The sequence below is a fragment of the Mirounga leonina genome, unplaced genomic scaffold, assembly GCF_011800145.1.
Source record: "Mirounga leonina isolate KUSES-001 unplaced genomic scaffold, KU_Mleo_1.0 Mir_201, whole genome shotgun sequence".
Lineage (NCBI taxonomy): Eukaryota > Metazoa > Chordata > Mammalia > Carnivora > Phocidae > Mirounga > Mirounga leonina.
This window is the reverse complement of record NW_023270504.1, coordinates 17,028,319-17,162,349: the sequence shown is the minus strand read 5'-3', so window position 1 is coordinate 17,162,349 and position 134,031 is coordinate 17,028,319. Positions and strand designations below refer to the sequence as shown.

The 134,031-nt window shown below is 38.0% G+C and overlaps 2 protein-coding genes and 2 long non-coding RNA genes across 7 annotated transcripts in view; 2 read left to right on the top strand and 2 right to left on the bottom strand.

The window, feature by feature from the left end:
- Positions 1 to 5,762, bottom strand: part of SLC15A5 (solute carrier family 15 member 5) — an 81,153-nt gene extending 75,391 nt beyond the window's left edge. Inside the window, exons 1-2 of the mRNA XM_035028141.1 lie at positions 5,206 to 5,762; positions 1,104 to 1,326 (exon numbers count right to left, since the gene is read on the bottom strand). Coding sequence (XP_034884032.1) covers positions 1,104 to 1,326; positions 5,206 to 5,542 — 560 coding nt within the window. The 5' untranslated portion in view covers positions 5,543 to 5,762. The remainder of the gene's footprint in view (positions 1 to 1,103; positions 1,327 to 5,205) is intronic.
- A 6,656-nt stretch (positions 5,763 to 12,418) lies between these two features.
- LOC118025613 lies at positions 12,419 to 65,594 on the bottom strand. The gene is made up of 3 exons (XR_004683366.1): positions 65,438 to 65,594; positions 49,130 to 49,179; positions 12,419 to 12,898 (listed from the first exon to the last, which is right to left on the bottom strand). It is a non-coding gene; the product is annotated as an uncharacterized LOC118025613 (long non-coding RNA).
- On the top strand, positions 46,761 to 49,238 carry LOC118025614. The gene is made up of 2 exons (XR_004683367.1): positions 46,761 to 46,874; positions 49,018 to 49,238. It is a non-coding gene; the product is annotated as an uncharacterized LOC118025614 (long non-coding RNA).
- MGST1 (microsomal glutathione S-transferase 1) lies at positions 65,004 to 87,011 on the top strand. Of its 4 annotated transcripts, none has more exons than XM_035028136.1 (4): positions 65,004 to 65,356; positions 71,615 to 71,762; positions 74,124 to 74,218; positions 86,406 to 87,011. In XM_035028136.1, the coding sequence occupies exons 2-4, from the start codon at positions 71,637 to 71,639 to the stop codon at positions 86,650 to 86,652; spliced, it is 468 nt and encodes a 155-aa protein (XP_034884027.1). In that variant the 5' UTR covers positions 65,004 to 65,356; positions 71,615 to 71,636; the 3' UTR covers positions 86,653 to 87,011. The 4 variants fall into 4 exon arrangements, with proteins under 4 accessions (XP_034884027.1, XP_034884028.1, XP_034884029.1 ...); XM_035028137.1 differs by having other exon boundaries at positions 65,004 to 65,180; positions 86,406 to 86,993; XM_035028138.1 differs by having other exon boundaries at positions 65,257 to 65,352.
- The last annotated feature ends 47,020 nt before the right edge of the window (positions 87,012 to 134,031 follow it).

The window sequence follows — 134,031 nt, the reverse complement described above, 5'->3', positions numbered from 1 at the left end:
GAAAGAAAGAAAGAAAGAAAGAAAGAAAGAAAGAAAGAAAGAAAGAAGAAAGAAGAGAGAAAGAGGGAGAGTGAAAGAAAAGGAAAGAAAGAAACTGACTGCCTTGGGTAGTTATATATACAGAGATTATTTATGCTACATTTTTTTTAATTTAATGCTTTAAATATGAATTTTCTTTAAACATTTTGTCTGATTCTGTCTGTGCCTTGATTTTTTCCATTGCTAACATTGCTGGAAATACAGAATATTTAGAAAAATGTTGACAACTCATTTCACAGAAAAGAGGGAACAAAAGAATATTTTCAGATCTACTTGACATTCACTGATGAATAATAACAACAAAATACTCTACCTTAAGATCGAATTTTTTTTTGAATTCGTATTTGATAATAAAAATTGGTTCCTTAAAACCACATAAAACTGTGTAAGAACTCACTGAGAGAGAAAAAGATTCACAGAAAGGCAGTTTGATTTTCATGGAATATAAACTCTTTTAGGTGTTAAGGGTGAAGTGAATGCCAAACAGAAGTGCTGCCTGATGTTTCAACAAATTGTAAAATACTTTTTCTGTTCTTTTTTATCTTCTCTGTGCACTGTCCCGTGAATTTATAATCTCTGCCAAATTTGCTTCTTACAGTGTAGACAGAACTAATAACAGCTACCATTTATGATCACCTACTATGTGCCAGGTTCTCTGCCTGCAAGACACACATTATTGCCTCTAATAAAACCCAAGAAGAGGTATTATTGATAGCCCTTCACAAATGATTAAACTGAGACTTACAGAGAAGGTCAGATAGCTCATGTTAAGTAGAGTCGAGACCTATTTGGCTCCAAAGCCACCTTCTATTCAGTATGACAAGCCAGTGTGTTTCCGGAAGGTGCTGGTAAGCTGCATGGATCTGTGCCTGACTCATAGGCTCCTCACACTTACTGGCTGAATCCTGTCCCAGGCACTGTCACGTCGTCACTTGACCCAGCCCAGTCAGTGACAAACACCGAATTACTACAATCAAAATAGGACCAGAGAGCAAACAATGAGAAATCCCAGAAGGGAGAGGAATGTCATAAGGCTCATTTCACTCCTAGCCAGTATGACTTACCAGTTAAAAAAAGACATTTGTTTCTGGGACCCATGCTCCTGAAGGTTGTAGGCACCCGGCGGACAAATGATGGCTCTCATTCCTCCTGTACCAAGGCAGATGGCCAACAGGGCTGTGTAGAACAGCCTCTTCTGCTCCTCTTTTGGTATATGGTTAATCATATGGTGAGTTCCTATATAGAAATCTTCCAAGGGAAAAGCAACCATGGATAACAAAGCAGTGCCTGTAGAGAGAGAAAAAAGGAGAATAAATATGGCACAGACCAACCCAATCACCAAACCACATTATAAATAAGGTTTTTCCTCTGAAAGGAGCATCATTATGTGATTGTCTTCTTGAAATATTTGTTAGTCACTGCGATTCTGGAGACAGCATGATTTTTCTAAATGTGCAATTTTTCTTCTCTCTGTGTTTTAATTAATCCAGGGGCCTAGTTTTTCCCCCCTTCACCTTGACCTATCTTCTCTCACAGAGTGTATGAGCAAGTCATGTCCACTTTAACAACATTTGGAAACAGATCATATAAGAAACGAGAGATGCCTGTAATCTCACCCCCCAGAGAAAACCACTGTTAGTAAGGGTTATTTGTTCTCAGTCACTAGAGTGATAGAAAACTCAAAGATCTCAGACTTGTCAGGAGCCTGTTAAAGAAAATGTTTTATGGAGAACATTATCATAGCGGTAAGAAGAACGTAGATCTCTTTGCCTTTTCTACTTCTCTTTCTCCTTTTCATGCCCTTTGATTTCTTTCACTTCTTATGCCCCTGAGCAGAGCCATCTTGGCTCACACAGAGGTGAGAAGGTGAGGTGGGTGATTCGGTACCGGGCAGGAGGAGGGGGAGCAGGGAGGACAGGAAGGGACAAGGGATGGGGGTCCAGCCTCTTCTCACTTTCATCTCAGAGGGACCACACTCGAACACTTTCCTTGTTTAATAGAAATTGCGATTCAATTCCATACTTTTGTGCAGCTCTTTAAATTCTGTAAAACATTTATATGTATTATATTGTTTCATCTTGGAAAAACTTGGTGATGTCAGAAGATAGATTTTCTTATTCCAATTTTTCAAAAAAAAAAAAAACAAAACCCAGGTTCAGGGAGTTTAAGGGACTTGCCCAATGTTACAGAGTAACCCAGATATAATCTGGGCTTTATTAATTTAACATTCATATTTTTCGTATGATTTTTTATATGGTGGCTGTATGTGGTTAGTTTTCTCAATTGGACTATATAAGTTCCTTAAAGGCAGAAATTGGGTCTAATGTTTTATCTCCCTTACAGTGGCTTTTATAATCTGAAGAATATATGCACTCAATATGTGGTAACAAATTGATTTACCATGAGAACGGGTCCTTTAAATTACTGAGTTTGAAATGTTTCAATTTAAGTTGGGCCAGATATGACGCCAACTACTTCTCTCTGCCACTCAGTTCTCCTTGTCTCTGGAAGTGTGATGTGAGGCCTGGCGAGGCAAAGGGTTATCCAAAGGGAGTGGGCAGAGAGTGGCTTCTTGCAGACAAAGCACTCTTAGTGGTTCCTTTGTGTAAATTAGAAAGGCACCCTACTTCTATCTTTTGCGGAAATGTCATAATATACTGATTTCATTAGATCAAAACTTTGTTTTTATCTTTTGTAAAATTGAAGTAATAAAGATACAAGTCTCTGACATGTATGATAGGAAGTCTCCTCTTTGATGTGTGCTGTATTGTGCCCTCCATAATCAGCACACATACTTGGTAGCTCTGTATAAAACACCAGGATGTGTCATATCCTCTGCTGGGTGGTTGGGGTCCCCTGGTGTCCTCTCCAGGAGCTAACGAGTCCATCAGAGAAGACAGACGTTCAGGTGGAAATTAGGATTATGATGTGGTAAGTGAAATTATAGAGGTATGATTAGAATGTGGTTGAGCAACGTGGGTGTTGAAGGAAGGACAGGATTTTTCAAGTCTTGGCTATGGAGTAGAAAGATAAAGGAAGGTTGACAATTTCAGGCATAGAAAGAAAGCATAAGTAACAGTAGAGAAGTAGGGGATTAGAGGCAAGCCGAAGTTCAGCATGGTTGAGGTCATATACTGAGATAAAAGTCTGGAAAGGTAAATTTGGGACAGATTGTAAAGGTTCTTATGTACTAAACTGGATTTTGTTTTTTAGATTAGACAGCTGATATGTAGATTTATTCTATAGATTTATATAGATATATATAGATTTATTCTTATTTATTCTTAGTCAATGCTGTTAGTAGAAAGGTATATGGATTGGAGTCATACTGACCTCTAATAGCCCAGTAAGTAGGCCATTGTAATGGTCAAGAAAAAGAAAGCTGCATTTTTGAGCTAAGGGCTAACATTTGAAACAGAAGACATATTTTTGATGGAACCTCTGATACTCAGTGACTGGTTGGAATTTGATGGCAGCCATGAGTGGGGGGCACAAGGAAATGGCTTTTTGTAAGAAAATGAATGGATATGGAGTTGATTTAGGTCTTTTATTTGTCAAATTCTAAAAGTGGGACTCAGGCCTAGTCTGATGGCTTATGCAGGAATTTAGACTGATAGGAATTGCCATGTTAAATAAGAAGTTGCCAAGTGCCATGGGTATGGCCTGTTACCAAGACAAGAAGAGTAAATCATTCAGACACTTGCTTAAATGTCTCGTTATCAGAAAACATTCTCTGATACAGAACAGCAACCATGTCACTGTCTAGTCTGCCCTGTCTCCCCCTTACCCACCTATATTTTTCATCGTAACGCTCCTGAGCACCTGACATAATATCATTTGCTTGTTTATTTTCTCTTTCCCACACTGGAAAGTCAACTTTGGCAGACAAGAGACTGCTTTCTTTTCTGTTGCATTCCCAGATCTTAGGATAAGGCCAGAGTGGTCACTGAAGAATATTTGTTGAATGTTGAGTGAATATTTGCCATGCAGTAACTTCGTTTTTACTTAACAAAGCTGACGCAGTAAAGAGTTATAAGTTTGAATCACACTCTAACTGATGAATGGTGAATGGTAATTTATCACCTGTCTGAAATTGGGGGATATGTTGAATACCCGATATCCATCCCTTCCTCATTTAATCTCCTCCCCTGTCCCCCCAAACCTGCATTTCTGCTGCATTTCACAGTATCAGTGAACCACATACTAGCTTCCTAAGTCCCTCAGCTCAGAAACTTGGAGTTAATTTTTGTTCCTCCATCATATTTGTGCTCTTGTTTAGTTGTCAAGTTTTTATGGTTTTTCACATGTTCTGTCCTGGATTGACACTTCTCCTAGACCGTCCTCCTGAGATGTTCTGGTCTCCCTCTATTTAACCTCTCACTGTGGTTTCCTATCCTGTTTATTGAAAAAAACATTTCTCAGATGTTTTTCATCATATCTTCAGTGACTCCTTGTTGTCCAGAAGAACAACTTGAACCTTTTAGCCCCAAATTCTAGACTGTTCATCAACTTACTTTCTATACTTTATCAAACAATCTTGATATTTCCCCAACATTTCCCAGGATCACTTCACTCCCAAAGTTTTGTAGATATATTTATTTTTCTCTATGTAAAGAAGCTTAGTGTAACGTTTGAATTCACTCATTTATTTAGCATGTAGCCATAGTTCATAACATAGAAATCATGCCTCCATATGCAATCTTACTCTATGACTAATTAAAAACCACCTTTTGATGAAAACATTCTTCAATTATTCTACCTGAACTTCAAAAACCTTTTTAGCACATTTCATCTTAGTTGTGAAGCAAATGAACTTCATGTTTCACATAGAATTTGTCACGAATTTGGGCTTGGGGTAGGAAGGGGGAAAAGCAGGGTGTTTGAAGGAGTACAGAAGACAGGTATGTAAAGAGATAATTATTATAAAATACAATCAGTACAACAATATAGTCATCAAAGCATCCACACATCCACACACACACATATGCACATATGTTTACTAGCGTCCCTCAAATAATACCAAGAACAAAGTAAATTGAAACTACATTCTTACTTCATTTATCACATTTTACACTAAGAGCAAAATTAGGATAAGAGAGAGTAAAACTCGAACAAAAATCTGTTCAGTTAAGTTGCAAAATGATCCAGTCAGAAGAGGACACTCACCTAGAAAATGTAGACATAAGCAAGCATATACCAGTTTGTTTCTTCCTAGACAGGCATCAGCAAGCCATCCCACAAACATAGGGCTAAGTATTGAAGTTCCAATAAAACACAAGTTCAAAATGGCTGCCTGGTAATTGGGATAGCCAAGCTTGACAGTGCAAAAGGGGATCATATTGCAGACGACTTCAAAGAAAGTGAACCGCTCACACATCTCCACCAGAAGCAAGCAGATTCCAACCCAAATTTTTTTCACGGTGTGTGATGAAGCAAAATAACCAGTATGTCTGAGAGTTTTCTCCTTCTCAGGGCTGTGATGTAAGGATACTCTCTCATCCATTGTTTCAAAAGTCTGTAACAGGCATGACTACCCTCCTTGAATGCAACTTATGTCAATGTTTTGAGCTTGGTGAATTTTTTACTCCCACCCTTCTAATGAAAAAATAAGTAAGATCTTTGCTTTGAATTTCACAACTCCATGCTAAAGTTTCATAAGTTCTTTTGCACATTAACGTGGGGGAGCACAGGAGAGGAGACCCAAGTATTTAAATGTTCACGGTAGCCCAGTGTAGCCAAATTTGATTTGTCTAATTATTTTGAGGCTAATTAGGCTCTCCCTCCAAACTTATATTGTATTACATGAACCCTGTTGCATACGTGTGGAAACTCATCTGCCTCACACTGATAAAGGTTTAAATACTGAGGCAAAAGAAGCAGTTTTTCAGGAGAATTTGAGCACTAGATCAAGAAATAATTTGAGTCTAATAATTTCTGATACTTTAATTAAACAAGCCAGAACAGCACCGAGAGATAAAGCGCGAAAGGAAATCTGTTTTGAGGGGGCAGGATACCTTATCATTATTACATTTCTTGTTATTTTTGGTTGGAATTCTGATAAGAAAGCTAATTAGGTAACAAAAGTGCTAGTACATTTAGGTAACAAGCAGAGTTTGCAAGAAAGTAATTTAAGTGCACTAATGAAAGGAGAAAATATTAAACAAAACCCCTTTTCCTTTAAGTTGACCCCATGCTTGTAGAACAGCCTCTCGGAGGAAATCGGAATCAAAAGGTGCTTTTTGACTCCTTATTATTAGTCAGCAGCAGGGACACAGCAACCATCTTACACATGCTTTGGGGAATATTGGATCTGGTATCACCCTGACCCTCCTCCAGCTGGGTGAATGGATGTTAGCATTCTATTTTGGAAAGCAGGAGGGCACCAATTAAGCTAAAAAAAGCAGCAGCAAAAGAGAACACTTGAACATTTAGGGATTTAGCTGCAAGGACATAGGAAGACAAGCAGATGGAACCATTGGGTTAAAGTCATAATAACTCAACACACAGGGAGTGAGTAAAGGAATGTTAATTTTATGTTGGAGTCAGAAGCAAAAGACCGATAAGGAGTTTTTGACTCTGATTCTTATCTTTTGACCTGAGAGATTGGGAGCAAACACTTTGCTTCAGTTCCTTCTAATAGTTTCCTTCCTTTTTCATCTGCTCAGCATCACTCCCCCCTCTTTGGTAACGATGCCCTATTTTTTCCTTTGTGTAGAGTGATCATGCAATTTATTATCTAAACTTGGACACTTCCCTGAGTTAAAATGAAGATATTTAGAGGTATTCCTGAAAAACAGATATATTATATCTGGGACCGTCTAGGGTAAGCCCCAACAAACGTCTTACCTTTGGGGAATAACTTCCTTCTACTCCATGATATCCTGGTGGGGTTTTCTTCTGGCCAAAGGAATCAACACATGGTCCAAGGCAATCCTCTTATAGTTTCTCCCCAAGAATTTTAATCATGAGTGTAATGACTCCAATTTGGACATGGAAGCTGAGTCATTCAGATGGCAGCTCTCAGAAAAGGGATTTTTTGTGAGGTTCTGATGGAAAATTCAGTGCCGTCCTGGTTCCTATCCTTCAGGAGACATGATTAATTTTTCCTCTGTAAAGGACTCCCTTTCCAATCAAGTTTAGTTTGACTAAGGTAGCCATGTTTGATTTCTGTGGTTGACAGAGAACCCAAAGTGATACTTTATGTTGTTGTTTGCCCCAGATTCAGGGAAAGTTTTTCTCCAGCCACTGGGTTTGTATTTAACCGGCACCTGACGAAGGACTCGTGCAGGATTATATCATAGGTAGGGTAGTCCTAACACTTTCCAGAGCCTGATGATAAGCATGTTTGAATTCTTTGGCTACAGCGTGTATCCTTGTCCCCAAACAGGCCATAGGTAGTGGCAACCTGTGGTTTGGAGATGGTTGAGTCAGGCAGAGCAAGAGCATTTGCTGAGTAGAGTTAAAGCAATAGGAAAACACCTCTTTTTTATTGCCATTTCTCAATACCAAGCTCAGAAGGAGCGTAAAGGACAAATACCAATCCCATAAGAATAACATTTGGCAGGGAATATTGAATGCCATAATCTTTACCAACAACCTTGAGCTCTTGAGTGGGGGCTTATGCATCCTTTAGCTTCATGCAAAATTCCCCCCACCCCAAACCTCAGCTGGTTCTTTTTTTCTCTCCATCTCCCTTAATAAAATCATATTTTTCCTCCATTTTAAGAGCAATACATGTAGACTGGATCCAATGTAGAAAATATCTAGAAATAGAAATAAAGTGAAAGTTTTTGCAGAATTTATTTTGATGTTTTCCCCCATGTGACTGTTTTTTATTAATAGACTTTAAATATTTAAATTATATAATTATATGCAACTACTGTATAATGCATTTTCTTTCCTTTTTGTAGTTAATTTAACATTCCATTATGAAGTCTTTGTGAACATAAAGTTTTATGGTTGTATTAATAGATACATCATTCCCTTAACTATTCCTCCATTTTTGGTTGGTTACATTTGTCTCAGATCAGTTATAAACCAGATGTTCTTCAAGTTTTGATTATCCACCCACATCTAAAAGAAAAAATACCTTTATAAACAATGCTGGAATGAGTAAATTTGTTCATAAAACTTCCCCCATTCCCACATTATATTCTTTAAATTTTTTTTTTTTTTAATTCCAGTTGGTTAGCATACACTGTAATATTCATTTCGGGTGTACAGTTTAGTGATTCAGCACTTAACATACAATATCTGGTGCTCATCACAAGTGCCCTCCTTAATCCCCATCACCTATTTAATCTGTCCCCCCACCACCCATCTGGTAATCCTCAATTTGTTCTCTATAGTTAAGAGCCTGTTTCTTGGTTTTCCTCTCTCTTGTTTCCCTCCTATGATCATTTGTTTTTTCCACAATAGCTAAATTATGTAAAGAGCCCAAATGTTCATCGACTGACAAATGGATAAAAAAGAGGCACGCGCGTGCGTGCACACACACACACACACACACGGGCACACAAATGGAATATTACTCAGCCATCAAAAAGAATGAAATCTTGCCATTTGCAACGACATGGATGGAGCTAGAGAGTATTATGCTAAATGAAATAAGTCAGTCAGAGAAAAATAAATGCCATATGATTATACTCATAGGTGGAATTTAAGAAACCCACATTATATTCATAGACTAGTATTTAACAGTATTACTGAGTTAAAATGTGGGAAAGTTTTCAGGCATGTTGATATAAGTCAAATTGCAATACAAACTTCAGGCATTTTTTTTTTTTTTTAATTGAAAAGCCCATGTTGTTTTTGGAATGCAAAGACTATACTTAACACTAGAATTTTTTTTAGATTTTATTTACTTATTTTTACAGAGAGAGAGAGAGAGAGCAAGCACAAGCAAGAGGGAACAGCAGAGAGAGAGGGAGATGCAGGCTCCCTATCGAGCAGGGATCCTGACGTGGGGCTCGATCCCAGGACCCTGGGATCATGACCTGAGCCAAAGGCAGACACTTAAGCAACTGAGCCACCCAGGTACCCCAACACTAGAATTCTTCACTGGCAAAACAAAAGTCATAAGTCAATGTGTGGGGTAATAATGTTGGCCATACTTACAGGTATTGGAAAATGTATCTTATTTAATTTGGAAAATTAGTCAGAGGCTCATTTGATGAACTAATGATCCTCCATGGTTTTTACTAAGCATCCAGAGCATGAATGCATCAGATCCCATGAGGGTTGCAGGAATGTACCAGAAATGGAAACCCTGCTTTTATGGAGGCCATTTTTAGTAATGTAGGATTATAAAGTATTTTTATAATCTCTAAGTTGATTATAAATTTTGAGAAAACTATAGTATTTTCTAAAATGGTTTTACAATGTGTTGCTGTAACACTTTCAAATTTTATGTACATTTGTGGAATGACTTTTCATAGGTCCTCTAAACACTTAATAAGCATTTTTTAAGGGAAGAGCTTTTCTAGCTCAATAATTCTCTGTATATGATAAGCACAAAGGTCATTTGAAGATATTTATTCTTTTAGGCCTATCAATTCCATTTTATTACATTGACTATGAAGTTTGGTAAAAAACCTGGTTCAAGCATTGTCAAGAACATGAAGGACTGGTCTTAACTATAATTTAATTATTAAAATTGTGCATCAAAGACTTGTTGGAGTGAAATTTTTGCTGCATTGTTTAAGCTGTGAAGTGGAAATGCAACGGTACATATCAGACTGTAGTTTTGTTTTAGGAAAGACATTCTCTGTGTTAACCCTTACTCTTCCATTATACAGAGGCTCTGGCAATTGTATGTATTTTTACCCCTATCCTCCTATCTAGTGCGAAGGAGAATTACTTCAGACTCCAGCAGATAATAGCTCATGCCGTCCCAAGTATGCAAAAAATATTCTATTCTTTTTCTGAGGATAACTAAGAATGAAGGCCGTTGTACTCCTAAGGGGATTTCCCTCCATACCACTAATGACTATTATGAATTTTGCTATTGTACTGAAATCTACATAGAAGGCATATTTGTATAAAGTAAGTAAGATGAGGGTGATTTATCACAGGTACACTATAATAATTTTATGTGTCAACTTGGCTGGGCCACAGTGCCCAGACAATTTGGCCAAACAATATTCTGGATGTTTCTGTGAAGGCATTTTTGGATGAGATTTACATTTCAATCACTGTCTTTAAGCAAAGCATATTGCTTTATCCAGTCAATTGAAGGCCAGAATAGAACAAAAGGCTGACTCCCCTGAGCAAGAGGTGATCCTTAAGGAGATTGCCTTTGGACTTTCCTGCAATATTGGCTCTTCCTGGTTTTCCAGCAGACTGCTTTTGGTCCCGAACTGTAACTTTTTCCTGAGTCTCAAACCTCCCAGAGTCTTCAATCAGATTTTGGACTCATGAAGCCTTCACAATCATGTGAGCCAATTCCTTAAAATAAATCTCTTACTGCATAAATGTGTATCCTTTTGGTTCTGTTTCTCTGGAGAACCCTGCCTGATAGACACCATCCATACCATCCCTCTTTTTCTGTCTTTTCTTTCTGTTTTGATCATGAAGAAAAAAACAGAGACGTACTTAAGAATATGGAATTGATAGATCTCAAAACTATATGTGTAACCAAGACATTTGTCCTGAGTTTCTGAAAAACTGATGGACATCTCCATCTAGATTTCTATTAAAAAATCAAACTCATCACATCCTATGCTAACTCATCATCTTCTTTCCAGGTCCTCCTCCTCTTGCTTTACCTTCTTTAACATCACCACCTACCCAAATATTCAAACTGGAAAATTGTGAGATGTCTTAGACTTTTTCTTTATTGTTTCCTCACCTATTTTGTCTACCTTTTCACAGAAAATATTTACTGAGTTCTTACCACATGCCAGGCACTATCTAGACTTTGAGAGCTGGGAAATCCTGTCAATTCAACCTTCTAAACATTTCACAAATCCAACTTTTTCTTCTTCACCTTTTCTACTCTGATCTAAATTTGAACTTTTAACCTTTCTCCTTTTCTCACTGCCTCCAGTATGGCTTCCTTTGATCTCAACCCCAGTCATGTGTACATTATTTTCACCTATTTCCCATATCTGTGGACTCTCTTGCCCCTCTGCCTGTCCTGATTTTTTCTCTTATATTGTTTCCTTAGTAGTATTATTTAGAATGATTTGTTCTTTAAGATCAAGTAAGTCCATTTAACAGGAAACTTTAAATTATTACTGTAAATGGCATCACTTGCCATAATAACAGATAAAAATAAATATAATAATCCTAATTAAAAATAATAGCTAACACTTATTAAGTGCTTTTTTTGGTCAGGTTCCATTCTAAGAATTAATTCATTTATCTTTGGAACCACTTAATGATGTAAATGCTATTTTTATGAACCCCATTTTACAGTTATGGAAACTGAGGCACAAAATAAATTAACTTATTCAAGATAATTAATTATACAGCAGACACTTCAACCTAGGTGCTCTGACTCCAGAGCCTACACTTAACAGATGTTTTTTCTTTCATATAATAAAAATATGGAAAGATATTATGTAAAAAACCACTTTTTTTCTCCACAGAATTCTACATTATTTAATGTCCAAACTACATATCACCTAAAATCATTTCTAATTCCAAGGTATTGGGAAACATTCTTCTATGTAATTCTCCCTAAACCCTCCAGAAACTTTTTTTTTTTTTTTTTTTTTTTTTTGTGATGAGAACCTTCCCTTGCCAGTCTGCCATGGAGCTGGATGACATGCTCACGGTTTCATGACTACGCTATGCTCTTTCATCTTTTTATCTTTTCACATGCCATTGCTTCCACTCAGGGAGCCTCTTTTCATTCCTTAAAACTCAGCATCAGTATCACATCCTCAGTAAAGGCTCCTCTGATTCTCAGATAGTCTTTTCTGTGCTCTCAAAACACTGTATCGCTTTCTCTCTTTTGATACATATACATATATTAATTAGTTTGCATGACTTTTCCTCACTGACTGAGATCTTGGAGAACAGGAGCAGTTTCCTACTTGTCTTTACACCCCCACTGCCTAGCACGCTGCCTGGAATGTACTGGTGGTTTCAGCGTGTGCCTAGGGGCTGAGGGTCGCTGTGATGTTTGCCATATTCAGACACAAATAACCTTTATTCCATCAGAGTTCTGCAAGGAGTGCTCTTCGTTTAGTTTTTCCCAGTCTGCTACCAGGATCTTGACTCTTAATAACTAGGTAAAATCCACTTGATGCCTATATATTAAAACATTTTAAATGGATAAATGTGTAGTTGACTTCCTGAGTGAATAAATGAAAGAATGGTTAAGGATTTGACGTCCTTGAGATGTTATGAAGGAAACAAAAGCGTTCCTATGCACCAGTGGACCTTATCTGACCACGACCAAATATTTATTAAGCACCTAGTAGAAGCCAGGCTCTGAGGATCCTGTAACGACGAAATACTAGCCTTGGCTTTCTGGGGCTACAGTGCAATAAGGAATATCAATGATCCAGCAAGAACTACGGTCCAGTGAGCTGTGTGCCATGATGGAGGAAAAAGAAAGGGCCACAGAGCATACAGCAGAGCTTCTTTCCCAACCTCAGCAAGTTCACAGAAGGGTTCCCATTGAAGCAATATCTCTGCTTGGGTTCTTTTGAGGGATAGAATTCAGCTTGGAGAAAATATGTACGGTGAGAGGTGCTTCTAACAGAGAGCTTGTTCTCTGTAATGTAGAACGTTTACTCTTGAAGGACCTAAGAAGTTTTTTTTTTTTTTCAATGGTTTGAGGCAGGAGCAGATTCAGAAGATCTGGATCAGGGAGCTACAAGGATCTGGGCAGACATGAATCCTGAAGCTGAAAAGATAAAAAAACAGATCATAAATGGCTTTATGAGACAGAGTTTTGACTGGTTCTCGAAGTCAGTTTTCTTCCATACGCCAGACTTATCTAAGTAGAATGAATTTCTACCAAAAGCAAGGTATAAAGGACTAAAGCTTTTCATACGAAATCATTTTTTTTTCTATTCAAGATCAGAAGTATGGGCATGAGTTAAGAGGTACTGGCAAGACCCAATAATTTCTAGATACTTCTTTTTCTCACCACCACCACTTAGAGTACTAATATAGTAATCTAGGGAAAATAAATGGAAAAAAGTACTAGGGTTTGATAGAAAAGCAGACACAGAAGCTTTAGGGCTCCTTGGATGTGTGGCATGAGGAAATAAGGGCATTAAGGATGATGTACAGCTTTCTAGTGTAGACATTTCAGTGGGTAGCGGTCTTATGCAGCACAAAGGAACAGATCTGGGGTAAAGGAAGATGACTACTATGTGACAGATGGAGTTTGAGGCCCCAACATCATATTTGATAGGCCATGAAAGAGGGGAATCAAATTCGCTTTCTTTGTGCATGTGGAAAGAGTTACTTCTTGCTTTGAGCCCAGGTGAAAGGTATCTCCAACGAAACTTTGTATAACAATGTTAAACATTCCCAAAGCAAAGAAAGCTTAGAACATGGCTTTCTAGCTAATCACCTCTATTGAATACCGTTCAAATTTCATGAGAATTTATGGGGCATTATGCCACCCCCAAGGAAGGGGCCTACAGATGGCTATAAGAGACTATAGCCAATGCTAAACATAAACTGTAGAACAACAATAATCTTTTTTTGAGAAAAAATTAAAGTTTTTATTAAAATAGGAAAATGGATATGCTTTAGTTGTTTTAAAATTAATTACAAAATATGAATATAATTTAAATTTCTTTGAGTCACTTCCTCTTATTTCTTGGGGTAAACTAAACAATGTGGCTGTTATTTTAACACTAGATTATATTTTCATTAAAAGAAAAATGAAAGCAGTTGGATCATGTATTATGTTAATCAACGAGAAGGTGAAACTAAGTCCCTGTCATTCATCTCAGATTTGGGTTTTGCCTGCACCAATTTTGGGGAAAATATGTAGGAGGAAATATTTAACTTCTATAGCACTGGTCTTGAAAACTTAAAATAATGATGAATGTTAAAGCCCCTTCCACACCCCTCCCTCCCAGCTCTTAAACCAATCATTTGTTTAGAATATGAGCTTGGCCGTAAGTTAACAGACGTGCTTTAAAGGAATGATGGCTCCCTAAGCAAGATGTCTTACCATTGGTGGGGGAGTATTGGAGATGGTGGATACACAGATAAGACCGGCGGTATCTCTTTTTAGACACCCATAATTTTAGACCAACTATCCTCTAATTTCAAATTTGTATGATTTTAGATCTGCAAGAGGGCATTTTGGCCACGCTCCTTGCTTCACAGTGTTTTACAACTGAAGGTCTGAGAGGTGAAATGACTGGTCTAAGCTATTTTAACTAATTAATAACCTGTCCTGCCATAAATTCATGTCCCTTTGCTGCCAGTCTAATTTTATTTTTATAACATTGCAGTTGGGTAAAAATAAGTCTTAGAGCTTTGAAATTTGAGTACTTTGAAAATTAGAAACTGACCTGGAACAATAGAGCTTATGCTTAATCAAATCTGCAATATTGTAGAAATGCTTTTAGACCCAGTTCTTCCACTGTCTACACAAGTGTGTACAATAAAATTTTTAAGACCTCCGTTTTCTTAAACAGTGACTAAGGGCCTTGGAGTAGATGAGATTTAAGGCCCTTTCTGGTTCTCTGCTTCTAATTTCCCTTGCTAAAGACCTTGGAAATTTACAAGAAATATATCCCTTTCACAGTAGTAATGGAATTGTCTTCCTATAAATTTTTCCTTTTGTATATGTAAACTATGCAGAGGGCATAAGTAAGATTTAACTATTTTAAAAGATACAATTACCTTGGTTATGGCTAGATTTCTATCTTCGTGGTACTGCCCCTGTGGATCCAATTTGAGAGGTGGGGAAGGTGGAAAGCAAAGGAAGAGCTACTACATTGCTCTCTTTCTCTGGACCCCAGAGTTAAAAATTATTATCCCTGGTCTTTCAAAATTTATACAAGAGAAAAAAACCAGAAAATTAAAAAATATATAGCTATAAATAGCACTTTGGTTCTGATTTTATTGTTTTTTCAAACTCTGCAAATTTTATTTTGGGGACTTTATTCGAACACATGTAATTACCTAAGCTAAGCAGTTTTTCATACTTTCAAAGCTCTTGCATTATTGCACCTGTACGACGGCTTTATAATTCAGTAGTAATTGAACAGCAATTATTTTTCATGATGCATGTACATTTTTATATCAGATTGTTGGCAGATATTCTTTATGATGATGTCGTTTTCACTAATGAGGAAATTAGAGCAAGTTATCTCATAGAGTGAGAGGTCTTTTTCTGACTCATTTCCTAGCTCTTGATATGGATTTTAGAAAAGTTTTTGTATTGTAAAATAGCATCCACAGATGGGAACAATGTTATCTGTGAATCCATGGAGGGTAAGGGGAGTGTTGAACTATTTTATAGGAAGAGTAAGATCCTGTCTGTCTCGTCCATATGACAGACTCTGATATTAAACTCATATATTCAGCTATGTAGGTATTTAGATTATAAAATTCCAAGAGAACAAAGACCAAACCTTTTACGGTTTTCACAGTATTTGCTTAATATAGGTCCTCAAAAGACAGACTGACAGACTAACTTCCTCAATAGTTTGGCATAGCACAAGAAAGTAGAGGACTGGTATGGTTTTCCAGTGAACTCAGGCACCAAATCAACTCAATCTAGAGCATTTAGGACCAATAAAAATTTAACATTTATTGAATACTTGTATGTCAGGCATTCTGCTTGATGCTAAGGATTCAAGGGTGAATAAGATCTGATCATTAACCTTCAATTTCCTCCAATAAGTATGTATTTTAGATATGCCATATAAACATATAACTATGAAAAGATTACTTAATTCAACCAAGAAATATTTATTTAATATTTGTTTGTGCTAGAAAACTATAATAAGTAGAGAGGACTCAGAGAAAAAGACACAGATCTGGCCTTCAAGGAATTCATAGTCTGGTGGTAGAGATGGAAATAAAAATAAAATTAGAAAACAGTGACAACTGTTCTCATAGAAGTATGCACAGGGCACTATGGGATAATGGATAAAATACGCCTTAATGTGACTGTATACAAAAAGCTTTCTGGAGGAGGTATGCTTGAATGAAATCTCAATGGAAGAGCAATGGGTTATCTAGGCCAAGAAAGAAAGGAAGTGCATTCTGGGAAGAGGGAGGAGTGAGCCACAGGCGATGATACGGGAAACCAAAAAACTGCAGATATTTTGATAGTACTAGAGCACAGTGAAAAGAAGATGTGGTGAAAGATAAGTTAGATGAGGTGAAATTGTGGAGTCTTTTGTCATGATAAAGAGTATAGATTTTATTCTGAACTTAGTAGAATGCCATCAAAAGTTTCCACCTACAGATTGATGGAGTCAGAACTATATTCTAAGGAGCAATGAGGAACATTTTTCTAGCAGCAATGTGAAGAATGAACAGGAGGCCATAGAAATTGATTAGTATAGAAACAATCTCGGTGATAAGTGATGAGAGTCTATTTAAGGGTATTTTTAAACGTTTTTTTATACCAAGATGTTTTTTGTTTCAGTGTGTGGTATTCCTCATTTGATATTAAATATATATTAGTAGTAGTGGCTGGGGATGGGGGTGGGGGTTGCCCATCCATCTCCAGTGAACACAGATCATCCTGCACTGCCCTTGACAGACGGCAGAAGGTGCATGTCCACCAAAACGCTGAATTCTGAGCGCTCTGTGCTGAGCCCAAAAGCCAACAGGGGGCAGGCAAACTCACCATTACTGAGCAGTATGGAGCACCTGCACATTCTTATGGAGGACTACAGTGTGAGCTCAGTGAGGAAAGAGCTTCATTTCCTCCAGACCTACTACAGAGATACCACAGTGGCTAGTGGACAATGTGAGGAGGCATTCAGTGTGGAAAATTTTCCCTGTCCCCATTCCAACTGATGAGGTGGCTGTGTGTTTTGGGATATCCAGGACTTTGTTTTTTGTACTGAAGTATAATTAACATACAGTGTTATATTAGTTTCAGGTGTACAATATAATGATTCCACATTTCTATACATTACTCAGTGCTCATCACTAGTGTACTCTTTTTTTTTTTATAAAGATTTTATTTATTTATTTGACAGAGAGAGACACAGCGAGAGAGGGAACACAAGCAGGGGGAGTGGGAGAGGGAGAAGCAGGCTCCCCGCAGAGCAGGGAGCCCGATGCGGGACTCGATCCCAGGACTCTGGGATCATGACCTGAGCTGAAGGCAGTCGCTTAACCAACTGAGCCACCCAGGCGCCCATCACTAGTGTACTCTTAATCTCCTTTATCTATTTCACGCATCCTTCCACTCACCTTCCCTTTGGTAACCACCAGTTTGTTCTCTGCATTTAAGAGTCTTTTTTTTTTTTTTTTGGTCTCTCTTTTATTGTTGTTCATTTGTTTGTTTGTTTTTTTTAAACATGTGAGTGAAATCATCTGTCTTTTGTCTTTTTCTGTCTGACTCCTTTCACTTAGCATTATACCCTTCAGGTCCATCCATGTTGTTACAAATGGCAAGATCTCATTCTTTTTTTATGGCTGAGTAATATTCCATTATATATACAACATCTTCTTTATTCACTCATCTATGGAGGGACAGTTAGATTACATCCATATCTTGGCTATTTCAAATAATGCTGCAGTAAACATAGGGGTACATGTAGCTTTTTAAATTAGTGTTTTTGTTTTCTTTGGATAAATACTCAGTAGAGGAATTACGGGATCATATGGTAATTCTATTCTTTATTTTTAATTTTTTAAGAAATCTTCATACTGTTTTCCACAGTGGTTGTACTAATTTGCATTTCCACCAACAGTGCACAAAGTTTCCTTTTTCTCCACATCCTTGACAACACTTGTTATTTCTTGTCTTTTTGATTCTAGCCATTCTGACAGGTGTAAGGTGATATCTCAGTTTTGATTTGCAGTTCCCTAACGAATGGTGATGGTGAACATCTTTTCATGTGTTTATTTAAGGGTGTTTTAATGGGGATAGAAAACCACATTAGTGAGTTATGAAAGAGGGAAAATTTACAAATATTTCTGGCTGATTTAAATATCTGTGCTAGGGGAGGAGAAATCAATTTTGACTCCTAGGCTTCTGGTTGGAGAAATTTCACAATGATATTTCCTGAGACACAAGTTGGTGGAGGGTTGTGGTGGGAAACTTGATGGGCTTGAGGAAAATAATGAACTAAGTTTGTTATGAGGTTTTTGAGAAGCCATGGATCATACAGAAAGAGATATCCAGTATATTCATATCTGAAGTTGTAGAGGCAAACATGGACCAGAGATACAGACTGAGTCATCTATTTACTGGTGCTAGATGGAAACATAGAAGTAGTTGATGCCATTCAAGAAGGGTGGGGAGAGAAAAACAAAGGCAATACAAAACATCTTGGAGAATTTTAAGACAGAAAAAGAGTGTAAGTGTAAGTGGAAACATAACAAGAAAATGGGTGTGGCAGCAAGGATGGGATTGCCCAGTAGATTTAAAAAGTACTGAATGTTAAATGTCAAGTTATATAAGAAATAAAATGTACTTTATGTGACTTAATAATATCTTTGATGAGGAACCAATTTCATTTGTACATTAAGTGCTATACTGAAGGTGTTTTCAAAGTGCTCAAAGCATGTTACTTGACACCTATATAAGATGCCTATATAAGAGGTGAGGTGAGGAGACAATCCATTGACATTTGAGCTGGGCCTGAAGAGAGTAGGAACTTGCCTTATGGAAAAGGTGAAAAAGAGTTCTATCCAGAGTATGAGCAAAACCCTGAAGTCTGATAAACCTGGAATATTTGGGTCACTGTGTGGCTCGGAATAACCTGATCCTCCCCCTTCTCCAGGTCTCCAATTTCCACATGTGCCACTGAACCTGAACAAACTGAAGCAGAAACCAAATGGTAAGGGAGCTTCAGAAACAGAATTTTCCGAGGGCACACCCCAGTGATACAGAGCCAACTAGGAGGAAAGCATGGAATGAGCAAGTAATAATAGAGATGGACAGAAATAGTATCTCAAAAGACATGTCTTAGGTATTGATGACCAAATATTCTGACTGGTTGGAATGGGCCAGAGATACAAAAAAGGTGACTTAATTCCCCCTTTCCTGGGTCTCCCTACACATGTGGGTGAATAATATTTGACTGGGTTGGAAAATACAGAAGAAAGAGCAGGTTGGGACCAGATACTGAGCTTGAATAGAGGCATATGGTTGAAGTTACTAAGAAACATTCAGATATCAATGAAAGAAATATGAGCCTGGGGCACAAGAATATGAGCCATAATGATGTTGTTTTAAGAATCATCAATGTATAGATCATCATTAGAATGAAAAGAATAGATGAGGTCATCCAGGAAAGGTGTGTATAGATAGAAAAGAAGACCACCAAGGACACTTCCTTGTGGGGGGGCTTGACAGTTCTGGATTAGATATTTATATCTGCTTTCATCAACCATCCTTCTAGATACTGATGTCTTTGTTGCCAAGGGTATCCATGGTAAGAAGGTTAGTGAAGTGAAAGACTCAGGTTATTCTGATATTGCTAAGTATTCTAATATTACTTTTTAAAAAGAACTTCCAGTACTGAGAGAAAGAAAAGTTTAGATTGTTTAATTCTTTATTTGCTTGTATTTTTAATGTTTTTAACAAAAATAGCCACACAGATGATTTCAGTTGACTCATTTCACTTCATCCTTTAATTTTCAAGTACTTCCTTTTTTTGGCTTATAGTTGGTACTTATTGGTACTTATAGTCATACCCAGTTAATCTGCTTTAAAGAATCTACATTGGGTCTTACTTTGGCCACCTCTACTGAGAGAAATCAATGACTATTTCCTCAATCTCTTTGTGTTGTGCTGACAGTCTCCATTTAACACCCAGAGAGCACAGAACATTTAGTTGTTGCATTTCCTCACATTGGCAATTCATTTTCTGTGTCAATTCATGTGGCTGATATTATAAAAATCATTTTAAACCTAGTTTAACTTTTCTTTTTTAACGTTTGGCTTATTCATAATTTTATGAGCTATAAATTTTATTGCATTGTGAATTGTCTTTCCCATCTGCAGATAACTCTGAGGAAGCCCTTGGAGGAATTGCTTAGGATGTGGTAAAAAATGAAAAGAAAGAGACTTCTGTTGTGATTTGGTTCATGTTAGGCCAAAATGTATCCTTGAGTAGAAAATGACCAGGAAGGAAAGATTTGGGCTCCATAAATCTGGTTTTATTTGAAGTATTCACTCTAGCTGAACAGGTAAATGCTGTCCACAACATGCAAAATGAATATGAAATTTAATACAATTGCATGGTTTACTGAAAACAATAGCTCTAACTAATTCGTATAAAGTCCTTCTCAGCGAAAGATTTTCTTCAGTGTGAATTATCCAGATAAGCTATCAACAAGAACTAAAATGATGAGAATATGCAAGTTTCTAGGTGTGTGTGTGTGTGTGTGTGTGTGTGTGTGAAATATTGACTTAGTCTTGGGACAGTTAAAGCTGGAATTACTAAGATCATACCAAATATTTATTGAAGGTTTTGGGATTTCCACACCCATATTTTATTATTAAGGTAAAGGCAGAAATATGTAGAAGAAAAATTATACTGATTGGCTTCGTGTTAGGTTTATTTATTTTGACAGAGTCTAAATGACTCAAAGGGTATTAAAAAACAGCTAAAATGAATTTTGAGTCCAAGTTCACTTGGTTTGTTGATTTAGCACAAATATAATTTTATCTGATCACTAACTATTTAAACTTACTGTTTTTATATTTCCAATAATGTATAATTATTCCTCTAGAGAGTTTGGAGAGGTCTAGTACCAGAGTATTAAGAAGTAGTATATCCTAGATTTGAATATTGCTCTTCCAGCTCAAACCTCACTCTTTTAATTTTGCTGCCTTATAGACACTGTCTGTCCATGATATATATTTTCACCATGTCCATAAACACCCAACATGTCACCAGTGTAAGGCCTTTTCCTCAGCTTTTTCTTCTGTCTAGAATGCTTTTCCCCTAGATATCCACATGTCTAACTTCTTCACTCCCAACAAGACTTTGCTCAGATACCATCTTCTCAGTCATACATGCACTGAGCTTCCTCTTTAAAATTGCTTTCTGTTTCCCCACTCACACATTAGGGGGACCAACTTGTCCTGGTTTGCCTGGGATTTTTCTGGTTTTAACACTGCAAGTCCCACATCCTAAGAAACCCCCTCAGTCCAATATACCTTACTCTGCCTAAGTTTTTTTTTTTTTCCATCCATCCGTCCATCCATTTATCTATCTATCCACACAGATACCACACAAACATGTGCACACACACACACACATTTAATTGAATATTTCCCTATTGTAGAATTAAGTTCCATAATAGCAGGATGCTTTGCTATTCCCCAGCCCCCCACCCCCCATGGAAACATCCAATGGCTTCAAAGTAGTGCTCAAATAATACTTGTTAAATGAATGAAAAAGTTTATATGTCAGGGCAGATTAGTAAAAATTAGAATAGAAAGGCCATGTTGATATTCCATCTGTTCAAATAGCTACCAGAATTATGTTCTGATCTTTATCATTTTCCTAGCTCGTACTTACAGGTAAACTCTGAATGAGTCAGAGTTTCCAAATGTAATGCCTTAAATACTGGTAGTTTGAACTGAAAATTGAGATTTATATAATGAAAATGCTGATTCATATCAGAATTGTGCTACAGGATAATCAGATTGGATAGAAACTTTCAGTGTGTCTCAGTCTGTTGGAGACACTGTTAGAAAAGTAAAGAAAAAAGAAGGAAATAATGGGCCTAAAAGAGCATTATAGAACTTGCTTGGCATCTAACTTTAAAGAAGGCATGGAACAGTAAGTACTAGCAGATTTAGATTCAAATTCAATCAACCAAAATGTGCTTAGGCACTTCTATATGTAGCATACAGATATATGTTATCTAGTGAAACAAACAAAACAAAACACCAGAACACAAATATAATAAACTTGGGTATGTTTTAGATGGTGTTGGGGAGGAAAATTTTTCATTTACCATTCAAAGATTCTTCCAGCTTGTCTAAGAATTAAGTTGACATGAGACAGACTAACAGAAAAAAAAAAATCAAATTTAATTTCACGTGTATGGGATTCCCACTTACCTTAGGGGTTCAAAAGCAGAAAGACCAAATGAGGTATATACTGCCATCCTGTGCTAAAGAATGGGATACGGGCCTGGGGCTTCAAGGGGGGAGGAGGGCAATTCACAGGGCAATAAGAAGAGCAGATGTTTGGTAATTAGATGTTCACTCTGCCATACAAATGGGTCACTCCGATAAAATTTACCTCTGGTAATAATTCTAATTCTGGAAAAGATCTCCAATTTATATTCCTCTAGGTACTAAAGGGAGGGGCAAAAGTTTCTCTTGGGACCACAAGATCTCCATTTGAGCCTTCAGCTCAAAATTATCCACATTTTGGGGATTCTTGCTCAGAATACCTTCAATGGCATCAATGGGAGTACGACAAGTAAAAATGAAGTCATTAGCCCAGGGAAATGGCATGATTTACCAGGATTACTCAGAGCATCTCTCTCTACACGGCTTTATTATGTTTTCTTTTAGCTTACATCCTGGCTCTGTGGCTAAGCATTGCTACCTTTCATTTTTCCCCTGCTCCTTTCTCAGTTAAACTTCTGTGGTTTGGGGTATTTCTCCTCTTTCACTATCTTTCACATCCAATCACTCATCGGGCTGTACCCTTTTTACCTTCAGATATTTTTCAGATTGTCTCCTCTTTTTTATCCTTAGTGTTCCTTAATCAGGCCTTTATTATCCTTTGCCATAATTATTGTAAGAGATTTCCTATTGATTACCCTGTCTCTACTTTGGTGACATTACAATCCTTTCTCTATTTAGCTGCCATCATCCTCTCTTTACCCTGTCACTCTCCAGGATGACGCCCTTGCTCCCAAAGAAGACTCATATTGCTCACCATAATCTGGCCTCTCCTTCTCCCTTCAGGGCTCTCTCTGCTGCAACATCAAACTCCTCATAGTTCCCAACACAGCTATGGCTTTACTTTCTTTCCTTTGGCCCACGACGTTTCCTATTTTGTGAATACTATCCTCTCCAGGTGGCTAAGTTCTCTTCACATTTCCAGATTTATTTCAGCTTTCCTGTCCTCTATGAGGATGCCCCTATGCTTCCATCCATGGCAGGTGACATGTTCTTTCTCTGTGCTTCTATTTCACTGTACTTCAAGATCTTACATCATTACTATTTATATCTCCATTGCCCACTTTGTCCTTCTCTCTTGAAGACATGGATAGAGTCTTAGTCCTCTTTAAAGTAACAGCATCTGGCAAAGTGCTTGCTGATAAGACAACTGTTTATTGAATGATTGAATAAATGAATGAATGTTTATATGGCTTCACTCTTACCAGCATTACATCTATGGGCACGCTCGAGTCATTCATCGATCAGCAACGGACTTCCTTTTAACTCTCTTTTCAAAGGAATCTCTTTGGTTTTTCTCATGGAGAATCTTCTTTTACTTTGACATCTGACAAATGAGTCATTGAGTCACACCTCAGCTGTAATGAAATTTTCCTTCTACTGCCAATTCTCTGTTCCTCATGGAAGGATCCATGTTAAAACTTTTTACTTTATTCCCTTCAGACTATTGTAATAGTTTTTTGGCTGGTGTCCCAGCACACATAATTAACAGACTTCAGCTGGTATGAAATGTTGCCGCTAAAATCCGATCCAACACTAGATCAAATAAGCACATAACTCTGGTTTTTGTGTCATCAAAATTAGAGATGGAAAATTATTATTAGTTCCGCATAGACCCATTCCTCTGGGGAATTAAGGCAAAATTATTCCCCTCTGGTGTTTTGTCCACTGAGTTTAAGTCAATCAAGCAACAGGTCCTCCACTATTTCCCTTGGGAGATTCTTTCACTGTCAAATAGAAATGATTAAAAAGAAGAAGGGAAAGACTAAAAAAAACACCCTTCAACTTATATTAGGTTTTCTTAACTTTTTTCTTTCTAGCCTCTGCTCGGTTGCATTCTGAAGCATCTGTACATGATGGAGTGTATCTTTTGGCCAAAAGGTTTATTTTCCTTTGTGATGCTCATTGAAGGCGTTGCTTTTATAATGACCCATTTAGTCCCAGTCACTTGGAAATGAGTTAAATACTGCCTGCTTCACACAATCTAAATTGGTTTAACATCTTTCAATGCAAGTTATTTGTGTAATTATGCTATGCTAATGTGTACACCTCAATCTGACTACATAGACATCAGGTCCAAACAAATGATTTCAGGGGCCCAGGAGTGAATTACTGTATTGATCTATTAAATAGACTTAAAATGCTTGTTTGGATTTGGAAGTCACTTGCAATCAGCCACATTTTAGTGAAAGGTTTAGTCTGGGAATGACTTAGTAGTAGGATGCAAAGCCATTGCCTAACTACCTATAGGGATCAGTATTCCAAGAAGTTTCCCTGAAGGTTTTGGTGACTAGCAGGCTTTGCTATGAGACTTGATGTCAGTTTTCTCCATTAAAATAATTCTTGAAATCAGATTATGGTCATGGGGGAGAATTTTCCCATGAAAATCTCTTCACAGTTACATTCTACATTCATTAGGGAGGAGATTAACACAGGGGAAAGGAAGCTTGCTGGAATCTGAAGCCAAATGGACTTCCATTCAAATACCAATTCTTCCACCGTCTAGTGAAACATTAAAAATGTTATTTGGCTTTCTAAACCTCTGATTTCTCATTTAAAAATTGGGAATGGTAAAATAATACTCAAATGATTGTTGTGGGGATTAAATGAAATAACATATGTAGTGTATCTTGGCACAGGGTAGACACTCAATAAAATTTTTATTTCTTTCTTCCCTTCCCTAGTCTTGTTAAGAAGACTATTCTACTACATAAATCAACGAAGATGTGTTGGAAAAAGTAGATGAACATCTGGGATAAATTTAATATGTATTTTAAAGAGATAGGAAATCAAGGTACAGTTTATGTTTAATTATTAATAAATTACCACAGGGGCGCCTGGGTGGCTCAGTTGGTTAAGCGCCTGCCTTCGGCTCGGGTCGTGATCCTGGAGTCCCGGGATCGAGTCCCGCATCGGGCTCCCTGCTCGGCAGGGAGTCTGCTTCTCCCTCTGACCCTCCCCCCTCTCATGCTCTATCTCATTCTCTCTCTCAAATAAATAAATAAAATCTTAAAAAAAAAAAAACCTTTAAAATAAATTACCACAAATGTCATTAAATCGAGAGTTCCATATAAGTTTAAGATACTATGGCTACTGCTAATATAATCTACTTAGTGATTCATCACATCCCTTAATAGCTTCCTCTTCACCAATAAAACCCTTTAAACTTTTTGTCCAACGTATCTTTCTATATCCTCAAATATTATTTGGGGCACCTCAATCTTGCCTGTTTGTGGCAATAGTATGTAAATGTATCATTATAAAAAGTCATCTCATATGTTCTGGAGGTCTTTTTTCCCCCCTCTTATTTACAATCAATAGGTCAATAATATTAATTAAGTTCTTAGAGCAAGCAAAGTGTGTGTGTGTGTGTGTGTGTGTGTGTTGTTTTGTGGGCACAGGAGTGTTGATCAAAAAGTGGAAGAAGGAAGCATTATGCCATTTAATTGGATCCTGTCTCCAAAGCTTCCATCATCCTCCAGGCCGATTTTTGAGGTCCTTGAAGCTTTATCATTTGTTTTGTGTTGCTGTATATCTTTCTTTGTTGCTTAAGTAAAAGACAGTGGATTCTTTGGACTTACAATGTGGGTGTGGTATGGGGGGTGCAGCAGGAGTGTCCCAGCCTTACACTACCAGATGGATTTCTTGCTAGTCTGGGCCAAGACCGTAGGAAGCCAGTTTGATTAAGGTCCTATAGGAAACCAGGAGAGGATAAACTGCTGTGTGGATTGTGGTCTTCAGTACATGAGCCATAAAAAAGCTGGTGGTGTCAAGGGTTTCTAGATTGTGTTTCAAGCTAAGTTATGATTCAGGAAAGAGAATCCATCCTTTTTTCACTCTCTGATTTGTTTTCCCACCCAAAAAAGGTTTTTTTGCTGCCTTAGCATTTAAGTTGCATGTTATATTTTAAGAGGTTTTCTAACTTTTTTTCCTTAAATAACTCTGTGAGACAGATCAAAATCAACCCTGGCTGAAGAAAAATAGTTCTTAGGGGCAGATGTTTACTTTAACTTGTTTCTATCTAGAAATAAGCTCTGATCCCATTAAAAGAAGTGTCACAGCAGTATTAATTTGGTTATTTTTACATAAATCTGCATTAATATCCAAGATCCTACTGCAGGTATGCAAAATAAAGTAGCATTAATTAATTAGTGCTACCTCTGTCAACTACATTCAAGCCCAAGATTCAAAGCGTGAAAGTGGCTGAAACACACAACAAGTATATAAACCAATTAGTGCTAATTCATGCTTAGAGGAGATGCATAAAGCAAGTTTTCATACACGCACACACAAAGGAGGATGTCACAAATAGATACCTTCATGTTTGTAGGTGGAAACATGACCACTCCCTTTCCACTCCTCCCTGCACCACCCCCCCCATTCCAAAGAAACCCGCCGCAAATAACAACAAACGCACACAGGCTGGAGGGACAGAGAGCCTTTGTCAAGAACTTAATAAAGCTTAGATATACAGTTTTTCAAATTGTATTATTATTTTAGTTTTTAAATATGCCCCACTCTCAAAAACTCAGTGCAGAATTAAATGAGGTGGGGGTAGGGAGATGAATTGCTCTCCATTGGTATATTGTGGGGGTGTGGGGGGTGGTTTTGAGAGGGATGCAGAGGGAAGGGAAGGACAGGGAGGGAAAGAGGGAGTAGCGAGGAATTCTAAGCAGTAAGGAAGACAGAAATCCTCCAACGGCTGTCTATATACTTTGATTCACTAGAGCAGACAGTATTACATGGGGAGAGATTAGAGAACAAGAAGAGGACAAAACTTTGGGGAAAACTGTAATTTATGAAAACAAGGAAGAAAAAGTGCCCGTGAAGGAGATTAAAAGCAAGTTTTCCTTTCCTGAATATCCTCCACCTTCTTAATTTTCATAGTAACGACACAGCACATAACTCAGAGTGTGGTTATCCCCATCCTGGACCATCGTTAACACCTTTTCTCTGAGCTCTGGACTTGGGAGAAAAATTGGAAGCAACCCAACTTTCACCAGTGGGAGAATTAAGAAAGAGCTTGTATTAAATTCACATATGAACATTATACAGCAGGTAAATTGAGTGAACTAGACCTACATTTATTAACAAGGAAAAAGCCTCAAAAACATAAGGGTGAATGGGGGAAAATGTGCAAAATGATATATTCAGTATGACACCATGCATATAAAGTTTAAAAACTAAAAAAAAAATAGTTATCGTCATGGAAACATACATAGGAATGGGAATGATAAGCAGGAATTTCGGAATAGAAGTTACGTTCAGAAAGAGAGTAGAGGGAATGGGATTGGGTAGAGTTGATACACGGCTACAGCTCTGTCTACAATATCATATTACTCCCTTTCTTTTCTGTAAGAATAGAACTTCCACCTGAGTTTAAAAGGGCACTTGGCTGCCTAGCTAGAGATTATGTTTTCTGGTCTTTCTTGCACCCATTGTATGCTCATATGACTAAGTTCTTGGTAGCATGATTAGAAGTGATGTGTGTGACTTTCCAGTCATTCCCGTAGAGGAAATTGCTGTCTCTGCATCTTCTTCCCCTTTTGTAAGTGCTGGAATATGGGCATAATACTGGTAATCTAGTCTCAACCCTGAGAACAGGGACGGTACACCAGGGCAGGGGTCCTTGCGCCAATGGCCTCATCTGATGCATATAATAGTAATTCATTAATGTTCATTCTTACGTCTCATTTTGTTGTGTGAATACACCATGGTTTATCCTGTTGATGGACATTGAGATAATTTCCTATTTGGGGCTATTAAGAATATCCTTATGTAAGTCTCCTTCCTCAAAGATTAGAGTTTCTCTGTGGTATGTTCTGTCTTTAGTCTGTTTGGGCTACTATAACAAAAATACTGTAATCTGGGTGGCTAATAGACAAATATTTATTTCTCACAGCAGGCTGGGAAATCCAAGATCAAGGTGACAGCAGAGTCAGTGTCCGATGAGGACCCAGCTTCAAGATGGCCACGTTTCCTTTGTGTCCTCACATGGCAGAAGGGGCAAGCGAGCTTTTTCTAGTTGGTTAAAGGGCATTAATCACTGAAGGATCCAGACTCATGACCTAAATCACCCCCCAAAGGCCCTGCCTCCTAATATCATCACCTTGGGAATTAGTTTTCAACATATGAATTTGGGGGAGACACAAACATTCAGACCATGGCATATATATTTAAGAATGGAACTGATGAATAATAGGATATGTCTATGTTCAATTTTCCTTAGTACCATCAGAATAAACTTTTTTCTAAGTGGCTGTAACAATTTAAATCATCACCAGCAGTGTGTTAGAGATTCTCACTTTGTTTTTGATTAAATTTTAATTTTTTAATTTTTTTTTAAAGATTTTATTTATTTGACAGAGAGAGAGAGAGCGAGAGAGGGAACACAAGCAGGGGGAGTGGGAGAGGGAGAAGCAGGCTTTCCACCGAGCAGGGAACCCGATGCGGGGCTCGATCCCAGGACCCTGGGATCATGACCTGAGCCAAAGGCAGACGCTTAATGACTGAGCCACCCAGGCGCCCCTAATTTTTTAATTTATCATCATTTTAATTTTCACAATATCAATTATTCACTTTTTTAGTGTGATCTTAATTTACATTTTTCTGATTACCAATGAGGATAGGGATTTTTTTTTTTTTTAAAGACTTTATTTACTTGACAGAGCACACGGGAGCAAGAGCAGGGCGAGGGGCAGAGAAAGAGGGAGAAGCAGACTCCCTGCTGAGCAGGAAACCCCAACAGGGGGCTCAATCCCCCCTCCCCGCCCAGATCCTGACCAGGAGCCCCGAGCCCCAAAGGCAGACACTTACCCCACGTAACCAACTGAGCCACCCAGGCACCTCCCCAAGGATAAGCATCTTTGCATATGCTTGGGGCTATTTGCCTTTGCTGTGAAATGCCCATCCACATTTCTGCTAATTTTTCTATTATGTTGTCTTTTGCTTATTGGTTCTACATATAAATCCTTTGTTAAAAATATGTGTAGCAAAAGTCTTCTGTGATTTGTCTTTCTTTTTTTTTAAAGATTTTATTTACTTATTTATTTGAGAGAGAGAGAGAGAACATGTGGGGAAGAGCAGAGGCGGAGGGAGAGGAAGAGAGAAAGAATCTTCAGCAGACTCCATGCTGAGCACGGAGCCCAACTAGGAACTGGATCTCAGGACTCTGAGATCAAGACCTCACCGGGAACCAAGAGTCAGCCACTTAACCGACTGAGCCACCCAGGCACCCCTCTGTGATTTTTCCTTTTAACTCCTTATGTCTTTTGATGAATTCAAGTTTTTAGATTCAATGTAGCAATATACCAATCTTTTACTATATGGTGTGCCACTTTTATTATCATTTAAGAAATCCCTGCACTGTGAGGTTGTAAAGATATTCTATATTTTAGTCTATAATTTCCATAGTTTTACCTTCCATATTTGCCTTAAATCTACAATTAGTAACTGATTTTTGGATATGATATGGGTTAAGAATCAAATCTAATTAATTTCCGTGTAGATAACCAATTGTCCTAGACCCACTGATTTAATAACGATTATTCCCCGCCCCCGGCCACTGATCTCTAATTCCTGCTCCAGGTTATTTGTGTGGGATTATTTTTGGAAGCTATCTTTTCCATTATTCCACGTATCCAACCCCATGCAAATGCCACCTGTTCCTATTATAACTTTAATAGAAGTGTTGGTGTCAGGATATATCTCCTTCTCCTCCTCTTCTAATGGAAGATTATTTTGAAAAGTCTTGTTTCTTTGCTATTCTATCTTACCTTCAGAATCAGATTGTCATCTTGTTCCATTGTATTTGTAGATCCCATTGTTCTTATAGATTAATCTGGGGGATAATTTTGGTTCCTGTTCTTAATTTATTTTTAAGTTTAGGTAAACACGCTTCTTTTGTATAACTTTATCATAAGCCTGACTTTTATACATTTTTGTTTTATAGAGGTTATAATCTCGATTTAAAATTAAACAGAGCAAGTAAAGAGGTAATAGGTAAAGAATGGTTTAAAAAAAGAAAGGAGAAGAGTTTTGGTTGTTGCTTAAAGGAGAAATGTACACATTCAGGAAAAAAAAAATACCTTAGATGGAAACAATGGAAGTGCAAGTCCTAAAGGAAAAACGTGAGGAGCAAAGCATGTGCTTGATCTTGAAGAGCGAGGTAAGGAAGTAGAGGCCATGCTGGCTACCAGCTGGCCCAGAGTGGTGTAGGATGGCTCAGCTGCATTCTGGAGCACTCCCTGAGGGAGAAAGCAGAGGATCCTGAGGTAAATACTGAGGGTGGGAAAGAATGAGTTCATTATGTAAATAATAGTTGCAAGCCAGATGTTCATAGCTTGGGCATACCTTACTTGCCTAAGGCAGTTGTACAATGCATTTTGAGCAAGTTTTCATATCCTCAGGGGCCTTGCTATCAAATTCCAAAATTACTCCCTCTCCTCAGACAGCTTTTCTCACAACTGCTGAAAAAAGAAACTGTTAGGAGGGCTTCACATTGAGGAAATGCTGGTAAAGTGTGTTGCATGCAAACAGGAACATAGTGGGAATTGAGCAATTCAGACAATTATTGTCATGAATGTTGGACTGTGTAAAAAAAAAGGAGAAGATCTTGCTTTTCCATGTTTGTATACTGAAGTACATAAAATGAAAAAAAAGAGAATGCCATGAACCTAATTTTTTGAAAAACTAAATAGGCTTTTAGCTGCTCAGATCCCATAAAAATCAAAAGGACAAATGTGACTTAAACTCGCTTTACTGAAGCAAATTTTCACAACCTGGCATTAAAAGTGAGCTTTGGGGCTCTCAAATAATCCCACAGGCATGTAAAATCTGATACTATATCTGCATGTAAGTATTCTGCTCTGGGATTTAAAATCCCAATTGGCAACCTGGGAAAACCATATTACTTACACTTGCTCAAATAGTCTCTAATTAGTTCTTCTGACCCTCTTGTATACTAATCAATGGCCCATTACAGAACATTAAAGCTGAATTCTTTCCATTAAAAATGATTTCCCTGCTAGTGAACATGATCTAGGTTTAATGTACGATGTTGGTTAACATTAGATTGTTCTAATGTACAGTGAATGCTTTCCAGTATGAAGTGATTGTAACACTAATCAGGCTTTCTGGTTCAGTCAGTTAGCTGAGAGGGGGACGAGTCTTCCCACAGGGGTCTAAATATTGCTTATATTCTTAGTTTGTTTTTGGTCTATTACTTTTTGATCTAAAGAGCCGAAAGCTCTAATGTGAAATTGTATAATGAGCCTTGGAAAATTATGAGCCTAAAGAGACTTTTATATCACCTCATCAGGTCAATTTTTAAGTTTTATTTGGTTAGTGGTACAAACAGGCTGATGCCATAAGAACTTCTTCTGGGATTCTGGCACATTCCTCAGACCTTCCAAGGTCCCCTTGGCACCCAGTGCAGTGTCCCACATAGTAAGACTACACGGTAGATTAATATCATTAGATGATTCTGAGGGACTGGTCAGTAATATTTCTGAAATGCTTATCTAATCAATCAATATACAAATATTTATTGGGCATCTATATGTGCCCAGAACTGTGCATGACAAGCCCTAAGGAAAATTTAAAAAATGCATTAATAAGGCTCCGTGAAACAATACCATAGGGATTAAATTATATTTTATTATTTTAGATACTTATAATTATCTTAGATTAGGAGTATTCCCAAAAAACTGGGCCATAGGCTTACTAAACACATGTGAATCAGAATGTTCACTAGGAGGTCAGGGAAGATTTTAATACAACAAGCACATTTTTTTTTTTCCTGAGTTGATATGGTGGGAATTGTACTCACTAAACTAATATTTATTGAGCACCTGGCATGTGCCTAGCACCCTGCTAGGTTCTAGGCACATAGACAGAAAGTTATGACTGCCTTTCAGAAGAGCATGGTCACATGGAAAAGAGGGAGACATATAAACAAATATTCTGGTTAAATGGACTAAGCATCACCATAGCTGTTTTAGACAGACTGACACCATATCCCTGCTGAGCTGGGCTTTGCTCATCCAGATGGAGAGGAAAGAAGTCTATGACTGGACAGGGATAGCAGGTGAAGCCAAAGGAATTGGTCAAGGATGTTGAATAAATAGGAAAGTACAGGGAATAGGAAGTAGATGCAGGAAAGAGGAGGTACTTGTTGAGTGGTATGAGGTCTGCTGGAGCCTTGGGGACTTAGCACTCAGCATTGCAAGGGCCTCCTACCTGCTCTTCTTTTTTTTTTTTTTAAAGATTTTATTTATTTATTTATTTGAGAGAGAGAGAGAGAGAAACAGCATGAGAGGGGATAGGGTCAGAGGGAGAAGCAGGCTCCCCGCCGAGCCGGGAGCCCGATGCAGGACTTGATCCCAGGACTCTGGGATCATGACCTGAGCCGAAGGCAGTCACTCAACCAACTGAGCCACCCAGGCGCCCACTACCTGCTCTTCTTATTTTCAGCCTGAGCTCATGATTATCAAGGGCATTTTTTCTCAGAATATTGCCCATTTATACCCTCCTCTCCAAGGTTGCCCAATTTTTTAAGAAAATAAACCCAGCCTCCTTATTTTGGCTTTTGAGATCTTCTACAGTTTGACAGCAACATGCAATTTTGCCTCACAAAAATGGCATTTTTATATGTTTCAACCACTTAACTTTGTCTCTCTCTACTCCATAAATAGGCTCAACTTTAGTCAAGTTTGACTTCTTTATTGTATCTGTGTCTTTTTCAAAAATTCTGCTCATTACTAACAGCCCTTTACTGGACCTGACAGCCCTTTACTGGAGCTAACAGCTCCTCTATCATGTTCTTCCTGGTCCTCCTTCATCCCTGTCCACAGGGAGATTCTTCCTCACTTGAAACTTATTTCTGTAACTTATTTCTCTCTATCGTGTCTTCTGTTTTATATTATTGTTATTTATGTACATGTATGCTTTTAATCTGTTTGATTATAAGATAATCTTATTGTACTCAACTTCTGGTCTTTTTTCTCACTCTGCTTATGAAGCCAATGTCCATCTTGTCAGTTCAGATGAAAGAATGAATACTAGAGATCATATCACCCCAGGCACAGCTGGATCAATCAAGGAACCTATAGGAATGCAACTCCACTAGCTTACAAGGTGTTAATCAGCACCACCCTAACGATAGAGTCACCAGATGTACTTAATGAAATCTCTAATGTAAAGAATAAAGATATTTTTCAGATTCCAAGCCTCCTGAGATGGAAAAGACCTCCAGGGCACCAGAAGAAGTGGCACCAGAGCATCTACTAATAGGACCTTATGGGCCCCCAATCAGTGGGTTCCACCTTCTCAGAAGATCTCTGCCCCAAATTTTGCCCTTAAAAACTCTCACTTCCAAGTCATCAGAGAGTTGGGGACTTTTGAGCATTAGCTCCCCATTCTCCTGGGTGGTGCCACACCAATAAATAGCCTATCTTCTTCACTGCAAAACCTCAGAGTCAGTTTTTATTGGTTTGCTGAGCATTGAGTAGAGGAACTCTCGTTTGGAGTTGTTACATGTACAGCAATCTGCATAATGTAAGACCATAAATATCAGTTACAAAAGATAAAACTGAGTGCTAGATGGAGTTGATAGGGAGAGACTTGAAAATCCCAGACAGAAGATAGGAGAGATGGGGAGATGTTCAGTTGTCATCTTCTGGAAGACTGATGGAAGAATCCCTCTTGCTCTCACTTTCTTCGTCTCTCATTCTCTCTGTCAGGTGTGTCTCTGTGTGTGTGTGTGTGTGTGTGTGTGTTTGAGGGTCTTCTAAATATTTAAATTAAGATTAGGAAGTCTCTCCTAAAAGCATTAATAGTTGCAACTATGCAAAACCATTATAACCTTCTTATTTATTGTGTAATGAGATTGACAGCCTCATTTAAACGTTGTGAATAATGCAAAATGCCTTTGTTGGGGATTCTACTATACAGTTTTCCAACAGTTTCAATTAATGAATACAAATTATTTTCAATGCCAGTGATTTCTGAGAATGATTTGACCCTAAAGATTTTTTTTGTTCCCCACTTGCATAATAAAAATTTTGTAAAGAAATATTTTATATACATATATATCTTAAGGAAATTATTTAGGAGCGCAGCAGAATATTTATGGATACAGACAGAAAATCTGAATTCAGTTCTTGTGTGATGAAAGATATGTATGAAAAATGTAAAAGGAAACATGAGGAGGAAATAGAACAACACATACATTCAAATAAACGGTGCTAATCTGTATCTGCTAACACATTTCCAGAGATAGCTAGCTTACTACTCATGGTGCTCTTTTCATACCTGTAGGAGATAAGCATTTTTTCAGATGTGGAAACAGGCCTATAAAGATCACGTAATATGTTCTCATTTTCTTTCTTGCTTGCTCTAGCTTTTGCTCTCTCTTTCCTCATTTAAAGAAAAACTCCGTATGAATGAAGAACTCACTAATCCATACTCATCCTGTATACTCTTGCTCTATTCTATTTGCTGGCCAAACTTTTAACCCCAGGGTCTACTCTAAAGTAGCGAATTGTTCAGAGGCAGACACTTATTTAAGTTAGGCAAAATTTCTTTTGTTTTAATCCCTTCTCTTTCTCTGCTTATTCTACCTAGCAGCTCTAAAATATAGTTACTGATCTTCATTGAATCTAGGCTTTATATCTACATTATTATTCTTGTTTTACTGATAAGTAAAATGAGGCCCAGAAAATTTATGAGACTTCCCCAAAGTCACTGGGATTCTGGGATTACAGGTTGAATTGTATCTCCCTACTTCCTGCCCCTCCACCCCTGCCTTCATTCATATCCTGAAGTCTGAACTCCTAGTACTTAAGAATGTGACCTTATTTGGAAATAGGGTTATTGCAGATGTAATTAATTAAATTGAGATGAGATCATACTGGAGTAGGATGGGCCCCTAATCTAATATGACTGGAGTCCTTATAAAAGAGGGAAAACTGGGAACAGATGCACATCCAGGTTAATCACTATGTGAAGATGAAGACAAAGATTGGGGTGATGCCTCTATTAGCCAAGGAATTCCAAAGATGGACAGCAAACCACTAAAAACAACAGGCGGGAGAGGCATAGCACATGTTCTTCCTCATAGTTCTGAGAAGGAACCAACCCTGCCAACACCTTGATTTTGGACTTCAAGCTTCTAGAGCTATGAGACAATAAGTTTCTGTTGTTTAGCTGCAGAGTAGATTAGAAAAAAAAGATTAGAGAAAGTAGATAGATTAGGAAAATTTCCTAAGTAGGCTTCTAGGCATGTAGAGTTTTAATGTTTTAGGAAAACCTATAGGGGACCGACATGTTTTAGTAAAAACAGTTCTGATCAAAAGAGGCCATAGGAGGCTCCTCATGGTTTTTGTAGTAGACCCAGGTTACGCATCAGCCCAGGTCCACCTAGGTCCATCTGTCCTCAAACCCAGCTTCTACTATTTGCCTCTCTCCCTGGCCTGAGCAGCCCCAGCAATGTCACTAAGCAGGCTCGTGAGCCTCTGCGACAGCTACAATCAATCATTTCATCTCCTAACACCACCAATTGACTCAGCCTCCTCTGGAGCAAGGTCAGCCTCTGGCACAACCTTCATAGCTGCATGAGATACAAATCTCTTTTAAAGCTGTCTGTGGCTTTAACAGTGTGTTTTAACTTGGTATGGAGGTACCTAAGCCTATCATGGTCTTTTAGCAGAGGATGTAAATACAAGGTGGATTAGTTGTGCTATACTGTGACTTTCATCCAGCATTGTCCTTGATACTCCAGTACTTCTCTAATGGGCCCATAAACAGAGTGACCATGGTGGCAGCAATGGAGTCTTAAGATGAGTTCAACAACAGGGTCTTCCACTTACTAAGGCAATCTAGCAACCAACACTGCAGAATGTATAATTCAGCAGCAGCTATGACTGGCACCCCTTGTAAGCCACCATGTTTTGGGGGCCAGCCACATGATCACAGGTCAATTACATTGAACACCTTCCATCTTGGAGAAGACAGTAACTCATCCTTACCAGAACTGATAATAGATTGAAGCATATGAATATGTCAATATATGACCATTTTTTGTGTGACATAAATGACAGTTTTATGTGGTTCAACAAAATGCATTATTCTGGATGTGGCTGTGGCAGACAGAATGATGCTCCTCCCTCCCCAAACATGTCTATGTCTTAATTCCTGAAACCTATGAGTATGTTAGCTTACATGGTAAATGGGAATTAGAGTTGCAGATGGAATTAAAATTTCTCATTAGCTGACCTTAAGATAGAGAGATTATCCTGGATTTTCTAGATGAGCCCAATGTTAACTGGGTCCTTAGATGTGGAAAGGAGAACCAGAAAGATGGCAATGTGAGAAGGACTCAGCTCAACATTGATGGCTTGGAAAATAGAAGAAGGGGACCATGAGCCAAGGGTTGTGGGCAGCCTCTAGAAAGTGGAAAAGGCAAGGAAACAGATTCCTCCCTAAAGCCTCCAGAAAGGAATGCACCTTGCCAGCACCTTGATCTTAGACCAGTGAAATCCATGTTGGACTTCTGATCTTCAAAACTGTAAGATAGTAATTTGTGTTGTAGATCACTAAATGTGGTGATTCATTATAACTGCAATAGGAAACTAAAATAGTGGGATTATTTTTCTTCCCCGCAGTACCCATACTTGGCATTACGTTCCAGTTCTTTACCAAAAGGCTTATCCATTGACACAATATCCCACACAATATTGCCTTGGGCTAAGAGATCTATTTTTTTTTTTGTAAGGGAGGTAAAATATTTGGCTCACTCCCCAGGTATTTATGTGTGTTCTTCGTAATTTATGAGTAGGAAACTTGATAAAATATGGAATAGCCTGTTGAAGGCTTATTTAGGACAATAGCTTAGGGGCAATTTTTGAGGGGGAAGGCCAGTATATTTGTTATACCTGCAACAAGTAGGTGGAGCCATGTCCCTGATAGCAAAAATATTTAGGATGAAGAATGAAAGGATAAGAATAGGATTTGTTTCTTTTTGTGACACTTTCATTCTCCCACTTACCTCTTATCCTAGAAAATTTAGGTTCTGTGAGGTTAGAACTGAAAGCTATAAATACTGCTTGGCCCCTATGTGGTTTCTGTGCAGTAGACCATGTCAAAAAAAGAATTACTCTATAGGCCAGGGTGATTGACCCTAACTACTCTTAGGATCCAGAGCTTCTACTACACATGAGAGCAGGAAGGAACATATGTAGAACTGAGGGGATTTATTGAGCCTTTTCTTGGTGCTTGTGTGTCCTACAATTGTGAACGGGCAATTGTAGCAATCACAACCTGACAAGGATAAGGAAATTAGAGCTCAGACCCTTCTAGAAGGAAGGTCACCCACTCAGTAAGAAATACATACCAGCTCAAGTTCTGGTCAAGGATGAAAAAAATTGAAATGGATAGGAGAAGAGAGATATGATACATGTCAGTATGGCTATAGGATCAGCCAAAGCAGCTGGGAATGTAGCTTGGGTTGTTAACCTCTCCCAGTTGTTTTAGGAGATGGCAACTGGCACAATCTTGGATGACTGGATTTGTATGTCCCCTCTGGGGGGAGAAGTGAGGGCACCTTGTTTACATATAAGATCATATATTATTAGAGGGTGAAAGCAGAACTGAGCTGCACTGAATGAGCTTTATCAGACTTAGTCAGTTGTGTCCCCACATCAGCTTGCCTCATCACCCCAACCTCAGGGAGTTGCCTTACTTTCTGTCCAGGTGGGTCCAAGCAACAGCTCACACCATACCCTGCTGCAGTCACCTTATTTCCTAATACCACCAATTGCTTACAACTTCTCCAGGAGATGAGGGCTGGGCTTCTACACAAATGCCATGCCACCCATTGCGATGGGGGGAGCCACAGCAGCTGTAGTGTTAGGTCCTACTGAGTGGATACCTAGAGGCTCCAACTTCCCCAGTGGCTGTCCTGAGGGATCCAGTAACCAAGATGGAAGTATGGGAAAATTAAAGTCCAAGAGATGGACTTTGGCCAGTGAGAGATGGAAGATTATCTGCTTGCCTTTCCTTCCTTTCCCATAGATCTTTCCTAGCAATGTTTTCATACTCCCTCGTGGAAGTGAAAAATTCCCTGGATTTCTTTGAGAAGCTGCACCAGTTCCATAACAGATCATCTTATATTTGCTTTTCTTTTTTTCTTGGCGTCCTCTTCTTGCTCCTTATCCTTCCCCTCAATAAAATGTGTGCATTTATGCTCTGCCTTAAACTCTGATTTTTAGAAAACCTGGGCTAAGATATTGCACTTGAGACATGTTGAAGACTTGGACTACATGAGTCACAATGCAGATGGCAAAGAAGGGTAGATGCATGAGATAATTAGGGAGATTAAATTCTTGCATTTGCTATTGCATTGGATTGGACTTGGAGAGCTGAGTGAAGGTAAGGGAGGCGATCATGAAAACTCTGAAGTTTATATCAGTGGCAATGACTGTAATGATGCATTAACTGAGGTTTCAAATATTAGACGTTTGGAGAAAAGGTAATGAGCAGAATTTTGAATCCATTCTGCTTGATATAGCTGTGGGACAGCCAAGTGTTGAAGTCTAGGAGGAAGTTGGAATTGTGTTCTTGGAGCTAAGGCAGTGGCTTTGGTAAATGAAAGGTTGAGGTCAGCTCACTACAGTGTAAATTTTTTATACACATAGATTTTTTACGGCCACATTTTCTGGCAGACACGTCACGTCGGTGTGTTTCAGCAGTGAATATAACACCTTTTGGAAAATAAATCATCCAACAGCATTTATTTGAATGTCCCATGCCCTAAAACATTTTAACACTCCTGTCATTTATTTCTTCCAAATCATCTATCATTTACCCTTTCCTGGCTAAGGCCACATTTATCCACAGGGCTGGCTATGATGCGCTATCAGAGGACCCAGTAAGGCTGCCCTGTTTCGGGAAGCATCTCTCCACTGCCTTGCTCAAGCTTGATATTCACAATTAGTGATTTTACTATTGAAATGAAAGATATAATTCATCAAAACTCTGTAGGTCATTAGTGGGTTTGGAGAGACTGAGAGTAATAGATTCTTCCTGAGGGAAGATTTTTATTGTAAAGAGAGGTATGTGTGTGTGTATGTGTGTTTGGGTGGGGGAGAAAAGAGGGTGGGGAAAGAAAGAGAGAGAGAGGAATATCATGAATGGTATAAAATAGTGGTTCTATTTAGTGCTTCTATTTAATGGTTAAGACCTCCGGCTGCCTGGGTTCAGTTCTAGCTGTGTTGCCCCTGGTTCCATCACATTGGAAAAGTTGTTTTCCTGAGATTCAGTCTTGCTGCATCTATAAAATTAAGCATAATCACAGTAAATGCCTGTAGGGCTTCTGTGTGAATTAAATGAGAAAACAGATGAAAAGCACTTAGTGTATAGTAAGCTCTCAATAATTATTAATAATATTTTTGAAGTATGGATTGTGAAGCCCAGGACAAACATTACCTACTTTTTAATACTGTCTGGAAAAGGCCTTTTTGATCATGTATCATCACTTGTTAGTGGATTTAAATTTGGGACCCAATTTTTTCTCTTAGTCCATTTACTGTATAATTTAAATAAATAAATTGATTCCAAGCATCCCTTACTCCCACACCAGTCGAAGTCTCATCCACCTGCCTCGCTTCTTGGTTCGCTGAGAAAGGAGCTTCTCTTGTCGTGTTCACCCATCTACTTGGAAGTTGTACTGTCTGCTTTACCTACAAAATACATCTTAAAATTTTCACCTCTCATCATCTACACAGCCTTGACAATGGCAGTGACCTCCTGATGGACTCTGATTTTCGTTTTTTGCCCCTACCATCTGTTCTCCTCTCAATACAGAGACCATATTGAGAATATGGTTTTGATTAGATCAAAATCCAAGTTCCTACCCATGGCCTCTAAGCCCTTCCATTAGTAGATTCCTGCCACATCTCCCACCGCATAATGCATCACAAACGTGTGTTCACAAGCAATATCCCTCCTCTGATAGCTAACACAACATTTTCTTCATTTTCTTCATAGCTCTTGTGCCACATCTTTTTGTAATTATCTTGTTTATTATTTAATTTGTATAAACCTCTCTCTTCTTTAAGGGCTTCATGAGGCTAGATGCTTTATTCCTATCTTGTTTATCTTTGAATCTCTAATGTTAAAAGAGTCTGGCATAGAGAAGTTACACAACAAAGATCTGTTTCATAAATGGATGAATGAGTGAATGGACACAGGACAAATATTGCCCATCCAAATGAAGTGAAAAAGAAGACCACCCACATGATAATAAATACAAAGTGTCTCTGTGCCTGTAGGTAGTTGAAAAGAAGTAGAAGTGAAGGTTTTAACAGCTGAGAAAGCAGAGCATAAGACTAGCGAACACATTGTTTTTGTTTGTTTACCAGGGGTTATTCCAAGAAATTTAATCATATTAACTCAGCTGTCACTAGAACCTCCCAGAGTAGAAGCTGTTATTAACATCCTTACTTTATAGATGAGGAACAGTCACAAAGGAGTTGAGTAAGTTGATGCTCAAGATCACACAGTTAGCAAGTGTCAGGACAGGCTGTGAATCTAAGCAGTCATTGTTCCAGAGCCCGTGCCCATGCGCACCCTACTGTTGGACAGTCCGAAGTAATCTAACAGGCTCATCAGTGTGACACTGACGTGATATGAAGAAAACAAGGACCATATCTCATAAATGTTGATGTGCACACCAGCACTTAATCCATTGCCTTACCTGTGATGGTTGTGTATCAAACTGAATCAGATATTGAAGTCCCTGAGAATGTCATCAGGGCAGGTGAGGCAAGAAAGGCCCTAAGCTAGACCTTAAAAAATCAACAAATTAGTTGGGAAAATGTTCTAGAGGTTGGAAAAAAAAAAAAGATGATTAAATAAAAATGAGGAGCATTGTGATAATAAATACAAATAATAGAATTTTTATGGAATCCAGAAAAAAAAAGTAGGGTGAGAATAAATGTGTTTCCAGGGAAAGAATGACATTCAAAAGAAAGAGGGTAACTTTACTAGAGAACACAAAAATGTGATTAAATTGGCAAACATAACCGTTCAGTGGAGAGGAATGACTCACTAGGCTGCATAGTTCGATGAAAATATCATCTCTTGAGGCCATGTGATTTTCATTTCTCTGATTCTGTATTTACCAAGCAACCTTTGAATTTAAATTCAGTTTCTCAATGTCTCCTAGCATGGATAAGAAACAAAAAAACCAAAAACACAAACAACCTGTCTGCTTTAAAGCAAAAATTTTCCTGGGAAATTATTAGACTTTCTCTGGATTATCAATTCAAGCCATGCTGCCTGAGCCCTTTGGAAGGAACTCTTCCAGCTGTGATTGTGGTGTGAAGATGATTGGAACGTCCTCCCTGCTCTTGGCTTACCTATGAGGTTGTGAGTGTGCTTGCTTTTGGTGTAAATGTGGGCCTAATTGTCACCTGGGGGAGGTGACCACTAAAATCCTCCATCTGTAGCAGTGGAGGGTCAAATACTGGATCCACACGGCTTTGTAGTCATGTATCTCCACCTTAAATGCCCATTGTTCTGAAAGGAAGGAACTTCCCTTTCAGACAATTGGCTCCTTTGGCCACGTTCGACCTTGATCCTCCTTTTCTCTCCTGTGAACTAGTACTGATCTGGTGAACCAGGAATGGACATTTCCCCAACTGAAGACTAAGCTGATGCCTGACCTTCCATGAGAGCGACATCCTGTAATATGTGTGTTCTGATCTCCTTTTTGGTTGTGGCCTTGAGAAAACTTAAGAGATAAACATTGTGTGATCTTGGCAATAACTTGGAAGATTTTTATTATTTATTTGCATCAAAAGGCCACAGAAGAATAAAGCATTTAAGCCTGTTTTAAGAGCACTCATTTTCAATAAAGAATTATGTAGCATGATCGCTCTCTCTTTCTCTTTTTATTCCCTCCCTCCCCCCGCCCCCACACACTTCCTCCCAGCATATCATTACATAACCACACTTCCCACGTGGGGTGAGGACTGGAGAGGGGAGCATGGAGATAACATTACCTTGAAAGACTTAAATAAACTTGTTTACCACTGTGACCTTCACCCTTTGTCCTAGGTCCCAGCTCCTAACATTTTATGACTTTTAGCATCACCCCATAAGCTTTGGTTGTGGGTCCCTCCCAGAGCTAATGTTAATAAGCGGACGTAAAAATACTCACAGTTACATAGATATTTTTTTAATAAATTTTTTATTCTGAACTAATTATAAACATACAGAGAAGTTGCAAAATTAGTACACAGTTCCAATATACCCCTCCATCCAGCCTCCTCTCATGTTAAGAGTTTACATTTTAAATTTTATTTTTTTATTTATCAGAGAGATAGAGAGAGAGAGAGAGCACAAGCAGGGGTGGTGGCAGGCAGAGGGAGAAGCAGGCTCCCCGCTGAGCAAGGAGCCCACTGTAGGACTCAATCCCAGGACCCTGGGATCATGACCTGAGCCAAAGGCAGACACTTAACTGACTGAGCCACCCAGGTGTCCCTGTTCAGAGCTTACATAACCACAGTAACAATGATCAAAATGATGAAATTTACATTGGTACAAGACTTTTTACCAAACTAAAAACCTTATCCTAATTTCTTTTTTTTTTATCAATCTTATATAATACACAGTGCTCCTTACATCACGTGCTCTCCTTAACACAATTACATAGATCTTAAATATGAACACACTCTAAGACAAAGGGAGTGGAGTTTATCCCAGGATGGGTGTTTAAGAGATAGGATATACAGGCCAGGTGGCTAGAACACTGCTTTACACACTTGCATCTATGACCTTCACCCCCATGCCTACCTGTCAAGGCTTCACCTCCTCCTCCTCCAGCCTTGACTGAAATCATCGAGCTACGTATGAGGCTTTTTTCCTTCCCACCCCTTTTCTCCTCTCTTCTATTACTTTTTCATAGTTAATGTCTATGTGGAACTAACTCACTGCACTGTTTTTCAATTCGTACTCCCCAAAGTCTCCTCTGGAGTCATAAAACCATGAATAAGAGGAATTAGCAAACAGAAAGCCTATGATTTTAGAGTATCTGGAGTAAATGGGAATCTAACTAGGCTGGTGCTGGTTTACAATTAGGAGAGGGATTATATCTGCCTTTACTCACTATCTCTGAAGGTAACCTGGAGAAATATGACTAATTTGGGGGAGAATTACCACATTCGCCCATAGCTCTAGGTCAGGCTCTCTCTCCCCGAGCTGTGGTAAACCTACAGGCCCCTTCTTACAGAGAAAGCACCAGCTAGCACCCCTGCTGCTTTATAAATGCTCTCTCCAACCTGAAGGGTTTGTGCTCACAGCACAGTGCCATTTTCATTTAGGATTGGGCTTCCAATTGTGTTGACACACCTCATTAGCTAAGCCCTACCTCTTAAGTCAGGGTCTTTTGTACAGTTGTTAAGTACGGGAGGAAGAAAAAAATAACAAGGAAAGGGAGAAAAGCATCATTCTTCACCTAAATAAATAAGGGAGGACAACGTTCTTTATTCCAAGTCCCTTGCAACATGTAATTCTAAACTTTATTATTGTTGTTGCTATTGTTTTCCTCTATTTCACCTTTCTTCCCCCCCACCCCACCCCGCTGGGGCAGGAAGTCACGTTAGCTGTGGACGAGGAGGGTGAGGTTAGATCTGGGTTGTGCTTTTGAGAATTATAGAGAGATGGCTCAATATTGCTTTTCTCTCTATGGCTTCCACCGCTGTGCATTCTCTTCATTGTCAGGTGTGCCATTTGGAAGTGCTCAGTAGAATTTATTTAAATGTTTTATTTTATCAGCCTCTGCTGAGGGCATATTTGGCACTTTATTTTACTTATTGGTTTATTCGATGAGTTGTTTCTCGGTTGTCTAAGGGAATATGTGTCCTGGTAACTACAGCAGGTGTTTAAACGTTTGGCAGGGCTTGTCACTTGGAAGAGAACCAACCCAGCTCGGGCCACATCCTGGGGTAGTAAATTTCGGCTCTACTGTAGGTTTCTCTTGTTCTTCGATGATTTACATGTCAGGAAGAGCATCTAGGAGGTTCTATTGAGTTAGATGACTGCCGTCCTCAGAAATATTTAATGAACCAATTCTCATGGTAAGACCAGGCTGGAGACAATTGCTCATTCCTTTTGCTCTTTTTCTTCCTGTTTCTTTCTAAGTGCTTTCTTGAGAAAGAGAATTGCATCATAAACCTGCGGTATGTAATTAATATGTGATACATGCCTTTTTCTGGACACTTTTGTGTATTTGATGATTAGCTTTTGCTAACAGCAGAAAGAGGAGGGAGAATGTCAAATGAGAGAAGCTACTGCAAAGGCTTTATGTAACAAACCATACTGTCAAACATTACCAGAAAAAACACAGCTGCAGAATGGTGGCAGCACACAGGGCAGAAAAGCACCAACGGCCACCAGAGATAACAACATACATTTAATTTCCTTGAAGTTCTTTATTTACAGGTTATGGTTCTGCAAAGCATATTCTGGAACTCTCTTTGGGTAAACTGATAGTTTTTAGAGCCAGAACATTCTTTTTCGCAAACTCAGTGGCCCTCTTCCCAGGTTTCATGGAATTAGTTTTGTTTTAGCTCTCATTTTATGTCCTTTTCATTTGACCTATTTTTAAGCTGTAATCTTGCTTCATTCTAATTATTGGCTGTCTTGAACGATTTTTCCAGAGATGTCAAAGGATGATTCTAGTTTTGAAATGCAACACTCCACCTAAAACAATCAGCAAGTAGCCCACTGCCTGAAACGTGTATCCTATTCTGTTCAAAAACATTTCCTACAGTTTGGGAACTGTGTTAAAGTCTCTACTCACTCATTTAAGACATGGAGATACCACAATCATTCTAGTCAGTCTCAAATTATGCTCTGGAAAAATTGCCCTAGTGTTCCCAAAGCTTGAATAACCGTAATAATCAACTTCTTGAAAATACAGATTCTTGCCTGGAATTAGACTGGTTTGGACCAGAATGTCCAGGGTGTATGGAGTTGAACCAGACAAAAGAAGGTCAGAACCAAGAGTCCAGAGACATACCAAAGCTTCTAGAACACAATGGTAATCAGATGATTGGTCTAGACTCGGGAAGACGAGAATGTGAATATGAAAAGAGAATTTAAAATTGGGAGATGATGCCAAGGGGAAAAAATAGCTGGCATATGAAGCAAGATGAGATGGAATCCCATGTGTCTCCCTAAGCAGAGACAGAGTAGGTAGTTACTATGGGGCCTGTCTCTATAGAGACATCTGGCAGAGATCCAAAGAAACAGCTCTTCAGACATTCAGTAGTAGATGTCAAGAGCCTCCATGCAGGGATGGGGCACACACTAGGTGTAAGACCAGGTGAATAAATATAGCTCAGGGACAGGAACCCAGCCCAACAGAAACTTGGTTGCACTCATCACAGTTGACATTGTGAAAGCAAACAACCTGATTTAACATGGAGATAAAACATCTCAAATATGAGCCCTTAAATTCCTTCTGCCTAAAGCCTGGGCTGGTTGTATTGTATGGGGTAAGTCTCAGCCCATAGGTGAGGACTGAGTGTACATTTTCTCAAGCGATACTCTGCTCCACAGGACGAGAGCCAAGCACATCACTGCAATCTCTAGGGAGGTATGGGGAAAGAGTGGGTGAGAGACTGGGGCCATGATTTGCAGAAAGGCAGCCTTGGGAAACAGTAGAAGTCAGCAAGCATGGAAACTGTCCTTTGGTGACACATCAGTCTTTTTTCTTCCTACCCTCACCAGCTATCTGTGCCTCTCACCCATTTTTCTTTCATCTGTTGACATATGCTCCCCAAATAATGTACTTGTGTGGAAGCATATCTTCATTGCCCTGGGGAAGTATTATATACATTTATTATGTGGGAACAGAGCTATATGTAATAAGCTCCCCCTTTTTAATGGAAAACATGACTTTTAAGGTAGAGACAGTAGTGAAGCCTGCAACCCCATCACTGAATTACTGTCGGAAGGAAGAATCCAGCCTCTGGCACCTCCGCGGGGCTGGGAGAGCCGCTGGAGCCAAAACTGAGAAAACTTCATGTTTTGTAACCCACAGCAGTATTGATCATTCTCTGCTGCCTTCTGTGGGAACCAGAAATAATTGCAGCAAGAAGGCTGGCCAGGGGCATGTGGAAAAAGAGGTTTCCAAGTAGTTGAAGAAGCACCAGGGAAGGGAGTAGCTATCGACTGGGACCTCCAGGTCCCAGGCTGCCTATTGCAACCTGCCTTTTCCTCCATTTACCTTTGGCCAGTGTTGATGTGGAGTAATCAGGAATGTTTCTTCATTCCATTATCAAGCAAACTCCGAAGGGAAGTCTTCCCAGACCACCTCCTGGTTGCTCTCATTTCTAAATTTTTAGCTGGTGACTAGAGTTACTACAAGGTGGGGACCTGGTACCCAATGACTTAAATAATGCATATTTATTTATATCTTTGAATAAGTTTTTTTTTTTTTTTTAAGGCACTTACTGTTCTAAGAACTGTCACAGTGAAGCTGAAGGGGGTGAGTTTGGGCTGGAAAGACAGTTTCTGTTTCGTGAGTTTAAATTAAATCCTTGGCATTATAAAACATTACAGATACATTACCATTGTCGATTGTGCATCGTTCGTATGTTTTTGCTATTGCATTATTCAGAATTAAGTTAAAAATTCTTTTTATTGTGTCTTAATGTTTCTAGGATGTGGACAGATCAATATTTCTAGTCTGTGCACACACTCTACCTAAGGGCTGTGAGTCATATTTGCTTTGAAAGAAATAGCACTTAAGGACTGTCAGTCAAGTCAGTTGTAAGAAACGTAGAACTCTTTAAGAATTACTCTGCCTCCTCCTCATATCTAAATATAGCTAACCAGTTGCAGTGTCTAAGAAAGATAGCTAAGCTGTATTTAAAAATGGGTGCAATTGCAATTAATCAATGCAAATAAATAATGCAAGGTCTTTTTACCTATATGTATCAAATATAGAATCTTTATTAAATTAACATTTATGTAACAGTATGAGTAAGGCATATTTGTAAGGAAGTGACCCAGTTTACCAAAGTCATTTGTATGTCAATATTATAGTATTTTGTTTTAATAGGTCCCTATGCCCTGGCTGGGAAAACACCGGGCAGTGTGTTCACACGCTGGGCTGGGAATGCTAGTCTCCTTTTGGCCACTGCTTAGCTGCATGACTTTTAAAAAATCACTGCCTTCATTTCTTCCCTCCCAAGGTCTGAATCTCCTTTCAGATGACAGGTTGAGGACGACTATTGAGAATTGACTGTATATTTTCAGATTTACTTGCTTGTCCCTATGAGAAGTTGGCATTAATAATGTACAGCTTGATAGAGAAGAAATCCTCTTTTAGCACTAAAACTGGCTTGCCTAATTCAGATCAGCTTACTGTTCCTGAGAGTAAATAAAAGCAAAATTGTCCCTTTGGTAGCTAAGAGACAAATAACGCAACAACTATTTATCCAGTGACTACTTACCTTAGGCCCCTCACTATGTTACTTGTGTGTATATTTAATCTTCTCCCTGAGTGAGCTTCCATTTACCTACCACATAATCTATATTTGCAAAGTGACATTTGGATTCTTCTGGCATATTACTGCCACGGGTGCCAATAAAGGAACCATACTGTGCCCTAATATCCCTGATTATATTTGTATCAGGGTCTGTAGAGGTTGTATCAGCAGACGGAACAATGGACTGTACCATTAAATTAGCACAATTTTGCAGCATTGCCTGGCAGACTCTCACACTTAATCCAAGAGGTTATTCAACCCTATCCAATATAGATTACTCTATAAATATTTGCCCAAGCTCAGCACCAGCCGTTATATCACTAATCACACGCAGGTTTGTTATAGCGAAGACCCCCAGCGTCAGCAATTTGAAAAACAAAGCTAATTAGTTTTGATTTAGGGATGGGAAGACTTACTAAGTTGAAAGTGAAGAGTTCGCATAGGATAGCGGCTATTTAGAACACATATGAAGGTGAAAGATTTACTTTTGTTTGCATAGGATTTTGAGAAGGAATGGAAAGACTGTTAGGCTAAGGATATGGGCATATGCGACAAGACCCAGTGATGATGGCAGTGAGGGTGGGGCAAGAGAACAATCCCCTTAAAAATGCTACTGCAGGTAAATACCCATTAAATAAATAGTGTACTTTCTATGCAACCAGGTTTAGGACAACTCCCTGGCTTCCCCTTCCAAACAGATCACTGATCCTAAACCCCTCCAATAGGAGAATTCTGGTACTAACAACAGTGTTGACCCATATGGTTTGATTTGTGGGGAAGGTAGCAAAGGAAGACCTTACCCCTATATCCCTCAGCTACCAGTCTCTTATGGTACTGAGGTTATTATTATTATTATTATTATTATTATTATTATTATAGTGTTTGCATCCTTTAAAAAATATTTTGAATTGCAAAAATTTTCCTTAGTAACGTATATCTTTATTAGCACCTAATAACACAGTATTACTTATTCCAGTTTCTGGAAAGGCACTATCAGTCAATGGAAAGACCTCATTCCTGAGACATGAAATGAAGAGAACTAACATTAATTGAGCCCTTACATTGGGTCAACCACTGTGCTACCCTCTTTAATACACTTTCATTTCATTCAATACTCAGAAAAATTTTATTTGGCAGGGCCCATAATATCCCCTTTAAGGATGAGGACACTGAGACTCTATGGGTTTAAATGACTTAGCTATGGTCATTTCACACTGTCACCCATTGAAAACCAGACTCTTCTACTCACAGTTGAGATCTTGGGTAAGTTGTTTCTCTCTTTGGGGTCAATTGCCTCCTCTGTGGAGTAAGAGGAGCAAGTGAGATCACTGGTCTTTCAGCTTTTTTGATTATACTACTCTATCAGTAAAAAAAAAAAAAAAATGAGCATTTACCCTCTAGCTTATATGTATTATAAGATATATATATATATGGACACACAAATATATGCTATTATGAACCCATTTGCTAAATAACAAGCTCATTTTTTTCTTAAATTTTACATTTAAAATACATAAAATATAAATCCTAACATCTTTCTTCATCAACTGAATGAATCAAAACTCCTGTGCATCCTACTTTGGAAACTGCTGGACTAGATGATCTCCACAAGTTCTGAAAATCTACGCTTCTAGGTTGTCTGTTCAGTTTTGCAAATTACAGAAAGAACGTGTTGATAAAAATCTTACTGCCATAGGTTAATTACAATAGAGGAGCCAGGAAGAACTGGAAAAACTAGGTCAGGAAAGTTCAGTTGCGAGCAGTGAATGATGTAATGTGGAGAAACGAGGAACTCAATAAATAGGGAACAAGTAAGGATCAAAGGAGGTTACAATTAATAAAAATAGTCATAATAGTGATAGCATAGTAATAGCAATAGCATCCTTTCTATGTCCTACGTGCTGTTTAATAATTTTGCGTGTGTTTATTTATTTAATTAATCATCACATTCCTATGAAGTAGGAATGAACTATTATTATATCTGAATGAGAAGTAGAGGAGAAAATATGGAACAGAGAGGTCATGTAACTTATCAAAGGTCATATATCTAATAAATGGCTGAACTGAAATTCAAACCTAGTCACTTGGTCTAAAGAATGAGCTACAAAAAGAAGCAGAGAGGACAAAAGATCATAAAAAAAAATTGTTAAGCCTAAGTGGATATTTGTTCGTTGTCTTGTTAGAAGCCAAGACTCCCTACATCCTTCCTAAAACCATTCCTCGTTTCCCAGTCAACATTTGGATGAGGTTCTCTCTCATCCCCAATTCTGAAAGTAGACCCACACAGCAGTTGTATTAGTTCTCCAGGGTTCTCCAGAGAAACAGAACTAGTAGGATAGATGGATAGATAGATAGATAAATAGAATAAAAGATAAATAGATTTATTATAAAGAATTGGCTTGTGTGAGGATGGAGGCTGGGAAGTCAAAATCTCCAGTGTGGGCTGGCAGCTTGGAGACTAAGCAGAGCCAATGGTGCAGATGAAGACCACGTGCAGTCTGCTGGAGGATTCCTTCTTGCTCTCAGAGGCTGGACTTTTTGTTCTTTTCAGGTCACCAACTGATTCGATGAGGCCCACCCCCATTATGTAGGACAGTCTTCTTATTCAAGGTTCACAAATTTAAATATTAATCTCATCCCAAAACACCTTCCACATTGACACATTAAAATTCACCACCAAGGCTGTGTTAAGTTATCCAGTGTATTTTATCTACCTCATTTCAGAGATGGATGTGTGGTCCAATTAACACCAATTAGGGTCAGGAAGCTTACCTCTATGACTTCATACATTTCTGGAGACAGGACTACCTTGCAAACATGAGGAGAGAAGTTGCCTAGAATGCAGCCAACACCAAGCAAGCAAAGCTGAGTAATGGGGAGACTCCAAATTCATTCCATAAAACTTGATCTAAGCCCTTAAAGAAACTAGATGTACCTGTGGACTAACCAATTATGTGAGTTAATAAATCCCTTTTAATTGAATTTGCTTTGGGTATTCTGATACTTGGAACGTAAAAAATGCTAACAAATGTATAGAGAGAACTAGGCAGGAGAGGAGCCCAAACTTCTTGAAATCAACCTCAGGTCATAGGCAGCTACCATGTTGTTTCATAAGAGGACAGCTGATTATTAGATCTGGAATAGCATTGCAGACATTTTCATATATTTCTAGGTACAGAGAAAAGCCTGGATGACATTTACTGCCAGATAACTCTTGCCTACTTCAGGGTTTCACCTAAGTCTCACTTAATGACTAATAAATAAAGAGAAGGATGTGATCACCCATGAATGAGATCAAAAGCAGAAATATGGAAGGATGTGTGACTAAAATTATCCTAATATATTCTATAAAATAATTCATCTTAAACTCTAGCGAAAAATAATCTTGCAAGAATCACCTCTACAAATACTTTACCTTTTTTTTTTTTTTAAATCCAGGTCAATCTCTGTATATTTCTTTAAATTTTTTTTTCTATTTTTATTGAGAAATAATTGACATACATCACTGCATAAGATTAAAGTATACCACATGATGGTTTGATTTACATATATTGGGAAATAATTATCACGATAGGTTTGGACAACACCCATCTTCTCATTATAGATACAACAAAAAGAAAAAGAAAGGGAAAAGAATATTCTCCTCATGACAAGAACTCGTAGGATTTATACTCTTAACTTTTCTGTATATCATACACTGGTGTTAGCCACAGTCATCATGCTGTACACTACATCCCTAGTACTTATCCATCTTTTGACCCTTTTCCTCCAATTTCCCCTCCTTCCACCCTCTGCCTCTGGTAACCACAAGTCTGATCTATTTTTCTATCGGTTTGGTTTTTGTCTGTTTGTTTGTTTTTAGATTTCACATATAAGTGAGATCATACAGTGTTTGTTTCGAGTGAGTGTTTGCATTTCCTTTGGATATATTTCCAGAAGTGGAATTGCTGGATCATAGGTAGTTTTATTTTTATTTTTTTGAGGATCCTCCATCCTGTTTTCCATAGTGGCTACACCAATTTGCATTCTCACCAACAGTGTGCAAGGGTTCTCTTTGCTCCATATCCATACCAGCATTTGTTATCTCTTGTCTTTGTGAAGATGGCCATTCTAACAGGCATGAGATGATATCTCATTTGTATTTCCCTGATGACAAGTGATGTTGAGTATCTTTTCAAGTACCTGCTGACCTTTCATATATCTTCTTTGGAGAAATGCCTATTCAGATCCTTTGCCCATTTTTAAATTGGGTTATCTATTATTATTTTTGTTATTGAGTCATATGAGTTGTTTATATATTTTTTCTTTAATCTCTTATCAGATACATATTTGCAAATATTTTTTTCCCATTCTGTATGTTGTCTTTTCACTTTGTTTATGGTTTCTTTTGCTATGCAAAGCTTTTTAATTTGATGTAATCTCACTTATTTATTTTTTATTCTGTTACTTACGCTTTCAGTGTCATATCCAAAAAATCATTACCAGGACCCATGGTGAGGAGTTTATTACCATGTTTTCTCTTAGCAGTTTCATGGTTTCAGCTCTTGCATTAAGCCTTTAATACATTCTGAGTTAATTTTTGTGAGTAGTGTAAGATATAAATCCAGTTTCATTTTTGGACATGTGGATATCCAAATATCCCAACATCATATATTTAAAAGACTATCTATTCTCCATGGAGTATTCTTGGCTTCCTTATCAAATATTAGCTGACCAGATATGCTTAGGTTTATTTCTAGGCTCTTGGTTCTATTTCATTTGTCTATTTGTTCCTATGCCAGTACCACACTGTTTTGATGACTGTAGCTTTACAGTATAGCTTGAATCAGAAAGTGTGAAGCCTCCTGCTTTGTTCTTCTTTCTCAGGATCACTCTTGGAGTCTTTTGTGGTTCCATTTAAATTTTAGGAGTGTTTTTCTCTACTTCTGTAAAAAACGCTATTGGAATCTTGATAGGGATTGCATTGAATCTATAGATGTCTTTTGGTAGTATTGACATTTTAACAATATTAATTTTTCCAATCCATGAACATAGGATACTTTTTCATTTATTTGTATCTTCTTCAATTACTTTCATCAATGTCTTATAGTTTTCAGCATAGAGTTTTTTTTCACCTTCTAAGTTAAATTTATTCCTAAGTATTTTATTCTTTTTGATGTTATTATAGATAGTATTGATTTTTCTTCTCAGAAAATTTGTTGTTAATGTAGAGAAATACTACTGATTTTTATATGCTAAGATGTTAATTTTGTATACTGAAACTTTATTGAATTCATTAATTAGATCTAACAGTTTTTTGGTTGAGTCTTTAGGATTTTCTCTTATATAAAATCATGTAATTGGCAAATAGAAACAATTTTACTTCTTTTCCAATTCTGCTAACTTTTGTTTCTTTTTCTTGCCTGACTGCTTTAGGATTTCTGGTACAATGTTGAGTAAGAGTGGTGTGACATCTTCGTGTTTTTCCTGATCTTAGAGAAAAGCTCAGTCATTTGTTGTCGTATACCATTACTTTGTAGACTTGGGTGCATGAAAGAAAAATAGAAAGATGTATATCACTTCAATAATTTTTAGAAGACCAGAACAGAATGTACTCTGGGATTTTCCCTATGGGTTGGGCAAGAAAGAGAAAGCAGAATAGTGGAAAAATCTAAATGTGTTGCTCAGCTTGGAGATGGTAAGTTTAGAGATAGGCACATGGAAGCTGGAGTGCTTTCAACTTCAAAGTCAGGCCAAATATGGAATAGACAGAAAAGATGTACCTTCAGGTTCAAACAAATCTTCACTGTCTGTCAAAAGAGGAGCAATGTAGCAATGAGCATCTGGTCAGATAACAGGCCAGGTACTAAAGACAAGTCTTGGGAAGTCAGAAAATAACCATTGTAACCATTGAGTAACAGACATTTTTGGCAGGAAGCCTTCTCTAAGGTCTGGAATGAAAGCAAGACTCTAGACATTGAAGACTAGCAAAGCGTAAGGACTCAAGAATTCAAATGAGATGTATGTCACAGTCCAGAATTGAATCAGAGAAATGTCACACTCTAAAATAATTGCAATCAGGAATTAGGACAGTATGACATAACAGCAAGAACCTTAGACTTAGAAAATGTAGGTTCTAGTTACCAACTGATTTATCTTGACAGATATTATAACCGCTCTGTGCCTCAGTTTACTCTCTGGTAAAGTAAGAGGATTGGACAAGATGAACCCCAATATTCCATGAGAGTGATTTAGGGATTTCCTAACCAAGGAAATACACATTTGTCCTAATCACTAGAGATTTAGGACCATCTGAGAAACCTGTACCTTGGTGTAAATTATTTTAAATTGTAAGGTTCTGGGTAAGATTTCATTTAAAAACAGAATTATACTTAAAAAAAGTTTGAAAACCTCTTGAACTGATGCTACTAGAGTTTGTTTCATTATATGAACATGAGAACCAAAATCATTTCTCCTTCCTGCAAATAACCCTAGATGATAAGTGTTTTGTATTTTATTGATATCATTTGAGAGTATTTTGTGAAAAAAAAAAAAAAAGCTTAATGTACCTTTGGCAAGGAAAGTAATCAAATATTTGAATTTCTGATCAAATATATTTATTATTGTATTTTACATTAAAAAAGTAATACATATTATGGCGAACAGTTTTCAAAAATAGAGATAAGTAAAAGGAAGAAAATAGAAATCATACAGATGCCTTTAGGCCAGAAAAAACAATTATCACCATTTTGTTTATTTCCTTCCAGTCCCTGTGTGTGTGTGTGTGTGTGTGTGTGCGTGCTTGCATGCGCGCACATGCGCACAGACACATTGTTTCTCAACGTGGGGGCCCTATATTTATATACTGCATATTTAAAGGTGGGTTAAAATAGACTAGTAGGAGGGACGCCTGGGTGGCTCAGTCAGTTAAGCGTCTGCCTTCGGCTCAGGTCATGATCCCAGGGTCCTGGGATCGAGTCCCGCATCGGGCTCTCTGCTCCTTGGGAGCCTGCTTCTCCCTCTGCCTCTGTCTCTCTCTCTGTCTCTCATGAATAAATAAATAAAATCTTTAAAAAAAAATAGACTAGTAGGAGTGTTAAAATATTACGAAAGTAATCACATTATAAGATAATGTAAACATACCGTAAAGGAGGTAAATATAATCTCCTTCAAAAGTTCAGTAGAGAAGGAAATCACTTTTAATTTGGTAAGAGCCTCAGAATTATGGGAAAATAGAAGCTAGGTTAGACTATATAAATTTTAGATAAACTGAGGTGAAAAGAAGATATTGTCAGATAAGACAACAGAGGAGAAGTACAGCAATGGAAACAGGTGGAACGTGTGTCAATTAACCAACCCCAGAGTAAGCAACACATATAGACGGTCTCCCTAGTCTTCTGCTTTCTCTGCCTGTCCTGGAATTCCACAAACAGTTAAGATATCAATAATTTGTATACTGGCCCCATAAGCTATTAAAATATTTTGGCATTCTTAAGCCATTGCTGACATTGATTCTGAAGGATGGAAGCTTCACAGTGTTGACAGAAAGTCTCCTGTCATTGTCGATGTAGAGCAATCTATTTTCAGATCTCATGGGAAGCAGGAAGCAACTCTCTTTATCATAATAGGGGGTTTAAACCCCATCCCTATCTTTTTTATCCTCTGTAAGTGAGAGCTGCGATGGTCACTGATCTTACAAAGAGATGGCAGACATGGAGAGCATCATTGTCTGTAGCCCGTCAGTGCTTAAAGATCATATTGGAAAGTAAAACCTTTCCATAGAGATCATTTATGGACTTCCATATATATATATATATATATATATATGGACTGCACTATGAGCAGGTGCCCAAGTAAAGACTGAGACTTCACAGTAAAGTTTTTTTTTTTTTTTTTTTAAAGATTTTATTTATTTATTTGACAGAGAGACAGCGAGGGTAGGAACACAAGCAAGGGGAGTGGGAGAGGGAGAAGCAGGCTTCCCACTGAGCAGGGAGCCCGACACCGGACTCGACCCCAGGACCCTGGGACCATGACCCGAGCCGAAGGCAGATGCTTAACCGACTGAGCCATCCAGGCGCCCCTTCACAGTAAAGTTTCTAAAGCATGATGCAGCATAGGTTTTGCTGGACAAAACTAGAGTAGAATGTGCAGGAGAAAAAATTATTCTGGATCAACTTATTGCCAGTTATTGCGTTATTGAATCCAATTATTGCCATTTTCTTCCCAAGAAGGAACTGGAACTGTGGTCAAAGCCTGCTGTATGTTCATTGTATGTTAGTGGTTTAACCAAAACATGGCTGTGCTCAAGGGGCCTCTACATTCTCAATCTGTTTGTTGGAGTCCAGCTCAACACCTCTCAGGAGTTCCAGAAAGAAAATCAACTCCCTAGGACTTTTAGAGAGAGTGGAATACTTTCCTGAAGAGTGTATGGGAAAAGAAAGAGGAGGAAGGTTGCATTACATACTGTGTCTGAAATCCTGATGAAAATCCTTATGAACCACATCTGTTCTTACTCTGAAATTCCTCTTCTTCACCAGCCATCTTGTCTCTTTCTCAACCCTTTGTCCTAGGGCTCCTGCTGACCTATTGGCTCTGGTTTGTAAAGTTTCTGCTCTAGTAATCCTCTCCACTTTTTATCTCTCTTCTATCTTATATAGACTTACTTAAATTCTCTTTATTTAGTTGCCAACTACATTTGAGGGTGTCAAGAAATTGTAAATTAAAAATTTTGCCTAATATAAATTTCATAATTTTACATATGTATACTAAATTTGGTGTTTATTTTCTTTTTTTTTAAAGATCTTATTTATTTATGTGAGAGAGAGAGAGCACAAATGGGGGAGTGGTAGAGAGAGAGATGGAGAAGCAGGCTCCCTGCTGAGCAGGGAGCCCGATGCAGGACTTGATCCCAGGACTCCGGGATCATGACCTGAGCCGAGGGCAGATGCTTAACCAACTGAGCCACCAAGGCACCCCTATTGTTTATTTTCAAAATGTCTGCTTAACAACTTCCAACAAATCCTTTATACTGTTTTCAAAGACAGAAGTTTAAGTTCTGCATAAGTACTCCATTGGATACTGTAAATGGCTGGGTGCAGGTCCAACTTACGTCAGTATTACAACAAGATTCACCCCAGAAGTTGACCAAATGAGGTAAGAAGACCCAGTCCACCTCCCAACATTTTACTTTTACTGTCATATAATGCATACTGCAGATGGGATTGGAAAGGTAGACCAGTTGAGATCATTGTTTCTTGAATCCCTATCTTGAATTTCTAGTAGAGGAGTGGCTTATCAGAGTTGTGCTCCAGAAAGTCCAGACATGCAGAGGTGGATAGAATATACTGGTGCGGAGAGAGGCTAAAATTGGAGAATCCCCTTAAACAATTGTAGTAACTTCTCTGTGGTCACTTGAAAGGTACCCTCTGGAGGGAACCTGAGATCATTTTCCAAGTTCTACTACAGCTTGGGGGAAGTATTTCCTTCATTCTGGACAATTTGTTATTTCTCATTTGGTTTTCCACCTAGAAAGGGACTACTTTGTAAAGTAAATCTGAGTAGTCTGACCTATAGAAAGGCAGAACTTTCTCTTTTTACTTAATAAGTAAGAATTCTGATTTATAAAGCAGCACTAATAAATCTATCAGTATGAATTGATTTTGAAGAGCCTGAACACTGGCCTGGGTCAATAAAAAGGAAGTATTTAAAGATAGAGGCATCTAAGATGCATCTTTGTCATGCTTCCCATCCTTCCCTTTATTTTTCATGGTCGTAGGACATTTCAAGGTCATTTAAAATCTGTTCTTAAGTTTTTAAATCTATGCAAAGAAGGTAATGCCTGTCCTAAAGTGTTGTTTTGAGAATCAAACTATCAGTGGAAGATAAGACCCTTGGAAAAAAAGTGTTGTAAAAATGTAAAGAGTAAAAGGGCAACTTTTAAACAGAAATTGTTTGGCCTGTGTTCCTGATGGGCCATGCCTGGCTGTGCTGAAAGGGTAAAATACATTTAATTTATAGAAAATGTATGTCCCTGTCTACTAATGTTTTCTGTGACATGCTCCATTCCTGGGCTTTTTAAAACATGAAGAAACATTTGTATTAGATTTACATTATTTTTAGGATAAAAATTTTAGTTCGTACAAATTGGTTAACCCCATAAAAATTTTCTGGAATGGTTGGAACGATGTCCAACCATGATGAGCCAAATCAGATGTTCTCAGTGTGGGGTAAGCTGCTTAGCCGACTATATACGGTCTTTCTTAGCATTTAATAATCTCCATGCCTGAGCCTCCCCTTTCCAGATCTCATGCCATACCTTTGTATTGTTGGGATGCCTGGGTGCCTCAGTCAGTTAAGCGTCTGCCTTCGGCTCAGGTCATGATCCCAGGGTCCTGGGATTGAGCCCTGCATCAGGCTCCTTGCTCCGTGGGGAGCCTGCTTCTCCCTCTGCCTGCCACTTCCCCTGCTTGTGCTCTCTCTTGCTCTCTCTCTGACAAATAAATAAATAAAATCTTAAAAAAAAATTGTATTGTTGCTATCACTGATATATCTGTTCTAGAAAGAAACAGGCTTTCGTTTCCAGGACTGTCAAATCAGGAGCTTTCACAAGAACACAAAGATTCACTCTATTATTGCACATCATAGAACTCAAGCCTGTAGCTTGAAAACAGAAGTCTTTGGTGGAGGCATTTGCTTGTTTGACAGTTCTGTTCTAAATTTTGAAACTACTGGTGCTGGAAAGTGCCTGTCTGACAATGGTGTACCAGAGCTTAGTCATGCAAAATAATTATTGTTCACGGTTCCTTAGCTGAAATCAATAGCTATGTGCAAAACACAACATAATACAGAGATCTAAAGTTACTAAATCAAAACTGAGAAAAAGAAGAATTTTAAACAGGTTTGGCAGAAAAAAAGCGGGTTCCACAAGATTTGCCAAGTGATTTCTCTCAGCACATGGAAGGCTCTCATATACCTAAAAGAGGCTCCATTATAGAAGTGATGGTAACTTTTATTAGTACATTCTGGTAATTGTTGTCAGTAAGCTTATGTGATGTGAAAGAAGCAAAAGCAATTATGGGGATATTAGCAAGTGGTGCATAGTGCTTATTTTCTAAACTTGAAATAATATTTTCAGTTTGCTTCGGTGAATTTAGTGTTTTAAAGCCTCCAATATATCATCTACACTGAAGGGATTGATTGAATGAACCTAAATTATGTAACTCAATTGGAGTGTCAGGATGCTTTCCCTGGGCCTATATAGTATGGTCCATGAGTGATTGTAGTGGTATCTGCTGGAAAAGTTAACATTAATCCAGAAATGGAGAATTATGTCTCCATGTTGCCTGAGACATTTGCCAGAGAATCTTGGCAAGATTAGGTGTTGCTCTTTGACTGCTTCAGTGAAAGGGATGATGTCCTTCTTAACACTTGGCAGACAATTATACTTAAGAATATCCCTCTTCTGGGAAAAGCAAATAATATCTACTGTTTCAGTGGAAGAGGGAGAAACAGAAATAAACGAGGATTTCAGTCTTCTCTGAAATATATTTACATTTTCCTTCAGTACTTTCCAACCCAATATTAAGATGGAATTGATAGAGGTGAACATGAACATTCTAGGCTTAGCTCATTACCACCTTCCATAGACTTCATACAACTTTTAAAAATTTATTTGTTATTGAGGTACAATTTGTATGTAGTAAAGTACACAGATTTTAAGTGTACAGTTCAGTGAGTTTTGATAAATGTGTACCCCTATGTAACTGATATCCTGAACATTTTTATCACTCCAGAAAATTTTCTTATGCTCCTTTTCAGCCAACTGGCACCCCATCCCACCACAAACAACCACTTTTCTCATTATGTGATCACAGATTAGTTTTACTTGTCTTTGGGCGCCTGGGTGGCTCAGTTGGTTAAGCGACTGCCTTCGGCTCAGGTCATGATCCTGGAGTCCCTGGATCGAGTCCCGCATCGGGCTCCCTGCTCAGCAGGGAGTCTGCTTCTCCCTCTGACCCTCCCCCCTCTCATGTGCTCTCTCTCTCTCATTCTCTCTGTCTCCAATAAATAAATAAAATCTTAAAAAAAAAAAAGTTTTACTTGTCTTTGAACTTTATGTAAATGTTTCTTTTACTTGACATAGTATCGAAATTCAGCCATGTTACTATGTGTCAGTACTTTCTTACTATTTTTTGAGACCTAGTTAGTATTTCTGTATGAATGTTACCACAATTTGTTTTCTCTTCTTCTGCTGATGGACACTTAGGTTTTCCCAGGTTTTGGCAATTATAAATGAAGCTGCAAAAAAATTCTTAAACAATTCTCTTTGTGTCTATATGTCCTCATTATAGGAAACTACAAGCCAGTTTTTCTAGTGTGGGTGTTCCATTTCATACTCTCACAGTCAATGTATAAAAATCCCATTTGCTTCACACCCTCATCAATATTTGATTTTGTCTTTTTTTTTTTTTTTTAATTCTTGCCATTCTGATGTTTGGGAAGAAGTATCTCATTGTGGTTTTGATTTGCATATCTCTGAATACTAATGACATTGAGCACTTTTATATCTGCTTCTTAGATACTTACATAACTTCTTTTGTAAAGTGTCTATTCAAATCTTTTGCATATTTTTTCTATTTTTAATTGTATATTTTTGTCTATTAATTATTGTTATAGGTATTCTTTGTATATTTTGCATACAAGTTCTTTGTCAGATAAATGTATTGAGAATATTTTCTTTCAATCTGTGCTTGCCTATTCATTTTCCTAATTATATATTTTTTAAAAATTTTATTTTATTATGTTATGTTAGTCACCATACAGTACATCATTAGTTTTTGACGTAGTGTTCCATGATTCATTGTTTGCGTATAACACCCAGTGCTCCATGCAATATGTACCCTCCTTAATACCCATCACCGGGCTAACCCATTCCGCCCAGGCCAGAACCCTCAGTTTGTTTCTCAGAGTCCATAGTCTCTCATGGTTAGTCTCCCCCTCCGACTCCCCCCCTTCATTTTTCCCTTCCTACTATCTTCTTTTTTTTTTTTTTTTTTAACATATAAAGTATAATTTGTTTCAGAGGTACAGGTCTGTGATTCATCAGTCTTAACACAATTCACAGTGCTCACCATAGCACATACCCTCCGCAATGTCCATCACCCAGCCACCCCATCCCTCCCACCCCCCATCACTCCAGCAACCCTCAGTTTGTTTCCTGAGATTAAGAATTCCTCATATCAGGGGGTGGAGGGATGGGTTAGCCTGCTGATGGGTATTAAAGAGGGCATGTATTGAATGGAGCACTGGGTGTTATATGCAAACAATGAATCATGGAACACTACATAAAAAACTAATAATATAATGTATGGTGACTAATGTAACATAATAAAATAAAATAAAATAAAATAATTCCTCATATCAGTGAGATCATATGATACTTGTCTTTCTCTGATTGACTTATTTCGCTTACCGTAATACCCTCTAGTTCCATCTATGTCATTGCAAATGGCAAGATTTCAGTCTTTTTGATGGCTGCATAATATTCCATTGTATCCTAATGATATTTTTTGACTAGAAGATTTCAGTTTTGATGAAGTCCACTTTTTGAATATTTTTAATCTCTTATAGATAACGCTTGTTCTGTCTTGTCTAAGACATCTTTGCCTACCCCTAGGGTATTTTCCTGTTTTTTTCCAGAAGCTTTAGTGTTAGTCTTTAGGTCTATGATCCATGCTGGATTGATTATTATGTATGGTGTGAACTAGAGTTGAAGTACATTTTTTTTTTTCCATATGGCTATCCAGTTGTTCCAACTCCATTTGTGGAAAACTTTCTTTTATCCATTGAATTGCTTTGGCACCTTGTTGGGAATCAATTGGCCAATTAAGTGTGATTATATTTCTGGACTCTATCCTGTTCTTTTGATCTACCTGTCTATCCTATAGCTTTGCCGTATTCTTTTGACTAGCTTCATGAGTTTTATTATTTTTTAGTCCTGTTCCTCTCATTGTGGCTACTTTTACCTCCTGTAGGTATTAGGCTCAGAGTTTATTTTCGAAGTTGGTAAAGCTTCCAAATTACTCTGGATCTCAGAGTGCATATACGTAAAATAGGAAAAATAAGAACTCTGTTATAGGATTGTTGGGAGAGATAAACAATCTAGTATCCTTTTAAAAAGCGTATTATATATTTTTTAAAGGTTTTATTTATTTATCTGAGAGAGAGATTGAGCCACCCAGGTGCCCTAAAAAGCATATTATAATTCTAAAATAAAATTTGTATGCTTAGGGGCACCTGGGTGGCTCAATCGGTTAGGCGTCTGCCTTCGGCTTAGGTCATGATCCCAGGGTCCTGGGATCGAGTCCCGCATCAGGATCCTGCTCAATGGAGAGTCTTCTTCTCCCTGTCCCACTACCCCAGCTTGTGCTCTCTCTCAAATAAATAAATAAAACCTTTAAAAAAATTTGTATGCTTAGAATGTTGCCTATTTTCACTTTTTGGTTCCCTTAATTTTAAAAGTTCTCATGCATGTTTACACAAATCTTCATGAAGGATATGCACTCTTAGTTTCAGGTTACAGGGGCACTTTTTCTGTGGATTTAGAAAAAAACAAAGATCTAAGATAATTATAAGAAATGATGGGCACCTGATCCCCTCCCACTTACAGTAAGCCTTGTCTTGTGGTAATGACAATCTTTTCTGATATTTCTCCTTTGTGGGTTTTCTAAAAGGCAAGAATTGCTAGGCTGTAAATGCTTTATTCTTCTAGACCTTTCTGATCTGATCCCCCTTTTCTTTGTTATGGCAGCTACTCTGCTGAATGACCTTTGCTCTCCCACCCCAAATCATTGACCTTTTAAACTGTTTTAATATTTACTAGGGAATTACTTGTCTTAAAGCTTGAGTTGAATTTTCCGGAAAGATTTTATTATAGACTTAAAATGATGGTGAGGAGAAGGGTTCAAAGTCTGAACCCTTTCCTTTACCTGAAATAAAACAAGCTGGATAAAAACTCTTTCTGTCTGTACTCATCTAAGAGCTTATAACAAAGATGAATAGAAAGTGTAAATTCTTTACCGTCCTAGTTCCTACCCCGACTATCATTCTCATTTCTCAATTGAAATATTTTCTTCCTCAAGTTTGGTGGCCTTTGTACTTTTTTGGCCTTTGTGTTTACCAGGTTATAAACTCCTTGAGCAAAGTTATTTGATGTTATTTATCTTAGTTTCAGATTTTAACATCAAGCCAAATGCCTTGTATTCACTTCATAAATGTCTTTTGATTTAAATGTATTACTGTTAAGTACTGATGTTGTACTAAAGCTAGTGTCATACATATAACAGACAGGCAATAACTGCTCATGGTTTATTGACAGCAGGAACTCAAGATTTATTCATTGATTAGTTAAGTTTGAATACATCTTATAATTAGAGCATCAGATGAGTCAGGTCCTCCCTTCTTTTCAAAAACATGTTAGAACTGCTCAACTGGAATTCTGTAGATCAAATTATTTAATAATAGCTCTTTGTACCTTTTTCTGTAATGTTATGGTTTGGGCTGTGTCACCTCATAATAAATTAAGAATACTAAACTCCTGTGGTGAGAATTCAGAACAGGCTCATCTCAAAGTCTGTCCTATTCCAGTTAGTGTTAAGGCCAGGTTCCAGAGTACTTTACTGAGATAAGTAAATAAACACAATTTTTAAAAGATATAGACCTGAAAATGAAGCACTACTATCTTCTGATGCTAGATTTCCCAGTACTCTACTGATAGGCTTGTATAGAAATTGTTCTCAGGTTTGTGGTTTATTTCTGCTTCCCAGAGCAAGCTGGTAAGTCTTACTTCCTTTTTTGGTAGAATACAGACTTGTCTATCAAATCTTAGCTAGCTAGTCCTGAGGGCACCCCTTAAAACCTGAAGGAGATAAAATTAGGACAAAAAAGAAAAAAAAGAAAGAAAGAAAAAAAAGGAAGTATACTACACAGCAGGTGGTAAATGTGAGAAGTAGTACCAAGAGAGAAATAACATAGATTGAAAACATAAATCCTTAAATAGTTTTAGATAAAACCATGGAAGCTAGATCCATAAATATTTTTGTGGGGACTAGGAAGCTTAGAAATATCCCTAATCTAGATATTGATGTTAGAATAACCATACTTTCCTAAAACACTCCCCTGAATGTCCCTGCAAAAACCATACTGAGCTGATCCTGTAATGAACTGATCCAATATAATCCCCTCCATTTCCATTTTGGATCCTGAACATGAGGGGACAGAGTGAGGAAGCAAGCTGCTTGGGATTACAGGTTTGGAAGATTATAGGTGATCTTTACTGAACATTACATTGTGTCCGAGCCAGGCTTTGCCAGCCACGGATGCAGGGAAAGTGAAGTTCAATGGAAGGTAATTTTATGAATGATTTCTCATCATTTCCCCCCCTAGAGATTTAAATCTTCTATAAAGCTTCTAAAGCTTTCAAAATTCAACATTAAAACCTTTAAAAAATTTGTTTCCAGCTAAATAAAAGTTAACCGCTTTTTCCTTGCTTTCCCACTCGCGTGCTTGCAAAGTCCAAGGACTCACAGGTCTGATACTAACTGCCAACATCTCCTCCCCACTGAATAGGGGAGCCGGAAAGAAAGGCTTCCACCAGGCGCCGCAGGGGGTCAAAGAAGGAACCGGGTGGGCAGTGATTACTCTTGCACAAAAAAGTCAGGCCAGGGGCGCCTGGGTGGCTCAGTCGTTAAGCATCTGCCTTCCGCTCAGGTCATGATCCCAGGGTCCTGGAATCGAGCCCCACATCGGGCTCCCTGCTCCGCGGGAAGCCTGCTTCTCCCTCTCCCACTCCCCCTGCTTGTGTTCCCTCTCTCGCTGTGTCTCTCTCTGTCAAATAAATAAATAAAATTTGGGGCGCCTGGGTGGCTCAGTCGTTAAGCATCTGCCTTCCGCTCAGGTCATGATCCCAGGGTCTTGAGATCGAGCCCTGCATCGGGCTCCCTGCTCCGCGGGAAGCCTGCTTCCCCCTCCCCCACTCCCCCTGCTTGTGTTCCTGCTCTGGCTGTGTCTCTCTCTGTCAAATAAATAAATAAAATCTGTAAAAAAAAAGAAAAAGAAAAAGAAGTCAGGCCATTTAGGGGAGGTGCTTGGCGAGGCTGGGAGTCAGGCTTGAAGCGCCGGAGAGCGGATTAACTGGAAATTGGCCAGATGGGCGCGGTGCCCTGCGTCCCTCTCCCCGAGCGGTAGAAGTCACCGCAGTGCCCGCGCGAGCCACCGGCTGGGACAGCTTCGCTGCCGCGGCGCCCCTACTCGGACTCACCGTACGTGCCCGGGAAGGGACGCGCAAGGAAAGGGTGCGCGGTGGGCGGGAAGGAGCGAAGTGGGTGGAGCGGGTGGGCTTTGCCCGCGTGGAACTTCTTTGCTCTCTGTAGCTGCTCAGCGCTGGCTTTTCCGTCCGTCGCCTCTGAAACGGAGTCGAGTTCCTGTACCCTGGTAGGTAAGTTTTCCCCGTGGTCAAACTCCAGGAAAGAAACTTAAGGGAATAAGTCCTTTTACGTTTACGTAGTGAGTTACTCACTTTTTATTCTCAAGCCGCGCGAGCGTCCACCTTGAACGGGCCCCCTGGAACGCTGGGGTCCCAGAGACGTTAAATCACAACCTGCCAGTGGCGGAGTCGCATTCACCCCGACCCTAGTCTAGCTCCAGAGTCTCTGTGTGCTCTACGCGCTTTGTGCAAATTGTATAATACATGAAGTCGCTGTATGTTAGGCAACTTCTGTTCAAGCGAAGGGTGTGGAATCCTGCAGCGGCCCTGGGCAAGTTGGCCTTTGCAGCTACTGAAGTACAAGAAGGATTTGCTCCTCGTGGTTCACTTTGCTAGGCAAGAGGAACATTGTCAAGTTTAATGATAATAATATAACGACAGTAACAAAGTGCAGGAGGACATCGGTTAAACTTTGTGATATTATAGCCAGCCCCCCAGTCTGGAGGAGGAAGCCATGGGAAACTCTTATTTGGGAGGTGAGGCCTCGGATATTACTGTTATGGCGGCCCCGGGGCAGTGGAGAGAAGGTGCATGCAAATCTCCCATCTCCTTGCTTTCTTCGAAATAGTCCCAAGGCCTCTTAGTATTCTGGGCACCCTTTTGTTTTCTCCTTTGCCCTCTGTCTGCTTTCTCTCCAAGAGAGTGCCAAGTGGCTTATAATCAAGCATTGTTATAGGGGCACATGGAAAATTCCCCAGATCCTCCAGTTTACAGCCTTTCCACTGTTTGCCATTTAAGACTAGAGTTCTTCAGGGCCTTAGCTTGTGGTGATTGCCAAACTACAGACCCTTTTCGCATCCCCCCCCGGGGGCTTACCATACTGGGAGTTAAGATAGTAATAGGGTTTGCTGTCCTTTGCTGTTCCCCAAATAAGAGGACTATGTAGAACTTTGGTCATTTTTTTAAATGGCAAATCAGTCCCAGTTTGAATATTGCTCTTGGTGGCAGAAAAGTACAATTTTTTCTAAGGGTTTGTTTTAGAGTGGAGTTTATCAGTGAGGCTGGGAAAGGAGATCAGCAGAGGCCCCTGAGAACAGCCTTACCTCACATTCTCCCAGAGCCCCCAGCATTTTCTCCCCAGCACCCAGGCTCTGAAGCATAGGAGGCCAAGATAATTTAATTATCTTTTTTTTTTTTTTTTTTAAATCTTGTGGTAGTATTACATTTGTTTTAGAAGGTATGAAATTGAGGAGTCATGGCTCGGGGTTGTGTGACCAGATTTTTTGTGTGTTTCACAATGTTGATGTTGCAAGGCCACCATAAATAAGAAGAGAACTTTGCCCTTTTTGGCCCAGAGCCTGTAAAGAGAAGAGGAATATTCCATGGTTGAGAGATAAAAAACTCAACTGTAATAGATACAGTAGGGGTAGGTGCTGTATTTGGATGAGGAGGGCAAGATAGGAATAGGAGATTGGACAGAAAAAGGCCCCCAGAAACCAGAGTGGTCTAGAATTCTTAGCCTTGATGGTGGATAGCCCATGAGCTAAACACTTGAGAAAACTGGGTTCCAGTCTTGGCCCCTCCACTGTGAATTTGGGTCACATTACTCACTCTACCTCTTCAGACTTCAGCTTCCTTTCATGTTATTATTAGTTTTTTTTAAAGATTTTATTTATTTATTTATTCATTTGAGAGAGTGAGAATGAGAGAGAGAGAGAGAGAGAGAGCACATGAGAGGGGGGAGGGTCAGAGGGAGAAGCAGACTCCCTGCCGAGCAGGGAGCCCGATGCGGGACTTGATCCCGGGACTCCAGGATCATGACCTGAGCCGAAGGCAGTCGCTTAACCAACGGAGCCACCCAGGCGCCCCAGCTTCCTTACATGTTAAAGGCAGAGACAAATATTGCTTGCTCTGACTACCTTAGAATTTTCTAGATCAAGTGAGATAATGGGTAAGCTTTTTGAAAACCCTCAAATGATCTCCTCAGTGCCTAGAACAGTGCCAAAGTGGGAACTTATTTATCAAATACTTATATAATATTTACCAGTTCCCAGTGCTTTTGTAATGTCTTTAGACTTTGCTCATTTGATACAAGAATCTTGTGAGATAGGAAGTATTATTAACCTCATTATACAGGTAAGGTAAGTAGGTCCCAGAGAAGTTAAACCACAACCAGTAAATGGCAGAGCCGAATTTACCCAGACTCTAGTCTAGCTCCAGAGTCTCTGTGTGCTTCGCACTTTGCTCTTTGCCCCTTCAGAGGCATCACCTCCACCTTAGGGGACTGAGTCCAGCTCTCTGGTGAAAAAGATAGAGGTATTCTCTGCTGTGCCAACCAGTGATGGACAATGAAGGGAACGATACCCTGGACAAATGTAATTCATCATTGTAATATTTTATTCTCTCTAATTCATAACCAAGTTTCATGTTTTGTCTTTTCTTAGATTATTCATACCTCGTTCCTAGAATACTCAAAACACTTAACAATTTACCCTCTTAATTATTAACACTACTACACTGCTCTCCTCCCTCCTGGCGACCTCCCCTAGTAAAAAGCGTTCAGTAATTTTGTGGGTTTTTTTTTTTTTTTCTTAAAGATTTCATCTACTTATTTGAGAGAGAGTAGGAGAGCACGAGTGAAGGGAAGGGGCAGAAGGAGAGGGAGAAGCGGAGCTCTGTCCCAGGACCCCGAGATCATGACCTGAGCCGAAGGCAGATGCTTATTAACCAACTGAGGCACCCAGGCGCCCCATTAATTTTGTATTGACTGCAGTGCCCTGCCGTGATGTAAGCTCAAGGCAATGTCCTGACAAATCAGCTTTGAAAAAAAGTCTAGGCCAGCACCATCTTATTCCATGCTGTAAATCACTTCTGTTTCTTTCTTTTTTTTTTTAATTAACATATAATGTATTATTTGTTTCAGGAGTACAGGTCTGTGATTCATCAGTCTTACACAATACACAGCGCTCACCAGAGCACATCCCTCCCCAAATCACTTCTGTTTCTCAGTGCCTTACCTTCTCCTCACCTGGCCCTCCGGTATGCTGGGAGTGGAAGATATTGGTCTCTGAGAAATGGTTCATGGACCTTTAGGATGTGAAGTCAGAGGCTCAGCATTGGCCCATCTCCCCAAACCACAGACTCCAGGAGTTAAGCTACATTCTTGGTGTTGGAAAAACTCTTGCTGTGAGGTACGCTTTCAATGTGTTATTCACATTGAAAGAAAAAAACCTCGCATTGCCCTTTTCCTCCAACTGCTGACATCTTTGTGTTCTTTTCCCACCAGCAGCTCTGGAAGGCTTCCGCTTTTTCTCTACTTTTTCAAGACCAGTTTTTAACCAAAAGAAAACCATTCTCTGGACTTATATTCCATTGCTAAATACATTTCATTCTGTAAACATCTGTAGCGACCTACAGAAACTGTTTAGTTGTAAAATTATTGTTAAATAACAACAGTTCCGACTTGATAAACTTTTCTTATTTTTTTTAAATTAACATTCCTGCTGTGTTTCTTCAGATCTCTGTCCAGAGGCATAGGACTTAAGGATCCCTTATTAAGCTAATTACTTTACATGAGCTTTGAAGGATAGCGCAGTTTATTCCTGACTTCCTCCCCCCCCCCCCCCCCCCCCCCCCCCCCCCCCCCCGCTACCAGAACAAGAGCAGATACATTAAATGGTACTAAAAGTATTACCTTGCACCGAGAGCTTATATCACATTCTGTGCTTTCAAGACTGCTGACTTGTGGAGGTGGATTAATGTATCATATGCATTTGGTTTTGTTTTTTACACTGAAACATACAGTTTCTGTTTGCTTAAATCTGAAATACATATTCAGCCCACCTTTCAAAATAGGAGTTACTGGGATGCCTGGGTGGCTCAGTCGGTTAAGCGTCTGCCTTCCACTCACGTCATGATCCTGAGCTCCCGGGATCGCGTCCCACGTCGGGATCCCTGCTCGGTGGGGAGTCTGCTTCTCCTTTGGCTCCTCCCCCTGCTCGTGCTCTCTCTTTCTCTCAAATAAATAAATAAAATCTTTGAAAAAAATAGGAGTTACTTCGGAAGTTTTGGTTTCTTCATCTGAAAAATGGGAGTAATAGTATCTACCCTGTAGCATCACTGGGAGAGGAAACAAGGTAACAGATGTGAGGTGCCCCAGCCACAGGCAGGCATTCAGTCAGTGTTAGCTGAATCAGCATTAAGCACTTTACAGTCTCTTGAAGGAGACAGTGCTGTGTAGTGTAAAGATACGAAGTCAGAGACGTGGGTTTGTGTCCTAGCTTGGCTGCTTAATATCTCTGATTCACACTTTCTTCATCTGTAAAATGCATATAGTTATGAGGACTATACTAGAATAGTTACAAAGATTATGTAACACACAAAAAGTATAGGACATAGTTGGACATTATAAAATTAAGCATATATGTATATGTGTGTTGTTTATATCACATTCACAGCAATATGTAGACAGCTATATGACCAGTCACAGAGTAGAGAAAGAGATATAGATTTATAGGTTATTGGTAGATGGATAGAATGATCAGAGTTTGATCGATGTCAGTCTGATAAGGTTGCATACAGGGGTTGAGTTTCAAAGGCAGGAATGGACATTTTGTCCAAGAAACCGAACTCCATGCTAAGTAGGTTAAATAGTGTTGAAGCTTGGGTGTGAGAAAAGATGTGTGTTTATGTGGAAAAGAGAGAAGAAACAGACAGCAGAGCTGATAACAGAACAAGAGGATGTTAAAAAGAATGGCTACCAGGTAAGGTAGGGAATTTAAATTTTAAGCTTTACCTGAAATCCCTACCCACTTTGACTTGAGTATCACCAGTATACCTTAGCTTCCCTTCTGGGTACACTCCCAATTATATTTCCAACTCCAGACAGACAGTTACATTCAGTGGAAGGTGAAGTAATGTGAAGAGTTACATAAAGCTACCTTCCTTCCCTTATTCCCTCTATGAGAGTCCCATAAACGCCACTTCCTTCCTTTGCATTTGCCCGGCATTTTGTTTCCATTATCCTGCTTCTCCTTGTTCACTTGTGTTGGTATGAATGATGACTATAATCATGGTGATAATGATGATCATAAGGATATAATAAACTTTATCGAGGGTTCTTCACGGGCCAGTTGCTGTGCTAAGTATAAGTATATTCCACATGGTATCTCAATTAAATCCTGACAACAAACCGCTAAGTTAGGAACTATTACTATTCTCATCTTAGAAATGAAGAAATTTAGTTTCAGAGAGGCCAAATCTCTCAACCAAAGTTAATAACCAAAAGGTGGGACTGGAATTCAGATCTTGTAACCTGGGATCTTAAATACTATTGAAATGACAAAAAGCTGTAAGGTGGGTTTCTAAAGCAGGACATATATTAGAGCTTAGGTGTTTCTTATTTTATATTATTTTTTAAGACTTTATGTATTTGAGAGAGAGAGTGCAAGCAGGGGGAGGGACAGAAGAAGAGGGAGAGAGAGAATCTCAAGCAGACTTCACACTGAACACAGAGTCCAACTCGAGGCTCAATGTCAGGACCCTGAGAACATGACCTGAGCTGAAATCAAGAGTCAGACGCTTAACTGACTGAGCCCCCCAGGTGCCCCAGAACTTAGGCATTTCTTTCTTTCTTTCTTTCTTTCTTTCTTTCTTTTTTTAAGATTTTATTTATTTGACAGAGAGAGACACAGCGAGAGGGGGCACACAAGCAGGGGGAGTGGGAGAGGGAGAAGCAGACTCCCCACCGGGCAGAGAGCCCAATGCAGGGCTGGATCCCAGGACCCTGAGATCATGACCTGAGCCGAAGGCAGACGCTTAACGACTGAGCCACCCAGGCACCCCAAACTTAGGCATTTCTAATCAGACATTAACGGTGCTACTATGTACATAATTTAATGTTTCTAAAGAGATCAATCCATAAACTCTGGTCTTTTGTGTCCAACTTGTGGTTCATCTTGATGCAAAAATAGGATTTTAGTCTATCTTTACAGCATTTTGCCCATTTACTTTTGCTTCTCATACCCTTACATTTTCATTTTCACTCCATGCTTGTTTGATATCTTCAAGCTTAATGTTATAGAATAGAAAAAAGCCACAATATATTGTTTATTTTGAAATTTTAGAAAAGATTATTTCTCCTGCAATAATAACCCAAGATATTTTTAAGAACAATATGGTTAATGCTGCAATATAAGTACACCAAGTGACTGTCAGGTTATTTGAGGTATTTATGTCTGCCTTTCCTCTCTTGTCTAAACTCTTTTTAAGATTCCAGACCAAAATTGAAAAAATGGTTGACCTCACTGAGCTAATGGAAAATGAAGTATTCATGGCCTATGCTTCCTATACAACGATTATTCTTTCAAAAATGATGTTTATGAGTACTGCAACTGCATTCTATAGATTGACAAGAAAGGTAAGACATTTGGAGGCAATAATTTCCTTTAAGGGTTGGCATTTTGGAAAACAATTTTCTTAATTTACTTTTTAAAAAACTTTTTTGGTAAAGCCCAATGGCACATTGTTTAATGTTGCAAATGAATTATGCCATCATTTGGTATAGATGCATCTGATATATTTATGGAACAGGTACTTTCTCCCGGAAGCTAGTAAGTGGTTGTTACCTTTTGTCATGCTACTTAGTACATGAGATTCTTGGAGTGTTAAAGTTTTCAAGAAAACTCTGTGATTTTGAAGTTAATTTTGCCAACTAGAGTTTAGAAAATAGTCATTTTCCAGACAGTTAGCTGGTGTTTTTAGTTCTATTACAGGTCAAGGGTACACCTTTGGGAATAGAATTAAGTTTTTATTATCAGTAGAGCCTTTTATGACTGGGGCAAGGCATTTGAATTTTGTGTAGTTCTGACTTCTTAAGTGGATGCTATTTCTGCCCAGCATCATAAGAATGATTTTTTCTTAAACTGAGCCTTGGGGAAGGTAGTAGAAAGATTTTGGAAACTATATCCTATACTCAAGCAGGGTTTATAACACAGTAAGTGGGGGTAGAACAAAGCTACCTTGACAAAGTTAAAACTATTTTCATTGGTGTGGTCCTTGTCCCTAGTCAGCAATTTCTTCCTGGAAACCACCTATTTCTCTCTGTCTTTTTTATTTATTTGTTTATTTATTTATTTAGAGAGCGGAAGAGGAAGGGAAGAGAGAGAATCTTAAGCGGGCTTCACGCCCAGCGCAGAGCCCAACATGGGGCTCAATCTCACTACCCCAAGATCAAGACCTGAGCCGAAATCAAAAGTCGGATGCTTAACTGACTGAACCACCCCCAGGCGCGCCCCCCGCCCCCCCACGAGTTTTTATCCTTCAGAGACTTGCTTTTATCTAGAGGTTATAGTCATCCTTAAGGTATTTCCCTGTTACTCTCTTGAGGTATAATTCCTTCCCAAGGATATTTGCATTTTAATGGGGGGGCACCTACAGACATATTTAAGTCTCTTAAATATAAGAGGTCCAGGTGTCAAAGCAGCAGGCTGTAAAGTAGCTTCCTACCACTGGGTCCACAGTGTCCTCTAGAAACAGGGTAGCACTAAGCATAGCAGAAATGTACCCCATCTTACAAGAAAAGGAGAAAACTCAAATTCATGGAGTGCCAGGAGCCATGTGATAGTCTTTGTATGTGCAAAATCATGGAATTGTTAGTATTTTCATGTGAAATGAGAATTAGTCCCCCCATTTTATAGATGAGGACCTGAATGAAAGTCAGACAGGTTAAATAGCGTACCCAAGGTTATACACCAATAAAGAGTGAAGCTGAGATTCTAATTCGGATTGCTTTAAACTCAAATCCCATGCACACTTTCCACTGTAATACATTTATTTACTTATTTGAAACATATTTATTGAACATCTAGCATGTGCCAAGCATTTATTTAGAAACAAGACAGACAGAGCTGATCTCAAGAGCTGATACTGTATCATGTCCCTTCCCATCAGTTCTCCTCAACATCTTTATCTGAAATAAATGCTTATGTCATATTTAGAAAAAAATGTAATATTTATGGCTTTCTAAGCTTAAATTAGGCTAATTTTGTAGTTCATGTTTTTCTTTATTATAAATTATTAAACAGTGGAACATACTTAAATATTTTTTAAATGCCTTTTTCAAGTTTCAAGGGATGGGGAGATCATATCAAGCAGCCTAATAATTTGCAGGAAAGAATAAACAAACATATGCTTAGAACACGTACTTGGTATTTTTAGGAATGCCGTTCAACTTATTATGTTTCACTATATTATTCAACCCAAAGTGTTTGTTAATTCAGCCAAAGAAAAGAGATACACATATCCTAATAAAGAACAAAATATACTTCCTGCCCCTCATTCTTATACTTCTTGCCTGGTCTCTAACATCCATGGTTAGTAAATTAAAGACTTTCATATGAGCCAACCAGTTGGGAATGCTAATACTCTTGAGGGAAGTTTCATCAACATCACTATAAAAAGATGCCAGTTCACCATAATAATAGTCAATGATGGCTTGGAATTAGGCTCTCTTTTCCATTTTTGCTTCCTTTTCACTATTTTTATACATTAGTTTTTATTTAAGTTCTTATTTATGCTTTTCTTTAAAAAATGCTTTGCACTGTCAGGAAAAGCTTAAAGTCTAGATCCCTCCCCGTGTTTGAGCTCCAAATTTCCTTTTCATAAGGGCCAACCTGGATGCCTGTATTTCTTCCGTTAAAATGCAAGTAACTTATCAGGTGGAATACTCCCATGTTATTTGGCATTTGAAATACATTTTTTTTCTTGGAATTTGGAATAGGTTTTTGCCAACCCAGAAGACTGTGCTGGCTTTGGCAAGGGAGAAAATGCCAAGAAGTATCTTCGGACAGATGACAGAGTGGAACGTGTACGGAGGTAAACCCACTGTCTCCTGAAATTATTTACTTGATCAAAGAATTTTGGTCAAGGAGTTCAGTGAGGATGTTGGGGATTGTAAGAAGGGAGAAAAGTCAGTGATCTTAACTAGTCCATATAATAATTATAGAAAATTAGGGATCTAGAAGTCTCCAACTCTCACTGCAATTGCACATGCCAATTTCCTACTTCCTTGGGGTTAATGACTTTGTTCTCTGTAGGGATTTTTCAAAAAGGCTTACAGGTAGAAGGTAAAATGAGGATGGTGGATTTTTGCAGTTTTGTCATCTTTCTCCAGAGCTGAGACTGTCAGCTTGTGTGAAACGTTGAAGATACTTTTGCATAAGACTCAAAATATGAATGTGGGAAATCTTGCCTTCCTTTTTCTCTCTCCTTTATAGGTATTATGTTTAATGTACTGAGAATTCAATGAACAATGAAAAGCAATACACCAAGATACCATCCACAGAGCCTCCTAATAATATAATTAATACTCTGCTTTAAAAAAACAAATTGAATTCTAGTTCTGAAGGTATACTTCTTAATCCTTGCCATAAAGTCATGTAAATTGCAAACTTTCTTTTTCACCTTTACTGAACTGTGGTCAACAAATAAAATTGTAAGACATATAAAGTACATAGCATCATGAGTTGATACACATATATGTTGTGAAATGTTTATCCCCGTCGAGTTCATTAACACATCCATGACCTCCAGATTTACCACCCCCTTTGTTTTTTTATGTGAACATTTAAGTTCTAATCTGTTAGCAAATTTCAATTATAGACTACAGTGTTATTAACTATAGTCACCATGTTACACTTTAGATCTTCAGACCCTCTTCATCTTATAACTGAAATTTTGTACCCTTTTACCGGCCTCTCCTTATTTCCCCCCACAGCCCCTGGCAACCACCTTTCTACTGTTTCTGTGAGTTTGACTTTTTTTTTATCCTGTCTTTTAGATTCCACATATAAGTGATACCATACAACATTTGTCTTTCTCCGTCTGCTTTATTTTACCTAGCATAGTGCCCTTCAGGTTCATCCATGTTGTTGTACATAACTTTTTTAAGGGTGAATAATGTTCCGTTGCACATATATACCACATTTTCTTTATCCATTCATCTGTTGATGGACACTTAAGTTGTTTCTAGATCTTGGCTATTGTGAATAATGCTGCAGTGAACATGGGAGTGCAGATACCTCTTTGGAAAAATGGTTTCTTTTTCTTTTTTGGATATATACCCAGAAGTGGAATTGCTGGATCCTCTGGTAGTTCTATTTTTAATTTTTTGTGGACCCTCCAAACTGTTTTCCACAGTGGCTATACGAGTTTACATTCCTACCAACAGGGTTCCCTTTTTTCCACATCTTTGCCAGCCAGCATTTATTATCTCTTGTCCTTTTGACAATAACCGTCCTGAGAGAGGGGAGGCTAATCAAAACCATTGATTTTTGGATGATTTTGAATAAAAATCAGTGGTTTTGGATGTCTTCTTTGGACAAAAGTGACTGCTCACGTCCTTGCTTATTTATTAATTGGGTTATTATTATTACTATTATTATTATTGTTATGGAGCTATATAAGTTCCTTGTATATTTTGGATATTAACCGCCTATCAGATATGTGGCTTGCGAATACTTCCTCCGTAGATTGTTTTTCCATTTTAGTGATGGTTTCCTTTGCTGAGCAGAGGCTTTTTGGTTTGATATAGACCCATGTGTTTATTTTTGCTTTTGTCGTCTTTGATTTTGGTGTCAAATCCAAAAAAATCATTGCCAAAGCCAATGTCAGGGAGCTTACCTTCTATGTTTTCTTCCAGGAATCTTATGGTTTCAGATCTTATGTTCAAGTCTTTAATTTATTTTGAGTTAATTTTTGTGTATAGTATAAAATAGGGTCAGGTTTCATTCTTTTGCATGTGGAAATCCAGTTTTCCCAACACAGTTAATTGAAGAGACTAGCCTTTTCTATTGCATTTTATTGGTTCTTTTGTAAAAAATTAATTGACTATAAGTGCATGGGTTTATTTCTGGGTTTTCTATTCTGCTTCATTGATCTGTGTGTCTGCTTTTTTTTTTTTTTAAAGATTTTATTTATTTATTTGAGAGACAGAGAGCATGAGAGGGAGGAGGGTCAGAGGGAGAAGCAGACTCCCTGCCAAGCAGGTAGCCCAATGCGGGACTCGATCCCGGGACTCCAGGATCATGACCTGAGCCGAAGGCAGTCGCTTAACCAACTGAGCCACCCAGGCGCCCTGTGTGTCTTTTATGCCAATACCATACTGCCTTGATTACTGTAGCTTCGTAATGCAGTTAGAAATCAGGAAGTGTGATACCTCCAGCCCTTATTCTTCTTTCTCAGAATTGCTTTGGATTATTCCAGGTCTTTTGTGGTTTCATACAAACTTTAAGGTTGTTTTTTCTATTTCTCTAAAAAAAATACCATTGGGATTTTGAGAGGGGGTGCATTGAATCTGTAGTTCACTTTGGATAGTATGGACATTTTAACAATATTAATTCTTCCAATCTGTGAACACAGAGTATCTTTCCATTTATTTGTGTCTTCAATTTTTTTCGTCAGTGTCTTGTAGTTTTCAGTCATAGATCTTCCACCTCCTTGGTTAAATTTACTCTTCAGTATTTTATTCTTTTTGATGCTATTGTAAATTGAATTCTTAATTTCTCTTTCTGATAGTTCATTGTTAGTGTAAAAAATGCAACTGATTTTTGTGTACTGATTTCATATCCTACAACTTCTCTGAGTTCAGTTATTAGTTCTAACAGTTGTTTAGTGGAATTAGGGTTTCCGATATAATATGTCATCTGCAAATAGAGATAATTTTACTTCTTTCTTTACAATTGGATGACTTTTATTTCTTGCTCTTGATTTAATTGTTCTGGCTAGGACTTCCAAACTATGCTGAACAAAAGTGGTGAGAGTGGGCATCCTTATCTTATTCCTGATCTTAAAGGAAACATTTTCAGCTTTTCATGATGTATGATGTATGTTGTTAGCTGTGGGATTGTCCTGTATGGCCTTCACTGTGTTGAAGTACATTCCCTCTATATCCAATTCATTGAGAGTTTTTGGCATGAAGGAATTTTGAATTTTGTCAAATGCTTTTTCGGTATCTATTGAGATGATTATACTATTTTTGTCCTTCTTTTTGTTAATGTGGTATTGATTTACAGATGTTGAACCATCCTTACATCTCATTTGATAACAGTGTATGATTCTTTAAGTCCTTTTAATTAAACTGTTGAATTTGGTTTGCTAATATTTTGTTGAGGATTTTCATATCTGTGTTCATCAAGATATTGACCTGTGATTTTCTTTTCTTGTAGTGTCCTTATCTAGCTTTAGTATCAGAGTAGTGCTGGCCTGGTAAAATAAGTTTAGAAGTGTTCCATTCTCTTCTACTTTTTTGGAAGAGTTTGAAAAGAATTGGTATTAATTCTTCTTTAAATGATTCGTAGAATTCACCAGTGAAGCTATATGGTCCTGGATTTCTTCACTGGGAGGTTTTTGATTACTGATTCAATCTCATTACTAGTAATTGGTCTGCTCAGATTTTCTATTTCTTCATGATTCAGTCTTGGTAGGTTGTATGTTTCTACGAATTTGTCCATTTCTTCCAGGTTGTCCACTTTGTTGGTAATTGTTCATACTAGTCTCCTTCGTATTTCTGTGGTATCAGTTGGAATGTCTCAACTTTCCATTCTAATTATTTTATTTATTTGAATTCTTCCTTTTTTTCTTCTTGGTAAGTCTAAGGATTTATCTTATTTTATCTTTTCAAAAATACAGTTCTTCATTTCTTTGGCCTCTTCTATTTCTCTTTAGGCTACATTTCATTTATTTGCTCTATAATCTTTGTTATTTCTCTCATTTTTCTAACTCTGGTTTTAATTTGTTTTCCTTTTTCTAGTTTCTCGAGGGTTAAAGTTAGGTTGTTTATATGATATCTTTCTTTTTCTTAATGTAGGTGTCTATCACTATAAACTTCCCTCTTAGAACTGCTTTTGCTTTATCCCGTAAGTTTTGGTATTTTCTGTTTCTATCCTCATTTGTCTCAATATATTTTTTTTCATTTCTCTTGATTTCTTCTTTAACCCATTTGTTGTTTAGTAGCATGTTGTTTAATCTTCACATATTTGTGAATTTTTCAGTTTTCTTCTTGTAATTGATTTCTAGTTTCATACTGTTATAGTTGAAAAAGATGCTTGATATAACTTCAAACTTCTTAAATTTATTAAGGCTTGGGCGCCTGGGTGGCTCAGATGGTTAAGCGTCTGCCTTTGGCTCAGGTCATGATCTCAGGGTCCTGGGATCGAGTCCCGCATCGGGTTCCCTGCTCAGTGCAGAGCCTGCTTCTCCCTCTCCCTCTGCCATTCCCTCTGCTTGTGCTCTTCTATCTCTCTGTCAAATAAATAAATAAAATCTTTAAAAAAAAATTTATTAAGGCTTGTTTTTGGCCTAACATATGATCTGTCCTGGAGAATATTCCATGTGTATTTGAGAAGAATGTGTATTGTTGCTGTTGGATGGTGTGTTTTTTAAATGTCTTTTGGGTTCATCTAAGCTAATGTATAGTTTAAGTCCAATGTTTTCTTATTGATTTTTTGTCTGGATGATCTATCTGTTATTGAAAGTGGGGTATTAGAGTTTCTTACTATTATTATTGTATTGTTACTTCTCCCTTTAGATCTGTTAATATTTGCTTTATATATTTAGGTGCTCCTGTATTAGTTGCATAAGTATTTACTAATGTTATATCACCTGATGAATTGACCTCCTTCACCATTATATAATGGCTTTCTTTGTCTTTTATTACAGTCTTTCGCTTGAAGTCTGTTTTGTCTAATGTAAGTATGGCTTTCCTGCTTTCTTTTCTGTTCCATTTCCATGGACTATCTTTTTCCATCCCGTCACTTTCAGTACATGTATCCTTAAAGCTGAAGTGAGTCTTTTATAGGCAGAAATAGTTGGGTCTTGTTTTTTAATCCATTCCATCATTCTGTGTCTTTTGTTACAGTTATTTTTGCTACTTTTGTCTTCTAGTCTTTATACTAGAGTTATGCGATGTACCCACCATCATTACATTAGTGTATTTTGAATTTAATTATACTTGCTTTTACTGTTGAGTTTTATACTTTCATGTGTTTTCTTCTTACTAATTAGTGTCCTTCTGTTTCAGCTTAAAGAACATTCTTGAACATTTCTAGCTGCTGTAGTGGTTATGAACACTTTCAGCTTTTGTTTGGAGAATTCTTTCTCTCTCCTTCAATTCTGAAGGACAACTGTGTCAGGTGGAGGAGGATTCCTGCTGGCAGTTTTAATTTTTTATTATTTATTTATTTTGAGACCTTAGAATATATTATCCCACTCTCTTCTGCCTTGTAGTTTCTGGTAAAAAATATGCTGATGGTCTTATGGGGGCTCCCTGGTATGAAACAAGCTACTTTTCTCTTGCTGCTTTTAAGATTCTCTCCTGTCTTTAACTTTTGGTAATTTAGTTATAATGGGTTTCAGTGTGGGTCTCTGTGGATTCATTTTTTGTTACTTCTGAAGTTCCTACATCTGGATGTCTGTTTCTTTCTCTGGGTTAGGAAAGTTTTTAGCCATTATTTTTTTGATTAAGCTTTCTGCCCTCTTTCCACTCTCTTCTACTTCTGGGACCTGCCTAATATGTACTTTCATCTTTTTGATGGTATTCCATAAGTTCCATAAACTATATTTACTCTTTTTCTTTTTTTTTTCTTTCTGTGCCTCCAGTTAGATGAATTCCATCGCCCTGTTTTCAAGTTCGCTGATCCTTTCTTTTGCTTGATCTGGCCTGTGTTGAACCCCTCTATGGGATTTTTAAATTCAGTTATATTCTTCTGCTCTGTGATTTCTTTTTGATATTTTTTTATATTTTCTTTTGCTATTGAAATTCTGACTTTGTTCATGCATTTCTCTCCTGACCTTGGTGAGCATCTTTTGACCATTATTTTGAACTCTCTATTAGGTTACTTATTTCTATTTCATTAAGTTCTGTTTCTGTAAATTTATCTTGTTCTTCGGTTTGAAACATATCCCCCTATTTTTACATTTTCCTTGGCTCTGCATTGGTTTCTCTGCATTAGATAAAACAACCACTTCTCCAGGTTTTGACAGAGTGGTCTCATGTAGGAGATGAAACTTGTCAGTCATCCTGGCCTGAGCCTCTGGTTGTCTCTTAGACCTTTGTGATTGTCCAAGCTGCCTTCTTTGTTTTTACTGGCTCCCAATTGTTCTGGGTGTGCCAAGACTTGTCACATGTTCCAAAGGGAGGAACACAGTCAAGATCTAGATATAGGCTGACTGGAGGCTGGATGCTCAGGTAGCAGTGGGAAAAGTATGTAGTTAAGCCCCTTCTAGGGAGATCCTGGATTTGGGCATTTTTGTCTGCTCCCTCTGTGCTGGACCTAGATATAGCCATGGGGAGGGATAGCTGCAGTGACTGCTTGGGCTTGTTGAGAATGATTCTTTGTTTGCTGTATTTTTATGGGACTCATGAGTGGTAGTGCTATTAGCTATAAGGGCATGGTGATCCGGAGACCGAGCCGTAGGGCTGCAGCCATAAAAACTGGAGTGCATACAGGTATATGAGCTCCTTCCAGAGAGATTCTGGTCACTGAGATCAAGCTAGAGGGAGAAGGTGGGGGAGATGTCTGCTGGCTTCCCTGGTTTCTAGGAAGGATCAAAGCCCAACCCTAGATGCATGCATGCTGACACTTAGGCAGTAGATTTCAAAGTATGCAGTTGGATCCCTTTCAAGAAAAGACTGGGAGATGGACAATTTTGCCTGCTCCCTCTGTGCTGACACACAGCAAGTCTTGTGCTTCCCTTAACAATTTCTCTTCTGTTTGCTGTAAGTCTTATGGGTCTTGGGAATGCAATCCTCATTGATTTTCAGAGCTAGATATTTTGGGGTCCCATCCTTTGGTGAGAGTCCTAAATGTTTGGGCACTAAATGTGGGGTCCAAACCGACTGCTCCTCAGAAAGAAGCTTGGAGTTGGGAGTTCCCTTTCAACTGTATGGCACTATGCTGGGGGCGGGGTTTATGGCAAGATTGTGTCTCAGCCTTTCCTACCCATTTCAATGTGGGTATTTGCTCAATGTGTAGCAGTCACTTAGCTGGTTTCTGGATTTCTTTCAGAGATAATTACTTTGTGTGTAGCTGTACATTTGATGTGGCTGTGGGAGGAAGGGAGTTCAGGAGCCTCCTATGTCACCATCTTGGGTAACCCACTTCCCCCACAGAATTTTTTATATTGGGATTCTATTACCAATCTATTAGTTACCTTTTTCTAACATCTGAAACATCAAAGTTATATACCATCTTCTCACTTAGTATTTTCTAACGCTCATCCAAACGTGGTTCAATTTAGGCACATTTCAAGGAATAAGTAAAATTATATAAAATTAAAGAAACAGTGAAGTGTTTTCATAGCCATACTTAAACGTACAGATATTTCGTTTTATGGTGAATAGTTAAGATAGGAAACATCATGAGTATATTTGATGCACTGTTTCAATTTGGTGAGTATGAATAGGTGAACTGGATACTGAAATAAAAGAATTTTATTTCTGTAATTCAGGAACCAGCTGGAGTTTCTAAACCCTCTAGGACCTAGATCATATTTGCATTATCACTTTTCTTGATTCCCTGTGAAAGTCTGAAGCCCCTCCCAAGATTTCTGCAGATTCCCTCTGGTATATGATCTCAAGATTCACTCTCAGTCTGGGTTTCTACACGTGTGCATGTTTCCATAGTCTACATTTTGTTAGGCTGATGTAAACTTGGCTCTTTCCCTAACTCTCAACAAACCAACTTAAAAAATGTGGATAAAAGAGACTTGATGAAATTGAGGTGCAGTGTTTACATTATGGCAACACAAACATTTCAAGTTGTATGTTAGACAGCTTTGACAGTGTCCTTCAGCATCCTGTCCCTGGGGAAGTTGCACTGTACCTTCTTCCCCTCAAATAATGCCCACCATCACACCATTTTGCAGGTTCTTCTTTGGCTCCATATACTCTTCTGCTCTTCTAGTACCAAAATTATGCAAAAAATTTAACCCCAAGTTATTTATTAAACAAGAATGTTTTTCTCCTAAGAGGAAGTCTGTGCTAGGTAGTTTGAATAAAATGGTAACTTCTGCTTCACTTAGTTGTGTTTGTTAAATTAACGGTCCTACTGAGTAAATCAGCCAGTCTTAAAAATGGACGATTCCAAGAATGTGGATCTAAAATGGTTTCAGGACAAAGAATGTGAAAGTTTCAAACAGTATCAGAAAATTGTAAGTGTTATGATGAAAACAAATAAACGGTAGAAAAGGTGAGTACAGCTTTGTGGAGTTGCCAAAACCACCAAAGAGACATTAAGCAGTTTAAAACTTTTGTCTTTACCTTTTTGTACATCCCTTCTAGAGCAGATAATCACATACATGATGCTGATCATGACCCTATACTCATAACATTGCCTAGGACTTGAAAGTGATAACAGTTAGATGCTCAATAGCATTAGTAAGTTTGAAGGGAACATCCAAGTGTCACGTGTGAAAGCTTAACAAAAGATATTTTAATTTTGAGATTTTAGATTTTTCCCCATTCTCCCCTCCCATCGTAACCCCCCCCCCCCATGCCAATAGGACTGACTGTACTTCTAGAGGGGAAAGCCCTTATTGAAGCTAGTCAGGTTGTGAACAATTTACCTTAGTTCTTTCTGAAAGGAATCCGTGTCCTCGAAGAGGTGCAGCGACTGTGTGCACAGCGCCCCCTGGTGATCAGATACTGCCTTTTCAGTGTGGCAACAGAAGAGTCTCCAAGAAAGACAAGGTGTCCAGTTTCCAGTTGTATTTTTTGAGACCTTATCGACACCATCAAAAAGTTTCTAGTAACAGTTCGCTTTTGGAGATACTTTTCAGATAACGAGTTTCCATAATCTCCTCATTTGATTTTTAACCTGGATTTTTTTTTCCATTACTTCCACATATAAAGCTATTTCTATCAGTATATCCCAATGGCAGGGACTGAATGGGGCTACAAATGAAGTGACAGGTATGCTTTCAGGTATGCAATATTGAGAAAATTAATACATACACATAGGGGGCAAATAAGTAAAAATATAAAGTAATATATGTGGAAATATCAAGATAAGTGGCTTAAAGTAAGTGACTTGCATTCTGGACAGACAAAAATCAGAGATTAGAAAACATTTTATGTATGTATTTATTTAATCCCATCTCACCGTGTTCTAGAAAGAATATGAGACCATATATCCATTCAGTACAACAAGATGAAAAGAAAGTTGCAAAGTAATCAGGGCAGCTGGAGAAATAAAGAGAACCATTCAAAAGGAAAAGAAGGCAGGCTTGGGTTTGGTATATAAGGGAAAGGAGAGACATTTAGAATATACTACCTTCAAAGGCAAATAATACCTTTTCACTGAGTGTTTAATGGAATATAGGTGACACTCACTGGGGATTCTGTCAAGGGACTGAGCCTTGGGCTGGGAGTTGAACTAGATGGCTTCCCTTCTGGCCCCAGTGCCTGAATAAAGCATTCACTGAGAAATCATTGTGTGGACATTACTGTCATTTCTTGTATTAGGGTACTATAAAAGAACTTCCCTGCCCTTGAGGGGTTTATAACTTTTCCCTTGAAAATAAGACCAACACACATGTAGTAATTAGAGAATGATATAAGGCAGCCTCTTATTAGATGTTAAGTTGTGGGGGACAAGGTATAAGTTCTTAAAATATTTAGGAATATTGCATGAAGGAAGAGCTTGAAGGATATTAGGATTTGAGAAGAGGAAGAGGAGAGAGATCATGGCAATTTGGAACAATTTCTTTGTGGGAATTTGGGCACACTGCTCTATGTTGAGCGTGAAGAGCTTTGGCTGAGATAAGGGGGTCTGGAGGAGTCTGGTATGAGGTTCCTTTTGTACTTGGCCACCCCCAGACAATTCTCAAAGATGTGTAGCATCACTGATCCAGGTCAGGTGGATGACGCTGAAATCCAGGTGGTTCTGATCTGAGGCAGGGAGGTGTGACTGGAGCATCATGAGCACAGAGAAGGGTTGGTGGGAAGGTCAACCACGGAACAAGCCTATACCAAGGGGCATCTGTCTAAAAGAGAAAGGAAAATGGGAGCAGGAATCATCACGGGGGGAAGGGGATAGACCCAGATAGAAAGTGGTTGTGAAAACTGAAATTAGCACCTGCTAATAGATTTTGAAAGCAGTCTAGAAAGGACTGAAAGATGAAAGAAGCTGTGCCATCATAAGATGAACTCTGTCGTTTGAGCAGAGAAAGGGTTCCAGTGGACAGGTGATACTGAACTACAGCAGGTGCTCACTGGGAGAGCTGGGACACCGAACGCCCTGGCCAGGGTCTAAAAAGATGGCGTGAATTAGCACTGAATATGTCATGAATTAGCATTGAAGATGAGGGTCTGTTGAAAACAGGCCTTCCTAGGACGAGGAGCAGTGTTATCTGTAAGATCATTTGGAGGACTGAGGACAGGGAAAGAGAGTTGAAGAGGAGAGATAAGATAGAGGGAAGCCAGAAAAAAAATGAGGGGCTAGTAAGGTCAAAAGAAGCCCTCCTCCGACCTTCCTTCCCTCAACCCCCAGTGAACCACATTACTTCTTACTGTCCTTGACTACCTTCTCTGTTTTAAAACTGCATTCTATTTGCCATTTGCTTAAGTAGACTTAGAAGTAGACATTGTTTTCCATGGGGTCTCCCTTTTAAAACTTCTTCCCCAACTTTAAAATGTCTGTCCTTTTAGAAAGTTGTGAGGGAGAAAACTAACATGGCCAAGATTGGAAGTGAAGTTGTATCTGTAGTCCGGCAGGAGAATTCAAAGGACAAAAACAAATAGCCTTGCTGTAATTGGTGAACTGGACCCTTCCTTAGTAAGAAATAGTATTCCTGTCCCTTCTTGCCCACCTTGCTCTCAGTAGCCTGTTCCATGATGGAGTGGGAATGGGAACACTCATATCTTTCTGTCTTTTGCTTTTACTTAGAAACAGGTCATTCTTTATATAAATCTTTCAAAACCATTACTTATCTAGGTGACTGTCACCTTCTCCAAACCTTTATGTTGTCACCATCTTTGTCAGGAACCTATGGAAACCAGGAGAAAGGAAAGGAGGGGGAGACAGTGGTGATTATTGAGCAGGCAATATGTAATCATTTTTTTGGTAGAAGAAAAGAAAGTGACATAAAACTATTTTTTTTTGTTTTAAAATACCTATCAATAGCTGATAAGCTCTCTCAAAAATCTTAATTTCTAGTCTAGATTCTAAAGCAGTTTTAAATCTGGCTACTTAAACAGGGACATTAGATTTTAAAATTAAGCACTTCAAAAAAAATCAAGTCAATAATAAATGGGCCTTCTGTTCACAACCCTAGCCAGAGAAACCCAAGGTGCCATGAACTGGAGGAAATCATCTAGCTATGGTATAAAGATAAAATTTAGGAAACATATCTTTCTATGGTCAATAATTTTTGTGTATTCTTTGTACTTTGCTCCCTCAGTTAGCTAATTCTTTTTGTAATTTGAGGATAGATTGGCTAAAATTTTACCCATATTTGAAAGGCTACTTATGTATTCTGTTATTTGAAGTTGAGAGCATAAGATTCTTGGTATTGAATTGGTAAATTAATTGTTGGCAACCTAGTAGTTGGGGTGAATGGGCAAGGATTGTCTGAGTAACCATTCTGTAGACTGGCAGAAGTGAGGGAGTAGTCTTATGAAAGATTATAACCAAAAGTTCTTTCTTTTGGAAAGAAGAGTTTTAAGAAGAGCCTTGAACTGCTATTGTATGAACCTCAGAAGAAAAAATATTTCATATCTACAAAACTGAAATGAGTTTTATGACACAGATGCAATTTTGATGTTCTTGAAAGTGAAAAGTGTCTTCTCTGTTATATGTTGAGATATGCTAAAGATAGAACCAAAAATAATAAGACATTTTAAATAAAAGCCAAATGGTTAAAGAAACAAGGCAATTTGAAAAAGAAAATAAATCTGCATTTTTAAGATCCACTAACATTATATTTAGTTTTAGAAGAAAGGGAAAAATGAATGGATTTCTACGGATTTTGAAATCAGTGTTTTTCTAATCATCTTTTCCTACAGAGCTCACCTGAATGACCTTGAAAATATTGTGCCATTTCTTGGTATTGGCCTTCTGTATTCCTTGAGTGGTCCAGATCTCTCTACGGCCCTCCTGCACTTCAGACTCTTTGTTGGAGCACGGATCTACCACACGATCGCGTATTTGACACCCCTTCCCCAGCCAAATCGGGCGTTGGCTTTCTTTGTTGGATATGGAGTTACTTTTTCAATGGCTTACAGGTTGCTGAAAAGCCAATTGTACTTGTAAAGAGAATCATACAACTCATCCAATTATTTTCTAAGAATTCTGTACCTCCAATTTATAACGAATGCTTTTTTAGATTCTAAGTGGGAGGAGAGCAGAGAAATTAAGATGGGGCAAACAGTCTGAATGTTAACATCACCAATATCATTTATTCTTGTTCTGTATTTGTACTCAAAATTTCACATAATTCTTAAATCTTTTGACTTCTTCTTTAAGTGCCTTGTTGTAAATTCTGATTATAATTTGTAACATTCATTCAACATTTAATATTTGAAATCTACAAAAAGGGTGAATGCATGTGTGATAAACCTATATTGCAATATTGCTGAAGCGAACACATGAAATAAAGAATTTAAAGAATAGTTTTATTTGGTTCAATTTTTCCCAGCTTATATTTTCAAAAGTTTTAAACCTACAAAAAAGTGGAAAAGTAATACAATGAACCTTTATATATCTTTCATCTAGATTTACCAATTGTTGACATTTTTGCATATTTGCTTTTGCTCTATCACTCAGTGTTTTTTCAGATTAATTTGAAAGTAAGTTGCAGATATCATGATATTTCACTTCTGAATACTTCAACATGTATCTCCTGTGAATAAGACAATCTTCAAATAACATTATCACACACGATAAATTTAACAATATAATAATATTATATATATATAATTCATACTTAAATTTCCCCAATTTTCCCAATAATGTCCTTTATAACTACTATATTTTTTTAAAAAGATTCATTTATTTATTTAGAGCGAGAGAGAGAGAGAGAGAACATGAGTGGGCGGGGCAGAGGGAAAGAGAATCTCCAGCAGACTCTGCCCTGAGAATGGAGCTCGACATGGGGCTCGATTCCTCAACCCTGAGATCAGGACCTGAGCCAAAACCAAGAGTCGGTCGCCCAGCCGACTTCGCCACACAGGTGCCCCTATAACTGCTATACTTTTGATCCAGGAATCAAACGAGGACCACACAAACATTTTGTTATCATTTCTATTTAGCTTTCAATAAAATGGAAGAGTTCTTTCATTTTCTTTCTTTCTTTTTTTTTTTTTTCTGTCTTTAATAGCATCGACATTTTTTGAGGAGTATATGCTGATTGTCTTACAGAATGAACCTTAATCTGGCTTTATTTTGTCTATTACTTTCTTGTTCTTAGATTCAGATTAAACATTTTTGGTATTGTTGTGTCTTTCACATGACAACATATCAATAAGCTTATGATATCAGTTTGTCCCCTTATCGGTGATATTAAATTTGATCAACTTAATAAGGCAGCATCAACCAGACTTGTCCATTGTAAAGACATCTTTATTTTTGTAATCATATGTGGGGACAAATTGACACTGCAAATTCTGTTTTCCTATAAAATTTCACCCAATGGGTTTGGAATCTAATGATACTGAGTTTGGTTTCTACGTTAAAATATGAATATATAAATATAAAAATTGATAGAATATATAAGTATACAAACCTATAAACACATATAAATCCACACAGATTGAGATCTTTCTGTCTTAAATGGAATTATATGTGTTTAAATTCTCATAATGAAGGATGAACTTTTAAAATATCAATATTTTTCTTGTACTTGCTATTAAATTTATATTAATTATTTATTTGGCCATCTCTTGATTAGTCTTAATTTTAAATACATATTTCTTTAAAAATGCCTTTAGTGGCTCATAATTGTTCATTTAGATTTACCACACAAGAGAAAATCATTGTGTAATGTTTTAAGTCTCATAATTTGAGCAACTCTGAAGTCCACAAACAGTACCTATTGGACTACAGAGAATTCTTACAAGTTTCTCTCTTTTATTATTTTATTTTATTTTATTTTATTTTATTTTATTTTATTTTATTTTATTTTTTCTAACATTAAAAGCAGCTTTGCCTATCATGCATGGGTCTTGGCTTCAGAAAAGCTTGTGGTGTAATTAATGGAAAAGACCATGAGCTTAGAAGTGAAAAGCCCAAAATTCAAGGATTGGATTTACCTGCATAAACACACACACACACACACACACACACACACACACTGCTCTTTGGATTTGAACAATCTATTTACCTTGTCTGAGCTATAGTTTCTTCAAACTTTTTGTGAGATTTTTTTGAAGGTCCAATGATCTATGTGTGTGAAGCATATAAAAAAAGTACTTTCTAAACAATAAAGTGTCCTCCATGTGTAAAATTATTTGAGTAATCTATCAGTCATAAAGATTCAGTTACTTGAGTTTTTCCTAGCTTTGTGTGAGATCTCTTTAACCATGGTCATTTTTCTCACTGTTTTCTTTTTTTTTTTTTAAGATTTTATTTATTTATTTGACAGAGAGAGAGACAGCGAGAGAGGGAACACAAGCAGGGGGAGTGGGAGAGGGAGAAGCAGGCTCCCTACGGAGCAGGGAGCCCGACACGGGGCTCGATCCCAGGACCCTAGGATCATGACCTGAGCTGAAGGCAGACGCTTAACAACTGAGCCACCCAGGCGCCCTCTCACTGTTTTCTTAAAATTTCTACTTCCCTGGTAATGCTTCTCAGAGTAGAAGCAGAGTGGACTGTGGCTGCTATCCTAATGGTTAGGATAGGTCAGCTACTAATATTTGATACCCATTACTAGACAATTATCAGGATAAAAAAGGACATTTACGTTTTATATTCTCAGAGGCATAAGAACTATGTGTTATGTGCAGAACACACTTAAGAAAAATTGGAAACACCCAGAGATAACCTACTTCAATTCTCAAGTTTGAATAATAGTTGTAAAGATAATTTTAAAAGTTTCTAACTGTATTTTCCCTCACAAGAGAAGCTGTAGATGTTGGGGGATTTATTAATGGAATTGTTTTAATGGCAACAGGTGGATGAAGGGGTAGAATATTCACTGGTCTAGTCTCTCCTGCATCAAGTCTCACGTGATCACATGATAGCCGGGTCTTTAGAGTGAAGTCTGCAGTGAGCAACTTTAACCTGTGATCGGACAGACACAGGAAAGAGAGTGCTCAGTTTACCTAAACACTGTTACCTGTGAGGGGTATGATGGATATTTTCATGTTTCTTTCTTTTTTTTTTTTTTAAAGATTTTATTTATTTATTCATGAGAGACAGAGAGAGAGAGAGGCAGAGGGAGAAGCAGGCTCTCAAGGAGCAGGGAGCCCGATGCGGGACTCGATCCCAGGACCCTGGGATCATGACCTGAGCCGAAGGCAGTCGCTTAACCAACTGAGCCACCCAGGCGCCCTGTCATGAAGCTTTTTAAGATAATGATAGGGCAAGCGTTATTTTTATTTCCCTCTCCATGTTCTCAGAGCTTGTTTCCTTTCCCTATACAGACAGTGAAGCGATCAGCTTATTGATTAGTAGCTTCCTCCACCACTACTTTCTTCCCCAATTTAGAATTCTTTTCAGTTGCTCCTTCCTATCACCTGTACCTTTCTTCATCAATCTGGTTTAATATTGCCGACTTTCTCAACAGACTCTTTTTTTTTTTTAAATTTTATTTATTTATTCATGAGAGACAGAGAGAGAGAGAGAGGCAGAGGGAGAAGCAGGCTCCCAAGGAGCAGGGAGCCCAATGCGGGACTCGATCCCGGGACCCCGGGATCATGACCTGAGCCGAAGGCAGTTGCTTAACCATCTGAGCCACCCAGGCGCCCAATATTTTCATGTTTCTGCCACTTAATTAGAATTCTGAAAGTGAGGATTATGTTTTATTTATTTTTGTACATGTGTTCTCATTCACGCACACAGACGTGCGTGTAAACATACACAGACATGCGTGTAAACATTCACACCCACGCACCTCGTACTCACAAACATCCCACTCACACACACCCACGTAAGTCCCAGCACTGTCACCAGTACTAACCATTATGGGTACTTAGTGATTAGGTAACATGTTACTGCTTCATGCTTTGCTATCTCCCTTCGCTCATGCCTTGCTCTCTCCTCACTTACCCTAAACCAACTCTGTCATAAGTAATTTGAGATCCTTCTGCAGAAATCAGAAGATATTTATCTGTAATTCTTATCAACACTGTGTCTAGGGCAGTAAAGGGAGTTTTGTTGGGGAGGGTGCAGGGACTCTCAGATGGGGCTGGAGGGTAGGGCAGGCTTTATGGAAATCTCTACAGCTAGTATCTGTACACACAAATGTGTATAGGTATTGAATCTATATTATTAGGACACAAGCCCTATTCTTTTATCATATTACATAGAGTCTTCTTAGCAGGTGGGGACATCTATTTGTAAGATGTACTTATTTGGCTTGGGTATGTTGAAAGGTGGTGGGACATAAGAGATTCATGTATATCAAAGGCCTTGGTGCTTTAAAAAAGGTTAAGGAGGGGCGCCTGGGCGGCTCAGTCATTAAGCGTCTGCCTTCGGCTCAGGTCATGATCCCAGGGTTCTGGGATCGAGCCCTGCATCGGGCTCCCTGCTCTGCGGGAGGCCTGCTTCTCCCTCTCCACATCCCCTGCTTGTGTTCCCTCTCTCGCTGTGTCTCTCTCTGTCAGATAAATAAATAAAATCTTAAGAAAAAAAAAAGGTTAAGGAACCTTATCTAATCAATGCCAAATGAATGAGTCCCTCTATTTTGAAGGCTCGGAGATTTATTATTTCAGGTATAGGGGGCATTAGGTCCTGAGAGGTAGACTCATAAGAACCAAAATATAAATGAGACTGCAGTTGAATTAGAATGGTAGGGAATTCATCCAAACTCGGGCTTGTAACAGTCCCATGGTCTGGTGGTCAGAATCCCACGGGTCAGTCCATTCTGCCTCCATGTTCAAGGTGACTTGGAAGCTGAAATCATGATCAGAAAGCCTCTGTTGATTTTCTCTGAGGCAGCATTGCCAGAGGTTCTAAAGTTACTCCGGAGCCCAGGGCTCTCCATACGTCAGGTAGGCTTGTGTGGCCAAAAAGCATACTTGGTGAGCATGGGTTAGACCAAAGAGGGTTCGATGAATCAGGCATTCAGTGGCATAAGACTAAAATAATCTGATATCTCCATTTCAAAATAGAGGAGATCTCATGAATGGTATTAAAAATACTCATAGTCCATTGGCTACAGCATCCCAAATTCATCTCCACACTTGGAACAGCCTGGGAGGTGGGTCTAGGAAGACCAAGTCTGATCTGATGCAAGTCCCTCATCAATGTGGGTGCTTAGACAGACACAGTCAACACGTATCTTCGTGCCCTTCTTTTTCCCTGTTTCCTTAGCTATCTGATCTTTCCTCTGACTGAGAGTCCACCTCTTGTGTCTTCATGTTCCAGAAGCTAATGACATACTTGTGCTAGGTTCAGCTAGGAGATTAATTACCAAAAAGGAATGGTACAACCTTTGGCTCCTCGTAATTAGGGGAGCCTCCAGAAGCACCCAAGCATTGCTAACACCTACCTCCTGCTCTCACATTCAATGATTCTACAACGAGACATTTCCCCAGGCAGTGTGGAGAAGGGCAGGGAGTTTCTGGTGCCTCAACTTTAAGGTGGAGAGACTCAAGCCTTGGGATTCCTGCATGGGTTGTATAAGCCATTCACCTGAAGGTTTTACTTTATAAATACCAAAAAAAAAAATTTTTTTTTTTTTGAGTTGCATAGTTGCATCACACTGACTCTTCTTGGAGGCAGATAGTGAGACGTGAGGCAATTTGCCTTGGGAGTCTCTCCAATCCAATTCGAGACAGCAGCCCAAAAATCCCATGATCATCTCCCCGCTGCCAGCCTGAAATGTCAGCCCCGTGGGAAGCTGATAGGTATTCCTGCTATCTGCGGAAACAGCACCTCTGCATTCGTATCTTCCAGAGTATTTTATTCACTATATATCCTATGTAAACTGTTGGATATGACAAGGAGGAGTTGTCAAAGGCAGACTTCTGGGAAGGGGCTATGTTGGGTTGAATTTGGCACCAATCTCTCACACTTGACAGCTCAAGTACAAGATTGCAGATGAGCTATAGAACCTAGGAGGCCCCTCAGTCAGGATGCACAGGCCCTAAGTCACATTTAATTCAGAAAGGCCTGACAGCCCTGCATAAAATGGAAGCAATAAAATGGAGAAATAGGAGCTGTGTGCAAGAGTAGGCCATTTAAGTTATTTCCTTTTACTGGAGTTTTAGAAAATATGAACCAGGACAATATGGACTATGATACACGATGAGGAGGAGATGCGCATTAGCAATCGAAGGAAAATAATCCAAGCTTTAAGCCAGAGTGACATGATTTTTAATAGCTCAAAGCTAAAAGGGGAAGCAGAGAAGAGTTAGAAGAAGCTGCCTGAAGTTCTTATTTTTTAGCTTAAATTGTACATATCTATATCTTTATCTCCATGTAAACAAACAAAAGAAGAAAAGCAAAGGATTGAAGCAGTTTTGTGTAGTGAATAGAACACTGGATTTGAAAACACCTATATCTGAGTCTTGGCTCTGACACTTTCTGGCTGCCTCAGATAATGACTGTGGTATTTAACCTCTTTAAGCTCCATCTTTAATTCTAAAATGGCAAAATTAATACTTTACCTACTGTATGAGTAATCTTCTGCCTATAATTCTGTGTAACAAATCACCCATGACTCAGTGGCTTTGCAAATGATTCCGCAGGGTTGAGCTGATGTTGGCCGGGTTTGCTCATGTGTCTGCTCTAAGCTACACGTTGGCCAGGCAGTGCTGCTGGACGTGAGTCTGGTTGTCTTATGGAGCTGGGAATTGGCTGGAGCTTGGCTAATTCCAAATGATCTCAACTAGGATTACTGGGGCAACTCATCTTTATTCCATGTGGCTGATCCTCTGATACAGGGGTCAGCAAACTATGGCTCTTCAGCCAAATCTAGCCCATGGGCTGGTTTTGTAAATAACATTTTATCGGGACACAGTTGTGCTCATTGATTTTCCTATTTTCTCTGGCGACTTTCATGTCGCTATCGCAGCGCTGAGTAGTTGAAGACTTGCAATAGAGACCCCCTGACCCACAAAAGCAAAAAAAATTGCGATCTGATCTTTTACAGAAAAAATTTGCTGACTCTTCCTCCAGTAGGCTAGCCTGGTGTGTCCATCGTGGCCACGGCAAAGAGCCATGGAAGAAATGAAACGCGTAAGCACCTTTTCAAGGTTCTGCATTCATCCCGTCAGCTAACATGCTATTAGCCCCCAAAAAGAGGTCATATGAATTAAAGTGAGAATTGTAGAGAATTACAGTGCTAGGAAACAGACTCAACCTCATTAGTGAGAACTGCAAAGTCACATGGCGAAGGGGCATGGATGCATGGAGAGAGAAAGAATTTAGGCTATTTATGCAATCAATCTACCACATCTGCCCACTTTATGATGTTGTTATGAGGTTCAATTGGAACACATGTAAAGCATCTTGTAAACTCTACAACATTAAAAGAGCATTCATTCTACTGTGTCATAATTTTACCAGATTAGTGGTAATCTGTTATATACTCAGTATGATAGCAATAGTTATAACTAAATAAAAAAATGTGATACTGGGTATATGAACTTGGCCTTCTCCCTCTCATTTGCAATGAGCTGCTTAGGAGACAGATGGGACAAGGAACAAATATTTGGATAGCCTTATTGCTTCCATAATCAAGTTGGTTCCCAAACTGTGCCCAGTCTGTTCTCTTGAATTATCATCTGCACCCTGTTCCCAACCAAGTGTTTCATCAAAATTAATCAATTTCTGACTATTGGTGCATTGATTATAAAACAGACGATATTATTGGCCCAAATGTAAACTGTTTGTTTTAGTATTTGCTGGAATGATTGTATATTGTCTTTCTATGCATTGTATTCATCATGAAAACAAGAGCTGTGCTAACTTCTTGTCTGAGCTACTAAATCTATAAACTTGATAACTACCAGGATGTAATTTACTTTTTCTTTATAACTCATATTTCATGGCAATATAATTAGATTTGAGAACCAAGGATTGGTTCCAACAACAGTTTTGCCACTAACTTGCATGAGACACACTTGCACATCACCTACTCTTGCTCTCTTCATTTTTTCACATTTAAAAGAAAGAGATTGAATTAGAAAAACATTTGAAATATTCTCTGACTCTAGAAGTTTGGGTTGTCCTGGAAGCAGGTGTTGGACTCCTCTTTTTTTCCAGTAATAAAATATGAATAGCAAGATGTGGGAATAATTAGAGTAGAAAACTTGTAGCATCTGTTAATGAGGTCAAAGGTAAGTTTGTGAGTTAAACAGCATTTTGTGGCTCAGTGTCTCAGAAAAATTAATCTTTAAATTAATTTTCTCTGAATAACCAATGTGATGTCACCCAAACCAAATGATCATTTTTTAATTTTCAGTAAAAAGAGTGCATCATGACACCCCCCTTAAAGGTTTCCTTCTATTAAATTTCTTCAGACATGAAACATGCTATCATTTCAGTAGACCATTCCCTAGAAGCAGTGAGTATTTGTGGGACAAACAAATAGAATGCCCAGAATTAAGTGAAATAGGATGCCTTGGTCTTTTTAATTCTTGGCTCCCAGAATGCTGACTCTTAAGAGTTAGTGAGGTGCCTGTAGTCCAAATATCTATATGTCAAATAGCAGAAAACGTTTTATTCATTGCTTCATGAAAGAAATATTCACTGAGGGCTTCCTATGTGCCAGGCACTGTTCTAGGTGCTTGGTATACATCAATGATAGAAAGATGAAGATCTTTGCCCTTTCCCCTGCAGAGTCTGCATTCTAGTGGGGATCCTTTAATTTAGGGCTTGTAAAGAAGGCAAAAGGAAAGCAAAAGGATTTGTTGAACTTATTGAACCTATGCCAAAATGCGACTTATCTATGCCAGAGTTCAGTCCCCTACAGCCTGTGGGCCACATCTGACCTGTTACTTGATACTGTTTGGACCATAAACTAAACTTTTTTTTTTTTTTTTTAAGATTTTATGTATTTATTTGACAGAGAGAGACATAGCGAGAGCAGGAACACAAGCAGGGGGAGTGGGGGAGGGAGAAGCAGGCTTCCCGCAAAACGGGGAGCCCGATGCAAGGCTCCATCCCAGGACCTTGGGATCATGACCTGAGCCGAAGGCAGAAGCTTAATGACTGAGCCACCCAGGAGCCCCATAAACTAAACTTTTTTTTTAAACTAATGAACATTTGCACTAAATTTGATGATTGGGCAGACTAACCTGGAACCCCAATTAAGCAAAATGGGAGTCTTTGAATAAAATTCCATCCTTCTCCCTAGTAGATCTGAATTACAAAAACAAAATTGTGCTCCATTATTATTGTTGTCTTTTGAATTTCATCACTAAAAAATTGTGGACATTTGTTTTCCCTCTTATTATAAAAGTACCTACATAGCATAGTCGAATTTGCCTTTTAGTTCACAAAGTCTAAATATTTTTACAGAAAAACTATATTAGTCCCTGATCTATACAACTGAATTAAAAAGATATAAATGGATACAGAAGTTTCTCTAGTTCTTTTTCACTAAATAACAGGTGCCAGAATTTAACCAAAGTGACTGAGAAACTTTATTTCAACGTTGGTCCTCTTGTACTTGAACCAAGTTATCTATTTTTGTTCCAAATTCTTATGTCCTACATGGTATGGAGTATGCTGGGATATTTGGTAACTTTTAAAACATTTGCTGAATTGATAAAGGATTGAGATACTCTTAATTGGCCTGTGTGAAAATACAGCTTCTTACCAGCATATTCTGCACCTGGATGTGCGCTCCCTGGTGGTTGAATTTTCTCCCTGAGATGGGTACTCTTGATGTTACCATGAAGGATATTGAAGTTCTAAAGGCTTTTTGGCTAGAAAAGTTTTGTTTTGCTTGGATTCCATATACAGAAATCACGACACTTCCAGTGTAACACTATTAAATCACTCATTTGTCAGGAACAGTGGTTAAAACCATTAATGTGTAATCGCCTCAAGTAGTTTACACTAGCATAGAGCAGAATAAGCTGTGGCCAAATGAAAGCAAATGGAAGACTCAGAAACAGTTGATGAGATCTAATTTAACATCTTTGTTTTCTCCTGGGACATTTATGCTCATGGTGGTGATTTTATATTGCATACATATAATATAGTCATGGCTATTGCTTTTAAAATAGCCCCTAGTTTCTTTGATGGTTTTAAATTTATTACTGTTTTATAGAGAAATAGTATGTCGTTCCACTGGAAAAACCACGACTTCTCATTGCTCTGCCACGCAAACGAATTTTAAATTCACGAATTCAAAAATCGCCCCAAACCCTTTACCAAATGACAACAGTAACCATTGTATGTAGAATTCTAAGTTAGAGTTTTAAAATATATTTCAAAATATGAACTAGGAGAGTTACATAGATACCTATTTTTAGGAATTCATCCCAAAGATACACTGAGCAAAAATATGAAAGTACTTGTAAACAAGGTCATACACGGAAGCACCGTTTGCAATGGCAAAATACTGCAAATAATCCAAATATTAGCCAACAGGGAAGAGCTGAATAATCTATGATACACATGGATTATTATGCAACTATAAAAAAGAATGAGAAAAGTTCAGTGTCAACTATGCAATAATCTCCAGGATGTAAGAATGTGTGTGTGTGTGTGTGCATGCACTCACATGCACATGCATGCCTGTGTGCTTATATTTTAAAAATTAATAAAAAGACAAACCATAAGGTTCAAAAAAACAGTTGACGGGAGGGGAAGAAGGCAGAGTGGAAGGGAGAAGAATAGAAACTATTCTCTTTTTTTCTTTAAAAACCTTGTTTTGAAGATGTGACTTTGGAAATGCAAATATTTTACATAATAATAAAATAAAAGTAATCACAAAGAGCAATTCCTAACCACTGAAAGCCAAAGGAAAAAGAAACCTCAAAGCATCTCCTGTTGAGGCAGAGAGGAACTATCCCAAGTGACTTTGAAGCATCATAGATTGACCCGTACATCCTTGGTGGGACCAAAGAATGTAAAAAACAAACAACAAATCTTCTTTTCCATAATGGTATAATTGGTGGTAGTGTTAATATTATTCTGAGAATTTTGTGTATGACACCTAGTGTGAAATAAAGCCAATGAATAATTACATTGGCGTCGTTGAAAATCAGGATTTGGGGGCATGGCAGAAAGGAGATACAGATATGAAATCAATTAGTAAAAACCCCGTACTCTTGATTTTGAGTTGGAAGTATTAGTGTGAACTTAGGATTTGTTTCATCTAGAACAAAACAAAGATAACCTTATTTTCTATCTATGTTCACTGTAAAGAACTAACAGCCAGCTGCAGGAAATGTAAGATGAACCTGGTATGTATAACTTGTTACATCAGAAAATAAGGATGCTATTCAAGACTATTAATGTCATCTCAAAAGGACTCAGGAGCCTAAGTGAATAGACTCCCGCGTCAAAGACAGGATGATGTGAGTATCAGTAAGAACAATAATTGCAGTAAATTGTAAGACATTCAAGGTGTTTAATTCCATGAGTTGATAAAATACAAATATATACACATAAATACATGTACATACATACCTATTATATATATAATATACATAGAAGGTCATATATATTATCTTCTTTGAAGGATGTTATGGGTCTTATTCTTTGTGAAAACTTAAAAAATAAACATTTATCTTGCCTCTTTCACAAACTGTACCTCAGCCTAGCCAGTTGCTGTTGAGAGGGAAATGTCTCTTCATAGAAGCATACTAGCTAATAATTGAAGAAATAACTTACTTTTCATTACCTTACAAATTAATGGATCTAAACAGTGATTATTAATGGCTACTAATATCACAAAAAGAAGACAACCAGGGATAAGCTATCCCTGAGGGTAGTGTACAATACCACCTATGAAGCTGGACCAAAAAAGCCAGAATGAGTCTCCACAGTATCTAATTTTGAATACAAATTTATAGGAAATACAAAAGACAAAAGTCACCATGAGGATAAAATAAAAAAATCAGACTGAGGAAAACTTTAGAGGATAAGCAACTCATTTTTTCAACAAAAACTTAAAGAAAGACAGTAAAAGAAAAAGAGAGAGAGACAGAGAGAACCTATAGATAAAAGGAATTTGAGAGATTTATCTTCTCTCCATATATGGATGTCATTTAAATTCTAATTCAAAAAATAAGGTAAAAACAAAGTGAAAACCAGTAAGTAATTGGGGAAATGTGAACATGAATGTATATTTGATATCGAGGAATACTTTTCTTAAATTTTATTTTATTATGTTATGTTAGTCACCATACAATACATCATTAGTTTTTGATGTAGTGTTCCATGATTCATTGTTTGTGCATAACACCCAGTGCTCCATGCAGTACGTGCCCTCTTTAATACCCATCACCAGGCTAACCCATCCCCCCACTTCCCTCCCATCTAAAACCCTCAGTTTGTTTCTCAGAGTCCATAGTCTCTTGAGGAATATTTTTTGAAAAGGAATTCCTTTAACATTTTCAGGTGTGATAATTGTATTGAATATGCAAAAAAAAGTCTCCATCTTTTAGAAACATCTCTGAAATATTTGCAGATGATCTGATGTCAGACAGTTTCAAGCTGCAAGGATGGGATAGAGAAGGACCAAAAAGGGTCAGTGTAAAGAAAGTGACACTGGTCTTGAGTTTGGGGGTTTTTTAAAAAGATTTTATTTATTTATTTTTCAGAGAAAGAGAAAGCACAAGCAAGGGGAGTGGCAGGCAGAGGGAGAAGAAGGCTCCCCGCTGAGCAGGGAGTCTGATGTGGGTCTAGATCCCAGGACCCTGGGATCAATGACCTGAGCCGAAGACAGATGCTTAACCGACAAAGCCACCCAGGCATCCTGGTCTTGAGGTTTGAACTGTTGAAGCTGAGTGATAGGTTCATGGAGAATTACTATACTGTTCTCTCTACTTGATTTTTGTTTGAAATGTTTTAGAATAAAACATTAAAACATAGAGAGTAGAGGTGAGCAAATTCTTCCAAGACCTAGAACTATAGCTTTATCAAAGTCTAAATAAATTAGATACAGTCTGTAATAAGTGAATACTTTAGAAGTATTTAGTACTCTGATGAGCACTGAGTAATATATGGAATTGTTGAATCACTATATTGCACACCTGAAACTAATATAACACTGCATTTTAACTATCCTGGAATTAAAATTAAAAAACGAGCAACTGAAGGAAAAAATATTTTGTACTCTAAGAGGAAGATTATGTAGGAGCTGAGGTGTATTGGTGGGTGCTTATGATTAGCATTTTTATCCATAGTAAAATTTTATATTCTTTTTCACGACTGGATTTCTCCTTCAAAGTTTTTGTTAAGATGTTGCCCTGCAAGGACAAAACCTTAATATAAAAGACTCTGTGTGCATCTAAACATATATAATGGAGATAATATTTTTCAAATATGTTTACAAATAATTCAATCTCTCTTAAATCACACAGATTTTTTCATTAGTGTATGTGCTGAGACCTTATCACCCCAGGAAAGAGGGGAGTAGGTACCTTCTAGAGCTAAGAGGCCCAGAAGTTGGAAAGCTGGAAGATATGACACAGGAGAATTCCTCATTGAAGAGGGATGGGAAGCAGAAATGCTTCTGGTATTTAAAAAAAAGAAAAAAAAGGTGGTTCATGCAGAATGGGTCTAGGAATGGGATGCTACTGGGGTCCCCTGAGGAGACCTACACACTCTTGGCCTTTGTGAGAAGATATGGCCCAAGTCAGAACTATGGCCCATGTAATTGGTTTAATAGTGCCCCCCCAAAAGATGTGTACAAGTCCTAAGCCCTAGAACCCACAAATGTGATCTTATGTGGACCAAAGATCTTTGCAGATGTAATCAAATTAAAGATCTTGACTTGAGATTATTCTGAATTAGAATGGGCCCTAAATCCAATACCAAATCCTCATAAGGGAAGAGCAGGGGGAGAAGTAGAGACACAGAGAGGAAGGTAATGGGAAGAGAGAGGCAGACTGGAATTGTACAACTCCATGCCAAGGAATGCCAAGAGTGGCTGGTGGCTATCAGAAGTGAGGAGAGTCATAAAACAGATTCTCCCTCAGAGCCTCCAGAGAGAACCAAGCCTGCCTACTACTTGATTTCGGACTTCTGGTCTCCAGAACCAGAAGAGAATAAACTTCTGTTGTTTCATTTTGTGATAATTTGCCACAGGAATCCTAAGAAACTAGTATGCCCTGCTTCTCTCTCTCTCTCTCTCTTTTTTTTAAAAGATTTTATTTATTTATTTGAGACAGAGAGAATGAGAGAGAGCAAGCACATGAGAAGGGGGAGGGTCAGAGGGAGAAGCAGACTCCCCGCCGAGCAGGGAGCCCGATGCGGGACTCGATCCTGGGACTTCAGGATCACGACCTGAGCCGAAGGCAGTCGCTTAACCAACTGAGCCACCCAGGCGCCCCCTCTCTCTTTTTTTAAAAAGATTTTATTTATTTATTTGAGAGAGAGAGAGCGAGAACAAAAATAGGGGGGGAAGGGCAGAGGGAGAGAGAAATCCCAAGCAGACTGTCTGCTGAGCTTGGAACATGAGACAGGGCTCCATCTCACAACCCTGAGATCATGACCTGAGCTGACATCAAGAGTTGGATGCTCAAATGACCGAGTCACCCAGTTACCCCATGCCTGCTTCTTATCACGAACTCTGGGAGGAGTGCATTGCATGGGGGCTCTTGGGCGATATGAGAATAGTTATGTCAGTGTCATGTGGTTTGGAAGGGAGAGGCCCAGAAATGAGACCCCAAAGTCTCTCCTGGTTCACTTTCATAGACTGTTTCTTGAGGATCTGACGTGTTCTGGGTGGGATATCTGAAAACGGGTGGTCCTATCACGGTGGTCCTACAGTGAGGGTAGACTCTGGTGACGGCCACAGTAGAGGCTGCAGGGGCAGGTGGATAATAGATGTAGAGATGGGGAAAGGACAGAAGCTGGGTGGGAATGGAGGATATTGCCAGACACTAAATGTGCTGAGAACAGACCGGGGATTCCACCCATGTGGACCTGTCAGAGTGGGTTTAGACAGGACAGTCAGAGAGCAGAAGAAACCACTACAGCTCAGAGAAGCAGAAGCCAGGAGAGAAATACAACACAGGGACTGGAGACCACCTCCTGGGTATGAACTTCTTCCTGTGGCCAAATTTCATTTGGAGAAAGAGGAGAACCTTGGAAAGAGAAATTGCTCGAATAACTACTTGGAACTGCAATTAAGGGTTTGCCTGCAGAGCACCTGGGTGGTTCAGTTGTTAAGCGTCTGCCTTCGGCTCAGTTCATGATCCCAGGGTCCTGGAATAGAGCCCCCCATCAGGCTCCCTGCTCCGTGGGAAGCCTGCTTCTCCCTCTCCCACTCCCCCTGTTTGTGTTCCCTCTCTTGCTGTGTCTCTCTCTGTCAAATAAATAAATAAAATCTTAAAAAAAAAAAAAGAGTTTGCCTGCAATGGATGATTGTACTCAAGAGAAGGGTTGGTGAGCATGAATGGGCAAATTTAAGAGTTTTCTTGTCACTAGAGGTTGGGGGAAGGTGGGCCTAAGGGAAGACTTTGAGATTACGTCAATTAGATAACTTTCGTAAAAGTGGTACTAGGGCGTCGGAATTGTAGTATGGAAAATTTGACCTTGCTACACAGAGAAGAGGCAAAAAATCAATGGTTGCAGACTTTCAATATTTTTCTCGTAATAAAATACACTATGATTTTTATCAGCTAATTTAGACCTAATCTAATTTATTTGCAAATCTGTCTGCCTGTGAAAGTCAGCTTTTGACAATGAATTTCTGATGCAACCATCTCCATCTCTGCTTCCATCCTACCATCAAAGGCCAGGAGCAGTCTGACTCTTCTGAGGGCTTTGTTTTATCAGTGTGGGTGGCTGGCTTTGATTTGGCTTTGTCATCTTGCTGTGAAGCTCATGAGTAACCCTCATTAAGAGTTCTGCTGATGCTCATTTAGAGATCAGCAAGTTCAGAGGACTGTTTTTAATGTATTCACTTTATTTTGAAGCTTTGCATCTTTTCTACCTCTCGAGGGTCAGGTCTGTTTTACAGACAACTAGAAAGAGAGGATGGAAGGAATTGCTCACAAAAGGAGGGTCTCCCACCCATATACTCTCCTCAGCACACTGTCTTCACTCTTTGCTTCATTTGGCTATGCTTGTTAGGTGTGGTCGAAGGAGTGGTGAAGGTTTCAGGGGCTCCATTTCAGGGGCTGCAAATCCTTCTGACCCCTGCTTGCCTTCAAATGCAGTGATTCATTTGCTAGGGTAAAGTTCAGTAAATGAACCTAAAGTGCCTAAGCAGCTCGTGGTTTGGAAATTCTTGGACTCCTCTGGAGCATTTCGGCGATTTCTCATTGCCACTAGATGTCCCTCTGTGGCTTTTCTTTTGGACATCAGTGCAGTCAGCAGGCAAGTTATTTCTGCTCAGCTGCATAGAAGGAGAGTGCTCTCAGGTCCCCAATGAGGCAGTTCACAGTGGACTCTTATCCAAGCTGGCCCCCCAACACACCTCACCCTAGGGCCCTGATTTCAAGTATGAGGTGAAAAGTACTCTGAGGTTGTATAGCAATCAGGACTCTCTCCAGAGAGGTCCCTGGGGTCTCTCCAACTTGCATCCATTAAACTTCCCTGCCTCCCGGCCCACTCTCAGTAGCCCAAACCAAAACTTCTAAAAGTACCATGAAGAACCAGCTCTTAAAAATGTGTTTTTGTCTTCCGATCTCTTGTAGACCAATACGTGGTCTCACAGTGCCTGACCAGCTTGCAGCTCACATCACATGCAACTCACCAGGCGAGTCGGATAACATCCAAACTGGGTTCACTGATTATGTGCTTGGATGCGACATTGGGCAACAATGTCAAGGGATTCTAAAAGGTTTTTAACGCAAACTCTCATCTCTGTATTTCTGTTGTCATTGATGGGCAACCATTCGTAGAAAAGCATTGGTCTGAGGACCACATGTTGAGTGGCACTGGCCCAGGCATTACCAGAAGGCTTAGTTCTCCATCCTTGAATGAAAACCGATGGGCCATGAGGAAGTGGGGTGCTCGAGGCAGGTTTGGAAAACTTGAATGGAGGCTCAAGCAATGTGCAGAGGGCTGTGGGCTCTGTCCTTTCAGGGTGCCTGCCCTAGGTCAGGTATGGACCTTCCATTGACCTGCTGCACCGAATCTCAGATGAGGGCTGCTTTAAACAGACACAGCGGCTGATCCCGGGAAGTGATAGCAATAGAGAAGGAATGAGAGTTCTTACAGCTTCTGAAACTTCCTGCCGAAATTAAGTGCATCTCCTACAGTTTCACTCTGCGCTTTCGAAAAGAAATAAAGGTGGCATAGGGATAAATACCATGTACTTGGATTCATTTTAATAATTAGCCATAGTGACACCTAGGTGATAGATAGTGCGGTGGCTTCCTCCAGCAACCGGCTCCAATTACCGAAATAGCGGTAGAGAGTCTTAGCTTCACAAACTGGAAAGAAATAGTTTGTTTACTCAATGCACCAACAGTTTGTGTCCCAACAAGCATTTATTAAGCCCGTTATTTGTAATGCAAAAGCACAACCTGCCTTAAAAACAAAGTTGAGGATGGTGGTTAAGTTTCCTGTGGGTTCACAGAAAATCATTTAAGCCAGCAGTCATTGAATTAAAATAATAAAGCGATGGTTTTTTTTCTTCTTTATGATTGCATAGGTTAGGTCAAGTCCAGCTGCGGAGAACATGGATTTCTCTGTTACAAATTTTGATAGAAGGTTTCCCTTCTCTTTCTCAGGAGAGCCACTGGGGGGATGGGGTTTCTCGGAACTTCCTTGCTCTGGTCAGGACAGCAATATAACATGAGTCCCTCCGTGGCCAGCAGGGAGGCAGGACTCCAGACAAGGGGGAATGTGGAAGAAGGGTTTCATGAGCTATTTCTTTGAAGTTTGAAGTATAAAACCGTGTTGGATGAGCAGTGCTGGGGTCTTTGTGCTAAAATCTAGTGATGACTGGCAGTTAGGCATAGGCTGTCTCAGAGAAGAAGAAGGGTGGTGAGGGCCAGAAGCTTTGGATCAGGTGCTACCCAGGGGAAATGCTTATGAAGAGTAGGAAGAAGCTGCACAAGTGGAAAAGGAAGAGGCAAAAAATGCTCACAGGAGAAAAGAAGTTGAAAGGCAATGTACACAGCTCTCTCAATCAGAGACTGAAATTCTACAGGTTAAGGCTCAGTTTTACACGTTCACATTTCTGTGGCGAGGGCTGCAAAGGAGGGACCTGAAATACGTCCTCCCAGAACGGTGACTCTAGGGAGGGCTGACCTCTACAGCGTCTCCCTGGGAAAAGGTAGCTCAGGCAGGGGCAGATCCAGGTTTTATGGAGCCTGAAGCTCAGGCAGTGTGTGGGTACCTCAGAAAAAAAGCAAAATTACAAATTTAAAATTAGGTATAAAAATAATATTTACTGAGGTGAGAAAATCAAAACAGAACAACATATCCATTTTAAAGCGCTAGTAAGTGCCACAAAATACAGAAAAATAACAATATATTTTTTTAAAGATTTTATTTATTTATTTGAGACAGAGAGAATGAGAGACAGAGAGCATGAGAGGGAGGAGGGTCAGAGGGAGAAGCAGACTCCCCAACGAGCAGGGAGCCTGATGCGGGACTCGATCCCGGGACTCCAGGATCATGACCTGAGCCGAAGGCAGTCGCTTAACCAACTGAGCCACCCAGGCGCCCAAAATAACAATATTTTTAATTGTCAGACATACTTGTATAATTTTTTTCCTACTTTTTTTTATGGTATCCTCTTTGAGTACCTCTCCAAATGACAATGATTGTAGACTATGATTTTCTATAGCCATAATAGAAGGATAATTTTTTCATGTAACTTCTAGCATATGATAAGGTTTAGGATCAGCTACCCTCAAAATACGGACCTTGGCACATGGGGTATTTTAATATGAAGGAGTTTGAAAAAATAAGAATGTCACTCTGACCTTCCCAGCCCCTCTCTCCTGAAACAGCTCATAAAACCTTCATGAAAGACATTCCCTCCCTTCGAGAGGAAAGAAGCCTCCTTATCTCTGAAGAAAAACGGATGCCGAGAAGAATCTAACATACCACCTCACTAAGTTTCACCAGTATACTACACTTACCCCATACTCCTTAACCTATCATATTTCTACACAGTTGCCCACTCTTCATCAAACCTAGCATCAAAATATTCAGATCTGTCTCTTGAAGTTTTCATTTACTAACGAACATCCCTGGGTCAGGTGAAACTTATATTAAATACGTTTGTGTGCTTTTCTCCTGTTAATCTCTCTTTGTCAGTTTAATTTTCAGACCCCGCCAGGGGCCCCAAGAGGGTGGAAGAAAACTTTTTCCTCCCCTACACGTTTAATCAAAAATTTAAAAAATGTATTGCTACTCTTAGAAAAAAATAAGTTTTATAATACATTATCAGTAATATCATGCAAACTTCTAGGACTGTTGACAAATTTAGGAACATTTCTATCAAATTTCTTCATACATGAACTGTTTGAAAGATTTCTACAAACTAGCTTCTGGTTCCATGCATTTCAGCGTGATTTCTCTCCCTGTATTTATGTAATTGGGGTGGTTAACACAATAATATATGTTCAAATCATACTATAAACTCTAACCTTTCACCTTTGTTCTTACCAGCTTGAGTCAGCACAGTGGCCAATATGAATATTCCTGCAAGCCATTACTACAGATGGATACTTAGCAATAATTAACCGTGCCCAGAAATGACTACAAACAATATCTGTTTCTCTCTCCCCATCTCTACATCTATCTTTGTATAGCTGTACCTATTATATAATTATTTATATCTATTATGTAATTATATCTAGATGGATGGATGGATGGATAGATAAATAGAAATTGATATTGGTCCATATCCAACTAAAATCTTTTTAATGTATTCCCAGTTCAACTTCCCCTTAACCAAGTATCAAAAATGCTCTGAGCTTTTGTAATGTCGTTCAACATGAGTTGAAGTTTTCTGAAGGGTGTGTTTGAGGGGGGAGTAGACAGTGGTCTTAACTCATTCCTGTTTAAATATATTAGTTTTATGAATTTTATAAAGACCTATGTCCACGTGAACACATTTCTAGGGCTCTTTCCAGACCTTTGGAAGAAAACTGTGCAAATGAGGGGGTCTTGATGCTTAAGGTTCATTAGCTTCCCAGTAAGTAGGTAAAAGGAGATAGTAGCAGGAGAGTTTGTTCCCAGAAATGTGGGAAATAAAGAGAAACCTACCATGTCATGTATGTGGGGAGGAAGCACTAGCTTCCTGCAGTTTCCTTCCTCAGCCCCCAAAGGTGAACTATAGGAGGAGAGCATGGGAAGAGCAGCTGCTTTCTTTTCCTGGCAGGGTGAGGAAAACCCACAGTGAGAGGCTGTCCACACAAGAGCAGTGAGTCTGAGATGTTACCACGGCAGCAAAGGTGAAAACAACAGATTAGGAGCATAGTTTCATCAAATCTAATGCCTGGAGGAACAGCAAACAACAAGTTGTAATAAAAAAGTTTGTAAACCTTTGGCAACCACCTGGATTTGAGAGACATGGGTTTGAGGAAAGAAAGGAGGCTAATACTTCAGAGATTATGCTAACTGGGGCTCAGCCTGTTATACTTATGTTACCCACACCCTCAGGTTTCTCCATCCTTTGATCAGTAGCCCCAACATATCTGCTACACTTAAACATTGGTAATGCATTTAAGCCACTAGGGTATTGTATCAGTTAACACTCAACTCAAACCCAATCCAATCTAATGGTATAGTTCTTTTATTGTCAATTTTGTTTAGTAATCTACTATATTAATAGACCACACTTACCCAGTTTGTAAACATTCAGGTTGTTTCCTTACTTTTGCTATTATAAATAATGTGGCTGTGAACATCCATACATGTGTCCCTGTGCTAACAGACAAGATATTCTCTGGGAGATACACCTAGAAGACAAATTGTTGGACTATAGAATATATACATCTCTAATTTTACTTGGTAATTACAAACTGTTTTCCAAAGTGATGGCATTATGAAACACTTCCACCAATAGTATATGATAGACCTCCTTTTGCTCCACATCTTTATCAACACTTGGTACTGTTAGACTTTTTAATATTTCTCAAATTTGTGAATGGTTAATGATATCTCATTGTGGTTTTAGTTTGCTTATTTGTCTATTGTAGCAAGCATCTTTTTTTTGTCTTTGTGGAAGTGTCCATTCAGATCTTTTGGCCATGTTTTCTATTGATTTATCCTTTTTTTCCTTATTGATTTATAGAGCTTCTTTATATTTTCTGAAAACTAGCCAATATCAGTTTTATGTACAGTAATGTTTTCTCACAATCTCAATAAAAGCTGATTTTTTTTTTATTCTCTTTGAGGTGTCTTTTGATAAACAAATTTTTTGGATTTTAATGTAATGGAATTTAAATATCTTTTCTTTTTTGGTTTTGGTGTTTTCTGAATAAAATTAATGATATTACCCTGAGTTTATAAAAATATTTCTCTGTATTTCTAAAATATGTATAGTTTTGTCTTTTTTATAGGCCATAATTCATTGAGGAAGTGACACTTAAAAATATAGTCCAAGGCAATCTTGGAAAAGAAGAACAAAACTGGAGGTATCACAATTCCAGATATCAAGATATACTACAAAGCTGTAGTAATCGAAACAGTATGGTACTGGCACCAATATAGATAAATAGATCAATGGAACAGAATAGGGAGTCCAGAAATAAACCCATGATTACATGGTCAATTAATCTTCAACAAAGGAGGCATATACAATGGGAAAAAGACAGTCTCTTTAGCAAATGGTGTTGGGAAACTGGACAACTGTATGCAAAAAAATGAAAGTGGACCACTTTCTTACACCAAACAAAAATTAACTCAAAATGGATTAAAGACCAAATGTGAGACTTGAAACCATACAAATCCTAGAAAAGAGCACAGGCAGTAATTCCTCTGACATCAACTGTAGCAACATTTTTCTAGATGTGCCTCCTGAGGCAAAGGAAACAAAAGCAAAAACAAACTATTGAGACTACATCAAAATCAACAAGCTTCTGCACAGCAAAGGAAATAATCAACAAAATTAAAAAACAACCTCCTGAATGAGAAAAGATCTTTGCAAATGACTTATCTGATAAAGGATTTGTATCCAAAATATGTAAAGAACTTATAAAATTCAACAACCGAAAAATGAATAGTCCAATTAAAAATGGGCAGAAGACATGTACAGACATTTCTCCAAAGAAGACATCCAGATGGCCAACAAACACATGAAAATATGCTCAACATCACTCATCATCAGATAAATGCAAATTAAAACCACATTGAGGTATCACCTCACATCTGTCAGAATGGTTAAAATAAAAAATGTGAGGAACAACAGGTGTTGGCAAGGATGTGGAGAAAGGGGAAACCTCTTACACTGTTAGTGGGAATGCAAACTGGTGCAGCCATTGTGGAAAACAGTATGGACATTCCTCAAAAAGTTAAAAATTAGAACTACCCTATGATCCAGTAATCACACTACTGGGAATTTACCCACAAATACAAAAATGCAACAAATTCAAAAGGATACATTCACCCCTATGTTTGTAGAAACATTGTTTACAATAGCCAAATTATGGAAGCAGCCCAAGTGTCTGTTGATAAATGAATGGATAAAGAAGATATATATATACATATAATGGAATATTACTCAGCTATAAAAAATAATGAAATCTTACCATTCACAACAACATGGATGGATCTAGAAGGTAAAATGTTAAGTGAAGTAGAGTAAGACAAAAAAACAGACTCTTAACTACACAGAACAAACAGATGGTTACCAGAGGGGAGGTGTGTGGGGGGATAGGTGAAATAGGTGAAGGGGATTAAGAGTACACTCATTGGTTTAGGTTATGATCTCAGGGTCATGAGATCCAGCCCTGCATGGGGCTCCATTGGGCATGGAGCCTGCTTAAGATTCTCTCTCTCTCCTTCTGCCCCTCCCCCATCCCTGCACTCATGGATGCACTCTCTCTTAAAAAAAAAAAAAAGAGTACACTTATTGTGATGAGCACTGAGTAATGTATAGAATTGCTGAATCATGGGCCGCCTGGGTGGCTCAGGTGGTTAAGCATCTGCCTTTGGCTCAAGTCTTGATCCCAGGGTCCTGGGATTAAGTGCCATGTCAGGCTTCCTACTCAGTGGAGAGTCTGCCTCTCCCTCTACTTACTCAGTGGGGAGCTGGCTTCTCCCTCTCCTGCTCCCCCTGCTTGTGCTCTCTCTCTCTCTGTCAAATAAATAAACAAAATATTTTAAAAATATATCAAAAACTAATGATATACTGTATGGTAACATAACATAATAAAAAATCTTAAAAAAAAGAATTGTAGAATCACTATATTGTACACTTGAAACTAATATAACACTGTATGTTTACTATAATGGAATTAAAATTTAAAATAAAACTAAATATAGTAAACAGAAGATAATATTTAAAAGAGAATCAGATTGATAAACACATTAAGTCACCTGTAGAATAAATTTAATAGAGCTACACCTAAAGAAAGAGCTACATGTAAGGCCAAAAACTATAAAACTAAGGGAGAAAACATAGGGGTAAATCTTTATGACCTTGGTTTTGGCAATGGATCCTTAGGTATGACACCAAAAGTGCAAGCAACAAAAGAAAAAAATAGGTAAACTGAACTTCATCAAAATTAAAAACTTTTGTGCTTCAAAGGATATTCTTAAAGTGAAAAGACAACTTACAGATCGGAAGAAAATACTTGTGAGTCATATAACTAATAAAGGTCTAGAATCCAGAATATATAAAGACAACCCAATTTTAAAATGGGCAAAGAACCTAAATAGACATGTCCCCACATGAAAAGATGCTCAACATCATTAGTCTTTAGGGAAGTACAAATCAAATCCACAGTGAGGGATCATTTCACATCCACCAGGAAGACTATAATTAAAACAATAATAATAACAAGTTGTAGAAAAGTTGGAACCCTCATCCATGCTGTTGGAAATGTACAATGGTGCAGCCAGTTTGGAAAATACTTTGGCAGTTCCTTAAAAGGTCAAACATAGAATTGCCTTATGATCTAGAAATTCCACTCCTCACTATATGCCCAAAAGAACTGAAAACAGGCTCTCAAACACATATGTTCATAGTAGCACAATTGAAAATAACCAAAAGGTAGAAACATGCTAAATGTCTACCAAGAGATGAGTAGATAAACCAAATACGATATATACATATGAAGGAATTGTTCAGCCATAAAAAGGAATTCAGCATACAACATGGATGAACCTTGGAAACATGCTAAGTGAAAACAACCAGGCACAAAAATTCAAATACTGCATAATTCCATGTATATGAAAAAACCAGGATAAGTAAATCCATAGAGACAGAAACCAGATAGGTGGTTTCCAGGAGATGAGGTGCGGGGGAGATAGAGAGTGACTGCTTATTGAGTATGAGGTTTTCTTTGGGGCTGGTGAAATGCTTTAGAATTTAATAAAGGTGGTGATTGTACAACATTGTAAAAAAAGAAAATATAGTACGAGGTAGGAAATACAATTTTCTCATCACCATTCATTGAAAAGTCCATCATTTCCCACTTAAATGAAATAAACCTGTTCTTTCTCCCTAATCCTTTCCTTCCTCTCTCCTTCTTGTGCATTTATGTTTAGAACTGAGGGCCTGGTTGATATGACTGCTACAGTTCTCTCTTTTCAAATCTGTAATAGTCATGGTCAAGGAGAGAATTTATTTCAAGGAGTATGCAATTAAATCTGAGATTCTATAGTATGCATTGAGAAATAAACTGGGTCATGTATGGTTTTATAAAATTTTGGACAAAGTAAAATACATTAGAAACATAAGGCAGGTTTATAATATTTGTAATACCATTTTTTAGAAAAGATTTTATTTATTTATTTGACAGAGAGAGACACAGCGAGAGAGGGAACACAAGCAGGGAGAATGGAAGAGGAAGAAGCAGGCTTCCCGCAGAGCATGGAGCCCGACACGGGGCTCGATCCCAGGACCCTGGGATCATGACCTGAGCTGAAGGCAGATGCTTAACGACTGAACCACCCAGGTGCCCCTGTAATACCATTTAACCCAATTTAAAAAAATACATATTTTGACTAGATAAAAATTGATAATGCAATTCTCATTCTCTTCTCCATTCCAAAATCTCCCTCTTATCACCAGTATATCATCTCTCTTTCTCTGTGCCTTTTTCCACTTTCTGAATACCCTCTTCTAACTCACTCTCTAGAGAGTTCTCTTTAAAAAAGACTGCCTTTTCTTTTTCTTGCAGTTGGTGCTTTTATATATACACACAGTTATTAATATATATGCATAATTTATATATAAATATAGATTTATAAAAATATAAAAATTTATATGTATAAATTTTTCTGGATTTTTAAATATCAATATATATGAAGTTTCCAAAAAAGTATATGTCCTTTTCTGACCTCTCTATATTCAATTCCATTGGTCTATGTGTCTACTCCAGAATCAACAGCACAGTGTTTAAACCCCGCCACCACCAACTCTACATTAAAATTTGGGATAGGATTATGTTAAATCTATAAATCAATAGAAGGCCTGTTGGAATATTTGACATCTGAACATATCAAATCTTCTAATTCATGATCACAAATATCTCTCCACTTATTTATATGCATTATATAAGAATTTTAATTTCTCTATAGAATTTTGGGCATCCTTGGTTATATTTATAACTAGTTTCTTAATATTGTTGATGTTATTTAAGTAGTATCTTTTTCTATTTTTTTCCCTGTTTGTTGCTGGGATATGGAAGTGTAAAGGAGTTTTATATATCATTTTGTATCTAGTAAACTTACTTAAATCTCTGACTATGATAGATTCTTTTGGAGTCCCTATTTATTTGTGACTTCTAAGCTTTTCTTGGTTAGTCTAGCCAGATATTTGTATGTTGATTTTGCTGTTGTTGTTGGTTTATTTGGTTTTTTAAGGAACCAACTTTTTCTATTGTTGCATGTCTCTATTAAATGTGTGTTTTCTGTTTTATTTATTTTACTTTTTTGTAGATGTGTTTTCTTATTATTAATTTCTGCTGTTAACTACATTATTTCCTTTCTTCTACTTTCTTTGGATTTTATTTCTCCTTTTTTATACATTTAAAAAGTATTCTATTTTTTAGATGGATATTTGACTCAGTAATTTTTATCCTTTCAGCTAAAAAAAGATTTTTTTATTAATTTATTTTAGAAGTGGGGGTAGCAGCAGTGAGAGAGAGAAACTGAAGCAGTTTCCACGCTGAACATGGAGCCCGACTTGGGACTCCATCTAACACCCCCGAGATCATGACATGAGCCAAAACCAAGAGTTGGACGCTCAACCAACTCCACCACCCAGGTGCTTCATATCTTTTCAGCTTTTTAATATAAATATTTAAGACTAGAAGTTTCCTAAAAGTACAGCTTTAACTGCACCCTACATATTTGGTATTTATGATTTTTATCATTCAGTTAAAATGTTCTAAATTTTCTTCCCAACTTCTTCTTTGACCCATAGATTATATTAAATACTAAATGTGTTAGTTTATTCCCTCTTTTTTGCTGGTTTGCTTTGTTGTTGTTTCTAGTTTCTGACTTAAGTACACTAAGGAAAGAAGATATGCCATGTATGATTTCAGTCCTTTGAAATTTGTTTAAACTTTTTTTATGGCCCATTATATAGTCAATTTTGCAAATGTTCCCTGTGTGTTTGAAAAAAATTATTTTGCACTTGGTGGATATGATATTCTGTATGTGTCAAAATTTAGTTATGCTGTAAAATTTTTGTCTGACTTTTTAATATCAATTATGAGAAAACTTGAAGTCTCCTACAATAATTGCAGAGCTATTCATTTCTCCTTATAGTTCAGTTTTTGTGTCATGCATCTTGAGGTCATGTTTTAAGCAGACACAAAATTATATATGCAAATATATGTATATATATTTGAATTGTAACTTTTGTCCTTATAATATGACCCTCTTCATCCCAAGAAATTCTTCCAGCCTTAAAATCTATTTTGCATAATTAATATAATTAAGTAATAACTAGCTTCCTTTTCGTTAATGTTTGCACAGTACATTTTTTCCATCTTTTACTTTCAACTTGTCTGAGTTACGTTAGATCTTTTTCTAATTGACAGCATATATTAGATTCTTTTTTAAAATTCAATCTGACAATCTTCATCTTTTTTACAGGAGCATTTAGTTCCTTTTAAGTTCATGTAACAGCAGATATATTTGTGTTTATACCTAATCTTCTATTTTTCTTTTTGTATTATTGATCATTTATTCTTTTTCCACTACTAGTTTAGAAGCTATACATTCTGTTTATATTTTTTAATATAAACTACTACAGACATCCTTAACTGATCAAAGTCCAAATTTAGCCAATACTTTTAACCTTCTCTGGGATATTTTAGGGACCATAGAAACTTTTGCTTGATTTATTTCTTTCTTCATCTTTATGTTATTGTCCTTGTTTATTTTAATTTTTTTAACCATAGAGATATGTATTTTTAAAGATTTTATTTATTTGAGAGAGAGAGAGCATGAGAAGGGGGGAGGAGCTGAGGGAGAGGGACAGACTGCCCCCTGAGCAGGAAGCCTGATGAGGGGCTTGATCCCAGGACCCTGGGATCATGACCTGAGCCAAAGGCAGACGCTTAACTGACTGAGCCACCCAGGTGCCCCTAGAGACTTTTTTTAAAGATATAATATATTTATTTATTTTACAGAGAGAGAGCAGGGGGAGCGGCAGAGGGAGAGAGACAGAATCTCAAGCAGACTCCCTGCTGAGCACAGAGCCCAATGCAGGACTCAATCCCACAACCCTGAGGTCATGACCTGAGCCAAAATCAAGAGTCAGATGCTTAACCGACTGAGCCACCCAGGTACCCCTAAACTCTAGAGATATTATTACCATTGTATTCAGTCAATGGTTTTCTAGCTTCACATCTTCATATGCCACTTTATTTGCTCCTTATTTCTTTGTGTATCTTCCAACTTCCAACTAGGATTACTTTCCTCTGGTTTGAGGTACATCTTATAGACCAGTTTTTAGTGTGGATATGTTGGTGGCAGTTTTATTTTTTGAAAAATGTCTTTATTCCACCTTTATTCTTGAAAGATATTTTGACGAGTATAGAATTACAGTGTGATAAATGCTTTTCTATAAGCACATTCCAATTATCATTCTGTTTCTGTTTCACTTCCTTTAGTGCTGTTGAGATGAAAGCCATCAGTCTAAATGCTCCTCCTTTAAAGTTAATCTTTGCCTCTGACTACTTTTACAACATTCTCTTTTATTTTGGTATTTGGCACTTTTACTATAAATATTTTATTCTACTTTGAATTTATTGAGATCCTTTTATTTGTGTTTTGGTATATTTCATTAGTTCTGGAAAATTCTTAGTTAATATATTATTAATTATTCTTTGCATTCTCTCTTTTCACTACTTCTGAAACTAATTTACTATGTAAGATCATCTCACTCTCTCTTCCATATTTTTTCATCTATTTTTCATATTTTCTAGCTTTTTAAAATTTGTGCCACATTCTGGATAATTGCTTTTGATCTCTCTCTAATTCACAAATTCTCTTATTAGTTGTGTCTAATCTACCCTAAAATCCATATCATCTACTCTAAATTCCATGTATTCACTTTAAAATTTTGATTATTGTATCTATTTTTAAAAGATTTTATTTATTTATTTATTTATTTATTTATTTATTTATTTATTTATTTAGAGGGTGTGAGTAGGAAGAGGGGCAGAGGGAGAAGAAAAGAGAGAGTCTCAGGCAGACTCCACGCTGATTGTGAAGCCCAGCACAGGGCTCGATCTCACAACCCTGAGATCATGACCTGAGCTGAAATCAAGAGCCAGATGCTTAACTGACTGAGCCATCCAGGTGCCCCAGGCTTCAGCATCTTTAGCTCTGTGGTCTTTGGAAAGTTACATAAGTTCTATAAGCCCTACTTGACATAGATGTTGAATGGAATTAATGATAATACCACTCTCATAAGGTTTTTGTAAAAATAACAATTAACTCATATAAAGTACATAGCATAGTGCCTGCTAAATAGTAAACTATTAATAAATGTTAGCTATTCTTATTATTTGGTCTATGATATGTCTGAATTTTTGCATTAAGAAGTCAAGCATGTGCTATGTGGAAATTGGAGCTAGACTATTCTTAGTTATTTCGTTTTATAGATCAAACGTGAAGGGCATTAGACTTGAAGTCAAAAGAGTTGGACTGAAATTCAACCCACTATGACCAGGGCACAACCTAAATCTTAACAACTACATCTATCATGTGAGGCATGATAACATCTACCTTAGAGGGTTGTTTTAAGCTTATGAAATATAGTTGAAAAAGTAACTGCTCTACCCTGATCTTCCAGGTTTCATCTTTGTCAGTTTGTACACTGACAAATGTAGTGAGATAGTTAGAACTATTAATTTTGTCCCAATCTCTTCCTGGCTGGAATTGGTCAGAGGCATTCATTACTTGAAGGGAATTAGAATTGTAGATAACAAGCTTTTAGAGAGAAAAAAAAAACCCTGGTGTTTCTTCCAGTCTTCTAAACAATATTTAGAAGACTCAGTTTTTATAGAAAGAAGAAAGGGTTCTCAAAGTTCAAGAATAGGACTCTGAAAGAAGCAGAACATAGAGTATATGCCATCATAATAACATAGAAGTAGAGTAGCAAACTTGTCAGGCTTCCCACACTTGGTGGTGATAGTAGTCATTAATTTGGGGGTGAGTATGTGGTTAGTCAATGAGTGTCACCTAGAAAGAAAGGAAGGAAGAGAGTGGACAGAGCCAACAAATAGGCATCAAGAAAATCCTTATCACTGTGGTTTTTCAACCTCAATTTGTTGTGAAAGAGCTAAGTTGATCCCTGCGATGCCCTGTTGCCATTTTGGTGACTGCCGCATGTCACTTGTGTTGAAGAACCTTGTTAGCTGATGCTCATGTAGCTGTTAAGGGAGAGTCTTGCATTCACAGGTGCCTGCATGTTGTCTATGCATTCTTCAGCAGAAAAGACATCTGTTCATTGCCCAAGATTTGGCTGACTGTCATCCAAAGCAACCCCATTATGAACAGATCATCCAATTTTTAATGGCTTGAGCATTTTATGAACATTGAAAATAGCAAGTAAGTGGTTGTGAAGCATTCGATGAGAGAAAAATCTCTCAGCCTTAGTACTGGATGAGAAAGACTGATGATGAAATGCCCATTATGCTAGAATCCCCTTTTGTCCTCTCCCCAGATAACATAAACAGAATCTACTTATCTTTATAGATACATCTTAAATGTCTCACCTACTCTTAATCCTTTCCACACATTCTCAAAGAAGTGTTGATTATCCCCTCCTTTTGGGTAAACCACTATATCTTGTTGTTCTAGCACCTGTCATAGTATGTTGCCAATATTTGTTTACATTTATTTCCACTTCTAGACTATGCAATTAATAGTGTCATTTAATCTTGGCATCTCTAGCATATAATTCCTGGCACATAGAAGACTCTTAGCAAATGTCAAATGAATGAATGAATGTATGTACATATTATTTCCTTCCTGTAAACATAATATTAAGGCTTACTCTGTGCAGCATTTCTTTAAAAATCAGAGTGAACTTAAGTTTTCTGAAAGTCTGGGATCAGTAGCTAAGTGTAATGATATATGCCAAGTAAGAGTGGTGACCATATGGTCTTATATGAAAAATATAAAGTATTTCCTACTTGGTGTAATTTTTTTGTGTGCCTTTGAAGTCTCTTTCTAACCAAATACTCTTCACTCTCACTTCCAGAATACCTGAAATTCTACTATACCAACATTTCACATATTTTAATATTTGAATGCCAAGATGCAAAGTTATGAACATCACAATTGGTAGCCTTGGTGTAACAAAGATGGTAGAGAAGTGGAGAGAGAACCACACATTTCAACATAAATCTTGAATAAGTCATAAGTTCAACCTAGTTGTAAACTAGTATTTTGTTTAGAGTAGAAGTAGTTAAATGTGCTTGTATTATTCCTTTCAAATCATTCAATTTTGTAATTCTTTTATTAATAAAAATACTGTTTTTTTAAAAAAGAGAATTATCATATTGAAGCAGAGTCAGTTCTTATTCATTATGCTACCAGTCATACATTTATGTCCTCCTTCCTAGAACAATATGCCACTTTCCCAATAGCCCTTTCTAACAGTCCCAAACACTTTGATTGATTGAAATATTAATTGATTAAAATATTTCTTGATTCAACAAACTTTTTTTTGTAGTTTTTACCTCATTCTAGGTGCTCTGCTGGACTCTGAGCATTAGAACAGATGAGAAATGGTGCCATACTGGAGGAGCTCAGAGAGCTCTTTGTCCAAATTGTTACTGATAGAGAGTAGCAGAGCCAATGTGATAATCCAGGTTGTCAGGACTCTTGGTTTAGTTCTTTTTCTGTAAGGCCGTAGCACTTCTAAAGTTTAAACATCTGACCAATGCCAAAAATAGAGAATGCTTGGCAGTGATATAAATGAATCAGTACCTCTAACTCATGGTAGGTTAATAAAGGCCTACATATTTTGGAACTATTAAAAGCAAACCCACAGTATCTGAGGTAATGGGCCCTAACATCCATACAATTCTAAACCTAAAAAACATCCCCAAACACAAGTACTAAAAAAGCAAAGGTATTGGTTTTAAAATACAAAAGCACTAAAGCAAGTATTTAAAGTATCAAGACAAGTATTTAAATGTAATTGAGGTCCTTTCTTAATTACTCAATTAAAGCAATTCTACATATGGAAGATAGGAAATTTTCAATTTCCAGCTTGAGCAGCTCTTCCTTGCTCCTTGCTGTAGGGAAAGACTTTTAAGACTTGGTGGCTGATTGCACATGTATCCCTTCATCAGGAAAATAAAGGAGTCAAAGCAGGGCAAAGGGAATTCACAATTATTGAGTATCCTCCATGGGCCCTGAGTTTTATGTTTGTCATATCATTTAATCATCCAAACAACTTTATATGGTAGGGATTATTGTCTTCATTTTACTGAAAATTGAATTCAAATATTTTAAATACTATGCCCAAGGATGCAGATAGTCAATGGTAGAGTCAGAAATGGAACAAGGCTAGTTTAATTCCAAGGTTCATGTTCTTTGCAGCATATCATTCCACCTCCAAGGATTAGAGCAAGGTTCACATGAGAGAAAAAACACCTGAGGGTGAAGTAGGGAAGATGGAAATCAGGGAGGGCTGACATTTATATTTTTGTTGAATTAACAAATATAGCAGCAGAAGGGCTATGTTTATAATCCTTGTTATTCTCTGTTCAGAACAATTTTCCACCTGTGGTGCCAGGAACAGAACTGTTCCCTCACTTGTGTTGTACCCAGGAGCACACCCTAACACTCAGGGAATCTTCTGAGTGTTCTGCTTCCATTGAGAAGTAGGAAGATAAAATTCTGGGCTTTGGAGGTGGAGAGCCTGTGTTTAAATATCACTTTTGCCACCAACTTGTGTATATATATATATATATATATATATATATATATATATATACATATATACAAATTATTTAACCTTTCTGTGCTTTGGTTGTCTCAATGGGGATAATAATAATAATGCTTCACTCCTAAGCTAGTGGGGGATAAATATGATGAGACATATATAAAGAACCCAACATTGTGTCTCGTCCAAAGTGAGTGCTCTGGTGAGATAGCATCAGAAAAGCATCAAAGTAACAGGGAACTTTCACAGTAAATTACCTTGTTACATAAATTTGTATAAAACAATTCCATCTATAAGATACTGTAGGGAACATTGAGAAGAATATGATCTATTCCTTCAAGGAGCTTACTCTCTAATTAGGGCAATGAGACCTAGCCAAGATAAAACAACTGAGACACTTCTAAGCTTCCTGGAATTTCTACCAAAAATCTGACTATCTTTGTAGTAATTTCAAAACATGACAATTTTAACTAAGCACTGGTTTGGAGGGCTATATCTCTGCCTGAAGATATACTTTGATGGCCATAATCATTGTCTTTCTGCTTCAATGACATGGAGACAGACTGGATGCCAGGGTGTCAGAGAATCTTCCTAGCTGATTAGACTGCTATAGACATAACAAAGGCCATACTTTAAATTAGCTCCAACAGTCTAATCAGAGTGAACAGACTACTTGGATCTGTGATGGAGACATATTGGCAGCTGATGAAGGCTGTCTAGAGGGATTTTGGTGAAAAACCAAAGTATATTAATGCTGAAAGCAGTTTGAATCCAGTGTAAGGATCAAGGGTGATTTAGAAGGAAATGTTTATGCTAACAATTTATTTCTACTCTAATTTTATTTTCCTTAAAGTTTGTTTTTATGTATTGGCTTTAAGAATCATGCAAAATAGTAATTTTTCTCATTTCTTTCATGAGTGACTTAAAATAATCTTTCTAAATAATCACACTCAGGAGTATTTTAATACGCTAGACCATCTTATCAAGATGCCCACTATGATACGGGGCAAAATACCCTAACAGCAGATTCAGGTCTTTTGATTGAGGGAGCGAATTGCATCTTGATTCTGCAATCTTGAGCATATTCATAATCTAAGGAAAATTTGTATCACTTGTCATTAGAAGGACTCTCATAATGAACTTTTCCAGAATTTATCTTTTTACATGTTTTTTTAATCTAAATAGAAACCTGTCTTAACTTGGGTTTCCTGGGAAGTAAATTTTGAGTCTGAGTTTTCCATGTTGGATGTTTATTGAGGAGTGCTCTCAGGATCAACACCTGTGATGGAGTGACAGAAGAATAACAGAGGGAGGAGTTGAATTGTGATGTAATCACAACAAAACCTCACTGGATCCTAAAGAAAAGTCTGGAACTGGAATGGTTCTTCAGAGTGGGACCTTTATTTTCTATTCACCAAACAGTGATGAGATTTGGGCTGTCTGTGGGAAAGGGAGGTGACCTTGGGTGACATTGCTCTCTTCTGTCAATAGCCAGAGGACTCATCTGAGAACCTTTAAACATTAGGTGAGGCTCCCAGGAGTTGAGGGAATGAGTGCCTCAATATCTATTACAGGCCACCCATTAAGTGTCTCAGATCCATTTGCTTTTCATGATAAGTTCTAGGAACACTTTCTCCAGTCTCTCTTTTGGGGGAAATTTGCCTGAGAAAGGTTAGTGGGATGCCTTACTGGCCCATTTCTACAATTGTTCTCATGACTGCAATTGATACTCCTTGTTTCCTTCCTCTATTAACCTCTGCTACCCATTTCCCTGACTCATGGCTACCATCTCTTTTGGTCCAGATTACTTGACTGGAGATGATCCAGACTTCAGTCCTGAGGAGTCTGAATCTCTGATCACTGTACCCATGGCTGCAGCACATGTCCATTTATCAATAAAATTGGGCAAAGGAATTGAACATATGCCCCCATTGTTTAAAAGTAGCCTTATCACTTACTGATCAAGGTCCATTGCTTTTAACAGTATGGCTACGACTTTCCTTCTCTGCAGGTCTCTTGACAGGAGGACTCTGTGTCTGACCAGGTAACAACCTTAGCTTAAAGCTTAATGAGACTCTTGTTTTGCTCCCTGGTGAAAGCATTTCCCTTTTGGGAACTAGACCACTAAACTTATGAAGCCCAGAGTTTCAAGAATGAGAAGCACAAATTCCCCAAGCAGGGACTCTTTTACTTCTAGTTCGTGGCTTCCAGATCCATAGGCATAGCATATTATATGGGTTGCACATTTAGAATGTATTCTGCATGTGAAAGATATTGTCCTATGCATGTATGGAATCATCTCCTAATTGTTATCTCACTTCTGCCCTCAAATGGTTCTTCCATCATTCTATCAAACCAACAGTTTCTGGATGGTATGGTATATGATCCATGGTCAGGTCCACTGTGATATACTCACTGCCATGATTCCTTTTCTGTAAAGTGGTTTCTTGGTCTGGAGCAATGTTAGATGGAATTTTGTGCTGATGGGTCAAACACTCTGTAAGCCCTAGCATAAAAAGTAAGGCAAACCCTTACTTGGAATGTGTGTCTATTTTGGTCAAGATGAGTAACAGCACCTTCTAGAGTAGAAGAGTCCAATGTAATTAACCTGATACTAAGTGGCTGTTTTAATCTCCCTGAGGGATGGTGACCTATCGGACCTAGCGTTCATCTCTTGTCATCACTTTAGATCTCTGGGGCTGGTTATTTGGATATTTGGCATCAGGAGCAGTGGCTAGATCAACTTTAGTGAGTTCATGCTGGGCCCATGCATACGTAGTCTTCATTCCACCATCTTAGACTCTTACACCAATTGTGTCAACAATGCAGTGGTCATTGGCCAAAGCTGGCTGGATCATCAACTGACTGGATCATTCTGTTTCAGTGGTTATTGAATTCTTCTTCTGTGGGACAGGTGCTTTCTTCTAGGCCTTCTCCTGGCATTTTGTTTGTACATTCATTATGATTCTAATTACCTGAGGACTTGTTATTTTGCTGCCCAACATCCACTGACCCTTCCCAATGGTTTCTTTTATTCTTGGAATGATGAATTCAATTATTAAAATGATGGCTATTTCCTTTCACTTCTCTTTCTAAAGGCATTTAATCCAAGCTAAGCCAATCCTATGCTTCTTCCCTGGAGAGAAAAATGGTCATTTTACCTAAACAGATACAGCTTCACCAGACCTTGCTAACACTACTCTGTGGTGGTTCTTGCATCTTAGTCTTCTTTCTGGCCTTGGTGGCTGATGGTGCTCTAGTCCGGTTCTTCAGCTTCCCATTAATTCTGAGATTCTCCTCAATCCATCTGACATATTTTTTTCCCCATAATATATCCAGAGGACAATTTTCCTATTTACACTCAATAAAATGACCTATCCAGCTTTACTTTATTGTTAGGTATATTTCTTCTTGCAACTAGACTGTGAGCCAGTGGAGAGCAAGAACCATGATTTATTCATTTCTTGTCTTCTGTAGGACCAAGAAGAAATGCAGATGTTAAACAAATGCTGTATTAAATTTAATCAATCATCAAATGTTTTTAGCACCTTCCTTGTGAAGGATGTATTGTTTACTTACATGAGCAGGTCACAGTCTAAGTCCAGAGAGCAGTCAGAATCATCACTTTGACCTAAGAGAGATCTTTCCTGAGAGAACTTCTAGAAAAAATAGACAGGATTTCCTACTTAAAAGTATACAGGAATGAAGTAAAGCCCTTCATATACCACTTGGCAAAAATCTCCAAACTTCTCTGCAAAATCTAGTGATCCCAAACCTCCAAAATCTGTAAGTTGCCATTGATAACATCTAACTCTCCTCTCTCATGGACACCTTTTCATGCCTGGGCATTTGAGGTCCTGTTTTTATCTTTTCTTCTAGTTAATTGTTTATTCCTCTGAGGCTCAGGATTGAAATCTGTGCTTGTTACTTCTCCACTTGCTTGCTTCCACCATATGTATGAAGTATGAAGATGGTTTCCAAGTCTTTATCCCAAAGCATAATTTCTCAGCTGTGCTCCAGTTTTAGATCTGCTCCTGCCTGAGTGACATGGGCATATGCATATACTGCCACCCATCAAAGCTAAATCTGGCACAAATTGAACTTCTCACCTTTTAAACTGTCACCTTGTCATTTTCCCTACCATCATTAAAACTACCATCAGCCCTCAGACTTGGAAAGGGAAATATAGCCTCTATTTTATTACCTTATTCATACTGATCAAGTCTACATGAGTTGTATCTCCCCAAAGTAAAGCTTCTTCTTTACCCCTTCTCGCCTATATGAGGAAAGAAACAAAACAGATGTGTTTGGGTTGGGGGGAGGGAATTCTTGTATAACGCGCCTTTTCTTTAAAGATTTTTTTTTTAAGATTTTATTTTTAATTTATTTGAGAGAGAGAGTGAGAGAGAGAGCACAAGAGGGGGTAGGGTCAGAGGGAGGAGCAGACTCCCTGCTGAGCAGGGAGCCTGATGCGGGACTCAATCCCGGGACTCCAGGATCATGACCTGAGCCGAAGGCAGTCGCTTAACCAACTGAACCACCCAGGCACCCTGACGTGCCTTTTCTTTATCCTTCAAAGATAGGCTGAGTGCTGAGAGCCTCTCATTTTTTTTCCCTAGAGTGGTGTCCGGAAATGCTCAAATGTATGTGTCTCCTTCCAATCCTGCAGAGTTGGACTGGCTTTCTGCATATCCTCATGAGCCATCTGCAAAGGAACACACTCATCTTCTGTGGGGGCACACATGGGGAAACTGCCACATTGGGATCTACCACAATAAGGCGTGCAGAGCATCGGGTTTGTCCATGGGCCAGTCAGGTGTCCCATGCAGCTCATGGGTGGATTTCCTGATGGAATCCACAAAGTAGTTAGTAGGATCTATGGCCCTTTGATGAATTCTGAGCCCTGGTTGCTTAGAACCAGGGTATCTTCTCCCAGAACATATCTTCCCTGCTCCTGGGCTCTCTCAATCACTCAGCCATGCCAATCGCCTCAGCATTTTATGTAGGGTGGGAAAGAAGTGGGCTTCTTGGGCAGCATCCTGCCTGACTGGAAAGGCCAGGCTCTCCCTCACTGTGCTCTCACTTTTCTACGTGGGGGAAATCATTGGCTGAGGGGAATCTCTCTTCGAACTGAGCTCTGCTGCATTAAGAGACAAGTGACACAGATAAAGTAAAACTGTTCTTACCTTCTTCAGTGCATCTATTTTTGGGTTTTCTTGTTCCACTGATGTTCTGGAACTTCTCTGTTTGACTTTCAGACTCCCAAAAAAGTATTATTATCTTTGGGTAGTTGTCAAATCGGTATGGGGATGACAGTAGAAAACTCCTATTTTTTTTTTTTTAAAGATTTTATTTATTCATTCAAGACACAGGGATACAGAGAGAGAGAGCATGAGCAGGGGGAGAGGCAGAGGAAGAAGCAGGCTCCCCACTGAGCCAGGAGCCGGACGTGGGGCTTGATCCCAGGACCCTGGGATCATGACCCGAGCCGAAGGCAGATGCTTAACCATCTGAGCCACCCAGGCGCCCCGAAAACTCCTATTCTACCATCTTGCTGATGTCACCCAACTGGTACTATTTTTAAGAATATATTCTTAACATATAATGTATTATTTGTTTCAGAGGTACAGATCTGTGATTCAACAGTCTTGCACGATTCACAGTGCTCACCATAGCACATACCCTCCCCTCAATGTCTGTACCTCTGAAACAGATAATACATTATATGTTAAGAAAAAAAAAAAAGAAGAAGAAGAAGATAGTGGGAGGGGAAGAATGAAGGGGGGAAATCAGAGGGGTAGACGAACCATGAGAGACGAGGGACTCTGAAAACAAACTGAGGGTTCTAGAGGGGAAGGGGGTGAGGGGATTGGTTAGCCTGGTGATGGGTATTAAAGAGGGCACGTTCTGCATGGAGCACTGGGTGTTATGCACAAACAATGAATCATGGAACACTACATCAAAAACTAATGATGTAATGTATGGTGATTAACATAACAATAAAAAATTTAAAAAAAGAATATATTCTTGAATTCTCTTTGCTAGTATTTTTTTTTTAAAGATTTTATTTATTTATTTGACAGAGAGATAGAGAGATAGAGAGAGAGCACAAATAGGCAGAGAGGCAGGCAGAGGGAGAGGGAGAAGCAGGCTCCCCGCAGAGCAGGGAGCTTGATGCAGGGCTCGATCCCAGGACCCTGGGACCATGACCTGAGCCGAAGGCAGATGCTTAATGACTGAGCCACCCAGGCACCCCACTTTGTTAGTATTTTGTTTAAGAGTTTGTTTTTACTATTCATAAGTGAGATTTGTCTTTAATTTCTTTTCTTTTTTCTTTGCTATAAGCATCTAGACTTTGAAATACTATTATACTTGCTTTATAAAATGAATTGGAAATTTTCCTTCTTCCTACTCTGGGATAGTATAATATTAGGACATTTAAAAGTTGGGAGTAATTCCATTTGAGGCCATCTGGGTTGACTATTCACTGTGGAAGGGCCTCAGTGTCTGTTTCTTTATTTTTTTCTGTTGTAATTGGTTTGTTTATCCTTGGTGTCTCTACTAGAAATAATTGTGATGAGTTGCATTTTTCTAAGAAGTATTCATTTCTTCTAGTCCTCACTATCTTATGATGTTTAAACTGTCAATGTTATTTTTTTTAATTTTGTGTATTTGTGCTTTCTTGATCTTTTCATGATTGGGTTAGGCAATGGTTTTTCTAATTGGTTGATATTTTTAAGGAGTAACTTTTACTTTTTTTTTCCATTTTTTGTTTTTCACCTTGATATTTTCTGCCTTTATTAATTCTTTTATTTAGTTTTCTCATGTTGTTCTTTTTTTCTAGTTTTTTGAGTTATCAACTCACTTATCTTTATTGATAGAGATGCTTAATGCTACACATTGTCCTTTGATAAGTGCTTTAACTTGAGCTCATAGATTAGAAATGTTTTGTTTTCTGGATGCCTGGGTGGCACAGTTGGTTAAGCATCAGACTCTTGGTTTCGGCTCAGGTCAAGATCTCAGGGTTGTGAGACTGAGCCCCACGTCATGTTCTGTGCTCAGTGCGGAGTCTGCTTAAGAATCTCTCTCCCTCTGCCCCTCTCCCCCATGCACTTTCTCTCTCTCTCTCTCAAATAAATAAATAAATAAATCATTAAAATGTTTTGTTTTCATTATTATTATTTTTAAGATGTTTTACAATTTTGTATTTTGTTTCCCACTTTACCTAAAAGCTGTTTGGTAGTATGTTTTAATTTTCCTGGTATATGGGCTTTTTGACTTTTTGTTAGTTTTGTTAGTTTGTTAGTTTTGTTAGTTTCTAATTTAATTGAATTATTGTCAGAGTTCATAGTTTGTACTATTTATATTCTTTGAAATGTATTCAGATTTTATTTTACAACCTAGGAGATGATTAACTAATGCAATTGTTAGGTTCACATGGAAAAAGAGAGATATATTCTTTATTATGGGGGTATAGAGTTCAATGAATATCTATGAGATTCACCTTATTATGTTAAGTCTTCTATATCCATGCTAATTTTTTGCCCATTTTATCTGTCTTGAATTAAGACAGTGATGTTAAATTTTTGTATTATCAATGTATTCTATTTCTCCTTGCATCTCCTAAAGTTTCTGGCTTATGAAAATTATTGCTGTGTTTTTAGATGCATAAATATTAATAATTGTTATATCTTCATTGTGAATTGTGGTTCTTAGCGAAATAGAGTGCTCTTTCTTGATTTTATTGTTTTTGTCCTGTATCTTAACCTTGTCAGATACCTATATTACATTCTTTGCTTTCTTTTTATTTGTCTTGGCCTAGAATAACTTGAATAATCTTGGATTTATTTCACTATCAACTCTAAAATGTATTTCTGATAATATGTAGGTTAAACACTTTTATATTTATTGTTAATTGGCATAAATGACTATAGTTCTATCATTTAATGTGTAAGTATATATTTACATGTATGTGTTTTATATAAATTTACTTTCATTATATAGATTATTATATTTGGTATCCCTTTTTATGTTTGTTTATCTGTTGATATTTAAGAAAGTTTTTAGTTTTTGTTTTAATGATTACCTTTATATTAGTACCTTAGATAATACTTGTAATTCCTCTTTTTTTTTCTCTTTCCCCCCTTTTTTTCCTTTTTGGTTACTCTTAGTTACCTACTATAAGCAAAACTGAAATAGAGAATTGCTTCCCTTTCCTTTCATTTCCAGTCTCCTATCATTTGACACTTTCCTCTATGCTCCACCATTTTTACAATAACTGTCTTATACCTATGTAGTCATAAGATACAGCTATTACATATTATGATAGTTCCCATATAAACATTTAAACGTATATTTTATTTAAACTAACATGCATTTTAAACACATACACACACACATATATATATACATCATATGTATATATACACACACATATTTGTTTATATATAACTTGTTCCATAATAGAGTCCTTAAGAAGAGCTCATAGAAAAATATTTCTATGTATTTTGTTTAAGAGTTTGTTTTCACTATTCATAAGTGAGATTTGTCTTTAATTTCTTTTCTTTTTTCTTTGCTATAAGCATCTAGACTTTGAAATACTATTATACTTGCTTTATAAAATGAATTGGAAATTTTGAATTCTCATAACAGTTTGCCTATGCCTTTATATTTGGTGGTCACTTTGGCTGGGTATAAAGTCTTTGGCTAACATTTTTTATTTTTTTGAATATCTTAAATATGCTCATCCATAGTTTTGGGGCCTAAAACATTTATTATTGAAAGTTTAATGACAGTCTGATTTTATTTCCCTTATAAGTGACTTGGTGTTTTTGCCTAATTACCTAACTTTTTGTTTCTTCAAAGGCCAGAACTTATAAGTATATGACTTGTATTGGCTTTTCAGGGTTAATTTTTTCCACTTAAGCGTTATGCCTTTCGTATGGTTAGTTTCAAGTCTTATTTTAATTTCATACTTTAAAAACTTATTGTTCTTTTTCAGAAGCTCATATGTATACTGGATCTTTTTAGCTGTTTTTATGGCTTGTACAATCACTTCATGTTGTGGTTGAACATTTGAAACTCTTATTGTTTTTCAGTAGATGTTTTATTCTTATAATTTTCTCTCTTTTGTTTTTTTATTGAAATAGAATTGATATATAACATTATATTAACTCTAAGTGTACAACAAAATGATTTGATATTTGTATTTATTGTAAAATGATCACCACAATAAGTCTAGTTAACGTCCATTACCATATGTAGATATAATTTTTTTTCTTCTTCTGAGATTATTAAATGGCACTCTTCCCCCTTCCATGTCTCTTAGCTTAGGGCTTGGAGTAGTGGGAGTGAATAAATAAATGCTTATGGGCAGCCTGTATATTACCTAGTCAACACTGGGTGGTTGTTTTCTGCTTCATGGTTATGATGGGGCAAGCAATGGTTCTCTTAAGGACAGATGGGAGAGAGCCAAAAATAAAGCTTAAAAATGATTCAACATTCTAAACTTCTACTTTTGCTTTTGTTGTCCCCCCAACTTTATATTGTCATTCCTGATAATACATCTTCACCCCCAAATCACACACACACACACACACGCAAGGTGCTAGTCAGGATCCTCCAGAGAAACAGAACCAATAGGATGTGTGTGTGTGTATATAAATATACATATATACATACATAATATATATACATGCACATATATTACATATATTATATATATATGAGATATATACGACAGAGCGATTTATTATAAGGAATTGGTTGTCGTGATTATGGAGGCTGACCCATCCTATTATCTGCAGGTGAATTGACAAGATGGAGACCTAGAAGAGTTGATGGTGTAGTTCCAGCCTTAGTCTGATGCCTTGAGAACCAAGACACAGATGGTACAGTTCTAATTTAAAGACCAGCGGTCTGGAAACCCAGAAAGAGCTGATGTTTCAGTTTGAGCCCAAAGGAAGGAAAAAGCCAATATATGAGTTTAAAGGCAGTCAGGTAGGATTAATTCTCTCTTACTCAGGGGAAGGCCTATCTTTTTGTTCTATTCAGGCCTTCAAGCAATTGAATAAAGCCACTCCTTTTAGGGAGGGCAACCTGCTTTACTCAGTCTACAGATTTAAATGTTAATCTCATTAAAAAACACATTTACAGAAACACCTAGAATAAAATTTGACCAAGTAACTGTGCACCCTGTGACCCACTCAAGTTAACCATCAAGCACATACCTCCGATTCAATGTCCCCAAGGCTTTCTGTTAGTTTTAATGTTGGTTTCTTTTATCTATGCTTCTACCTTTCTTTGCTGATGTCTGCAGGGTTGATTTTGATGGAAGCCATTAAAGCCATTAGTCCATGCTAATTTTCTATCTTGTCTGGAACCTCCTATTCGCAATTCCTGGATTATTTATATCAGCACCAATACTTTTTTTTCTGTACAAGAGTAAATTGCTTCTCTTTTCCAGAATCAACATCTACTGTATCCATCTCTTTCCCCGGTCCCCATTATATTGTCCATTACATTGACCCAAGAACCTTATATGTATATCTGTAACCATGTATTTATTTCTGCCTTATCGAGATCAATAAGAATATTCCTCATATAGGCACACCATCAATGTTTATTGACTGAGCAGATAAGTGAATGGATAATAGGTGGAAGAATGAAATAATCACTGAGAACAAATATTTAATGCAGAAATCATGAAACACTATGCAAATAAGAAAGAAATGCATTTTATGAATGGTGGTAGAAAGTCATCCTGTTGAGCTGTAAAGCATTATAAAACACTTTCTAGTTTTCTTTTTTTTATTATGTTATGTTAATGACCATACATTACACCATTATTTTTTGATGTAGTGGTCCATGATTCATTGTTTGCGTATAACACCCAGTGCTCCATTCAGTACGTGCCCTCTTTAATACCCATCACCAGGCTAACCCATCCTCCCAACCCCCTCCCCTCTAGAACTCTCAGTTTGTTTCTCAGAGTCCATCGTCTCTCATGGTTCATCCCCCCCTCCAATTTCCCCCCTTTCTAGTTTTAAAACACAAGATTAAACAACAGAAATTGTTGGTTCTTGTGATCATTATTTACATCTCATTGTAGTTCCAAGTAATTCTCATTTATTTTATTTCAATATGTGCGTGTTTGTGTGCATGTGCGTGTTTCTGTTCAATTTTTAAGATTCTTCAACTAGATTTGGCTTGTGTCTATATGCTGGATACTAGAAAAAAACTCTTAGGGAATTATTCCATGACTTGTTAAGTCCCTAGATGATTCAGAGATTCACTGTCACCTTAATTAAACAGCCATTCTTTTTTATTTTTTCTTTCTTATCCTACCTCCTATACTCTCCTTGCACTCTTTTTTCTTTTGGCAGGAGTGAGTGGAAGTTCTGAATTGTTTTTTGGAGCATTCAGTTCTTTTTTTTTTTTTTTTAAGATTTTATTTATTTATTTGAGACAGAATGAGAGAGAGAGAGAGCTCATGAGAGGGGGGAGGGTCAGAAGGAGAAGCAGGCTCCCCGCCGAGTAGGGAGCCCGATGTGGGACTCGATCCCGGGACTCCAGGATCATGACCTGAGCCGAAGGCAGTCGCTTAACCGACTGAGCCACCCAGGCGCCCTGGAGCATTCAGTTCTCTTTGGGGAATTAACTAGCACACTTGACTTCCAAGAACTCTTAAAGTAAAATGATTTGACAGAATGTAAATTTAACCCTACTTTGATAGCTTCCACTGTGTGGTTTTCTCATAACAGAGATCACATTTGATATTAGTTGGTTTAGAAAATAATTTTCTTACAAAATTAAAATGACATAAGCAATGAAAATTAGAGAAGAAATTATATTTTTAGTTAGCTTAATCTGGTAGGTTTGTATAACTCTTTCATTGTTTATTTTTAAACTTATCTGAGATTCTCTTTTAAATATATCCAACAAAAGAATGTCTATCTCTTTACCAAGAAGTTCATTTTTTAAAAAAATTCAACTCATATTTATTGCACACCTACTTATTATATACCAATGTTCCAGGCACTGTTCTAGGACCTTGGGATACAGATAACATAATAACTTTTCACAGCATGGTCTTGTTATTTATATTTAGTTAACTTTAAGTTGATTTTATTTCTTTGTCTCAATTAAATATACAAATAAAGAGTAATGAGAGACAAGAACATACAAATGTTCAAATACAAATACAAATGAATGAATATCGAAACAGCACAGGTAGGAGCACCTGGGTGGCTCAGTCAGTTAAGCATCTGCCTTTGGCTCAGTTCATGATCCCAGGATCCTGGGATAGAGCCCCACATCCTCAGTAGGGAGCCTGCTTCCCCCTCTCTTGCTCCCTCTGCTTGTGTTCTCTCTCTGTCAAATAAATAAATAAAATCTTTAAAAAAAGAAAAAGTAATTGCACAGATAAATTAATAAATTATTGTTCATAATTCCTTTGATTTATACTTACAACTTATAGACAATACTCTGGAAATATTATTAAGTGCTTTGCTTTTCATAATACCATGGAAATGTGCCTAAAATAAACTTGCACTTTGAATTTTATATTCTCAATTTTATTTTCTCCAATTCATAGCTAAAACATATATAATTTCAATCAAGTTATTACTAGAAATTTTGATTTCTTTATGCTAGAAACACTTTTGTCAAATAATCTTTTTTCTTCTTCAACATTCTGAGTATTAATAGAAGGGAATTTTCATCCATCCAACATTCAACAAATATTTAATAATCCTTTCTTACATGCTGAATGGTAGATGTAGAATAATAAAAAGATAAGGCATGTAGTCAAGTCAGAGCTATAATCCTAAAAGTCATGAAAACAATTGTAACCCTAACTCTCAGAGAAGAAACAAACCACTCAGACTAAAGTGTGGAAAATTAAAAATTGTACATGATTATGTTGTATTTATCTTTTTGTAAGAAAATTAAAAATTGTACATGCATTGTACTTAGGGGCATTGTTACTTTAGATACTATTCTAGGATAGCCTTGAGTTTTCAATAGCCCTTAAGTCATGAGATCTACGTAGAAAAATTCAAAAAATTGAACCTATTTGATATCCTTGAAAGAAACTAGCTATTTCCACCCTGATACAAGAATATATGTATATATATTCACACATCTAGCTGCTTTTGAAAATTGACTTCATAATTCCTTGACTTCACCAAAGTCATTAGAGTATCATTTTTTTTTTTTTTTAAGTAGGCTCCATGCCTATTGTGGAGCCCAACATGGGGCTTGAACCCATGACCCTGAGATCAAGACCTGAGCTGAGATCAAGAGTCCAATGCTCCACCAACCGAGCCACCCAGAAGCTCCTCATTAGAGCTTCTAATTAGAACTACTGCAAAGGTCAACACTAGGGAAGCTCAACCTCTTCCAACAATAAGGTATTTCTAATAGACCATTATTTGCTTTTCCTGAGATTTGCACTAAAGAAATAATGACAAATAAGGCTAACTCAATTGCTATTTACCCAATGCTTACCATGTGAAAAGTATTCTGTTAGATACTGCGAGTGATAAAATCACCAATAAGGCAGGTTTTGTCCTCAAGTGTTTTATAATCTAGTTAGGCAAGCTATGATACGTGATGTGCCGTATTCAGAGGAAGCTTTCAGGAAGACCCGATCAAAGAGATGGAGTAAGCTTTTCTTAAAGGATAGGTATTCTTCACACGTTAAATTCATTGAGAGAAGGAAATATGTTGCGTGTGTCTTTCTATCTCCATATTGCATAGGACAATGCTTTGCACTCAGTAGAAACTCAAGAAATATTTTCTAACTGAACCCATATAAGTAAAAGCAATAAAAGAAAGCATTCCAGGGAAAATGTGAGTAATTTTAATAATAAATATAATAATAATAATATATTATATGATATATATAATATAATAATTATTACAGCTAACATTTGTTAGACACTGTTCTGTTTAAATGTATTGACTCATTTAATTTTCAGAACTCTATTGAAATGATTGCTATCGTTATGCCTATGGTGTACTGAAAAGGAAACTGAGACACAAAAGTTAAGTAACTTGTTCAAGATCACACAACTAGTTAGTGGTTGAGCAACTTAATCTCAGGAGATCTGGTTTCAGCATCTTGACCACCACACAATATTCCTCACAGCTCTGTGGGTAATATATAGAATGATATGACATGGTCACTACCTTCAAAGAACTTAATATTTAACTGGGGAAAATTGTATGAATTCAGGCCATTTAAATAGCTAAATAGTAATAAATACATTAAAATTAGAGCTATTGCAACCGATCTTGAAATGAGGAGCAAGGGCATACATGATACCATTAGAGAAAGGGGAGATTACTGAAATCCAGAGTACTCTGGTAAGACTTCCTCGGGGAAGAGGAACTCAGATTAGAATCCCAGGAAGTGAGTGAGGTTAGACAGTTAGGAAGAAAGACGTGGGACATATTCCAGAGAGAGACCATGTTACGAATTAAAGTAGGGAAACTCTAAGCAGCAAACAACTATGCTCTGGGAAAAAATGTATAGACTAGGCTGTCTGGAAGGATGATGGTCTGTTTGGGAGTCAGTGGTATTGGTCAGAGAAGTCTGTTTGAAGCAAACGGTAGAAAAGCCTGCACAACAAGCTGAAACTTTGGCTCTTCTTGATTCTTCAAATTTGGCGACACTTGAATCTTTGGCAAAACAAGGTCACCCTGTGGCCAGGGTTCAGTGGCTTCCAGAAATTCTTCGCAGAATAAACCCCAATACTCTGCAGTCCTATCTCCATGAATGGCTGGCACAAGTTGATTTTCAAATTCTTGATACTCTGGAGACCTCAAACTTC

What these genes read in the sequence shown, in the direction of transcription:
- MGST1 (XM_035028136.1), top strand. Translation starts at nt 71,637, where the DNA reads ATGGTTGACCTCACTGAGCTAATGGAAAATGAAGTATTCATGGCCTAT. An exon ending in TCTATAGATTGACAAGAAAG is followed by an intron (nt 71,763 to 74,123) that starts GTAAGACATTTG and finishes AATTTGGAATAG; the next exon opens with GTTTTTGCCAACCCAGAAGA. An exon ending in AGAGTGGAACGTGTACGGAG is followed by an intron (nt 74,219 to 86,405) that starts GTAAACCCACTG and finishes CTTTTCCTACAG; the next exon opens with AGCTCACCTGAATGACCTTG.